Genomic DNA, 144,179 nt, shown 5'->3' on the forward strand with positions numbered 1-144,179 from the left:
CAAAATTCGGCCAATTCATTCAATCCATGTATAGCCTGACACTTCAGCTTGAGAGACAGGGGTCAATGTTCACCCTAAGAGTCGGGTTCCTATGGTAGTGAGCCCTTGGAAAAGGCCAACTTGGGGTTCTATGAGGTGCTGAGTATAATCCATGATGGTAGGGATGGACTTGCAACAGACTGGAGCCAGCTCACGGCCCCCAGGTACGCCCAGCTAAAGATCCAGAGACAATCACGTGTGCAGAGTACGATGGCAGGAGACAGAAGAGGATCTGGGAATTAAGCCTAGGTCAGGGCACACGGCAGGTAGGCAAAAATGTTAGACAAAGCCGGGGTTGGTACACGGGAAGTCAGATATGTTATACCAGTAATATGCAGGAAAGCATGAGCAAGGAGAAACTAGGAAGTTGCTCAGGCAAGGCGTGCTGCACTGAATGTGTCTATATATAGAGAAGCAGACTGGGAGGTGGACAAGAAAGTGATATAAGGGAAAGTGATATAAATCCACAGTAGAGCAGGCGATGCCCATAGATAGGTGAACAAAAAAGCCAGCAGCACATGAGTAGAACCAGAGATCTAGCAGAACCAATACAGCAGGAAGTTAAGAATTTCACAAGCGGGAAACTGCAAGCTAAACCTTGACATTAAGTTTGATGCTTTCCATACACGGGGCAGTTTTTTAATACATTTAAACTAGATTTTAACCAAAAAACTGACAATTGCTCAAGTTAATGTATCACTAGAAGCTGATATATTTACGTGCTCATGATATTGGTATATTGCCTTGACTTGTTCAGTCATTTCTGCAATCAAAAGCTAATTGAAATGACTAGAAAATAGCCAGTGTGTATGGCCAACACAATAGTCATTGCCCTGTCCACTGTCTGAGCTTTCACAGTGCTGGTAATGCCAGGGCCTAACAGTATTATATAGCAGATGCCTGGGATTACCTACATTACCTCTTGTACTGAGCGCTGTTAGGCACCCAGGAGTTGAGAGACCGTGAATGAGATCAAACTTAACAGTCTGATCCTATTCACTGGTATCAGAGGTAAAATCACCTCTGATACTCAAGCAGAAACATTAGGCTCTCATGAAGTAAGCAAACCTGAGGAAGCATTTATATATAGTTCTCATTTAAGGATGCTTAATCATAATTTGAGATTTCAGATTCTGTTTGGGTAAACACAGTCATAACACAGATTTGTGCTGGCCATACAAAAAATCATTCAAACTCATTTTCGAAAAACGAACACTCGTGCTATCATGTAATGACCGATAAATCGTTCAATGGACATAAATGAATCTGTTTTTTGTTTGTTTTTTCACATATACCTAGTGCAAACAGTTTGGATGAGAAACACATTAACCTTTCAATTTATCGTTCATTTGGCAGAAAATTTCCAAACTTGACCTTTGTTTTTTTGGCTCAAAAACACCACAACTGATTACCGATTTGTGCTCATTAACTGGCCAAAAAACTAACGAATTGTCCAAATTACCAAATTTCGGCCAATTGTTCGTATAGTGTGTGGCCACCATAAGTAATGTAAAGCTATCGAACTGAATTGACCTTAATGCATATATTAGCAATTCCTAGGCGTGGATCAGGTCTGGGTACCGATATCTGTTTTTGATATGCATATGGGTTGGTTATTACTGTATGAATTTGCAGCTGTTTTGCCTTTTATATTCTTTATTTTTTACTGTCTCTTTTATATATGATAGCTGGTGTTTTAAAATGTGTTTGTTTTATTTGATTTGTTATAATCATCTGATGCTCAATGGTGTTCCTCCTGTGGGGTCTGAGCCGTGACCGCTAGATGGTGCCGTCTCTTCTGGGTTTCGGCAGCATTATTATTATCTATTTATATAAGTTTTTGGGATATCTTTGATATTGTCCTTATTATGGTTTGAGGGATCTTACCATGCTATTATTTACATTCCGGATTTTTTGTGTTATCAAGTCTGTTCGGTTACCTATTGGTTGTTAATAACCTTAGGTTAAGTTTCCGGTTCTCTGGATATAATCATTGGCATCCGAGTTCAAGGGGTTTCCGGTCCTTGGAACGCATGTATTCATGTCCGGGTTCTGGTTTGCCCTATGAGTTCCGCCCTCCTCCACCGCTATTTATAGCGTTGCTCACCGTGAGACCACACCCCTATACGACGTCTGTTGATGACAAAACGCGTTGGGTGGCGCTCACGGTGACGCACGCCGATTAAGGAGAGGAGACGGGTGGCCATCTTTCTGGCGGTTTTGGGAACACAGCACGGCACAGAGAGGAACACACGATTTCAGCTAAGATGAGTGGACACTGAAGGACTGCTTTGTCCAGCTGTGATTTGGGACTTTATACACAGGATTAGCGCCGCATTATTATCATAATGTAAAGCTATTGATTAGCATGTAAACCAGTAGTCTGGTAAATCAGAATTGGGCTGGGTAGGTGGACGTGGAACCTCTTAACGTGATGTGCAAGATACTTGCACATTATGACCAACTTACCATTTAGTATGCCCTCCTCCAGTGATGGCAGGTCTGTGCTCGCCCCCATTTTCTTCTCTTCTTCTTCTGGCCCAGCTTTTTATTTTTTTTGCCTTTGGAAGGCCTGTGATTACATAACTCCCAAGCATGTGTACTTAAGTGTCATTATCCCAACAACTAGTCTTTTCTCATTATCATTATCTTACAGTTGCAAAGAGTTTTTTGGCAGAAAAGGTATACAAAGTCTCTTCTATCAAAAATCTCTACCCCCTTGCAAATTTTTCCCCCACTTCAGTTTTGCTTTAAAGCAAACCACAGGAATAGCTATTTGGGCAGAGACAACAAATCACCCAGAGGTAAGTTCAGCAGGGGGGTGGGGAGGGTGTACAATGTAAGTTAGCCTTTTAATTTTTTGTGAAAAAGACAAACGTATACTTTAACAGCTTAGCGACCACCCCACGTACATCTATAGTGACAGGGCGGCCGCTGGGTACAGGATCACATATCTGGTAGGTGATCAGCGATTCCGGGTAAGGAAAGCACCCCCCGCCCCAGCTGTGTTGTGATTTGTTACAGCACAGGCCAATGATTGATCACTGGGACCCACTGATTGGCTCCGTCGTTAATGGAAGACAGCTCTGTGTTGTAAACAACACAGAGCTCTGTACACTGACAGGTGACCTTGCTGTTTTTTATTCCTGCAAAGCAGGGAAAAAAACAAGATCCCTTAGTAAAAGCACCACATATAACATGCATTACACATTGTTAGGCACACAGATAACCCTTTGATTGCCTCTACATGTTAGCCCCTTCCCAGCCAATGGTATTAGTACAGTGACAGTGTATAGTATTAGGACTGATCACAATATTAGTGTCACTATTGATGTCAGTTAGTCAGTTAGTGTACCCCCAAGCCAGCATCAGTTAGTGTCAGATTGTATGTTGATATCCACAGTGGTGAAGAGTTTGCATATATATAAGAACAGTTGTGTTATTTTCTTGATCTCCAAATGCATCTGTCCCCCACCGTGTCCCCCAAACGGTGGGGGACAGATGCAGTATCGGACCGATGCTGCATCCACCTATGTAAGTATGATAGGAAAAAAAAAACTCCATACTCTTTTAATATATTCATTTGATGTATATTTGGCACTGTTTATGAATTTTATGATATACTGTATGGTATTTATGAATAATTTAGATATAGTAGCACAACACAGTTTGTTGGTTAACATTTCATATTAAGTGTCAGATTGCCCATCACACTATCACAGTCCCACTATAAGTTGCTGATCACCGACATTACTAGTTTAAAAAAAAAAAAATCTGTATATATACCATAGTTTGTAGACGCTCTAACTTTTATGCAAACCAAGTAATATACACTTATTGAGATTTTTTTTTTTTTTTTTTTTTTTTACCAAAGTCATACAGCAGAATACATTTGGCCTAAATTCATGATGAAATCTGATTTTTGAAATTTTTATGGGATATGTTTTTATAGCAGAAAGCAAAAAATATTGTTTTTTTTTTTCAAAATTTTCAATCTTTTTTCGTTCATATAATTAAAAATCAAAAAACCCAGTGGTAAGCAAATGTTATCAAAAGAAAGCCCTATCTGTGTGAAATAAATTATAAAAAATAATCTTTGCATACAATGTAGAGTAATGAAAAGCAAAAAATTGAGTGGTCCTGAAGGGGGTAAAACTTTCCGGAGGGCAAGTAGTTTAAGCTTACTTTGAGACTTAATTATCACTGGTCACAATCCACCCTTTCTCAGTCTACAGCAACCTTACTTACATATTTTTACAATACCTTGTTCCAGGTCTGTTTACAAGTGGGTGTTAAGGAGACTAGCTGATCCAGGAACAGATAGAAGATAGGGGTGACCAGTCTGTTGTACAGGAATCTATAGGACTCCTACAGTCTTATCATTTATAGTAATGGAGGAGAATACAGGAAAACAAAATAGGTGAACTCTTTACTGCAATTGGTTGGATTTTGATTTCTTAGTTATTAATGTCTTTACAAACAACCACAACTGAAAAAAAAAAAAACATTGTGTACAGGAGTTCTAAAAATAAGGCACTTATTTTTTTACTATAGTTGTGAAATCGCCAAGTCCTGATTCCCTCTTGAACATAAGCATGTTTACGTCATTTTTACTTTTTGTATGCATTTTTTTATTGCTTGAGTGTTTTTGTTGTAGTCACTAGAACGTTACTTATTAGGAGGAGGAAATAGTTGTTAGGCGCAAAAATCACACATTTTTCAGGCACTCCGATTGAAGTTTATTGGGGCCATAAGTGCACGATCATATCTCAAAGAGGCTTCTTTATTTTTGATGAGCAAGAGCACATTGCTTAGATGTAAGTGGGCACAATAGGATGGAAATCTAATGTTGGTTGTGGAAGCACTTCTGGAAACGTGCTTTAAATCACTTAGGTGTGAATGGGGGATAAAATTACTAAAGTAGTGAATTGATCTTCAGTGTCATGGTGTACAAATGTTCTTATTAAGGCCAAATGAACACATTCAAAGCTGAACTCTGGGAAAATGAAAAAGCCTTCCTTGAAGGGAGCGTGCCCTCCACACTGCAAGGGTTAAATGCTTGTTGATGTCTAGGGGGACCAGTAAAACCACTTTTACTTACTTACTTAGTCTTCCTTCCTACTCTAATGGTGGCCATACATGCTTCAATAAAACTGAACGATCATCAATGTCCGATTCAACGAAACAATCAAATTGGACATCAAAGAACGAGACAAAAATCTTGTCACCAGTCCTCAGGAAGCATGTGCTGGAACTGGAAAAGGGCAACAAAGCTAATAAGGGAGCTGGGGGACCTCAGTTATGAGGAAGGACTACAAACATTAAATGTATTCTCCCTGAAGAAGAGATGTTTAAGAGGGGATATGATTGTAATATACAAATATCTAAATAGTGAGTTTAAGATAGGGAGAAACTATAAAGTCTCAGGTCTCTTAAGAAGACACGTGGACACTTAATGAAGTTGGATGAGAAGGGGTTTAATCTTAAATGGAGTAAGGGGTTCTTTGCTGTTAGAGTAGTAAGGATGCGGAACTCTCTTCTACAGTTGTTGGTGTTAATAATTTCAAAAAACCTTTATGGCCATCTTAGTGAATGCAATATACAGGGATATGGGAAATGTTAGTGACATAAACACACACCTACAAAGGTTGAACCAGATGGACTAGTATCTTTATTTAACCTTATCAACTGCTTTAAAAATGGAATGCCTGAGCGATAAGCAACAGATCATTGTTTTAATAAACCCATTCCGATCAGTTGTGGTAGAAAAAAATTGATTGTTATGGGTTAGTAGATGACGGTTTTAAGAGCCCTTATGATTACTTATGATCAACTTACATGTAAATAAACATATCCCATATGGAGTGAGAAATGGACCCTGTACAATCAAGTTTTATTGCACGTCTTATTGGCCACCATTACGCCAGTCCATACAGCCATGTTTCCTTTGCTCTTGGGTGATCAGATGCCCTCTGATGCCACCAACTACAATGCAGAGTCTATAGCATAAGGGGAGAATCGACCAACATGGAGGTTTGCCAGGGAATGGTTTTCCATCCCCTAAACCAGGGGTCTCCAAACAGCCTTAACAAAGAGCCAGTTTACTGTCCTTCAGACCTCGGGGGTTGTTGGACTGTGCTCTAGCATCATTGGGAGTAGAAAATATCTCAGGCTTGATGTTCAGTGGAAGTAAAATAATTACATAATGTCTGTGGTTAGTAGGAGGAGAAATAGTGCTCCATTGTTGGTGTCAGTGGGAGGAATGGTGCCCTACTGGTGCTATCAGTGGAAGGAATAGTGCCCCACCATTGATGTCAGTGGAAGGAATGGTGCCTCATTATTGTTGTCAGTGGGAGGAATGGTGCTCCATTGTTGGTGTCAGTGGAAGGAATAGTACCTCATATCAGTGGAAGGAATGGTGCCTCACTGTTGGTATCAGTGGGAGGAATGGTGCCCCACAGGTGATATCAGTGGAAGGAATAGTGCCTCACCATTGAAGTCAGTGGAAGGAATGGTGCCTCATTGTTGGTGTTATTGGGAGGAATGGTGCCCCATTGTTGGTGTCAGTGGGAGGAATGGTGTCTCATATCAGTGGAAGGAATGGTACCTCTGTTAGTGTCAGTGGGAGGAATGGTTCTCTGTTGTTGGTGTCAGTGGAAGGAATAGTACCTCATTATTGGCATCAGTGAGAGGAATGGTGACCCACTGGTGCTATCAGTGGAAACTAATAGTGCCCCACCATTGATGTCAGTGGAAGGAATGGTGCCTCATTGTTGGTGTCATTGGGAGGAATAGTGCCCCATTGTTGGTGTCAGTGGAAGGAATAGTGCCTCATTGTTGGTGTCATTGGGAGGAAAGGTGCCCCATCGTTGGTCAGTGGAAGGAATAGTGTCTCATATCAGCAGACGGAATGGTGCCTCATTGTTGGCGTCAGTGGTAAAAATGGTGCCCCGTTGGTGCTGTCAGTAGAAGGTAACAGTACCCCACCACCAGTATCAGTGGAAGGAATAGTGCCTCATTGTTGGTGTCATTGGGAGGAAAGGTGCCCCATTGTTGGTGTCAGTGGAAGGAATAGTATCTCATATCAGCAGACGGAATGGTGCCTCATTGTTGGCGTCAGTGGTAAAAATGGTGCCCCATTGGTGCTGTCAGTAGAAGGTAACAGTACCCCACCACCAGTATCAGTGGAAGGAATAGTGCCTCATTGTTGGTGTCATTGGGAGGAAAGGTGCCCCATTGTTGGTGTCAATGGAAGGAATAGTGTCTCATATCAGCAGACGGAATGGTGCTTCATTGTTGGCGTCAGTGGTAAAAATGGTGCCCCGTTGGTGCTGTCAGTAGAAGGTAACAGTACCCCACCACCAGTATCAGTGGAAGAAATGGTGTCTCATCATTGGTGTCAGTAGGAGGAATGATATCCAATTGTTGGTGTCAATAAAAGGGACAGTGCCTCATATTAGTGGAAGGAATGGTCCCTTATTGTTGGTGTCATTGGAGAGTAATAGTATCCACTATTGGTATCAGTGGAAAAAATGGTGCCTCAACATTGGTTTTAGTATGAGGAATGGTGCCCCGTTGTTGGTGTCAGGGAAGGAATAGTGCCTTATATCAGTGGAAGGAATGGTGCTTCATCATTGGTGTCAGTGTGAGGAATGGTGCCCCATTGTTGGTGTCAGTGGAAGTAATAGTGCATCATATCAGTGGAAGGAATGGTGCCCCGTTGTTGGTGTCAGGGAAGGAATAGTACCTTATATCAGTGGAAGGAATGGTGCTTCATCATTGGTGTCAGTGGGAAGAATGGTGCCCCATTGTTGGTGTCAGTGGAAGTAATAGTGCCCCATATCAGTGGAAGGAATAGTGCCCCGTTGTTGGTGTCAGGGAAGGAATAGTACCTTATATCAGTGGAAGGAATGGTGCTTCATCATTGGTGTCAGTGTGAGGAATGGTGCCCCATTGTTGGTGTCAGTGGAAGTAATATCAGTGGAAGGAATGGTGCCAGCGGGAGTAAAAGTGCCCCGTATCGGTGAGAGGAATAGTGCGGCAGGTTAAAGGCAAGCAAATGGCCGTATCTGCCCCGTGGACTGCAGCTTGGAGAGCACTGCCCTAGACCTAGACTAGCTTTGACCCCTTCCCCTTTTGAGAGCAGCCCACTACAAGGGAGGGTTTTTACTCCCCACCCAAGCCATGGCCATCAAAGTCTCTACCAGTTGGGTTGAGTGATTTGAGGCCATTGTTCACATAATAAGATGGGACTATTGAAGTTGAGATGACTCCAGAGGAGGCTTTGTGGGTTGATCACCTAGCCAGGAGCTGTCCTGGTGCTAGCTGAGTGTTTGGGGTAAGTTTGGCGATGGGGTTGGTCTCCCTGTATGTGTGTGAGTCACGTCCTGGAACTTTCCATGTGCCCAGTGGGGTTGGCTAAGTAACCAACGAGCATGCAGGCACCCCGGCGTTGTTGGAAGGGGGGGCGGTCGGTGTCAGTTGCTGAGAGAGAGGGGGGGAATTGGAGGGACAATGGGAGGGGGGTAGGAGGAGGGGAGTAAACGAGCGACCTAGCGACTCCGAAGAAGCGAGAGAGAGAGAGAGAGGAAGGAGAGAGGGAGGGGTGTAATAATGGAGGTGGGCGGTTCGGTGCTTGGTGCTGAAGGATACACTGAAGAAGAAGATCCCTGAGCTCGGAACGCGCTTTTCCACCCGCCCTCACCCCCCTCCCGATCTGCGCTCGATTGTGGATCCTGGGGATTGCCGGGGAGCCGCCGCCGCTGAGTGTATACACAGCCATCCCTCCTCACACACACATACACGGCACGGGCTCGGTGTACCCAGTGAGTGTGCCCGAGTGAGAGTGTGTGTGTGTGTATGTGAGAGAGAGAGGCGGCTGCGCAGCTCCTGTGCGCACACACACCAGCAGCACACTGGCATTTCACAGGAGGCCAGGCACACACAACTGAGAGAAAAGTAGTCTGCTCAGCCCGGCAACGGCTCCCAGACCCCCGGCCCCCTCCAGCATGGCTTCCGAAGAACTCTATGAGGTACAGTAACCCGGCCGGGCACGGACACCCCGCCAGGGGCGTTGGGGGAGGAGGGTGGGGAAACAAGTGACCCTTCCAGGCAGCTCTTCTTCCCCTTTTCTCTCTCTCCCCCCCTCCTCCCGGTAGTTGTGTACTCTTGTCCCTCCTTCCTCCTGCACCTTCATCTTCCTCCTCCTCTTCCTCGTCTACAGCACTCTGTAATAGCCCGTATGCTGCTCAGCACTCATCAGCAAGCAGTTTGCTGGACAGAAATCATGAGCAGAGCCAAGTGTTGGGCCGGCCTTCCTCCTCCTCCTCCTCTGCAGCCGTGATGAGGAAGATGAGGGGAGAGAGAGAGAACACAGCCAGCCCTGACACTCACTTGGCTTCGGAGAAAAGTGCTGTGGAGGGGAAAGGCAGGATGAGGAGAGACTTTTTACTAACTCCTCCGCCAACATATGGGTGCTGGAGCCGAGATTGGGAGGAAAAGTCATCTTTGTGAATGTGCTGAGGCAGCAAGGCACGTAGCGTGTGGAGGGAGGGAGAGAGGGCAGACACGTGTGATTGGGGATAGGTAAAGGGGGGGTCCCAACTATTGGCAAACTAATCACCTCATACTACTACTCCTTTCCAAATGTCTCTTCCCAGAACAAAAGTATCTAAAAATGTGTTTGGGAATGTATTCTACAAGAAAGTAGCAACATAAACAAATGAAACTTCTCTATTTGTATTTCTACCAATTTCTGAGATTTGCATGGTCAGCTGGGAAGACTGCACTTTTTTCTATGGCAGTTAAGACATGAAACTAGGTCTTGTCCCTGCCCCCAGACTGCTGATTGGGTGGTGAATGGAGAAGCAAGCTAACTGATGAGCTCATCTTCCTGCCACTCTGCTCTCTTCTACAGTAAAAGCTTGCATTGCGAGCATAATTCATCCCATAAACATGCTTGTAATCCGAAGCAAATTTCCACAAATGAATTAATGGAAACTCATGATTTTGTTCCACTAACAGCTTAAAGGGGTTGTAAAGTTGTTGTTTTTTTTTAATACAGTAAAACCTTGAATTGAGAGTCAAGCTAGGTACACACTATACAATTTTCTTTAGATTTACCAAAAACATATAATATGAGGTCAAACCTAAACACTTTCAATTTGTATGCAACCAGACCCTGGCCCTTGCACTACATAGTTGAAGGTAAAGCCCCGTACACACGTACCGATTGTCGGCCGTAAATATTCGGCCGCCGGCCGATTGTAGGCTTGTTAGTATGATGCTTCCGACGGCGCATTTTCGGCCGTGCAGACTTTAAAATATTTGTTGGCCGTCACCAGAACGGCCGATTGTTCGCCAGTCAGTACAGATTTCGGCCGACAGACAGCAGATTAGCAAGACTGGGCATGCTCAGAAAAGAAAAAAGACAAGGAAAGTAAACCAGCACATGACATCACTTCTGCAGTCGGCTGTTGTTGGCCGACAAAATTCGTGTGCAGTCTTTTGCAGTTTTCAACAGACAAGACAGCCCTGGACAAAAGACGGCCGATCGTTCGGCCGACGATCAGTACGTGTGTACGGGGCTTAAATCTAACAACAAAAGTTGTATAGTGTGTATCCAGCTTAAGGCTGGCTATACACTATACAATTGTCTTCTTCAATTTCCTTTAGATTTACCTTAAGCGCCCATTCAGACTGGCGCGACACGACTTGCTGGGGCGACCTGTGAAGCTGTGCACCGCGACCTCGGCGCGACTCGCAGGGACTTCATATAATTGAAGTCAATGCAAGTTGCCTCCAGGTCGCCCCAAAGTAGTACAGGACCCTTTTTCTAAGTCAGAGCGACTTGTGTCGCTCCTATTAGAACGGGTCCTGTACTATTCAATGGCGAGCGAGCGCGACTTGTCAGGCGACCAAGTTGCCTGACAAGTCGCGCTAGTGTGAATGGTCCCTCAACTATGTAGTGCAAGGAGATAAATAAATATTGCTAAATATAAAGTTGCGCTCAACCGAAAATACACTTATGCCTCGTTTCCACTGAGTGGTATGGTTCGGTTCGGAACGGTACACCTTGCGTTTCCACTGCCAATAGTACCCTTTCATGATAGGCGTGGTGTAGCAGGAAAGCTGTGATAGACGATTCTGTCAGCCAATCAAAGTTCTGCAGAGTGTAGCTCCACCCTGTTGGTACGGTACTAATGTGCTTGGTACCCCAACGAAAGGGTCCCAAAAAAGTGGTACGGTTCGGAATTAGGGTACCATTCACAATGGAAACGGCATAAATAGCATACCGAACCGTACCAGGAAGCTCAGTGGAAACGAGCCATAAGGTGAACCACAAAATTGTGATAAATATAAAGTGCATTTGTGAATAAATTGGAATAAGGTGCAAATACCAAAAGTGCAAATGCGATTGGATAAATATGTGACTTTGCAATCACCTAACAATCCACATAAATATATACAAGTGCAAATAAATAAATATATAATTGTGCAACCAAAAACAGTCCACAGTAGATCAGTAAAGGCCCGTACACACGTACCGATCGTCGTCATACAAACGTCGGCGGACGAGAGATCTGCCGATTGTACGCTTGTTAGTATGGTGCCTCCGACAGCTGTCTGCGCACATTCTGCGGACAAAAATCTTTCTTGCAAACATAAAAAATTTTGTATGCCGACACCAGAACGGACGATTGTTCGCCTGTCAGTACAGAAATCAGCCGACAGACCGCAGATTTGCAAGACTGGGCATGCTCAGAAAAGAAAAAACACAGGGAAAGTTAACCATTACATGACATCACTTCTGCAGTCAGCGGAAGTCGGCGGACAAAATTCTTGTGCTGTCTTTGCACTTTTCAACAGACATCGACATCCCGGGGAGAAAAGACGAACGTTTGTATGACGACGATCGGTACGTGTGTACGGGGCTTTAGTCTATGTAGTGCAAGGGCCTTCTTGATTGCATACAAATTGAAAGTATTTAGGTATGACCTCATATTATGTGGTTTTGGTAAATCTAAAGGAAAATTGATCAAGAAAATTGTATAATGTATGGCCAGCCTAACTTGGTTTGAGAGCGTTTTTACAAAACAAGCACATTTTTTTTAATATAAGTTTTGACTTGATAAACAAGCAATGTCTTGATATACAAATAGCGTCACGTCACAACTGAGTATAAAAGAGAAGAGAGACGCCTCTAAGCCTTTCAGCTCATAAAGTCTCAAAATGCCCAACAAGCAAAATCCTATTCATTTCAATGTCCCCTGTTCACATATGAGCGTTTTGTCGTCTGAAGCAAAACACCTGAAGCTCCAAAAAGTACATGAGCTTCTTTTTTGGCAGATTACAAGCGTTTTTGCTAGATGTCAATGCCTGCCTCCAAACACCTGCAAAGAACACCTGAAAAAAGCCCAAAAAACCACCTGAAAACGATACGCTCGGGTGTGAATAGAGACTAATGGGCCATGCACACTATAAGATTTTCTGAAGACTTTTTCCTTTAGATTTACCAAAACCATATAATATGAGGTCAAACCTAAACACTTTCAATTTGTATGCAATCTGGCAGGCCCCTGCACTACATAGAAAAGGTAAATCTGAAGGAAATCCAACCACAAAAGTTTGATAGTGTGTATCCAGCTTAAGGCCCTGTTCACACCTGAGCGTTTTTCAGCTTGTAAAACGCTCATCTCTAAAGTCTCAAAAAGCCCAACAAGCTAAATCCTATTAATTTCAATGGCCCCTGTTTACATATGAGCGTTTTGTCGCTTGAAGCAAAACGCCTGAAGCTCAAAGTACACAAGCTTTGTTTTTGCAGATTACAAGCGTTTTTGTTAGATGCCAATGCCTGCCTCCAAACACCTGAAAAAAACGCCCAAAAAACGTCAGAAAAAAGCCCAAAAAACCCACCTGAAATCAATACGCTCAGGTGTGAATGGAGCCTTAGTGTAGCAATGTGGTTAAATTTATTGAAGGTACAACATTTAGCAACTCACATAGTTGATTAAAACAGGCACATCTAAGTATACAGGAATCCGGGGGAAAAAGCTGTCCACATAGACCATTCTCCGTACCGCCATCAACGTCATCCCTTCCACGCTGCTCTCCATGAGCGCTTAAAGCCTCGCTTTCAGATCGCACTACTGTAGTGTAGTCTTCCCGGTTAAGACTGCAGACTGACAGCGGTGCGAGCCAGCGGTGCGGAGGATGGTCTATTTTGACAGCTTTACCCCGGATGCCTCTCTTAATCATCAACCATGTGAGTTGCTAAATGTTGAATCTTCATTAAATGTAACTTAGAGCGCCTCTCTTCTCTTTTATACTCAGTAGCTCCTGCTGGATTTTTCTTCGAAACCCTTTGTGGATGGACATTTTATGGTTACACAACCTATCACATTGCTATAATCTTTTATTATGGACTATAAACTTCTGAATAAATGGTTGTGGAAGAAATCATCTGAGTTTCCATTATTTTTTTTATGGGGAAATTTGCTTTGAAATAGGAGTGCTTTGATTACAAGCATGTTTCCAGAACAAATTCTGCTCGCAAATCCAAGGTTTTATTGTATTGCATTCTATGCATTAGGATAAAATGCCTTCATCAATGCGACTCAGCAGGGTGTGATTTTGGAAAAAGTTCCTCTACTACTTTGGTGTGATTAAAGTGAAAATTTCGCCTCATAGAATATACAAACCTTATTAAAGTTTCATCCAAGTAGCACTACGTGATCGCACTGAAAGTAAGATCAAAGTCGTATCAGAGCAGTGTGAACCTTGCCAAAAGGAGAAGTAGGGACTTATAAAAGAAGACCACGCCTGTCTGATGCTGCAGCTGTCCCTAAAGCTGGATACACACTATCCAACTTTTGTGGTTAGTATTCCTTCAGATTTACCTTTTCAATGTAGTGCAAGGGCCTGCCAGATTGCATACAAATTGAAAGTGTTTAGGTTTGACCTCATATATTATATGGCTTTTGTAAGTCTTAAGGGCCATACACACTATCAGATTATCTGAAGACTTTTTCCTTCAGATTTACCTTTTCTATGTAGTGCAAGGGCCTGCCGGATTGCATACACATTTAAAGTGTTTAGATCTGGCCTCATATTATATGGTTTTGGTAAGTTTGAAGGAAAAAGTCTTCAGATAATCTGATAGTGTGTATGGCCCTTAAAGGAAAAAGTCTTCAGAAAATCTTATAGTGTGTATGGCCCATTAGCCTGAGAACTGAGTGACCACATGACTGCTGATTGCTCAGTTCTCAGTCTGTCAGTCACCGCGACCTGCTCTGCCCCTCCAGCGCTCACTGGCGCTCCGAGCAGGGGAGGGGATGGGAGTGCCTGGCTCTGGCTCTCAGCCACACGCTGTAAGGTTGAGGTAGCTGCAGACTAGGCATCTGGGTTTATCCCAACAATATGGTCGGGATCCTACTGTGACCCAGAAGAGAAATATGGTCAAAAAAACTTGAATACTTCTGCAATAACTTCCAGCGTATGACACAGTTGCCAGCACATGACAAGCTTGTTTCAAACTGCAAAGAATTTTTGTTATTGCATGATCACATGGACAGAGTTTTTGTGCTGACAAACCTATCTTATCCATCCCTTTTGATATTTATGGTGGGTTTATCAGCAGCCAGTAGTGGGAGCATTAATTTGTAGAGGGCTGTGATGGCAGTGATCTCTAGCAGTCTCCTGTAACAAATCCCCACTCTTTAACATTTTCCTGCAGTATATCTCCAGCCTTCAGCGACACTTGTAGCATGGCACCAGTCTCTGATCATCCAGTGTGTCTTTAACAATCCCAATAATAGCACTATATATATTGAATATTTTGTGCCGCCTCCCTATGGATATTTGAGGCCCTTTATGTCTAGAAAGTTGACCACCACTGGTGAACTCTATGGTAAAGTTGACTGCAAAAGGGGTCTGATGCAAAGGTAAAGGGTTATTTCACCTTTACCATAAAACTGCCTATGCAGGTAGGTGTTGCCTGTTGATAAAAACAAACTGTAACTTTGGGCTTTAGGTGTAGTCCATTAAGGCAGTGGTCCTCAACCCTGGTCCTCAGGGCACACTAACAGGCCAGGTTTGCAAGATAACTGAAATACATCCCAGGTGATATAATTTGCTGCTCAGTGATTGCAGTACTCTAGTCTGCATCTCCCCAAGGTAATACTTAAAATCTGGCCTGTTACTTGGCCCTGAGGACCGGAGGTAAGGACCACTGCATTAAGGTATCTTATGAAGCCCGGCTAAAACCTTGCTATAGGTATAGGCCGTTTATACATCTCCTGAAGCCTGGTCGAAAGACTACCAGAGATGGCATCATCCTATCCTACTTTGTTGCGAAGAAACTCCCAGCTGATTCAAACCTCCTTGCATGCGCTCTCTCCTCTTGATGTTACAACCGAGGAGATAGTGGACCACACGAGTAGGGATTTGAGAACTTGCTTCTGTGATGGTGAGCAGTAATGGCTGGGAATGTCTTGGCAACATCCTAGCAACAAGGCAGGACAGGAAGATGCCATATCTGAGTATTTCAGCCAGGCTTCAGAAGATATGCAATGACGACCTACATTTGTAGCAAGGGCATAATTCAACTTTGGTCAAAGTTGCACAGTTTGTTTTTATCTATAGGTGCCCCTTACTACTTATTGCAAAGGCAGTTTTATGGTAAAAGTGAACTAACCCTTTGAATTCAGGTACTTACAATACTTAAAAAAAAAAAAAAAAAATCATAATAAACGTACCTGCAAGAAATGTCTTTTGGCATCATAGAGCTCAGCTTTAAAGATAGTAAAGAGGGAATATAGGCTGGAATACCCTCTCTATTTTTAGCACCGCAGCGAACTAGGGTCCTAAATTTAGGTAAGGAGGTCTAATTTAGAAGAAAATGTTTATGACTGTTGGGATAATGACCCGCATTAACAGTACTAAGTGAATTGTTGAAAGTATTGCTAAATTAAACGTCTGTGCCATATCCATTATTTTGTTTTTTAATTTGCTTTTGATTAGGCACCCGAAAGATCTATTTGTTTAATATTTGTCTATGTACTACTAATTGGATATTCTGGGAGCAACCTGTTGACTGTCATTCCCAGCACCCACTTATTAAGTGTATTGGATCATGAATCGCCAAGAATTCAAGTAATTCAATGAGGATCAAAATGCTTTGTTGTTGGTGTTTTTTAGTCATTTCCCTGCATGGTTGGTTGTACTTCAATTTGTGATTGTGGTTTAAAGGCACCATTATAATCCATTGGATTGTTTTGGTAACTCTGCTTGTTGGAAGTTAACAAATTATGCATTTGAAACTGAAATTACGTTTTAATGTTTGTACAGCAACAAAGTCTACCCCCACCCCATCTTCAGAATCACTATTTTGCATCTGGGTATAGCTGTTGTGTTTTAGTTTTTGCTGGTAAATTGATGGTGTGGGAATGCCAGTTATTTAGTTCTGTAGATGTGAAGAACAAGTATCCTCAAGCCTATGCTTTCGGCCTAGCAAGCCTTGTTAATATATAAACTCTGCATATTGTACGGCAGAGTTGAGTGTTGTGTGCTTGAGCTATATAGACACTGAAAATATGCATGTTTTCATCATTTCCCAGGTTTGCAGAACTTGCTTCATACATTATTTCAATAGTAATTCATGAAGTATGACTAGGAAACACTGTGTTATGTTGTATTGCTGTTTTCTTGAAAAATGTTTTTGTCTTCCAAATTCCACCTGTGGTTGAAATCCTGACCGAGCTACATTAGAAAGTAGACCTTTTTAGGGAATAATGGCTTTTTTTTTAATTTGTTAAATTGATAAGACAATTGAGTAGCCACAAAACTAGTTTCTTTATATTAGGTAGCAATATGAATATAAAATGAAGGAACAAACCATTTGCTTCCATTTGAACGTGGCTTTCAACCCTTTTCCGAGAGGAACATATAGGAATAGTCCTATTTTCTAATAGACATTAGCCACCATCACATTAGAAGTAGAATGTGATAAATGTGAAAAAAGTGAAAATGATAATAAGGTAACTCATTGTTTGCACCTTGTATTTCTACTTCAAATAATTAAGTACAATTTGAGGTTGCTACCAATGCTGTTTGAATTTGTAGTAAGTTAGCATTAAAGGCGATCATTATTAATTTAGGCTTGTACTCCCAAATTTCTTCTAAATCTGTGATTACATTTTTTTTATTCAGTTTATTCAATTCAAAACAGTTTTGTATCATAGTTTACTGTTTCACTCCTATTTAAAAGGCTCAAATTTTTTCAGAAATCCTTAACTGATCTTCATCTACTTTACCCATTTAACTTTTTGCCATTGAACTTGTGATTTTACCTTACTGATGTACGCAGCTTTTGGGTTGATGCAGTGCGATACCCTAAGCGTTTCATCTCCGTACACCCTTTTCTCGTTTTGCAGTTCAAATACAGTATATCAAAACAAGCCAGCACGTGATGGTTATCTTCCTTTGGGCTCTTTCACACGGGCGTTCCGTATGTCCGTTTTTCATCCCATCCGTTTGCGGAGGAAAAACGGACATAATGTATCTCTATGTAAATACGGATGTCATCGGATGATCATCCTCTGACATCCGTTTTTTTGTCAGTTCAGTTCAGTTTTTTTGAACGGAGAAGAACCCTATTTTTTCTTCCTTTCAAAAACGGAACGGAAGCAAAAACGGATGTCAGTGGTGTCATCCGCTGACATCCATATTTACATAGACATGCATTATGTCAGTTTTTCATCCGCAAACGGATGGGATGAAAAACGGACATACGGACCGGATGACACAAGTGTCATCCGTGTCCGTTACAGAAAAAAAAAAAGGACCTGATCGGGCAAAAAAAAAGGAACGCCCGTGTGAAAGAGCCCTTTCTTTTGTCTTCATGTTCTTAAAAGGGTAGATCCCTATATCAGGGGTGGAGATATACAATCTTAACTTCTAAACTTTTTTTTTTTAAGGCTTTTTAAAAATGTCACTTATGCAGACAGCTGGTTTAAATTCTAAATGGGACATTGATTTATTTACAAATGTTTACATTTCATAGAATGTTTTTTTTTTTTTTTTTTTCTGTTGCAAAACTACATGTTTTTAACAATGAGAATTGCATACCGAATTTTAGAAAATGAATTGTTAACGGAAAGGGATATATTGTATGTGTGTATGTAGGTGTGCTTGTTTAAATCCGGTAATCAGCGTATTGGATTTTGCGTATCTTGTGAGGTGCAAGGACATCTTTCACTGTACTGAACAACAGGAACAGGCCCTTTTGGTGGGCTGGTAGGAGGTGCTCCTATTATTTTGTTTACTGTGATTGGCTGTGTGGTTATGAGGTAGTCTGGAGCCCATCTTACTGGCTCCAGATTGTTTGTTTGAAGTTGTTTGTGAGCTGTCAGTGACAGCTCAGTCATAGTCTGGGGTCACTGATTGATTGATCAAACCCTAGAAAAACCCAGCGACGCATATATGCAGGAGATAGTTAAGACCCACTCACTCTGCTGCCACTTATTTGTGAGATGCTGTTGTAAAGGGGTTAAAACATGAGGTGAGCTGAATATTTCAATTAGTACTTGGCTGTTCAGCTTCCTCTGTAAATTGGGCCTTCAAGACTTCAGGTTAAACTTTTTTTCATGCATGTGCAATGATATGAGTACATTGACAGGCATGGAAGTGGGCTCTTCAACTGATAACTTAATTTCTCCTGCAGCAAACATTGGCTGGAGAATACATAATTTCATACTATTCTCCTTGATAAAGATGGAAAAAGAGCTGAAGCATATAGTCGCAAATTTGTGACATTGGCAGTACATGTTATGATCTGCCATTCAAGCTTCACATTTAGCCAATACAGAGCAAGGGTAAGAAATCAAAATGATAAATTTACTTAGTTTTACAGATATTATTTAGAGAAATATTGGGGAAGGATCTTCTTGGTCAGGGTTTAAAGTATCTTCCTTGGAAGTCGTTAAGAATACATGCAGGCCAAATTTTTCATCCCTAATTACTAAGGCAGCCCATTATTAGCAATTTTATTTTTGTTCAACTAGTTGAATGAAAAAGATTACCAAATTTTCCCCCATCCATGCACTCGGTGGGGATGGGGGGTTTCTTCCTGCTGAGCTATCGTATTCTGACAGCAGGGGGGTTTTTCCACCATTGGAATACACTGATTTGGCGGCACTGATTGAACAGGGGAAAAAAAACAACAGAGTGTTTGTACAGAAGTTAAACGGTAGATTGATTTCTTTACAACCAGCCTGCCCATACAGTGAAGGGGAAAAAGTATTTGATCCCCTGCTGATTTTGTTTGCTCATTGACAAAGAAATGATCAGTCTATAATTTTAATGGTATTTATATTTTAACGGAAGGGGGAGGAGAGTGTGACGTCACCCGCAGTCCCTGTCGGCAGAACGTGGCTCTGCATTCAGCTGTACACGAACTGTTCTTTTTTACACAAACTGAATACTACTAACCAAGTAAGAGGCTGTCTTTTATTACAATAAACATATGTGTTTAAACGTAATACACTATGATCTGCCCTTTATTCTTTACGGGGGAATACTGTGATTTGCACCTGAGACAAAGGGATATCCTTTATGGTTGATGACCCGGTCGGGAGCTATTGCTGTGCTGAGAGCTGATTGAGGCTGTTTGTTCACAGCCTTCAGGTGAGAGGCTAGTACTACTGGTGAAGGATTGCACTGATTGTGAGCACCTTAACATATGGAGCACTGAGCACTTTCACTTGGATTCTTATCTTGGACTTTTTTCCCCCCCGTGTTATCTATTTATATTTATTGATTGTGCCTTTTTAAGGACTTATACATTCATTGATTACTTTTTATTTTTAACCATTTTAGCGCTGCACTTTTTTCTATTGTCTTATGATTGGGGTTTTATATATTTTACCTTGGTGTCAGCTGCTTTGATATTTGTATCTTTTACTTGCTTGCGCTGATATTATTTGTTGCATATATTTTAACAGTGACAGACAGAATAACAACAAAAATATACAGAAAAACACATTTTAAAAAAGTTATAAATTGATTTGCATTTTACTGAGTGAAATAAATATTTGATCCCCTATCAATCAGCAAGATTTCTGGCTCCCAGGTCTCTTCTATACAGGTAAAGAGCTAAGATAAGGAGCACTCTCTCTCTTAACCACTTAAGCCCCGGAGGATTTGGCTGCTAAAGGACCAGGGGTCTTTTTGCGATTTTTTACTGCGTGACTTTAACGGACAATTGCGCGGTCGTGCGACGCTGTACCTAAACGAATTTGACGTCCTTTTTTTCCCACAAACAGAGCTTTCTTTTGGTGGTATTTGATCACCTGTGCGATTTTTTTGATCACGCGCTATAAACAAAAAAAGAGCGTAAATTTTGCAAAAATAACAATATTTTTCACATTTTTTTATATGAAATTCCCCAAAAAAAAAAGTAAAAATCAAAATTTTTTAACATTTTTCGGCCAATTTGTTTTATGCTACCTATGTTTGGTAAAAAAAATCGCAAAAAGCGTATTTTGATTGGTTTGCGCAAAAGTTATCGCATTTACTAACAAAGAGAAAGATTTTTGTCATTTTTGGTGTTTTTTTTTTTTAACGCGTAATGGCGGCGATCTGCGATTTTTTTTTTTTTTTTTCGGTACTGCGACATTGCGGCGGACAGATCGGACCCTTGACTGACATTTTTGACACTTTTGGGGTTACCAGTGACATTACTGCAGTAATCAGTGCTATACATATGCACTGTTACTGCAAAAATGACACTGGCAGGGAAGGGGTTAACTTTATTGGACAGGGAGGGGTTAAGTGTGTCCTAGGGGCGTGCTTTCTACTGTGTAGGGACATTCCTATTGGTGTAAAAGCAAAGATCAACCGTTCTACATAGTAGAACGGTCAGATCTTTACTTTTACACAGGGAGAACTGACAGGCAGCTTGTTTACACAAGCTGCTCTGTCTTTCTCCCTTCACAGGAGCGATCGCAGTGTGACTGGCGGACATCGAGTCCGCCGGTCACACGCACTGACTTGCCTGTGAACGAGCCGCGGCGGGCGCGCGCCTCGGCGGGCGCGCGCCCGCCCGCGATAGGCTCGCAAGTCAGTGACAGGCGAGTGACGTACCGATACGTCACTCTGCCTGGCCGGGGCTGACCGCCGCAGTATATAGTCGTGCGGCGGTCGGCAACCGGTTAAAGGGAGTTCTCCTAATCTCAGCTTGTTACCTGTATAAAAGACACCTGTCCACAGAAGCAATCATCTTTAAACCTCAGGAGAGACAGGCCACATTTTTGCTCACTGATACTGGGCTGTAAGCACCGGAAGCCCCCACTCCTACAGGCGTAACTTCTCTATCGGTACCTCCAAGGGGAATTAAGTGACTGTATTCTACGAATATAATTTTCATTCACTCAATCTGCTTGACCGGAACAAGGTGAATGAAGAGGATGTGATTTCAATAAGCCATCCAGCTGACCAGAGTGATAACATTGAGCGTTGCCTGCCTGATCCACAAAAGTTAAGGCAACATTTTCTGGTGAGTGGCCTCACTATTGGGAGTGTGAGCACATATTGGTGGTGGATTTGAAGGTGCTCCAATTCTATATCTACACTGGGATACCTGGGTTCTCTATTATTATACAAGTTCATGGACTCCTCTAATGTTGAAAATAATGGACTTTTCTTTTTATGGATTTTTTCCTTTTTTCTTTTTTACATGGACAGAATTATCCATATGCGCTTGTTTTTAAGTTTATTTTTATTTTTGAGCGCTACTGAATTATTTTAGTGTGTATTTGGGCATACCTGTGAGAGTTCACTTAATATAATCAATCATTCATATTTCAATCTCTCCACTATGGCCAAGACCAAAGAGCTGTCAAAGGATGTCAGGGACAAGATTGTAGACCTGCACAAGGCTGGAATGGGCTACAAGACAATAGCCAAGGAGCTTGATGAGAGGATGACAACAGTTTGTGCAATTATTCGCAAATGGAAGAAAAACAAAATAACTGTCAATCTCCCTCGGTCTGGGGCTCCATGCAAGATCTCACCTCGTGGAGTTTCAGTGATCATGAGAAATAGGAGGAATCAGCCCAGAACTACACGGGAGAATCTTGCCAATGATCTAAAGGCAGCTGGGACCATAGTCACCAAGAAAACAAGTGGTAACACACTACACCGTGAAGGACTAAAATCCTACAGCACCCGCATGGTCCCCCTTGCTCAAGAAAGTGCATGTACAGGCTCACCTGAGGTTTGCTAATGAACAACTGAATGATTCAGAGGAGAACTGGGTAAAAAGTGTTGTAGATGAGACCAAAATCGTGCTCTTTGGCATCAACTCCACTTGCCATGTTTGGAGAAGGAGGAATGCTGCCTATGATCCCAAGAACACCATCCCCACCGTCAAACATGGAGGTGGAAACCTTATGTTTTGGGGGTGTTTTTCTACTAAGGGGACAGGACAACCTCACCGCATCAAATGCAAGATGGACGGGGCCATGTACCATCAAATGTGAGAACCTCCTTCCTTCAGCCAGGGCATTGAAAATGGGTCGTAGATGAGTATTCCAGCATGACAATGACCCAAAACACACAGCCAAGGCAACAAAGGCTTGGCTCAAGAAGAAGCACGTTAAGGTTCTGGAATGGTCTAGCCAGTCTCCAGACCTCAATCCCATAGGAAATATGTGGAGGGAGCTGAAGGTTTGCGATACCAAATGTCAGCCTCAAACCTTAATGACTTGCGGAGGATCTGCAAAGAGGAGTGGGACAAAATCCCTCCTGAGATGTGTGCAAACCTGATGGCCAACTACAAAAAATGTCTGACCTCTGTGATTGCTAACAAACGTTTTGCCACCAAGTACTAAGTCATGTTTTGCGAAGGGATCAAATACTTATTTCACTCATTAAAATGCAAATCAATTTATATATAATATATATATATATCTATCAGTTTTTCTGGATATTTTTTGTTGTTCTGTCTCTTACTGTTAACATTTTTTCGACTGATTATTTCTTTGTCAGTGGGCAAACTTGCAAAATCAGCAGTGGATCAAATACTATTTTCTCTCACTATAAATGGATCACAATTTCGCCAGTCCCTGCTGAACTATCCAAATTTTGATCCATGTATGGCCAGCTTAAAGGGCTTACTTTGTATGGCAGGTTTAGGCTTCAGCCATTTAAAATGGGCTTCTTTATTTGTCATTACGTGTTCTTCTACAATGCACACACACACATACACACACTACTATCATCTGAGTTTTTCTGTTTGCTGGTCATCATATTTGTATACATGTGTGTTCTTTTCAGTTAGCTATTTTGAGCTTTACCCTTTATTAAAAAACAAAAACAAAAGTTTAATCTGTGAAATCCCTATAATGCCCCATTCACATATTTTGTTTGCATTGAAAAAAAGTCTTACTTTCTAAACTTGTTACTTTAACATGTGATTTCACTTATTGATGGTGTTTTAGATTCAGAAGATATCACTTTTAATTGAACAATTTAATTTGACATTTAACTATTGCAAGCCCCTATGTCTCATATATATATATATATATATATATATATATATATATATATATATATATATATATATATATATATATATATATATATATATATATATATATATATATATATATATATATATATATATATATATATATATATATATATATATATATAATTTTTTTTTTTTTTTTTGTCTTGAGTTATTTTCTAGCCAACTCCTAAAATGGCTCTTTCTGCTCTCCTCCTAAAAACTTGTTTTTGATGATGCTTTGATGCTTTTTTGAAGCTTTAGTGAAGCTCGGCAGATGTCATGTGTATTTGTTGATATCTCATAGCTGCGATACCTCCAAAACAAAGTGAAGCTAGAGCAGAATTAAAGCCTCTCAATAGCTGCAGATGCTTCAAGCAAGCTTTTCCATAGATATCTATGGAGGCTATAAAGCACCACTAAAACGATTTTTGAAGCAATGAAAAAGCAAGGTGTAAACAGGACTGTAAGCGAACCATTTTTTTTTTAGTGGCAGGTGCTTTGACTGGCATTTAGAGAGCTTAAAAAAAAGCCTATCCAAAGCCCTGTTTGAAGCCAGTGTAAACAAGCCCTAAAAGTGTAACTCTACTTTTGTGTGGAAAAGAAAATAGCAAATAGAAAAAAATTTATAGCATATACAATTGCAACACAAGTCATGTAAAATGTTATTTTGCCTTGTGTGATTGGCTTACTTATTTTTCTAAGAAGTCTGCACCAAGATAAAAATCAGTTTTTCGGCATCCCTGCCACTTTTTTTATACTTCTTAAGGGAAAGCAGGTCCATAGATATGCTGACCTGGCCACTTTCCTTATTAGAACCCTGCAAATGCAGCAGCTGAGTGATAATTATGCAATTGCCTCCATTCACATTCATTTTGCACATGGACACAGACAGACAAGCAACCAGCTATTCCTTCAGAATAAAAAAAATAGGAATCTGCAATAAAGTTTGTTAAAATCCTTGCAATGTACATAGATCACCCAGAGGGAAATGTTTTTTTTTCCTCAACAATGGTGGAGTTACTATTTAAGGCTAGACAGAGACTAGAAGTACATTCTGGAGCGTTATCTTTGTGAATTAACTTGTACATACAACCATCCATGTTATCGATTTTTGTAACGCAGCAGATCCATTCAATAATATCCATGTCACGTTCACAATTTTGTAGCAGCTACACAGTTGCCCTCAACGGTATGGTTTTCTAAGAAAAAAATGTATTGCGGTCATGGAAAGGTCTGCATTGTGTAGAGTGCTTGACTTTCGTTTAACGTTTGGAGCTAGTTTTAGAATTGATAGCTCCAGTAGCTACTCATGTTATCCAGTGTAGCTGCCGATGACCATGGCAATTTGTAGCTTCTTGAAGACGCCGAATTGCATAGGGACAGAACTTCCGGTCCAGGGCTCCTGTTTCAGTGACGTCAAATCCAGTTTGCCATGTCAGGTAATTGTAACGTACGCCGGCTTCCATTAATATACACAGAGCTAGTCATCTTGATACCAGAAAACAGGCACTTCTACACATAAGTGCATTTTATTATCTTTTATGGTGAATTGTTTTCAATAAATAGTCCACTATGGGAGATCTTTTGGTCTTTGTATGTTTTTGGGCTATGTGATAAGGAAGAAGCGTACCTTTCTAAACAATAGTGGATCCAATCTGGGGCACCTGATTGCTTGGAGAAAGGGATACATTGTCCTGGCATACAAAGAGGTCATACATATTTGGTGAGTGAGCATTCTACACAAACCTGAGGTGAAGAAGTTTTTCCTTTTTACTTTCTCACTTAAGTGGAGGACAAGAAGGTGTTCTGAGTTTATTACAGTTACGGTCTGTTGATTTGTTTGAAGGACACTGGGATTAAAGCCGTGAGGCTATATGGACGTTGTTTTGTACATGAAGTCTGGTGTATATTTTTATAAGCACTTGCACATATTTGATTTTGTCGAGTTCATATTTTATCTGTTCTAGAACTAGCGCCACTTTTTTTTTTTTTTGTATGGTAGTAGTGAGTGTGAGTGAGTTTTACAGTTAACAAGGGCATCACACATACACAGAAAGGTACATAAAAGGTTATATTTAGAAGCAGTTTTTTTCACAATTATTATAGCAATTTGTAGCTGCCTAGAGAAGTATTGTAGTCAGCTATAGTAACAAAACGTTTGCCAGTTTCAAATCACCTGAATAACAAATCTCTGCTACAAATTTGATATTGTGACATGGCTTTAACATTCTAAAATGTAGCAATTTTTTTTATCAAGTTCTAGGCTAATTTACAGTCCTGTGGTGCTTCATAAATTAGGAAGCACACATTCATGAATGAGCTTGCAATTTGCTATGGTTGTCAGTGTAAAGTTAATGACACCCCAAATGTGTGTTGCAAATGCAGTGTGTTTGCCCACACCTGATTGCATGGTACAAAAGTACCATGCAATGTAGTTGCCGTGTGTTTCCAAAAGTAGTGCATGCACAAATTTTTGGTGCGGTGCAATTTCAGGCCATTCAAAATGAATAGGGCTTAAATCGCACTGCACAGAACTGCACATGAACCGCAAAGGAACTGCACAGCGTTTCCAGTGTGCGAGGGCCATTTAGGTCTTTACTTTACGGTATGGTGGGGGGTTAGAGTCCTCATCAACACAGCTGACTTTAATTCTTCATGAGGCACTTAGTTTGTTACCGCTTTTCAATTGGAATCACTTGATAATCTAAAAATTGAACCCTGAATGAAAGCAAATAAGCTTAAATGGGATGATCCAGTCTATTTTTTACATTTAAAAATAAATTTAAAACATCTGGCATCACTTGACTTGCTTTACCTTATCTTGAAACTTATTGCATGAACTTATTAGCAATGGAAGAGTAGGGCATTGTCAGTAAATCATGCATTCTTTGTTCATTAAGGAACATGGAATTCAGAAACATTTGGGTTTTAATGCCTACAGATTTGGAGTTGGACACAAGCAAACAAAGTGATCTGCCTGGTATAATTCTGATTACTTTCAGCTTGCCTTTTTTTTTTACTAGTGTCCTATGTAGATGGAAGTCTTTTATTGAAAAAATGTTTACCATTTTACTAGCCATTTTTCCTTTTTTTTTTCCAAGATAAAAGTTTTGATTTGTTTGCTTGAGCTGGTGGTTTTTTTTTGTTTTGTTTTTTTACAGCTATCCAAATTGACTAACTTATCCTCAGCATTCGCTTTGGAGGCTATAGCTGTATCCTGCTGGACTGGACAGTTGCAGGACCTTCCCTTTTGACACTGGGATTTGCGTTGTGGTGCTTTCTAGATCTTTTATACAGTGTTAGTCATGACAAACTTTCCAGGTGCTGAGCTGTGGCACAGCCTGTGCTGTGATCCTCAATCTGATGTCTCACTTTGGGAAGAAGGCTGTGTGGCCCAAGCATTGGCAGCTACTGCGTTTTAAGAACAGCTGTGCCCCATTTATTATACCCTTTTTTATTAGTTTCCATGAAAAGGACTGTAACACTGAGGGACTGCATCACTAGGTGGAGTAGTGCCCTTGTGCAGCCATTTAGCATGAGGTTGCACCTTCCCACCACCACACACAGCACACATTAGTGAGTATCCAAGTTTTTACCTTGTATTTGAGCTAAGTTGCACCTGTTTGCGGTTCAATATGTCGGATCCCAAACACGAGGAACAGTCCCACTATATCCAGTCCCTCCAGCTTCCGATCCACTAACCATTCTGGAGTGGTCTGCAGTGTCTACTCTCAAGGGCCTGACACTGGCAGCCTATAACTTAGTCCCTTGCTCAAGTTCCTTCCTACCTCTGAGTCTTCCTTAGCTCTGGTGGGTGGCGCCCCCTCCTTGGTTTTAAATTGGGAGGTTTTAACTGCAGTTTTTGCATGATTTTTGGGCCAAATTGCAATTTTAATTGCTGACTGTGTCCGCAGAGAACATAATCATATCATATCCCAACACCTTCCCCTCTAGAATCATTATCTGACCTGCCTACACCTTAGTGGCCTGTATCTGAGAAGGGGTCTCAAAAATTCATGCTGGAGGCACCTGGGCTTAGAGAGACCATTCTAGCTTTTATTGATACTTTGCATGTCAACTTAAAGTAGCAGAACCTGTAGCTTTCACTACTCCTACCTTTTTAGGATCCCCTCTGACATCCTATAGGCAAACTGGGAAACTCCTGATAAACTCTTTACCTATCATTTCCTATCACCTATAATTTTGCAGTCTAATATTCATTTGATTAATCTTTTATTAAGAAGTAGGCTGATCCTACTGTTGATCCATCAGTGTCCTGTCATAATAAAGCACTGAGGATTCCTGTAGAAGGATGTGCCTGTTTTTAAGAATCCCATAGATGGAGGTTTGGAGATACTTTTCAGAACCTTTTCTTTGGTAGACCCGGCAGTGCAGCATGCCATGGTACAGACAAGAAATGGAACAAGTGGCGCAAGCTGTTAGCACTACATAAAAACGATAGTCCATATAATAGCACATCAAGGCTATGATAAAGTCTTAAGGTAAGAAAACGGGCGCCTCTGAGTTAAGACTGTAATTTAATATGGCAAACAAGTAATAAAAACTTACATCAAGGTAAGTATAAGCAAACAAGGTGGGTCCTTCCGGTGTCCATGTGGAGGCTGGGGCTTGGAGTCATCACTGTGGGTCTGTAATCATCTCCTCTTCCTGTCCAGCAGGAAGTGGGGGGTGTCACGGCAGTGAGATGGAGGCTTGGACAGCAGGGTGAAACCGCAGTGAGATGGAGGCTTGGGCCGCACGGTGGCCGTGATGCTCGTCCACATGCGTCTTCCGGCGTAATGACTGACGCGTTTCCGAGCATGCACACTGTGGTGGAAAACCAGTGTGCGCTCCTTTTTCAAAGTCTGACTTTGAGTTACCTTATTTTTTTTCATAAAATTTTATATTTTCTCAATCTAAACATTTGATGGTTTCTATTGTGCATAAAACTTGGGGTTTGAGATTTGCAAATCATTGATTTCTATTATGTATATCTTACACAGTGTACCAACTTTTTTGCAATTGGGGTTGTATTATCATAGGACTTTACAGTTCAGTCTCTGGACAAACTGATTTGCCTGTCACCAAGGACCAACTTGTCTTTGAAATAGTGGCTCTGAATTTAGGGAAATCCTTCCTGCCGATCTCTAGGGTGGTGTCCTGGACACCTTGTCAGTGCAGGGGGCTTGGATCCCGAGGGTCATCTGATCAAGACCCAGTCGAATAATGCTTAGTTTCAGCCTTGACAAATGGCAGGCAAACTTTTCAGTTGGCAGTGTCTGGATGCAGAGGCACAGGCCCTACACGCAGTGCTGTTCCAAGACCTGTCATAGGTGGAGGATGCCAGAGGAGGACCTTTTGGCCTCCGGGTTCAACAGCAAACAATAGTTTTGTATTCAAGTCCAGGTATTGTCTGGCAGAAGCAATGGATGCTCTAGTGGTTCTATGGGTTTGTCCCCTAAAACTCCCTCATCTGCTCCATAGAATCTAAATAGAAATTATTGACGTGATCCAACTCCAAAAAGCCTTTTTGGATGTGTACTCCAACCTGAGCAGACTCCTGACAGATGCTCCATGATCATGATTTCCAGATCTTCCAGACATCTGTTCCAAGGACTGTTTTTAACGCCCTGCTTCAGTCACTTTGCTTGGTGCAAGAAAAGAAGCTTTCACCCAGATAATTGATAGTGGGACAAATCCTGACCTTTTTTACAAATAGGACTGGATCTTTATTTAGGCCTTGCGATATTCCAAAGATCACTAGCCTCCAATTCTTAAGACTTTTTGTCTTGCGTGGCTCCCCCAATCACTCCCTATAATTTGAATTTCATTCTTCCAACACTCCAAAAACTGCTGTTTGTACGTATCAGGGATATTTATTTTCTACTCTTACTCTTAGGGTTTCGTGCTTTGTCACATCACCTCTGTGTGCCTCTGCACGGATGACTCTGTCCTTTTTTAAATAACCCTTTCTAGTCTTACACAAGGACAAGGTGGTGTTATGGCCTATAGTTTTTCATTCCTAATGGTTGTTTCAGCTTTTCATCTCAACTTTGATATTGCAACACAGTGTGTCCTTTTCTTTCTGTCCAGCCTCAGTACATCAGAAGGATGTTTTCCTTTCATTGTCTGAATGCACTTTGAGCTGTGTGTGTCTACCTCAGTCACTTCTTCTGTTAGACTAAAGCCTCGTACACACGCAACGATTATCGGCCGACCGATCGTCCGACTTTTGTCCAAGTTGTGTTTTGTTGGTTGGAATGTGCCTAGACTGCACACGAATTTTCTCGGCCAACAAAATTCTACTTCAGAAGTGATGTCATGTGTTGGTTTGTTTTCTTTGTGTTTTTTCTTCACTGAGCATGCCCAGACTTGCTCATCAGATTTTTCCCTGTCGAAATCTGTACTGACTGCACGAAAATCGGCCTTTGTGTTGACGGCCAACAAAAATTTTATAGTCTGCACACCAGATTTTTTTTCGGCCGAAAAGTCGGAGTTGGTTGTCGGAAGCATCATACTAACAAGCCGAAAATCGGCAGATCGGACGTTGGCTGAAAATACCCTGCCAATTTTCGACGCGTGTGTACGGGGCTTTACTCTTACTCTCATCCCTGGTAGTCCCCTCAAAGGGCAACTAGCTCATCATCATTAAAGCATATGGTCTTATATGGTCTTAAGGATCTGATTCCACTCTTTCTCATTAAAGCAAACAGTACTAGATCTGTGAGTTCTTCTAGGGCTTTTTGGCATCAGCGAGTTCCAAAAAAAGGATATGTTCCAGCTTTACTTTTCATCCAGAAGACTACAAAAGCCCGGTATGCCGCAGAGGAGGGTAGGTGGAGCATTAGGCTCCTAGGACTTGCTGCCAGTACTAGTATTGGCGGCCGTCAGTTTTACGTTTTTTTTTTTTTTGTTTTTTTTTTTAAGTGCGGCTGCCAGTCATTGGCCACCAGCCAGAATTAGCCAGGAGCCATTGGTACAGCCATGAGAAGAGAGCTGGGGACAAGGCTGAGCACACACCAGTGCCCCCAGTGCAAGCAGCTTGCCATGGGGGAACTCAGAAGGGGGGAGGAGCCAGGCGCACCAGCGGGGGGGAGGAGCCAGGCGCACCAGCGGGGGGGGGGGGGGGACACGAGAAATGGAGGATCTCTCTGCAAAACCATTGCACAGAGCAGGTAAGTATGACATATTTGTGGTGGGTGTGTGTGTGTGTGTGTTTGTTTTTTTTTAACCTTTAGAATCCCTTTAAGATAGTGGCAGTGTTTATTAAATAACATTGTTAATTTGCAAATTTATTTGAGTTGTTGCCTTGAAATTTGTTTTAGTGTAAATTTTTCTTGCATGATATAATCCAAAATTACATTTCATTCTTGAGCATAGAGATGTTCTCAGCATGATAATGCTCTAAACATGAATGCATTTGTGACCATTATTTGATTTCAAGAGCATACGTTTGAGTTAATATGTATTTAGAAAATCTCTTACCATGTCTTAATCCAGTTGAATTTCTGCAAAACAAACTGGGATATATTTATGCATTGTTTTCCAGAACTGGCTTTGTGTATGTAAAAGCTAGAACCTCTGTATTATTGACTAAGGGAATTAAGGAGGATTGGTGCACTACATCAATACTCTAATTTATAAAAAAAAAAAAGCTGAAGTAATTAGTAGTTATCCTGTGTTTGTATACTTATAATTGTCAGATTTTGACTATGTTTGAGAAGACCACCTTTTTTCCATTTGTCTATTCAATCATTTTTTGTGTGTTTAATGTTAAGCTAGTCCTAAATGGTTAGATTTTCGTTCATATGAAAATTCTGAAAAATTATATAATTTGTCAGAACCATCTTTCTTCCCATCATTGAGCCAACTAACTTCATTAAAGCCATTTAAAGTGGATGTAAACCTTTTTATGAACTTGGACCACATTTATCTGTAGTGTTTACTTCCCTCCAAATCCCTAAGTCCCCTGTCTTTCTGCTGCTTCGTTCCTCATTGATCAGCATAATAACCTCTGACAAGTTCTCCGATGCAGGAGATAAAAGCTTCTAGGAATTTGAGTTGGGGTGGGTGCAAAGAGATTAGCAGAGAGCTGGTCTATTCACAGCACAGCTCTGCATGTTTCTTGCTTCCCCTGTCTTTGTGGAGGGAGGGGTGTGTGCCTTTCCTCTAATCAGCTGTCACACAGTGTATGCAAACACTCCACACGCAGTGCTGGAATAGGAAAAAAAATGCTAACACAGTGTTCATTTTCTAAACAGTGTAGAAAGCTGAAGACCGCAGATATACAAATAAAACGTATGTAGGGAGATTTGTTTCATCTCTGTGCATCATCTAAGGCTGTTCACTGGGTATATGTGGGGATTTATATCCACTTTAATCTTTGTACAGACCTGCTATTTCAATGTATTCAACAGGTTTTCATTATGTGTACAATTTTTTTCTAATGAAAACTACATGCACAGTTGTAATTTTTTTATTTTGGTCTAGAAAAATTCTCCACATCTGTCAGGCCAAATTCATTCTAGATACCACGCACCTTTGTCTTGCACACAATTATATCTCATTTGATTGTGACAATTCTTTACAAATACAGAGTACAGCCTGTGGAAACATCAGTCAGTCTGGAACAATAACTCTCACTCTAGAAATAATTTGTTTATTTTGGTCATTATGTAGACAAAATGATTGTCATTTGGGATGGTCTACAATCATTGGTAGACCAGTTTGTCATATATTGTAATTTAGATTACAATAAATGATTCATCTTTCACTTCCATTTGTGATCCGGACAGTTTAGTATTATTATATTTGGAATTCTGTCATATGGAACAGAGCACATATGCCAAAAATTATGTAAAACCTACTGCAGGTAATTCTTTCTTACATTTCCACAGCTGCCACCACCCTAGATGGGCCAATATTCCAAAAAGTATATTCTGTCGAATTAAGACCCAATTGTACATGTCAGGGCTCGACAAACCCCGGGCGCCAGGTCGCATTGGCGACTAGAATTTCCGACCTGGCGCCTGGGGTGCAGTGCAGGAGGTGTTCTGTCCCTTTGCGCCCCCCCCCCCCCGTGAGTGCGCGGACTACCGCTCCATCCGATAATTGAGGCTGTGGCTTTTCGGCCTTCTTGAGTGAGATGCTTCCAATGGGGAACTGGCGCCCTCTTGTGGTGGCCGGCAGTATGACAAGCAGTCACTAACAAGACTGTTTTCTCTGCCTGTTCTCAATACCCGCCCATCTCCTTTCCAAGAGGAGAAGAGATGGAAGTTTCTGCAGGCTTCATCTGGTGCCCTTTGCTTAAGAGGCGGACGCCTCTGATGTGCTGGTGGCCCATCAGTATCGTCTGATGTATGCCTTTCCTCCGATTCAGTTGTTATCCAGGTTCCTTCGCAGGTTGGCCTTGGAACCGAACTTGGTGATTCTGGTGGCACCGGACTGGCCACGCCAGTCCTGGTACGCGGACATTGTTCACCTAGCAGTCGCGCCTCCTAGGCGGCTGCCAATACGAGAAGATCTACTGTCTCAGGGACCGATCTTCCATCCTGCTTTACAGTCGCAGGCTTTAACGGCCTGGCTGTTGAAAGCCAGGTCCTGAGAGACAGGGGTCTCTCCCCAGAGGTCATTCCTATCTTGATCAAGACTAGAAAAGCCTCGTCTGGTAAAATTTATTACCGTACCTGGAAAGCTTATTTTGCCTGGTGTGAGTCCAGGGGGTTTTCTCCTCGCTATACTCTGTGTCGAGAGTGTTGGCTTTCCTCCAGTCTGGTGTGGACCAGCGCCTGGCACTGGCCACGATAAAGGGCCAGGTATCTGCACTGGCTGTTCTTTTTTTTCAACGCCCTGTGGCGTCTCATTGCTTAATTCGCACCTTTATTCAAGGTGTGCGACATTTGGCCCCTCCCCGGAGGGAGCCTTTACCTCCATGGGACTTGAACTTGGTTTTGTCCGTGTTGCAGCGTTCTCCCTTTGAAAACATCCGGGAGCTATCGTTGTCTCTGCTGTCCAAGAAGGTTGCCTTTTTAGTGGCGATCACTTCGGCTCGCAGGGTGTCGGAGTTGGCGGCGTTGTCTTGCCGCTCCCCTTACCTGGTGGTTCATAAAGATAAGGTGGTCTTGCGACCTAACTCGTCATTTATCCCTAAGGTGGTGTCTGACTTTCACCTTTAATGAGCACATTGTTTTGCCTTAAGCCTAAGCATCCTAAGGAGGTTGCCTTGCATTTCATGGATGTTGTCCGGGCGATCAAGGTTTACCTGTCGTCCACTGAATCCTTTCGGAAATCGGATTACCTCTTTGTCCTTCCTGAGGGACCTTGGAAGGGCAAGGCTGCGTCTGCGGCGACCATTGCCAAATGGATCAGACAGACGATTGTCCAGGCCTATGCTTTGAAGGAACGGGTTCCACCCTTCCCTGTTAAGGCGCACTCTACCAGATCGATGAGTACGTCCTGGGCCTACCGGCATCAGGCTTCTGTGGCCCAGGTGTGCAAGGCTGCGACTTGATCATCAGTGCACACCTTTTCCAAACTCTATAAGATTGATGTTCTGGCATCTGCTGATGCCTCCTTTGGCCGCAAAGTTCTCTGTGCGGCAGTGCCATAGGGGACCCTTGTTTTTTTGTGGGTCCCTGGCTGTTGGGGTTGTTTATCCCCTGGGTTTTTTGCTTTCCTGGGTTGTTGCTCATGATGAGCCCTTTTCTGTTGCCCAGAAGGTTCTCTTACTGTGCGTGTAAGGTTCCTTTCTCTGATGTGGGTACTGCGTTGCCTTTTATATGGTTGCGTCTCCCACCCCTCATGTCTACACTGCTTTGGGACATCCCATTGGTGAAGACTATATGAGGGGCGGTGACTGTCGGGAGGACATAAGAGAAAACTGAATTTTTGTAAAATCTTACAGTAAAATTCCTTTCTCTGAGTCCTCCGACAGTCGCCGCCCCCGCCCATCTTTTGGGGTTTTCTTGTACACTTACTGCTATACTACCAAACTGAGTTGGCTACTGCCGGGGGGGTATTGACCAGTGGGACAGCCCCCATGGGTGTGTCTATGTTAAATGCTTTTGTTTTTAACAAGTCTTATGCCTAGCTACTCCTGTGGAGAGAAGTCAATACCCATTGGTGAAGACTATATGAGGGGCGGCGACTCTCGGAGGACTCGGAGAAAGGAATTTTACGGTAAGATTTTACAAAAATTCCGTTTTTTTTTTTTGCTAGAAAATTACTTGGAGCCCACAAACATTATATATCATTTATATAATTTTTTTCAGCAGAGACCCTATAGAATAAAATGGTGTGTTTCAGTTTTTTTATGTCACGGTATTCGCGCAGTGGTTTTTCAAACGCAAAAAAAAAAAAAAACGAAACAATAAAGTTAGTCCAATTTTTTTGTATATTGTGGAAGATGTTACTCCAAGTAAATAGATACCTAATATGTCACGCTTTAAAATTTAGTCTGCCGGCCGTGGAATGGTGGCAAACTACGGTGCCTAAAATTCTCCGTAGATGACGTTTTAAACGCCTTTACAGGTTACCAGTTTAGCGTGGCACAGGAGGTTTGATGTTATTATTGCTCTCGCTCTGAGGTCACTGTTTACATATGCGTGCGGGAGTATGTGTTCGATTTTACGTGTAAGCATGGTGGGACGGGGCACTTGAAAACTTAAAGTTTTTTTGTACAAACTTTAGCTATCACAAGGGATGAACAACAGCCCTTGTGATATCATGGGCTGTGACAGGTCCTCTTTATGGAGAGATTTGGGGTCTATTAGACCCCAAATCTCTCCTCTGGCCCCCCCCATGCAGCCAATCAGACCAAGATCAGTCCGATCGGCTGCTTCTCCGGCTGTTGATGGCCAGGTAAATAAAGAGGCAGAACCGAAAGTGATGAATACTCGTCGCTCCAGGGTTACAGAAAGAGGGGAACAACTACAGTTCCTCTCTCTCTACCCCAGGCAGCCATCGCCGCCAGCGGCATCACTCCCGGCCTCTGCAATGGGACGGGAAAGGCGGCGGGAGGGGGGTGGGACCACCTTCCGTCTCCAGCATAAGTGATCGAGTGGCTAATTGTATACTCGGATCACTTCTGCCTGAAAGGAGATCGCTGGCTGCAAGCAATGATACCAGGATGATGCCTGTAGGTGGAGCCCAGCCCTCTCCGCAGTACACTTTCCCGGGATGGAAAACTGGCAGGTGGATTACCTCAGTTGGCAGGCATTGGAGGTGTTTCATCAGTTGTGTCTCCGGTGGGGCATCCCCGAGGTGGATCTTTTGGCATTCCGGCTCAAAAGAAAGGTGCAGAGGTTTGGGGCTCGGTCACAGGATCCTCTGGCAGACCCAACAGACGTGCTGGTGGTGCTGTGTGGTCAGTATCGTCTGATTTACGCCTTCCCTCTTAAGCTTCTGCCAAGACCTCTATGCAGGATTGTGGCAGAAGGGATTTAGGTCATCTTAGTAGCCCTGGACTGGCCTCGCCGGGCTTGGTACGCCGATCTGGGGCAGCTGGTCGCCAACGCTCCTTGGAAGCTTCCTCCTCAGGGTAGAACTGCTGTCCCAAGGACCAATCTTCCATCCTCTTTACAGTCACTGGCTTTGACGGCTTGGCTGTTGAACACCAGGTGCTGATAGAGGTTTGTCTGAGTCAGTGATTCCAACACTGTTAAGTTAGGAAGGTCTGCCATTGTACGTGGAAGACGTACATTGTGTGGTGTGAATCTCCTGGGGTTCATCCTCGCTCTTTTTTGGTGGCTCATATCTTGACCTTCCTTCAACGAGAGGTTGAGCAGAAACTGGCCTTGAGTACTATCAAGGGTTAGGTGTCGGCCTTAGCGGTTTTCTTTCAACAGCCCTTGGCCACATACTTCCTGGTACGGATTTTTCTTCAGGGAGTTAGGCACTTGACACCTCCAGTGCGGTCTTGAAACCTCAATTTGGTGCTCTGTCTTCCAGAAGCCTCCTTTTGAGAATCTTCGGGAGATTCCCCTGTTTGCGCTGTCCCAGAAGGTGGCCTTTTTGGTGGCTATCACCTCTGCCCACAGGGTGTCGGAATTGGCAGCGTTATCCTGTCGTTCACCTTACTTAGTGGTGGTTTACAAAGATAAGGTGGTTCTTCGCCTCTGTTCATCGTTCCTTCCTCAGGTTGTCTCTGATTTTCATTTGAATGAAGACATTGTTTTGCCTTCCCTGTGTCCCAGACCAAAACATTCAAAGGAAATTGCATTTCATGCCTTGGATGTGGTCCGGGCAATTAGGGTGTACCTGGCAGCTACAGAGTCCTTTAGGAAGTCAGACTCACTATTTTTTGCTCACGTATGGGCCTTGGAAAGGGTTGTCCACTTCCTCTGAGATCATTTTCAGATGGATCAGACAGCCGGTGGTTCAGGTCTATTCCATTAAGGGTCAGGTTCCCCCTTTTCCTGTCAAGGCGCATTCTACTCAGGCGCTCGGTGCCTTCTGAGTCTTCTGTCATCGGGCTTCAGCGACGCAGGTTTGCAAGGCGGCCACCTGGTCGTCGGAGCACATTTTAACAAAGTTTTGTAAAGTTAATGTGTTGGCATCTGCGGATTCTTCTTTTGGCCACAAGATTTTTCAGCCTGCTGTTTAGAGGACCTGGTACTCACCTGAAAAAAACAATACACCCCTTGTTTTTTTTCAGGTGAGTTCCAGTTGTTTTGGTTGAGCTCCTGTTTACCTGGTTAGCTGTAGTTAGCCTTGGGAGATTGTTTTCGCTGTTCCCACCCCTCATGTTTAACACTGCTTTGGGACGTCTCAATGGTTAAGAAGATTAGGAGCTGTGTCTGTCAATGAATGAATGAAAGGGAAAATGGGATTTTTGACTTACCGTAAAATCTATTACTCTGATGTTCATTGACGGACACAGCTCCTGATCTTCTTACCTATTGGGTTATACTGCCTCCCACAGGAGTAGAACACTAGGCAGAAAAAAAATCTGGCTATGCCTATGGGCAGTCCCAGGGAGTATACCCCCTCTCTCTGCTACTCAGTTTAGTTACAAGCAGTGTCAGAAGAATTAAAACTCCACAGAGGAGTGGGTTCTGTGTCCGCCAATGACCATCAGAGTCAAAAATCCCATTTTTGCACACCCAGACTGCACAGTTTATGGCCCTTGCTTCACCACAGAGGCAGGTACAAGACCACTTTTTGCCAGGAAGGCCATTCCTGCTCTCCACCGGCATGGACAGTGATAATGTCTTTGTTTTGCTGGATCAAGATGTCAGCAGCAGGGTCTTTATGACCACAGCTATGTGCTCCAGCAACTATGGCTGGGATCGGTATTATTACCTTAGGCATACTGGGCAAAGGAGATGACGGCAGGGAACGATGCAGAACAGGACACAATTCTGAAGTTGCGGGTGCCGTCCTGTACCTGTGACATGACAATTCAATCACTTATCTACCCCACCCCCTTTCTCAGGGGTCTCAAGTGAGAAGACATTACTCCTAAGTAACCCAGAGTCTATGCAATGTACCAGGAAAAATTCCAGCTTTTGCCAGGCCAGAGTCAACCAGCATCGTTGTCTGCAATGGGGCGTGCATTTACAGCACAACCCCTCTGGTGTGCTTGCTTGCTAGAGCACATACTGAATAGACCAGGCATGGGAAGCCGAGGAGGAGGAGGAAGGAAAACTTTCTATCTTAATTATACAGTACAGGATACAGGCAACATATTAGTACACCATGGGTTAGAGCAGTGTTTTTCAACCCTCTTTTCAGTCAATGCACCCTCCAAAATGTATGAAGTCTTGAGGCACCCTTTAAAATCATGTAACATCTTGAGGCACCCCATTCTAAAATGTAAAAACTATTCTAATAGTTTTACATAATGCAGCAACATTCACATACGTAGGACACCCAACGCTATATTTCTCTTCTCCCTAACTTTGTCTCCATCACTCAACTAATGTGACCCCAAAGCTCACTAGAGAGAGAGGCAAGGCAAGGTCAAACAATGATGCTATGTAGGCAACTAACATCCTCCTTAGGAACTGGTGATGCCATTGGTCGTTAGCAAGTCGGCAGGTAGAAGGTTGTAATGGTGCGCAATGAAAACCTGTGGCTTTGTGTAACTTTAATCACTTGCCGACCAGTCATGTTGACTGTACTTCGGCAAAGTGGCTCGTTATCGTCTGGCGACGTAGACCTACGTCACCAGACATTCCCCTCTCTTGGCGGCGCGCGAGCGGCGCCGGGGCCTCGCTCCCGTTGTATTCAGTTACAGCAGGAGTCGGGCCAGGGGAGGAGCGGCGGTGATCACCTCCGCTCTTCCCCGATCATCGGGGATCTAGTGTGGAAATCCGCCCGCTTGTGTAAACAAAGCGCCCCCAAAAGTGTCAAAAATGTCAGTCAAGGGTCCGATCTGTCCACCGCAATGTCGCAGTCCCGCAAAAGAAAAAAATCGCAGATCGCCGCCATTACTCGTTAAAAAAAAAAAAAAAAAAACACCAACAATGACAGAAATCTTTCCCGTAGTTAGTAAACGCAATAACTTTTGCGCAAACCAATCAAAATACGCTTATTGCGTTTTTTTTTTTTTTTTTACCAAAAGTATGTAGCAGAAAACAAATTGGCCTAAAATGATAAATTTTGATTTTTACATTTGGGGGGGGGGATTTCATATGAAAAAAATGTGAAAAATATTGTTATTTTTTCAAAATTGTCGCTCTTTTTTTGTTTATAGCGCAAAAAGTAAAAATCGCACAGGTGATCAAATACCACCAAAAGAAAGCTCTATTTGTGGGGAAAAAAAGGACATAAATTTAATTTGGGTACAGCATCGCACGACCGCTCAATTGTCCGTTAAAGTAACGCAGTGCCGAATCGCAAAATATGGCCTGGTCAGGAATGGGGTAAAACCTTCCAGTCATAAAGCGGTTAAAAATTAGAATTTTTTTTTGTCAAAGACATGTAGCTAAATACATTTTGACCTAAATATATGACAAAAATTAAATATATTGGATATTTTATAACTGTCAAAGTAGAAAAATATTATTTTTTCAAAATTGTCGCTTTTTTTAATTAATATCGCAAAAAATGAAAATCGCACAGGTGATCAAATACCACCAAAAGAAAGCTCTGTTTGTAGGGAAAAAAAGGACGTAAATTTTGTTTGGGTACGGTGTTGCATGACCGTGCAATTGTCAGTTAAAGTTACACAGTGCCGAATCGCAAAAAGTGGCCTGGACGTAAGACCGCAAAATCCTCCGGTGGTAAAGTGGTTAAGGCAGGCTTCATCCATATAATTTTTGGGCAATTTTTAGACCTTTTGCCAAGGCACCCCTAAAAAAACCTCAAGGCCATTTAAGGGTTCCAGGGCACCCTGGTTAAAAAAGGCTGGGTTAAAGGTATGTACCGTCAGGTGTTTGGACACTCTTTCAAAGGGTTTGGTGCCTTTTTTGCACATAATGTGTGGCAGTGTACATGGGCCCTTAAGCAATAAGGGTCATTGGTGGTATAAGTATGTGGAGCTCTTTGATAGTAAAAACAAAAAGGTAATTATTCCAGCCAGTTTAAATGTTGGTTTAACTTGCTATAATCTATGTAAAACAAAAAAAAATCAATGTAATTCTGATTAACTGCTATTCCCAACACAGTTCTTGTGTAGAGCAGTATGTCTCAAACAAAAATTATTCAAAGGTTACATTTAATTCCACTTTCGCAGACAAATTGGGATAACTTCCACTTTATATTTTGTTGCATGTTCTCCTTTGCATAGGGTAACTTACAAAAAAAAAAAAAAAAAAGATGATTTGCAGCTTACCTGTTTTGAGTGTTCTTCTGCGGAATCTTCAACACTGTGAAATCCAACTAGTTTTCTTTGTTAATGAGGGAGCTGGGCAGCTGTGTTTGCCTAGTTATCACTAGGCACTAACTCGATTTGCGCATTATCTGTCCTAACAAGGGGTTAAAGGTTTAGATGCTAGACTTGAAATTGCATTATAATGAGAGGAGACTGTACTTGGGTCATACTCACTCTGAAACATCTAAAGGTAAGAAAAAAACATGGGTATGCTGTGTGAATAGGAACACACAAACCTATAGTGGGATTTACTGCAAAAGTGGAAATACTTTAAACAACCTGGCTGGTTTTCAAAATTTCCATTAGGCCCTCAATATTCTGTGGGCAAATATGTTTCAGATGGAAAAATTAACACTACTGCTATTTTTCCCAAGAGCGAGCATACAACGATCAGTACAAGAGCATGTCATACAACCTCAATTAGGTGATGAGCATTCTAGGTTGAAAGCCTAGAATAGTCTGTCAAATAGAAACATCTGTTTTATTGGGGTGCCATAAGGAATCTGCCTTGAAATATGAAGATCTTGGAGCTTGCATTTCTAAAAGAATGACTTTTTTTTAGCACCTTTATACCCATTACAATGTAAACATCCCTTGTAATAAAAAAAATAAGGATCACAGTTCCTCCTTTTATGGAGAGGTCAAAAAGACCCCAAATCTCTCCTTTTACCTTTTTTTTAAAGCAAAAGTTTAATCTTTTGCTTAAAAAAAAAAGAGTTTTCTTCCAGCCTGGACCGGAAGTGATGTCATGCCATCCCTCCTGTCCTAGGGCCTTAGAGGTGATCTAAGGCGATCTGCTCGTACTTGCAAATCAAACCGGCAAGCGTAAGGATTGATCCAACGGTGCAGCCAGGTAGTCCTAGAGGTAATACCTCTAGTACTACCTGGCCGCACCATCGGATCAATCCCCAGGCTTGCCGGTGTGAACTGTAGGGAGGGGCTTCTGAAAGCATCCCAGCAGCTCATGAGCTGTTATGAACACTTTCATGAGAAAGCCAGCCACCGGCTAAAGAAAGATATTGGGGTTATGGGCTCTTTCACACGGTCCGCCTCCGTAGGTGGATCCGTGCTGCTCAGCGGGGATCGATCCGCCGATCCCCGCTGAGCCAACGGATGACAGCTCCATCTCCGCTTGCAGTGCGGAGAGGGAGGTGTCACAGCTCCCGCTGCTCTCTATGGGGGATCGGATGAGAGTGGACCGTCTGTCCGATCTGATTTGATCCCTGAACGGATGGAAAAATAGGGTTTCCATCCGTCCAGTTTCACGGACACGATTGGATACGGATGGCAGCGGGTGTCAGCGGAGGTGTCTCCGCTGACATCCGCTGCCATATAGAGCTGCATGGAGGATCCGATCAGATCCGCCTAAAAAACTGACAGGTGGATCTGATCGGATCGCCCCCGTGTAAAAGAGCCCTATGGCTGATAACTTCAGCCATAACCCCGGGAACCACTTCAAAGCCTCAACGTGTATATATACATATTGCGGTCTTGAAGTGGTTAATGTTTTCAATTTACCAGGAAGAAAACATATGTTCAAAATCCTTTGCACTCAAAGGGATAAGATTTTACTAACTTGTATTGAATACTACTTTAAAAAAAATGTGCAGTGCTTTTTGGGTATTAGTATTAAAATACTAACCTGTAGTGTTTGCAGCAGCCTCAACCCCATATTAAAAGCACTTTGTAACATAATTATATGCATTTTTAAAATGAGGTCCTGATATATTTATCTTTTCTTTTTTACCAGGTTGAAAGAATTGTTGACAAAAGAAAAAATAAAAAGGGTAAAACTGAATATCTAGTGCACTGGAAAGGATATGATAGTGGTGATGACACCTGGGAACCAGAACAACATTTAGTGAACTGTGAACAATATATCCATGAATTTAACAGGAGGCACAATGAAAAGATAAAAGACAGTAGCACAATTTCAAAAGCAAACAGGACATCTCCAAACAATGCCAGAAAACAAATCTCTAGATCAACGAATAGCTCTGTTGCAAGAACTTCTCCAAAATCAATAACTCTTAGTAAGGACAGTGATTCAAGAAACAGCCCACTTTCGACTAGTCCAAAATTAAGGAAAAGTCCTTCTCAAGTAATTCCTGTCAGGAAAAATATGGACCTCTCTCGGTCGTCTATTAAAATACTTGTACCTAAAAGTCCAATGAAGAACAGAAACTCAGTAGATGGATTTGAGAATGAGTCGGGAGAAAAGCTAAATCACATTGAGCAAGAACAGGATTCTGTTGCACCTGAAGTAACTGCTGAAAAACCAGTTGGTGCTTTACTAGGACCTGGTGCAGAAAGGGCTCGAATGGGAAGCCGACCAAGGCCACCATCGCTAGTGCCACAAATTCTGCCATTGACGCTTACAGCACCATCTGCTTTAGCAGTAAATGGAAAAGGCAAGTTTTTTTTTTTTTACTCGTGTCTCTAACTTATGCTTTTATTTTAACTTGTTTTTATGTTTAGCATTTTTTAAATACTATTTTTATATAAAATGTTTATTTTACATAATAACATTTAATACTGGATATCCTCAGCAGTAGCAGAGCATCAACATGTACAGAGCCTTACAGAGCATGTGTATAGAAAAAAAATGGGTGGCTCATTTACCAGTGTGTGTAAATTGCAATTGAACTCTATAAACCCTTAGGCCTCATGCACACAAGACGTTTTGCAAACTCTCCTAGAAGCCCTTCCTCCTGACAGCAACGTTTTGGCAGAAAAAAAGCCTGACGATTGTAGCTTTTACAAGCTTTTAGGCGTGTGTACAGGCATCAGCTTGGGCGTTAATTCATTTATTTTGCCATAATAATAATTTATTCTGCCCATTGAAATTAATGCTCAAATGCCTAACGCGCTCTCATTTAGACGTGTTTAGCAGCATTTAGATGCGTCTTTTTTCTGCCACAACTCCTGGGTGCACTGGCAGTGTTTTTTTTTTTCCTGCCTCTAAAAGCCCCTGCCACTAAAACCTGCTAAAGGCGTGTGTGTGTGTGTGTGTGTGTGTGTGTGTGTGTGTGTGTGCGCCGACACAGGCTAACATCCAGGGAAGTTTGGAGGCAGGAAAAAAAAAATGCCTGACGCCCCTAGAGGCAGCTACAAAAATGTCCAGTGTGCATAAGACCTTAGGATTAGCATAGTAAATATGGTAAGCAGGCAGTAGAGCTTTACCTGCTGGCTGCATATTTGAACTTTGAATTTGAATGGTTGCATTTGATATTTTAAAATTCAATACTTATATTCACTCCACTAAAAAATGGTATTCTCTAAAGTCATCCATTATTAAAATGCATATTTAAAGCAATATACATTCCATTTAAGTGTATTTAATCCAGATGTAGATTGCAGACAAATGTCACAAAAGGGTAAAATGTATTTGGGATGATTTGCATTCTTTGGTTTGTTGCTTTGAATACTGGACCTTATTGCTTTTGTACAATTGAATGATGTGTGAGCGAGAACATTTTATGGATACTTGGGTAAGCGTAACACTTTTTTTTTTTTTTTAACTTGCTTGGTATTTTAGGAGTTAATGGGTATTGGATGGATATCTTTTTTTTTTTTTTTTTTTTTGTAAAGCACTACGTTTCCTTATCTATCTATCAGCCACATTAACATGCCACTCAAAATGAATGGCACTACAAATAGAGCATGTGCGTTGTCATGCATTTTGGCAACACAAGGTAATGCACACATTGCCAAAACACTTATGTCTGAATGGACCCTAAACTATTAAACCGTTTTGCTGAATAACCTGTACTAGAAAGTGCCTTTTGTAACCTTTTGTTAGCCAGATACCCCCTGTGCTGCTCTGACTTTGTGTAAAGCTGTTACTAGCCCTCTTCCTGTCAAAGTTGCATGCCGTGATTTCCTGACTATTGAGGTGAAGGAAGATCTCTTGTCTTACCTGCTCTTAGGCAAAATAAATGCCTGACAGTGTGTTTTCATTTGTGCACCTACATTTGGAGAACACTTTCTGTTTTTGCTACATTTTTCCATTGACCTATTATAGTTTAAACAAAATATAAAAAAACTATTCTTTGTACTTAAAAATCCTACAAAGCTTCTCCCTGCTTTTTTGCTTTTTAATGTTCAGAAGGGGCTGGGGAGTAACATTTTTAACATACTCAAAGGGATTGTAAAGGCAGAAGGTTTTTTTTCATCCTAATGCATTTTATGCATTAAGATAAAAAACCTGTGTGCAGCAGCCCCCCTAATACTTACCTGAGCCCATCAGCCAACGATGTTGCTGGGGTGTCTCAGCTGCCCAGAACTTCCCTCCTCCTTGGCTAGAACTGCAGGGTGGCATGATTGGCTGACTGATTTTGTTTGACAGCAGCGGGAGCCAATCAGGAGAGAGAGAGAGGGGGCCTGGGTTGCTGCTCCGTGTCTTAACCAACTGCACAGAGCAGGTAAGTATAACATGTTTGTTTTTTTGTTTTTGACTTTACACTTACTTTTAGAGCCCATTCACACTAGCACGACTTGTGAGGCCACTTGTGTAGCCCCAGGTCGCTTGACATAACAAAAGCAATGTTAATCAATCAGTGCCGTCTTAATTGGGCACTACTGAAGTCGCTCCGACTTCAGAAAAGGGTCCTGTACTACTTTGAGGCGACCTCTGATCCGACTGTCCCATATACTTCAATGGGAGTCGCCTCCTTATCTTAATTGAAGCGACTTGTTATCAGACTTTCCAGGAAGAAGAGATTAGCCAGGCATTCCCCACAGACAGTCGCCTGTCTCTTCAAAGTAGTGCACAAGTCTCTTCCAAGTCTCTTCAAGTCACGGGGCGACTTCCTGGTCGTGGTAGTGTGAACCGTCTCTTGGAGTCGGTTCACACTAGCGCGACTTGTCAGGTGACTTGTCAGCCTGACAAGTCGCGCTCCCTCGCGGTCCATTGACTGCTAAAGGACCCATTCTAATAGGAGCGACACAAGTCGCTCCGACTTAGAAAAAGGGTCCTGTACTACTCCGGTGCGACCTCGGAGGGACTAGCATAGACTTCCATTATGTGAAGCCCCTGCAAGTCGCTCCGAAGTTGTGGTGCATGGTAATGCACAAGTCGCCCCTGAAGTAGTAAGGAGTCGTGTCGCCTCAGTGTGAACCGGCTCTTACTTTCTCTGTGCTGTTTGGCAGACATCCTCCATTATCATTTATAAACTAGATCTGAACACTGTCTGACTCAAGGGTTTAGGAGTTCAAATGACAATTACTCAGTCATGCAACACTGTACCCATATGAGATTTTTATCGTTTTTTTCACACAAATATCGTTTTATTTTGGTGGTGTTTAATCAACACTGGGTTTTTTATTTTTGCACTATAACCGAAAAAAGGCCGAACGTTTTGAAAAAAGTGTCTATTAGTTTTTGTTATAACATTTTGCAAATAAGTAACTTTGACCTAAATTTACACTGCTACATTTCTTTGGTAAAAATAACCCAAATCAGTGCATATTTAGTCTGTGTGAAAGTTATAGTCTACAAGCTATGGTGCCAATCATTTATCACACCTGATGTCGGCCTATCTAATTTCTTAACCTCCCTGGCGGTATGATTATGTCAGGAATTACATACCAAAAGCGGTACAATTGTTTTCATGGAAATTTGGCGTTATGTATTATAGGCCTACAATTCTTAGTAATTACTGACTTAAACCTGACCAAAACAAGACTCTAGTAGACATCCCAGATGTGATAAATTTGAAACACAAACACGTGAATTATAATCGAATCAATAATATTATTTTAATATATAATATATATAATAAAATTATATTATTGATTAGATTATAATTCATGCATTATATATTATATATAGATATATGTGTGATATATATATATATATATATAACGCATGAATTATAATTGAATCAATAATATAATTTTATATATCTATATATATATCAGTGTGTGTGTGTGTGTGTGTGTGTGTGTGTGTGTATATATATATATATATATATATATATATATATATATATATATATATATATATATATATATATAATGTGTTTTGTGCAACTTTTTTTTTTTTTTTAATTTCCCTCCCTAGTTCCGCTCCCATGCAGCATTGCTGCTGCAGGGAATGGAACTAGGAAGTGATCACACCGACGGAGGGACGGAGGAGCGGCGGGACTCTCGGCTGGCGGTCGCAGCAATGAGAGATCATCGCTGGATCACCAGGATAAGGTAAGAGAACACCGCTGCGCTCTCTGCAATCCACCCCGAGCATGACTCGGGGTTACCGATCCTGATATGAAAAATCAACCCCGAGTCACGCTCGGGATTACCGCCAAGGAGGTTAAGGCCCTAACATGCAAAGACCGTACAAATCTCCCCAAAATTTACACCTTTTTGGAAAGTAGACCAGGATGTTTAGTAAGAGGCATGGTGAATTTTTTTGAAGTTGTAATTTTATTTCCCACAATTTTTTGTTACAAAAATCAGTATTTTTTTTATAGAAAATTACTTAGAACCCCCCAAATATATTTTTTAGCAGAGGCCCTGGAGAATAAAATGGTGGGTTTTGAAAATGTTTGTCACACGATATTTGTGCAGCAGTTTTTCAAATGCAGTTTTACACATTAGGGCAATGTTTTGATTAATCGGATAAAAACCTCAAGAAAAAAAAAAAGTTGGTGTATAATTTAGTTAATATTCTTGAATATCTATATGCAGAGGTAAATATAAATATCTAGCTATATAGATGGATATTAAATCCACTCGGAGACAGATATATGTATTATTAGAGGTTTATATGTGGTACATATCAGACTCCGAGATCAATATTTTTAAAAGACCTAAAACACTAGACACATAAGGAGGCCCATACCCCTAATATGTCGTACAAAAATAGTAAAGAAAAAGGTAGGGCTTTGCGGGCCAATTTGGAGGAGAAGGATCACAACAACATAAGTAAAACTAAAAAAGTAATTTTATTATACATATTTAAAATACATGAGTGTAGTTGCCCATATCAAACATAATTAAAATTAAAAAGATACATGATGTCACATAGTAGAAATACTTCCCAACAAGGGAGAGCGAATAGCCTGTATGAGAAGATGACGTAAGAGGTCTCAGGTGGAGCACGGTCGCCGACGCGTTTCACACAAGGCTTCCTTAGGGCCAGAGAGACCGAGACAGACCGATATTTCCAATGTGACTCGGGTGATGGCAGGCAAGGTGCACAAGAAAGATGTCCAAGGTGAAAAAATGGGTGTAGTAATTGTATAGTAGCCCCCAATGCCAGCAGTAGTTTTTGAGTTTCGCTATTACAGTGTAAATATGTATCCATCTCCATATTCAAGGTTTGGGCAATTACTTAATATATCCGTTCAGATGGTATACAGCCAAAACATATAAGAGTATCCCAGCAGAGAGATATCCTACAAAGTCCCATATATTAAAGGCTCTATATGTAGCCTATGATCGATATTAGGCAGGTAACGCTTCAATCTGTCAAATATCATAGAGAGGGGGAAGAAAGCACAAAGGAAAGGTTTTTTGATTAAAAAAAACCCCCCAACACAGACCTATACTCAGCATGTAGTAGATATGGGGGTGATGGCTTTCCAAAAATAATCATAATCAGGTATCAAAAAGTGGGGATTCCATATGGATGCCAGGCAGCCATAGTAGCCATAGGCCTTTCACACGTCCTCCGCATATGTGCCTGCCTGCTCTCCCTTGTTGGGAAGTATTTCTACTATGTGACATCATGTATCTTTTTTGAATTTTAATTATGTTTGATATGGGCAACTATGCTCATGTATTTTAAATATGTATAATAAAATTACTTTTTTAGTTTTACTTATGTTGTTGTTGTGATCCTTCTCCTCCTAATTGGCCCGCAAAGCCCCACCTTTTTCTGACCTAAAACAGTTTTGCAAATTTTCAGACCTGAATGTTATATAATATTCATGATAGACTCCCTTATTAATAGGCAGGTAGCTTGATACAAGCTCCCTGTGCCTGCTGTCACTTATGCTGGCCATACACAAACTACATTTTTTTTAGAAAATGTTTAAAAACATTTATCCGATTTTTCTAACCATTAGTGAGGTCTATTCAGTGTTCGTGGTCAACCACAGTGAAAGGAAAATTTGAAGGAGCAGAATAGAAAACTTCTCAATCAAATGAATCTTCAAATAGTGTATATGGTTTTGCTTTTAACATTTTAAAGTTAAAAGCAAGTGGAGTTTTCAAACAACACTCGTCCATTCAACAAATATTCAGTGAAGGGCGGGCTTATATTCCCTCAGCAGTCCTCCTCAGGTGCAGCTTAAAAGAACAGTCCAGCTGCTGGGAGACACCCGCTGGTGGGCCCTGGAAGTGCGCCCCTCAGTTCCAGGAACAACAGTGCCACCAGCAGGTGACCCACATAATGACACTAATCCTGAAAGTCCCCCCCCCCCCCCCCCCTTAAGGAGCGGCCTCCAGCCGCTCCATTGTGCTTCTACTCCGAAAGTCTCCCCTCCATGTCTGTGGGTCTTCTAGCACTCTCTAGGCCAAAGTCCTTTAACTTGCCGGAAGGCGTGCCACCAGAGTCCAACAATTGATCATGCGCCCCACCACCAGGGTCTGGAAGCTGTCTAGGCACCCACAGGTCAAGTTCCTGAAGAGGCGTAACATTAGAGATACACCTGCCCTCATTGCAACACATGTCCCAACACTGGGACTGAAGGCAAGCTGGACATCAAGCAGGGGAGCGCCAGCGGCATGCAGGGTATCCGGCAGTGGCACACCAGGCTGGGCAACAGACCGTGGCACATCAAACAGGGCGGCAGACCGTGGCACATCAAGAAGGGTGGCAGACCGTGGCTCAGCAGGCACTGGATCAGCAAGCACCGGAAACAGCAAGCACTGGGTCAGCGGGCACTGGAACAGCAGGCACAGGATCAGCAGGCTGTGTAGTGGTCACCAGAACAGCGGGCACTGGACCAGCTGGCTCAGTAGGAGGCACCAGATCAGCGGGCACTGTAACAGCAGGCATCAGAACAGCGGGTACTGGATCAGCAGGCTCAGTAGGAGGTACCGGATCAGTGGGCACTGGATCAGCAGGCTGGGTAGTGATCACCGGAACAGGCACTGGATCAGCGGGCACCGGAACCCAGGCACTGGAACAGCAGGCACTGGATCAGCAAGCACCGGAAACAGCAAGCACTGGGTCAGCGGGCACTGGAACAGCAGGCACAGGATCAGCAGGCTGGGTAGTGGTCACCGGAACAGCAGGCACTGGATCAGCTGGCACCGGATCGGTGGGCTGAGTAAGAGACAGCGGATCGGCAAGCACCAGAACTGCAGGCACCAGAACAGCGGGCACTGGATCAGCAGGCTCAGTAGGAGGCACCCGATCAGCGGGCACTGGACCAGCAGGCTCAGTAGGAGGCACCAGATCAGCAGGCATCAGAACAGCGGGCACTGGATCAGCAGGCTCAGTAGGAGGTACCGTATCAATGGGCACTGGATCAGCAGGCTCAGTAGGATGTACCAGATCAGCGGGCACTGGAACAGCAGGCATCAGAACAGCGGCCACTGGGACAACAGGTTGAGAAACAGGCACTGGATCAGCAGGCTGGGTAGTGGTCACCGGAACAACGGGCACTGGATCAGCGGGCACGAACAGCAGGCCCCGAAACAGCAAGCACTGGGTCAGCGGGCACTGGAACAGCAAGCACTTGGTCAGCGGGCTCAGTAGGAGGCACCGGATCAGCAGGCACCAGAACAGCGGGCACTGGATCAGCAGGCTCAGTAGGAGGCAGCAGATCAGCGGGCACTGGAACAGCAGGCTGAGAAACATGCATCGGATCAGCAGGCTGGGTAGTGATCACCGAAACAGGCACTGGAACAGCAGGCTGTGTAGTGGTCACCAGAACAGCGGGCACTGGACCAGCTGGCTCAGTAGGAGGCACCAGATCAGCGGGCACTGTAACAGCAGGCATCAGAACAGCGGGCACTGGATCAGCAGGTTCAGTAGGAGGTACCGGATCAGTGGGCACTGGATCAGCAGGCTGGGTAGTGATCACCGGAACAGGCACTGGATCAGCGGGCACCGGAACCCAGGCACCGGAACAGCAGGCACTGGATCAGCGGGCACCGGAACCCAGGCACCGGAACAGCAAGCACTGGGTCAGCGGGCACCAGAACAGCAGGCACTGGGACAGCAGGCTGAGAAACGGGCACCGGATCAGCAGGCTGGGTAGCGGTCACCGGAACAATGGGCAATGGATCAGTGGGCACCGGAACAGCAAGCACTGGGTCAGCGGGCACCGGAACAGCAAGCACTGGGTCAGCGGGCTCAGTAGGAGGCACCGGATCAGCAGGCATCAGAACAGCGGGCACCGGATCAGCAGGCATCAGAACAGCGGGCACTGGGACAGCAGGCTGAGAAACAGGCACCGGGTCAGCAGGCTGGGTAACGAGTATAATTGTATGTGTTGGGAAAAATCTCCTTTTTCTTTTTAGGTTTAGTTACAAGAATCTTGCTAGTAATTGCAGGGCTATGAATAGATTGAGAAGTAAAAGGAAGCGAAATGGCAGTATTGGGAGATGGTGGAAAAGGAGAGACAGTTACAGAGGAGAATTTCTGAGAGGTTGCTAGGGGCAACAGAGTAGTAGAGGAAGTTTTCACAGGGTTAAATGCAGGAAAAGTGCAACTCATTAAGCCAGGATATGAACAAGCAGTAGAAAGCAAACCATACCTAACTGCAGCTGTGGTTGCTATGGGTAATGGAGAGGAGAAACTTTGAGAAAACTGGTGTCCAGAGGCAGTAGAGGATTGGTGTGAGTTAGCTGATGCTAAATTGGAAAGATCTGACCAGGTTTGCAGTAAGGGCTGAACAAAACTCAATTTACAACCCCCTTGTCTGATTAGAGAATATACAGCATTCATACACTGAATAATGTTCAATAAAATAGGGTTTATCATCTTCCAAGAGCCACACAAGAGATACCACCTGAGAGCCACTAAAAGGAGGAGAATCATCATCACCACCCTTAGGGGTATTAGATAAAGCCAACTCTGCACAGAGCTGAATAAGTGGCTGAATCTCTTTGAACAAAACTCTGCCTTGGTCAACAAACGAGTGGGCCAGACGGATGCATTCGAACAACTGCTCACTAGTGTAAGATTTCAAAATTTGGCGACTATTCCCTGTCTTCTATTACAAGCAGAGAAAAATAAAAGACCTCCTCTGACTGTATCTTGCAACAACCAGAAAATTCCTAATTCCCAGGTGCAAGCGATCTGATCGTTGGTGGCTTCAGTATTCTGTCAGGGATACCACATGCAGGCATCCAGCAAGGGTGATCAGATTAATTGGCTGCACCAAGGAATCAGGACCCAGATGGATAAAAGTGTAAATAAGTTTATTAAGCAAAATGACACACTCCAATACCAACACCAGTAGACCATAACCAAGTAAACAAAATCTAAATAACAGTACAAAACCCAATAGAACCTAACAAACTATATACAAAAGGATGGAGCAAACAATAGCAGGACATGGCAGGGACAGGAGACAAGGAAAGCAGGGAGCCAGGTACAGGAAGCGGGGTACAGGAAACCGGGAACAGGACTCGGGATCAGAATACAGGATCAGGCTCAGACAGGGACACGGCTAGCAGAGAAAATACTGAAGCACTGAGCCTCAGTGAAGGGCGGGCTTATATTCCCTCAGCAGTCCTCCTCAGGTGCAGCTTAATTAAAAGAACAGTCCAGCTGCTGGGAGACACCCCGCTGGTGGGCCCTGGAACTGCGCCCCTCAGTTCCAGGAACAACAGTGCCACCAGCAGGTGACCCACGTAATGACACTGATCCTGACACCTATTCTTCTGTTCCCCTAGTTTGGCCAAGCAGCAGACTATGAAGAAGACTAGTCAGGGTTCTGCAAAGTAGTAGAGCTTTCTACTCTAGAGCTGGGTACTGCAGTGTAAACAGAAACTAAATATACACAAATGATGAAAGTCCTAAACTTCCATAAAAAATCCTTGACTTTTGCCTTTGTCAAGGAAACATTACTATGTTGAAAACTTAGGTTGACCACTTCCTGGAAATGGTAGTTTCCTGTGAACTGGTTGGTCCTTTTGCAATAAGACTATCTCGTTGACTTGTTGTCAGCATATTTTTTTTCCAGATGATAGTGATTTTTTTTTTTCTGTGCATGAGCTGAAGTCAAAGTCACCTGAACTAGGTAAATAAAAGATTTTAGGGACTTGGATGGTTAAAGATCGTCTCCCTCCATGATGCTTAATAAAATAATGCTTTTCTACAGTTTCTCTTACACTGGCTTTGTTATTACAGTTTTATATACAGTATCTAACAAAAATGAGTACACCCCTCACATTTTTGTAAATATTTTATTATATCTTCATGTGACAACACTGAAGAAATTACACTTTGCTACAATGTAAAGTAGTAAGTGTACAGCTTGTATAACAGTGTAAATTTGCTGTCCCCTCAAAATAAATCAACACACAGCCATTAATGTCTAAACCGCTGGCAACAAAAGTGAGTACACCTCCAAAGGAAAATATCCAAAATTCACTGTTAAACAAGCTGTACACTCTCTACTTTACATTGTAGCAAAGTGTCATTTCTTCAGTGTAGTCACATGAAAAGATAGAATTACAAAAATGTGAGGCGTGTACTCACTTTTGCGAGATACTGTAGTTGTCTCTTTACTGGTTTACATGTGTGTTAGGTGACATTAAACACATTTTTTAGATTCCTATAAGAGGACTTCAGTGCTCTTGGTGTTATTTTTAAAAAAATTCTCCTCCTCTGTCCTTGCTCCGCTAAGTGTGCCCTGACTTCATCGGCCAAGTATGTGGTTGAGAATCAAGAATCCCCCCCTCCTCCACATAGGAAGAAGAATGAAGATACTTGCAGAGCTGTGCTGTGAATATACCAGCTCCCTGCTAATCTATTTATAGCACCCACCCGACACAAATTTTCAGATGCTTTTATCTCCAGTGTCAGAGAACTTGTCAGAAGGTATCATGTTAGATTGCTTTAAAAAAGGCCTGCATTCTTTCCTGGGTGTGCATAATATAAATGGGTACGAATATTTATAGGTAAAGTTGATCCAGGGAATATCCGATTTGCCTCCCGGGGGATCAGCAAGGATTTTTTTCCCCTGCTGTAGCATATTGGACCATGCTTTGCTGGAGTTTTTTCGCCTTCCTCTGGATCAATTGCGGGTATAGGATTGTGTATATGGGATTGTATGGTTGGGTTTTCTTTAGGTTTTTTTTTGTTTTGTTTTTATTGGTTGAGCCAGATGGTCTTGTCTTTTTTTTAAAACCTGACTAACTATGTAACTATGCTGATAACAGCAGAACGGAGCAGCAGAAAATCACTGGACTTAGTGCTTTGGAAAGAGATAAGTAAACACTACATCCACTTTAATGTTTTGTAAGAGAAGGTAAACCATTTTCTAACTTTTTTTTTCCCCTTTTAGTATTTACATATTTAGAACGAGCAGTAAAAACACTTTAAAACAAAGCCTTATTTACCTCTGTATCAGTCGGCACTGTAGAGAAATACATTTTCAAATGTCACTTTACTGTAAAACATTAGAATCCGCCAGTGTACAAGTCGCCTGTGGAGTGGTGCCAAGGCATGCTGGTGGGAGTGACCCCTAGTTAAAGGGGAAGTGCATGCTGTTTCCCCTGGCAAAACTGGTGCAAGTAGACCAACAATCAATGTGCAGTCTGTCAATGCTGACAAAAAAAATGTATGAAAGTGTTTGAGTTTAAAAAAGCGCCACCAGAGCAAGGTGGTGAAATTTTGGTATTGCAGCTTGCGATGGTTAAAGTGTTGTAACCTCCAGGACCCTTCATCTGGTGGCTGTGCTCCGCTTAGTTCCTGATGCGACTATGACGTCATCGCTGCATCAGGAACTAAGCGGATTGTGGCGATTTTCTCGTTTGGAAACTCACCACGAGCACTTTGAATGCTGTTTTTAACTGAATATCATGTGGGTGGCTGGCTTTGTCTATCTCTATGTAAATGGTGTTTTTAAATATATTACGCTTTGAGGATGTTTTATTTGCTTTATTGAGAGACACATGTTGCAGACCTAATTGTGCCTATGGGAGAGCCATTATTGCTGTGGCGCTAAGATTTGGAACCTTATTGATGAGACACTAGATGAAGGGGACTGTCCTGGAGGTTGCTTAGGATCACCTATATGCATTATTGACCCTCTGTAAGTAGGGGTCAGCTACTTTGGGTAGGAACCTGAGGTGGTGGTCCCCAGTCTGGATATATGTTCCTGTTTAGCTACCATCTCCTTTAAAGCCAAGGGACTCCATATGTGCTATCCATTATCTCCATATTTTGGATCTTGTGTTATCATGTCTTTCTGTTATTCCTCTTAGAATAATGGACTTGATTTACACTATATTTCCTATATGATGAACGCTGCATTTTATGTTTATATTATTGAAGGAAACTTCTATGTGTAACAGTGGGGTGGACATGACTGCTGCTGTGTATAGTGGAGGGGCTGCAGAACTGTTGGTAGTCAAGGGTGCATTGGCCCCTGCAGAGATTAATCCCCTACAGTCAGATAATGGCACGTGCATGGCAGAGCTTTTGACCACATCCCAACAGATTAAAAATATTGAGTGTCTGAATGACAACAGTGTAACTAATAATTACTTAAAATGGCTCTCTTGTTGAAAGAGTGGGGATGCGTATGAGATATGCATCTAGCAGCACTCTGGGTGAGCACCAGGCTGTGATGTTGGTTGCCTGCAGTGAGGAGGGTCTCTGTAAATATTCCTGCCTCTTGAGCCTTGGGAAGAGTCCTTAGAAAAGTCTTGTGTTTTCCAAGTAGAATGTACAGAGATGACAAATACATTGATGGAAATCCTGGAATTTGTGAAAACACATTCGCTGTACACCTGGGTGTCTCCACTGCAGACAGGTACTCCACAGTACCAGCTTGTCTCAGTAGAGCCAAGTAGTACAGGTGGTACCAAGCAGTGTTGGTCAAAAATGGAATTGGTTAGCACAGTGCTGGTTAAATGTATGGAAAGTGGTCTCACAGTTCCCTGCAAAAGTGCTTCCAGATACTGATTCGTATGATCGCAGGTCTCTCCGCCAAATGTGTTGATGAGGAGCATCTCTGCTGGTGTGATCCAACATGTGGTTGAGCAGTGGTTGGTAAATGGCACGGATACTGCCTCACTCACTATACCTCCTAAGAAGGAAAGGCCCAAAATAGATATGGCAGCAGCAGAGATTATGTAAATATAGGAAGGAGGTATAGGTGCCGCTGCCTCAAACCTGTGTGTAATCCTCCTAAGTGAGAGAATATGCCAATAAAATGGTAAAGGGTGCTGTTCCCTTAAACAATTCATACAATAAAGCATAAGTGATATATTACAAACCTATTCCAATAGTGGTCAAATCTAAAAAACTCCAACACACTATATCACATAAGTCCAATATTATAAAAAGTGCTCCCTGTGCAAAAAAATGTGCAATAAAATTGCAATAAACCATAAAAAAAAAAAAAAAAAACACATGAATATATAAGTAATTGTCATAATCCAAAAGTCCATAAGTCCTTGTAGTATAATTAAGTGAAAAGTGCAAAATGTGCAATGACAGTCTCTGGTGGTGAAATACAAAGGTGAATCCACTCGTGCTCCCTCCTCTCAGGTCCACACTAACCAGAGGATTAAACCCCTACAGGGGTCAATGACATCAACAGATAGCTAAACAATTGTATATCTCCTTCTCCACCTCAGTATGTCAGGTCACTTTTCATTCACTTATGAGAATTACACATGTTTTTAGGCAGGGCCACCTATACATCCTTCCTATATTTACTTAATATCATATACCATGTGCTGGGATATGTGAGGCGGGCTGCAGCCTTGTTGAACATATCTGAGCACGGAACCATTACCAATTAACAGCAAAGATTATGGTCAGCCCCAAAAAGGTAATTGGTACTGGTGACATTGAAATGTGTAAACCATTGTTGAATGGTATTGTAAATGAGGTTTTGGTTGTCGAGGATAACCACTAAAGGGTTGATGAATCCCAAAGAACACCGAGAGTGGTTTGAGGTTGGTAACAGAAATGGGAAGGTTGGTCACTTTACGGACACAGTAGGACCCAGATAGTAAGCAAATTGTGCTGCAACTTTGAAAATGACTTGCAAAGCTATTGCTAGACTTGTGAGGCTTCACACGTTTTTTTCCCCAATTGCAGCAAGTCTGCATTGTGTGACTCCAGATCAAATTTCTTTGTAAACATTCTGCAAGTTTGCTGCACGTTCTGATTGTTAGCTTGTGCAACAATCATCCCACCGTAGGGGGTCACTGTTTCAATTTTCATGTTGTAGACTTACCACTGCAACATTGATCTTGCTGGAGACTTCCCACACAAATTTGCTACAATTTGGAAGTGTCAACGAGAACTTGCGCTTCAGGTGTTCTGCAAGTGGACCACTTGCCATTGAAATGAAATGTGCAGCAATTTACCAGACTTACAATCCAACACTGCCACAAATTTGTGGCATGTTGTCCTTGCTATCTTGGAAATAAGCCCTCTACAGATTCAGGAGGGTAATTTGGTGAAAATTTCAATAAAGGAAAAGGGTTTGTACAGAGGAAATTGAAGGAGCACTTTGTAACTTTAATGGTACCCGTCACCTAAAACTCAGGTGTCAACCTCATGCTCTGAAAGATACCAAGATTTGTAAATTCCCTAGTGGTAAAGTTGCTAGTGGGGTCAAAAGAAAAATAGGCAGACAGCGCTTTTGGAAGTGCACCTGTAAAAATATATGGGGTTGTCTTTTGTAGAGCGTGAGTGTAGCAGTGGTACACAGGGAAAGTCATTGCATGAGACAGAAAATAGTCTGTTTCAAACCGAGGAGTTTTATTTTGTGTGTTCCGCTGTCTGGGTGGAGAAAGGGGGGGGGGGGGAGATAATGATATGTGGTAGTGCTGTGCCCTGCCACAATGTAAAGAGTTTGTCTTATGACTTGTATCAGAATAAACTGGCCTTTTAGTTCCCTCGTTTTTTGGTAAAACCCCGTCTGGGACCCGGTGCCCAGAGAATTCGTAAAGATCTGAGAGGGATGAAATCTCCAATCCTAGCTGTTTTGTGCATAACCGCAACACTGTTTGGGCAGGTGTATGCTGGGCTTTTAGAGGAGACCTGACTATGGTTCTGGGCTTCAACAGAAGAGGTTTCTGCCCAGGAAACAGGGGGGCTTCAGCTAGAAGAGACCAGTGGGAGCCAGAACAGCAAGGGGCTGCAAGTTGTGTGCAGAGTTTGTGAGAAGATGATCTGGAAGACACACAGACCAGGCCCTAAAGCGTAAGGCCAGAGCAGTAGTGCTAACTGTGTAAGCCAGGAGGCTGAATGTCATTTGTTTTGTTGATGGAAGAGCAATACTGAAAACCACTGCAAGGGAAATCTGTTGATTTTTAAATTCTTTTGAATTTTGTTTTAATAAAATTGGAGAAGAAAAGGACTTAAAGAACTCTGTCTGTATTGCTGTCTGTCCATTCTCACTCTCACCCTGGTGACATTTAGTATGCCAGGGTGCCATCTGAACATAAAGTGATGGGAAGTTTTCCCGAACAGGGACAAAGGTGTAAAAACCTGACAGTCGTCCTATAAAATTGTATTTTTTTTTTTGTCATACTTTTCGGTTTTCTTGCAGTAAAATATATATTTTTACTGCATGAAAATGCACTTCATCCTGATTAGGAGCGTAAAAAATCGGAGTGTTAAATGCCAGCTAAGAAGACCTCAAATGTGTTGAATGGGACCAACGCGGAGGAAACTGGAAGAAATGTGGTAAACTTTAAACCACAGAGAGTCAGGACTGACAGATCAAAGCTTTAATGCATGTATTAATATTTTATGCTAATTGTATTGGTGCACGTTCGTTTTTCATAGCTATTTTTATTGAAATTAAGAATTTTGTAAAAGATTGTTGAACTAATGAATGTGTGGAGAGCAACAAATTGGAAATCAAATGCAATGTTCCTTCTATATACACGTCCCGAGGTAAACTTTTTCTGCAGTACCTGATAATTAGGGGTGCCATTTTTCTATAATTTTGTATTGAAACATTTCCTTCAATTGCTGGGGTCATTTTTCAAATGTGTTAGCCACTTAACTGAACATTCCATTCCTATACAAATGGTCTTTTAGTGTCGGTTCACACTTCAGCGATGTCAGACATCGCATGTGATTCGCACCGCACTGCTTTGCATATCACATGCGATGTCTGTGCATTGCAAATTTAGCCATACAGATTGTATGGTTGAATTTGCGTCGCATTCGAACCAAAGTCGCGCAGGACCCTTTTTTTTGGTCTGCACCAAAATCAGATAGCATGGATGGTCACACCTTCGCAATCCGATTCCTGTCCAAATTGACAGTTCGCATCATTAACTTTGTTTTGACACTCCCATCAGTTCACATATGGCAGTGTGAACTGCCTGTGAGTCAGGTGTGATGAGGGAACCCACAGTAGATTCGCAGGGTTCCCGTATCGCATGAATGTGAACTGGCACGTAAAATACACACTATTACCAAAAGTATTGGGACACCTGCCTTTACACGCACATGAACTTTAATGGCATCCCAAATTCTTAGTCCGTAGGGTTCCGTATTGAGTTGGCTTACACTTTGCAGCTACAGTCAGGTCCATAAATATTTAGACATCAACACAATTCTAATCTTTTTGGCTTTATATACCACCACAATGGATTTAAAATGAAACAAACAAGATGTGCTTTAACTGCAGGCTTTCAGCTTTAATTTGAGGGTTTTTACATCCAAATCAGGTGAACGGTGTAAGAATTACAACAGTTTGTATATGTGCCTCACACTTTTTAAGGGACCAAAAGTAATGGGACAGATTAACCATCATAAATCAAACTTTCACGTTTTAATACTTGGTTGCAAATCCTTTGCAGTCAATTACAGCCTGAAGTCTGGAACGCATAGACATCCCCAGACTCTGGGTTTCATCCCTGGTGATGCTTTGCCAGGTCTCTACTGCATCTGTCTTCAATTCCTACTTGTTCTTGGGGCATTTTCTCTTCAGTTTTGTCTTCAGCAAGTGAAATGCATGCTCAATCGGATTCAGGTGATTGACTTTTCCGTTGAATAACATTCCACTTCTTTCCCTTAAACTCTTTGGTTGCTTTTGTAGTATGCTTTGAGTTATTGCCCATCTGCACTGTGAAGTGCCGCCCAATGAGTTTTGAAGCATTTGGCTGAATATGAGCAGATAATATTGCCCGAAACACTTCAGAATTCATCCTGCTGCTTTTGTCAGCAGTCACATCAATTGAGTACAAGAGAACCAATTCCATTGGCAGTCATGCATGCCCACGCCATGATGCTACCACCACCATTCTTCCTTAAAAAGTGGGAGGCACATTTACAAACTGTTGTAATTCCTACACCTTTCACCTGATTTGGATGTAAATACCCTTAAATTAAAGCTTAAAGTCTGCAGTTAAAGCACATCTTGTTGGTTTTATTTCAAATCCATTGTGGTGGTGTATAGAGCCAAAAAGATTAGAATTGTGTTGATTTCCCAATATTTGTGGTCCTGACTGTAGCTGCAAAGGGTGGGCCAACTCAATACGGAACCCTATGGACTAAGAATGTGGGGTGCCATTAAAGTTCATGTGCGTGTAAAGGCAGGTGTCCCAATACTTTTGGTAATATAGTGTCTTTTACGTGCCAGTTCACATTCGATGTCCCAATATTTATGGACCTGACTGTATAACAGCTTTAACTCTTCTGGTAAGGCTGTCCACAAGGTTTAGGGAATGTTTGACCATTCTTCTAGAAGCGCATTTGTGAGGTCAGGCACTGATGCTGAACGAGAAGGCCTGGCTCATAGTCTCCGCTCTAATTAATCCCAAAGGTGTTCTTTTGGTTTGAGGTCTGGACTCTGCAGGCCAGTCAAGGTACTCTACCCCAAACTTGCTCATCCATGTCTTTTTGGACCTTGTTTGTACACTGGTGCGCAGTCATGTTGGAACAGGAATGGGCCATCCCCAAACTGTTCCCACAAAGTTAAAAGCATGAAATTGTCTAAATGTCTTGGTATGCTGATGTCAAACATTGCTATAGACACACTCCTAAACCTTGTGGACAGCCTTCCCAGAAGAGTTGAAGCTGTTAGCAAAGGGTGGGCCAACTCCATATTGAACCCTACGGACTAAGACTGGGATGTCATTAAAGTTCATGTGTGTGTAGGGGTCCCAATACTATAGGTAATACAGTGTATATGTGAACTCAATAACTAAATCTTTTCATAAACTGTAACATGTTAATGTAGTTTCAAAATGATAAATATTTCCTAAAATCTATGGCTTTCATTAAAATACCTGATGATTTTGCAATGAAGGTCCTTGTTCAGATACTTCCTTCAATAAGGTGACAGTACTCTCTCCCCTATGCTTCTGCTTTGTCACCCTGAAACAGTCTTCTGATGGGAGACTAATATATGGCCTTTTACAAGACCGTATGGTCACAAATTTGGTCCACAATAGACTCCATTACAATTTCCTCCTTGGTATCTGGCTTTAATGTTCTTAACTGTTTTTACATGGTACTGTCTAGATTGGCATGCCTCCACCGTGTGCAATCACATAAATGCTTCTGAGGCTGTAACGTCAACATGGATGTTATGCATATATGGTGGACCTGCCCAATGCCTGGCAGATTTCGGCTAACCTGTTTTACAGTACAGCTTAATCCATGTCTACAAGGACCATTCCTTCATGTTCCTTCACCTTCAAGCCCCTCACTAAATCTCAACATATATGAATCACACTCTGTTAGTGGCACATGCCTGGAAGAAGCAGTTTGGTTTTTTGCTAAGGTAAGGCGTAGGGTTGATTCCCTTTTTATCGATGAAAAACAAGCGAGTGCACTTGCTGATTCACATAAATGCTCCCTTTAAATGTGAAGCCCCTGAATTCAGTATGCTCACCCTTCGCTCTTTGGAAACAAGTTAAACGTTTAGTGAGCGAACACTCCAACGCTATATGATGATGTGTTAGGGTCCCTCAATATTTCTTTTTAACAACCTTATTTTTCCAACCTGGAGTTTTGTAAGAATACATTCTACACAACTTGAATTTTTAACAAAATGTTCTTGTCTGATCTGTTGCTTTATGTATTCCATTTTCTCAGACTGGGAGCCTATTTTTTTTTTTTTACTTTTTAATAAATATCTTCAAAACTTAAAGGAATAAATGACACTAAAAAGGTAAAATATTTCATTTTTATAAATGCTGATTGTTCGATGCACAGTGTTTTGGCAAACCAAACTAAATGTCATTCAGTTAGCATTTACATCTTCAGCAAAGAGCTGCTGGGATTCCTGCAGGGAGATGTCCTTGCCAATGTGAGACCAGCTCCACCCCAAACTTGTTGTTTGTATCATCCAGTATAATTTTTGTTAGAAACAAAAAAGTGGCATTAATTGTCTGCTGGTAAATCATGTGTGGTTTTATTCTTATCCTTCTCCTTTCTAAATGCCTGCAAAGATTTTGGCATATTTGATGGTTTAACATTTTTTGATGCTTGCAAAACATATAGTGTACATTTGTTGTTGCTTTGGGGTATTTAAAAGATGCATGATGAAATACATACCCAGGAGCCCTTCTGATTAGGCATAATTTATGTCAAGCTTTGATTACCTGTTTTTATTTTTCTTCCAACATAAGGCTCTCAACTACATTAACTAATTTGTAGCAAGCGTACATTCTGAGTGGTATGTACGTACCTATTGTTTTAGTAATGATTTATATATTTGAATGTGGAAACCCATATTGACAAATTATTTCTATTTTATGTTTACACTAAAATACCTTTCTAATGCATATTATATATATATATACAAAAAGAAATTACCCTACATTTTTAGTGCAAATTACTTCAAACATGTCACTTCATGCTGGCTTAGAATTTTTAAGTGGTAAGTCTTTTACTTGAATGCCAAGAAGTCCTAGATTCCTCTAAATTTTTGTAGTGCAATAGTGTTTGACGTTCAGTACGTTTTGGTTCATTTGGAGTAATGGTTGGCAGAAATGTGTTTTACTCTTGCAACTAGAACATGTAACGTGGCTACAGTTCTTAATTGCAAATTCATAGTATTCCTATTATAAAGTCAGGAGTGACATGACCTCTGAAATATGTGGGAGGCTTTGCAATCACTATTCTGAAATCTAACCAAAGTACAACATTTTAACTATTTTCAGGCACATCTACTTTCATGCAGGCATTGACTGCAAATGGTACCAGCAATATACAGACATCAGTGGCAGGAGTAACAGGAAAGAGGAGGTTTATTGATGAACGAAGAGAACAGTCGTTTGATAAAAGGCTGCGTTTCAGTGTAAGACAAACTGAGAGCGCTTATCGATACAGAGACATTGTTGTGCGAAAACAGGATGGATTCACACATATATTACTTTCTACAAAGTCATCTGAGAATAATTCCCTGAATCCAGAGGTTAGTTTGCAAAAATTTAAAATAAAGTGGAATAGTTGTACATGATTTGCTCATGTGTGTTGCAATTAAAAAAGTGACCCTTTAGTTTTACCCAAGCATGACAAAGAAATATGGTTTCATAACTTCCCCCTCCCTAGCACTAGGATTTAAGTGAAATATCAACACTTCTTGGTATGGATGAGGTTGTGACTTGCTGTCCTCCTTCACTGAACTGAGTTGATACCTGGTGATTGAGCCAGCTGTGACTTAGGGGAACAGATCTGCAGGTACCAACCAGACCACCCTGGTCTGAATATGATCTACCCATCTGCACCACGCTATTGGCTTATCACTACAGTTGGTGACCTCCTATGCCAGCAGTGCTGCGGGAGGGGGTGTAACAGGGTCAGGGGGAAGCCTGGTTGTTATTTACAGCCCAGAGCAAATTGCTTCTTGGGGAATCCCAGGTGCTGCATAGCTAAGGTGAACTGATACATAGGAAATATTGGGTTGAGTTACTAAAACTGGAGAGTGCAATAGCTGGTGCAGCTCTGCATAGAAACCAATCAACCTACATTTTTTTTTTTTTTTTGTCAAAGCTTACATAACCAAGCTGAATTTAGAAGCTGATTGGCTACCATGCACAGCTGCGCCAGATTTTGCACTCTGCAGTTTTAGTAAATCCACCCCTATGAGTTGTTTGCTATGCGGTAGAAATGCCGCTTCTGCTACCTTTTAAAACCACTTCGGGGTCATCTTTACTGTTTTGGCTTATGCATGAACCTGTTTATATTTGTAGGTCTGTTATGAACCCTGGAATGAAGCAAATGGACTTCTCAATATATTTGGCACTATTTTCAGCATACCCAAGTGGCATGTGAGGGCAGTAACATTCTTTTTTTTCCAGAGTGACACATGACCCTAATAAATCATGGATTTCCCCAACTCGAAGGCCTCCTTCACACGACCATTTACATGCAGCGAATGGATTCCAGCAACTGGAATCGGGGAAATTTTGCAGCTGGAGTGACCAGGGTGTATGAATAGCATTGGTTGCTTAGCCTATTTAAATTAATGACAGGACAGCAGCCACCACTTTGCATGAGGCTACATGCGAACAACAGTGGCCACTGTCAGGCTGTCAGTTTAAATAGGCCTAGTTGCCGCTGCTATTCACAAGCTCTGGTTATTCCAGCCGATCGAATCCACTGAATCTTGGTGCTGGAATCCACTGGCTGCATTTAATTGGCTGTATGAAAGAAGCCTAAATCTCTAGTGAACTACATTGTACATTTTATATTTCATAAAATTCATGTGTAAGACTTAATAGAGATAACCTAGATTAACTAGATTTTTATATTTGTAGAATTCGCAGTTTATTGACAGTTAAAGCTGTCTCCCAGGCAGACATTTAGATAAACATTTGAAATGCATATACTCTACAATAACTGGTTACCCTGCCAATGGATTTGTAATACTTTCCTGCCAAGTTTCTATGTTAGGCATCCCTGCTTGATGGTACAGCCAGAAACTGGACCTGTACAGACTACACTACATAAGCAGTACATCCTGGTTTAGGAAGTAACAACAATAAGCTCATCCTTGCGCTCCTCCCTACCAGTAAGCAGCAGAGCCCTTATTGAGTTCTGTCTCTCCCTCTCCCAGTCTTTGCTGCTCTGCAGGGAATTAGAAGAAGTTGATATCGGTGTACCCAGGTGCCTATACTAGTTATACAGTTGGGCATAAAAGTATTTAGTCAGCCACCAATTGTGCAAATTCTCCCACTTAAAAAGATGAGGGAGGCCTGTAATTTTCATCATAGGTATACTTCAACTATGAGAGACAAAATGAGAAAAGAAAATACTGAAAATCACATTGTCTGATTTTTAAAACATTTATTTGCAAATGATGGTGGAAAAATAAGTATTTGGTCAATAACAAAAATGCATCTCAATACTTTGTTATATACCCTTTGCTGGCAATGACAGAGGTCAAACGTTTTCTGTAAGTCTTCACAAGGTTTTCACACACTGTTGCTGGCATTTTGGTCCATTCCTCCATGCAGATCTCCTCTAGAGCAGTGATGTTTTGGGGCTGTCGCTGGATAACACAGACTTTCAACTCCCTCCAAAGGTTTTCTATGGGGTTGAGATCTGGAGACTGGTTAGGCCACTCCAGGACCTTGAAATGCTTCTTACGAAGCCACTCCTTCATTGCCCGGGCGGTGTGTTAGGGATCATTGTCAAAAGACCCAGCCATGTTTCATCGTCAATGCCCTTGCTGATGGAAGGTGGTTTTCACTCAGAATCTCACAATACATGGCCCAATTCATTCTTTCCTTTGTACGGATCAGTTGTCCTGGTCCCTTTGCAGAAAAACAGCCCCAAAGTATGATGTTTCCACCCCCATGCTTCACAGTAGGTATGGTGTTCTTTGAATGCAACTCAGCATTCTTTCTCCTCCAACACGACGAGTTAAGTTTTTACCAAAAAGTTCTACTTTGTCATATGGTCGGATGAAACCATTCTCCCAATCCTCTTCTGGATCATCCAAATGCTCTCTAGCAAACTTCAGACGGGCCCTGACATGTACTGGCTTAAGCAGGGGGACACATCTGGCACTGCAGGATTTGAGTCCCTGGCGGCGTAGTGTGTTACTGATTGTAGCCTTTGTTACTTTGGTCCCAGCTCTCTGCAAGTCATTCACTAGGCCCCCCCGTGTGGTTCTGGGATTTTTGCTCACCGTTCTTGTGATCATTTTGACCCAACGGGGTGAGATCTTGCGTGGAGCCCCAGATCAAGGGAGATTATCAGTGGTAGAGCTGCAACTAACGATTATTTTTTCTGTCGACTACTCTAACGATTATTTTTATTTATTTTTTTTTGCTTCATCTAGTGTTCTTTTTTTGATTAGCTAATTAATCCTTTGAAAAACTTTACAAAAAATGGTAATCACAACTTCTAATATAATATTTCAACTTTTATTACATTTTTTCAAAAAAATACTTCAATGTGGTTGAAGTTTTTACAGTATACAAAAATAACGTGCCAAAAATAAAATGTAAACAACACTTTAGCATCAGGCACGAATAATGCCATTAATTCAGAACTAGAAGCATTAAAAATGCCATATAATTTTAAAAAAAGCACTGCTCAACACTGTGTGCAAAAATACATGAAAGACATGTACATAAAGTGCCAAAAAATAAATGCAAATGGTGTCGCTGCTCTGCGTATTTTGGAAGAAAAGTATGGCATCTCTTCTCTCAGGTGTGCTGGTCAGATTGCAGTTGTCAACCATGCCTTGAGGGATCCCCAGATCAGCAAGACACTGAGGGCTGCAAAGTGCCTTGTGAAACATTTAAACGTGAGCTGGCCACTACAAAGCTTAAAGCAAAGCAGCAACAAATGGGTACCCCTAAGCATGCACCAATAAATGATGTATCCGTAATTATTACCTAGCATATATTAATTGTATGTAATAATAAATATAGTACTACTTACAAAGATGGCTCGTCCTTTTGAGGTCGGAGAGCGCCCGGAATGTTTTCTTCTGAGGTGCTCATGCATTGCAGTTGTGCTGCCGTGGTACACCATTTCGGTTTTGCAAAGGGAACAAAGGACCATTTTATCTGGCTTCTGTTTAAAGAATTCCAATACTTTTGATAATTGTGGTCTAGCTTTTTGTATTAGACTGGAACTTTCTCCATTCCCAAGAGCAGAAGCCGCCATTACACACGAGATGAGTGTGATGCATCGACGCCTTTCGCACATGCCGACGTATTTCCGTAATCGACGTAACGCCGACGCGTTGTTGCAGCACTAATCAGTGGTCTTGTATGTCTTCCATTTTCTAATAATTGCTCCCACAGGTGATTTCTTTACACCAAGCTGCTTGGCTGTTGCATATTCAGTCTTCCCAGCCTGGTTCAGGTCTACAATTTTGTTTCTGGTGTCCTTCGACAGCTCTTTGGTCTTGGCCATAGTGGAGTTTGGAGTGTGACTGTTTGAGGTTGTGGACAGGTGTCTTTTATACTGATAACAAGTTCAAACAGGTGCCATTAATACAGGTAACAAGTGGAGGACAGAGGAGCCTCTTGAAGAAGAAGTTACATGTCTGTGAGAGCCAGAAATCTTGCTTGTTTGTAGGTGACCAAATACTTATTTTACCAAGGAATTTACCAATTAATTAATTAGAAATCCTACAATGTGATTTCCTGGATTCTTTCCCCCCATTCTGTCTCTCATAGTTGAAGCATCCCTATGATGAAAATTACACGCCTTTCTCTCATCTTTTTAAGTGGGAGAACTTGCACAATTGGTGGCTGACTAAATACTTTTTTGCCCAACTGTATATGCAAATAGATTTCATGGTTTTATTTTAATCAATATGTAACTGGATTTAATGGGTTGTATTATACCTGCCTGGAGCTCAGCTTTTTTTTTTTTTTTTTTTTTTTTTAGATTGCGTCTCACCAGAAAGTATGACCCTTCTTATTTAGACAAAAGGGTAGGAAAATGGCCTTAGTGCAAATATGTACCATATTTTAACATCTCCATTTCCTCCATTGTGAATAGGCTAATTGTATGTAAAAATAACAAGCTACAGGAACGACAGATCAAAGGCGCAGGGTCTTAAAGTGCCACTAGCCAATAATGATATGATAAAGCTGGTGGTGGTGGGGAAAGGGGTGCCACTAATTACAAACATTTGTGGGCATGTTTTGGGGTGTGGGAGGGATTTATTATCTTGATAAAGAAATTATGTTGCATGACCAATTAATTGTCAAACTATCACAGGACCTTAAGGAAAAAATGGCCTGTTAATGTGTGTGTGTGTGTGTGTGTGTGTGTGTGTGTATGTATATGTATATGTGTGTGTGTATATATATATATATATATATATATATATATATATATATATATATATATATATATATATATATTATTCAGACTAATACTTTTTTTGGTTAAAAAAAAAAAAAACAGGTTCCACCTATATATTCCCTAAAAAGATTCTAATCACCGGCACCTAATATAGAACACCTGGCCTAAATTTCATGGAATTGAAGTCATGATAAATGTAGGTGGGTTCTTACTTTTTTCACATGATGATTGTATGTGGTGTTTTTTTTAGGTATATCAGTTTTTTTCTGTAGGCACCGTGAAATGAAGATATTTTAATGAAGATATGATGTTTTGCCTCCTCAAATATTTGGGAGAAGACAACAGTTTCCATGTGGTGTACTTCTTCACATGACTTTTGTGGTTGCTGTATATTCGTCCGTAAATAATTTGTGAATCCATCTTTTTGTTCATCTTTAACCTTACATTACATTTCTTTTCTTTAGGTAATGAAGGAAGTCCAGGGTGCACTAGCAACAGCAGCTGCAGATGACAGCAAGCTAGTTCTTTTCAGTGCAGTTGGGAGTGTGTTTTGTTGCGGTATTGATTTTATTTATTTTATTAGACGCTTGACAGATGATCGAAAAAGAGAGAGCACTAAAATGGCTGATGCAATTAGGTATGTTTATTTTTTCACACTTGTTCATTTATTTAAAATAGATTTGTTAACCACTTCCACTTTCACACCTGTAAACCACCTACAAACCAGAGCAATTTTTACATTTCTGTTATGGGCCCTTTGATTCAGCAATAACGGTGTCATTCTTTGACCAACCATGTAGCGCATATATGTGGCAGGCAAGGAAAGTGGCCATTTAGTCTCGCACTACACATATGCGTCCATGGCAGCCAAGGTTTCTGTTCTAAGAACACAACGATTGAGCTGTTGGATTGAGTTCTCTGGAGCCGGCAGGACTGCTAGGAGTTGCCATTCCTCCCAATGACAGCCAACAATGGGGTGGTATTACTCCACTGAACCCAATTTTTGCACACTATTTCTCCCACTTACACCAGCAATGAGGTTCTAGGCCATGATGGCGCTATATACAGTGGGTACGGAAAGTATTCAGACCCCCTTAAATTTTTCACTCTTTGTTATATTGCAGCCATTTGCTAAAATCATTTAAGTTCATTCTTCTTTATCATGAATGTACACATAGCACCCCATACTGACAGAAAAACACAGAATTGTTGACATTGTTGCAGATTTATTAAAAAAGAAAAACTGAAATATCACATGGTCCTAAGTATTCTGACCCTTTGCTCAGTATTTAGTAGAAGCCCCCTTTTGATCTAATACAGCCAGGAGTCTTTTTGGGAAAGATGCAACAAGTCTTTCACACCTGGATTTGGGGATCCTCTGCCATTCCTCCTTGCAGATCCTCTCCAGTTCTGTCAGGTTGGATGGTAAACGTTGGTGGATAGCCATTTTTAGGTCTCTCCAGAGATGCTCAATTGGGTTTAAGTCAGGGCTCTGGCTGGGCCATTCAAGAACAGTCACGGAGTTGTTGTGAAGCCACTCCTTCGTTATTTTAGCTGTGTGCTTAGGGTCATTGTCTTGTTGGAAGGTAAACCTTCGGCCCAGTCTGAGGTCCAGAGCACTCTGGAGAAGGTTTTTGTCCAGGATATCCCTGTACTTGGCCGCATTCATCTTTCCCTCGATTGCAACCAGTCGTCCTGTCCCTGCAGCTGAAAAACACCCCCACAGCATGATGCTGCCACCACCATGCTTCACTGTTGGGACTGTATTGGACAGGTGATGAGCAGTGCCTGGTTTTCTCCACACATACCGCTTAGAATTAAGGCCAAAAAGTTCTATTTTGGTCTCATCAGACCAGAGAATCTTATTTCTCACCATCTTGGGAGTCCTTCAGGTGTTTTTTAGAAAACGGGCTTTCATGTGTTTTACACTGAGGAGAGGCTTCCGTCGGGCCACTCTGCCATAAAGCCCCGATTGGTGTAGGGCTGCAGTGATGGTTGACTTTCTACAACTTTCTCCCATCTCCTGACTGCATCTCTGGAGCTCAGCCACAGTGATCTTTGGGTTCTTCTTTACCTCTCTCACCAAGGCTCTTCTCCCCCGAAAGCTCATTGTGGCCGGACGGCCAGCTCTAGGAAGGCCATTTGAGGATTATGGAGGCCACTGTGCTCTTAGGAACCTTAAGTGCAGCAGAAATCTTTTTGTAACCTTGGCCAGATCTGTGCCTTGCCACAATTCTGTCTCTGAGCTCTTCAGGCAGTTCCTTTGACCTCATGATTCTCATTTGCTCTGACATGCATTGTGATCTGGAAGGTCTTATATAGACAGGTGTGTGGCTTTCCTAATCAAGTCCAATCAGTATAATCAAACACAGCTGGACTCAAATGAAGGTGTAGAACCATCTCAAGGATGATCAGAAGAAATGGAAAGCACCCGAGTTAAATATATGAGTGTCACAGCAAAGGGTCTGAATACTTAGGACCATGTGATATTTCAGTTTTTCTTTTTTAATAAATCTGCAAAATTGTCAACAATTCTGTGTTTTTCTGTCAGTATGGGGTGCTATGTGTACATTCATGAGGAAGAAGAATGCACTTAAATGATTTTAGCAAATGGCTGCAATATAACAAAGAGTGAAAAATTTAAGGGGGTCTGAATACTTTCCGTACCCACTGTAAGTAGCTGAAATAAATAGTCCTCCCGCTGGCACCAACAAAGGACTGTATTGCTCCCACTGCTACCGGTGATGGGGCATTTTTCCACTTAACATAGGCGCTGTTCGTTTTTTCTTTTTTTTTTTTTCCACTAATCTTTAAGCCTGAGGTATTATTTATGCCCACTGATGCTGAGGTATTTTGATTTTGTACTCCCTTGGACCAGTCTGGCCCCCTAATGTCTGAGTTTTAGTAAACCGGCCCCTTGTTTAAAAACTTTGGAAATCCCTGGTTTAAACCATTATTACCATGATTGAAGGTGACAAGAAATCTCTTGAACTGAACCCTACAGGTTGCAGTGAAACCTGACAGATAATTATTCTTTATTCTATAAAAAGTGGTCACTGGGCAGCCTAAGGAAAATATATCTCATGGATTTGTGTCCAAGCCCTTATAAGGGCAGGGCCTAATTTATCCCACCAAACTCTACCTATTAAAAATATCCCTTTTGGGAGTTTACTTGCTTTTTTTTTTTTTTTTTTACATTTCATGTATTGGATTGGTATAGTGTCCACCTCCTTGTGAAGTATCAATCCTATAGTAATGTCTGTCCTGTGATCATTTCAATTGTTCACTCAGTAAAATGGCAGTGGGAGATGGAATGATTTTGGTGTTGCTTCATTGAATTCAGAACTTGGATGCCTGTTATGACTAAAAAAATAGGCTTTAAACCGTATAAAAGGTAAACATTTGCTTGTGTGAATGGCCTTACTTAAAATCCATTCTTAAAGTAACAGGCACATGTCCCCACTGAAAGATTTCCATCCATTTCCTGTGCTGAAGACAACTAAATTTTTAGCGTTCCCATCACTTTTTCTGTTAATGAAAATTGTAATCAGGACATATAGTATTGTAAATCTCCTGAGTGGGACACAGGAAAAAATCTGAAATAGGTTATAACACTTCCTACTTCCTAACTATATTCAAAATTGAAAATAAAAGTTTTGGATTTTTGATACTTTAAATTCAATACAAATTTGCATCTTTGAATGCCTGAGTTGAGTCGCCTTTTTCTCTTTAGCTTACTATTTAGTCAATCTAATAGTGATCATGTGCATTTTTTTTTTTTTTATAGGATGTTTGTGAGTACATTTATTCAGTTTAAGAAACCCATAATTGTTGCTGTAAATGGGCCTGCCATTGGACTTGGTGCATCTATATTACCTCTTTGTGATGTTATCTGGGCAAATGAGAAAGCTTGGTTTCAGACACCTTATACTACTTTTGGACAAAGTCCAGATGGCTGTTCATCGCTTCTATTTCCTAAAATAATGGGTATTGCATCCGTAAGTATATCAATTCATTTTTTAAAATATAGTACCAAACAAACTAGTTAAAACTGCACATAACACTTTGAGTTTAAAGGCCAAGTTCGCCTTTTGTATAAAAATAAAAATGCACATAGTTTTACAAGTAAAAAAAATGTGCCTTTTTTTTTTTTTTTACACTGCAGCTTGAAAAGCATTGCACCGGCGATCAGTGGCTTGCAGGTGCAATGCCATACTCTTGCAAACACTTAGAACAGCTGTCTGCCCGTACCTCCATATGGGAAGACAGTTACTGAAGTGCATGAAGAATCAATGGACTCGGCGCCCACCCAGTTTATTTGAGAACCACAAGCCATCTGCCACGGTGGAAGACAGGACTTGTAGTTCATTAATTCAGAGAACTCTGCCTAAATGATGCGGTTATGTGGGTGGAGCTCCGTACAGCCACGCTGTTTAACTGTGACAGTGGGAGATGATCACGCCTTCTATCACAGTGGGGAATCAGGGAGGAGGGGGTTCTGCAGGGGGCTGCTGTATTAGTTACATGTTGCACACTAAATATGGTGAACTTCTTTAAAACTTCTAAAATCGTTCTCACCAAACCTGTCCCATCATCAATGTATATTTTTTGCAGATGATACACGTGGATAACCACAAAACATCAACAGTAGTTTGGGGAACATTACTTTGCTTTTCAAAACAGTAAAATGTTGTAGTGTCTCTACTGCCCATGTCCATTTTCTATACCATTATGTTTGTTCCTGAATTGATTTAAATATGATTATTTTTTTTTTTTTTTAATATGCACATGAACTTAAATGGCATCCAAGTCTTAGTCTTTAGTCTTTATAGACCTTGCTTTGTGCACTGGTCCAGATCATTTGGTGGAGGGGGGATTATAATGTGGGGTTGTTTTTCCAGGGTTTGGGCTTGGCCCCTTAGTTCCAGTGAAGGGAACTCCAAAGGCACCCGCATACCAAGACATTTAGACAATTTCATGCTTTTAACTTTGTGGGAACAGTTTGGGAATGGCCCCTTCCTGGTCCATGACTGTGCACCAGTGCACAAAGCAAGGTCCATAAAGGCATAGATGAGCGAGTTTGGGGTGGAGGAACTTAACTGGCCTGCACAAAATCCTGACCTCAACCCGATGGGATGAATTAGAGCAGAGACAGCGAGCCAGGCTTTCTCGCCCAATATCAGTGCCTGCCCTCACAAATGTCCTTCTGGAAAAATGGTCAAACATTCCCATAGACACACTTCTAAACCTTGTGGACAGCCTTTCCAGAAAAGTTAAAGCTGTTATAGTGGCAAAGGGTGGGCCAACTCAATATTGAATCCTACGGACGAAGACATGGATGCCATCACAGTTCCATGTGTGTGTAAAGACAGGCGTCCTAATACTTTTGACAATATAATGTGTGTATGTGTGTGTGTGTGTATATGTATGTATGTATGTATGTATGTATGTGTGTATATATATATATATATATGTATATATGTATGTATGTATATATATATTGTGACAGGAAGTCAGGTAAATCTGTGGATGTAGTCACAGACGGGAGATACATTTCCACCTGGTTTAGAAAATTCACCAATTACTATAGGGTGTCGGCTGCAAAGGCAGCAGGAAAGGAAGTTGAAAGGCCTTCAGCTGTTCGGAATGAGGAAGTTAAGGCCTCTATAATTTGTCCAAAGGAAGTCTATTGATTGCTGCCTCCTGACGGTGTGTGAGCTGGGGAGAGGAGGACAGTCAGATGTGTGCCTCCCGACGCTGTGTGAAGCCTGGGAGAAGGATTGCTGCCTCCTGACGCTCTGTGAAGCTGGGGAGAGGAGGACAGTCAGATGTGTGCCTCCCGACGCTGTGTGAGCATGGGAGAAGACCTCCTGAAGCGATGTGCGCTGAGGAGGGTAAAAAGTGTGAAGACTACTCAAGGTGAGGTCTTGGACTATTTCTATGTGGAAAGAAATAAATGCACTGTTTGCTATGTGAAGAGACAAGCAAAGGGACATATTTAATGTGAAGAGGAAAAGGGACATGTTCAATGGACATTTGTTGTGTGAAGAAAAAACATGGACTATTGAGTGTCTGCTGTAGGATCAGCAAACAGTAGGTTGGAGACAGACTCTGTAGGTAGGTTCCTGTATGTGAGAAGGTAGCCGCCCACAGTGGCATGGATTTATTTTGTGTTTTTATTTTTATTTTGCTGTTTTTGAGGCTTGCACTTGTGTGAAGTAAATTGCAAGAATAAACCAAACTGTTGTTTGCAACCACTTCTCGGCTATCTCCCTGTGTAACGAACCCCCCCCAAAGGGGTCATCCACGCCCGCCACCGAGCTAATCTCCCACAATATATATATATATATATATATATATATATATATATATATATATATATATATATATATATATATATATATATATAATATGTGTGTTCATGTATGTATATATAATTTATAATTAAACAGATATTTACTGAAACAAATTTATTAATCGGCATTATTCTTGTAAAAGACTGTAGTGAAGACATGAAAAGCTTTTTAAAGAGAGATTATCTTAATCAAACAATACAGGACACAGGCAGAGTATTCATACTCCTTAGGTTATAGGCATGTACCTTCAAGTGATTGGACACTGGCAAAGCTTTTGAGGATACATGCCCCCTGTTCTCCTCCCTTATAACCCTACCACACGCTGTGAGTTCTCAGTTTGGTGCTAGTGTCTGAAGGTGATGAACCTTTTCTCCTTCACTGAGTAAATCACCCTTCACTTAAACAGTTAATTATTTTTCTTAGTTAATCTTCAGTCAAGCCCTCACTGTGCTGTACAGGTCCAGATCACTATGGAACCCAGACCCTGAAAACCACTTTGGGGGAATGCCCACCATAATGGGCACAGGCTGGATTTTATATACAGTCCAGTGTTTTATATAGGTTCACTCTGTATCTCTGACCATTACTGTAAAAACAGAGCTCTGTTAGTATTGTATTCACCAATCAGTGTAAACTTCAAACATGCCACTAAAATTCAACCACTCATAGTTTAGACTCAGGTGGATGTTAAATCGCATCTCTACTTGCGCACTTTGCCGTTCTTTCCAGACTAGAGCCCTTATATAGTACTCAATGATTCCTCCCTTCCTTTAATCAAAAGGATTTGTTATAGGGCAGTCTACACCTAGGTTATCCTGTACTCCTTATGGACGTGCTTACCTTATACTCTGCATTATGTTCAGTGAGTAATCCACCCACAATCTTTGCTGAATTCTATCCAGTGGAAAAGTTTGCAAAGCTAACTGGACTATGACAATAAACAACCAACGTGACCCTGTATTTTCGGATCGCTCTAATCTCCATTATGCGCAAAATCTTATGACTAAAAAGTTTGAACAGTTAAAGCGGGCCTGCAGAAGGCGCCTCACACATATGTGAGTTTCCATGGAAAATGTCTATTTGGTAAGCCACTAACTTCCAAAATTTTGCATGGAAATCACAAGTGCAGTAATTGCCATTCTGAGACCAAGGGGAATACATAGCCTCTGTGGACATCCAAGATGCATATCTGCATGTTCCCATTTACCCACCCAATTGGTGCTTTTTGTGCTTTGCTTTGGCAGACAACCACTTTCAGTCTTCTGCACCAGCCTTTGGCACATCATATGCTCCCAGAATGTCCACAAAGGTCTTAGTATCTCTGCTTCTCAGAAATCAGATGACCGTCTTCTGAAGAATTAATCTCTATTCTAGTTATCAGAAAATGTCCACAGGACAATTCAGATGTTCCAAGCCTTCCACTGGATGTTCAATTTCAACTAATCGGCTCTCCAGCCTTTCCTTCACCTACTTGGGTCTGGTCCTGGAGACATCTCAAGCAAATGTGTTTCTCTAAGAGCACATTCTCGAGAATTGAGATCCAAGAGACATCCCACATTAAGATTCTTCATGAGAGTTCTAGGCTTAATGGTAGCCTCTTTCAAGACAGTACCATTCAGTCACCCAATTATATTCAAGAACTCCTCAACAAAACATCTTATAAACTTTCCTAGCAAAGAGTCTTTCCTTATACTATACAATGACAAGGTTGTCTTATGCCCAAGGCCATCCTTTGTACCGAATGTGGTCTCCGCATTCCAGTTGTCCATTGTCCTCCCACCCTTATACCCTGCTACTAAGCTTCCAAGGGAAATATCTCTACGTTGCCTGGATGTAATCAGAGCCATTAGAGCAAAACCTTAAGGCTACTGCTCCATCTAGACAGGCTGATTCCCTGTATGTCCTGTACTCGGGACCCCTCAAAGGACACCTTGCCTCCAAGTCCATCATTGTACCATAGATACAAAATCTGATTGCAAGAGCTTACATTCCTAAAAATAAACGTCCTCCTACACTTTTACATGCCCATTCCACCAGATCAGTGGGAGTTTACTGGCCGTTTTGGCACTAAGCCTCTGTAGTCTAGTTGTGTAAGGCCCCCACCTTGTCTTCTGTTAATATCTTTTCAAAGTTTTACCAGGTAAATATCCAGTCTGCTGATTGCAGCGGCTCTCTTAACCACCTCCCGCCCGCCCACCATCAAATGACGTCCGCCCATTCAGGCAGGGCAGGCGCGCGATCGTGTGCGTGCCGCCCTGCACTGCCAGTGTCGGTGTGTCCCCGGGACACAGCCCGTCACCGGCAGGGGGGGAAACAGCCAATGGGCATGACACCCATAAGGCTACGTTCACATGCGAGCGTAGCGATTGCGGGCAGAATCACCGCGATTCTGCCCGTGATCCGGAAATCATTGCAAATCGCGGGACACCTGTGCGTTGCCCGTGATTTGCAATAGCACTCCAAACGCTGTGCGATGTTGCCGCGATTGCCGCCTGCCGAATCGCGGTAACATCGCGCAAACAACGCATGGCGCCCAAAAAGGGTACAAGTTTCTTTGGGGCGTCATGCGTTGTTTGCGCGTTGTTACCGTGATTCGGCAAGCGGAAATCGCGGCAACATCGCACAGCGTTTGGGGTGCTATTGCAAATCACGGGCAACGCACAGGTGTCCCGCGAATTGCAATGATTTCCAGATCGCCGGCAGAATCGCGGTGATTCTGCCCATGATCGCTACGCTCACATGTGAACGTAGCCTAAAGTGCACCTGTCACCAGAGACTGCCATCAGTACCGCCGTGCACCATCGCCCGTCACCTGTCACCCCATCAGTCATCGTCACCTGTCACCCCATCAGTCATCGTCACCTGTCACCCCATCAGTCATCGTCACCTGTCACCCCATCAGTCATCGTCACCTTTCACCCCATCAATCAACGTCACTTGTCACCCCATCAGTGATCATCACTTGTCACCCCATCAATCATCGTCATCTGTCACCCCATCAGTGATTGTCATCTGTCACCCCATCAGTGATTGTCATCTGTCACCCCATCAGTGATTGTCATCTGTCACCCCATCAGTGATTGTCATCTGTCACCCCATCAGTGATTGTCATCTGTCACCCCATCAGTGATTGTCATCTGTCACCCCACCAGTGATTGTCATCTGTCACCCCACCAGTGATCGTCATCTGTCACCCCATCAGTCACCTGTCAGCCCATCAGTCATCGTCACCTGTCAACCCATCAGTCATCGTCATCTGTAACCCCTTCAGTGACCGTCACCTGCCACCTATCAGTCACCTGCCACCCATCAGTGATCATCCGCAGTCAACCGTCACCCGTCGCACAGCCCATCACAGCCAGCATGTCATAAAGATGTACAGCAGCGGGGATGCCCTTCAGGTCCTCTCCATGACTGATGAGCGCACCGGGGAGCTCTCATCAGTATCCGAATCCAATTCCAAATCCGATTCGGAATTTAAAATCGCTAATAGTCCTCTTTCAGATAAGGGTGGTCCCAGTGGCAGATTCGCCACGGAATTAACCTTTTGGTGCAGGGAAAGAGGTGCCCCCCCCCCCCCCGCCGCGTCCCAGATGTTTTCCCAGCTTACCGGACCCGCCGGCAGCGGGGAAAACTATCCGGTCCCGGATCCTCAGACAGGAAGTCGATTGAGGGCAAGATGGCCCTCACTCGACTCTATGGTCTTGGAGGACCGGAGCTACGTCAAAAGTCATTGCCTAGCAACCGGTTTAAAGGGCCGCTTTTTTTTTTTTTTTTTTTTTTCTTTTTTAGTGTAGTTTTGAGGTGCGAGGTCTTTTTGACCCCAGATCTCACAATAAAGAGGACCTGTCATGCCTATTTCTATTACAAGGGATGTTTACATTCCTTGTAATAGGAATAAAAATGATCAAAACTTTTTTTTTTTTAAACTGTAAAAATAAAAAAAATAATAAATAGGGAAATAAAAATTAAAGCGCCCTGTCCCCGTTAGCTCGCGCGTGGAAGCGAACGCATACGCAAGTCCCGCCCACATATGTAAACGGTGTTCAAACCATTCATGTGAGGTATCGCCGCGATCGTTAGAGCGAGAGCAATAATTTGAGCCCTAGACCTCCTCTGTAACTCTAAGCTAGTAACCTGTAGAAACTTTTAAAATGTTGCCTATAGGGATTTTTAAGTACCAATGTTTGGTGCCATTCTGTGAGCGTGCGCAATTTTGAAGCATGACCTGTTGGGTATCTAATTACTCGGCGTAAAATTTTCTTTCACATTATGGAAAAAAATTGGGCTAAATTTACTGTTTTCTTTTTTAATTAAAAAAGGTGAATTTTTTTCAAAAAAATTGCATTTGGAAGACTGCTGCGCAAATATGGTGTGATAAAAAATATTGCAACGATCTCCATTTTATTCTCTAGGGTCTCTGCTAAAAAAAATATATAATGTTTGGGGGTTCTAAGTAGTTTTCTAGCAAAAAAAATGATTTTAGCTTGTAAACACCAAGTTTCAAAAATAGACCCAGTCTTAAAGTGGATAAATGGACAACTTTGTGTAAAGTGCTACTTGGATGTTGGGCCTCTGTATGTGGCCAGGCTGTGTAAAAGTGTTACACATGTGGTATCGCCATACTCAGGAGGAATAGCAGAATGTATTTTGGGGTGCAATTTTTGCTATGTACATGCTATATGTTGGAAATATTTCATAAATGGACAACTTTGTGTAAAAAAAAAAATGCATTTTCATTTTCTTTCCACGGTTTCCAAAAACTTGTGGAAAAAAATGACACTTTCAAAAGACTCATTATGCCTCAAAAATTATACGTTGGGGTGTTTGCTTTCCAAAATGGGGTCATTTTTTGGGGGTTTCCATTGTCCTGGTGCTCCAGGGCCTTCAAAAGTGCGATAGGTTGTCAGGAAATTATATGTGTAATTTATGCTCCTAGAATGCCGGACGGTGCTACTTGGATGTTAGGCCTCTGTATGTGGCTAGGCTGTGAAAAAGTCTCACACGTGGTATCGCCATACTCAGGAGGAGTAGTAGAATGTGTTTTGGGGTGTAGTTGCAAGTATACATATGCTGTGTGAGAGAAATAACCTGTTAATACGTCAATTTGTAAAAAAATCTTCATTTTGCAAAGAATTGTGGGAAAAAATTACAACTTCAAAAAACTCACCATGCCCCTTATTAAATACCTTGGAATGTCTACTTTCCAAAAAGGGGTCATTTGGGGAGTATTTGTACTTTCCTGACTTTTTAGTGTCTCAAGAAATGATAGGCCTTCAGTACATCAAGTGTGATCAATTTTTAATGATTAGCACCATAACTTGTGGACTCTAACTTTCACAAAGACCAAATAATATACACTTATTTGGGTTATTTTTACCAAAGATAAGTAGCAGTATAAATTTTGGCCAAAATATGTGAAGAAAGATGACTAATTTGCAAAATTTTATGACGGAAACAAAGAAAAATGCGTTTTTTTTCACAATATTTTCAGTCTTTTTTTATTTATAGCATAAAAAACCCAGTAGTGATTAAATACCATTGAAAGAAAGCTCTATTTGTGTGAAAAAAAGGACACTCATTTTTTATGGGTACAGTGTTGCATGACTGAGTAATTGTCATTCAAAGTGTGAGAGCGCTGAAAGCTGAAAATCGGTCTGGGTAGGAAGGGGGTGAAAGTGCACTGTAGGCAAGTGGTTAAGTTAGATTTTCTGACCTTTGTTGTGACTGTTGGCACAGTTCTCTCTCATTTTTGCCTACCCCTTGTATTCATTGCTTGGATGTCCCATGGTGTATGAATACTCTGCCTGTCTCCTGTACTGTACGATTAAGGTAAGCTAAGAGTTTTGACAGGCCATACATGGTTCGAAATTGACTTTTTTTACAACCTCCCTGTCAAATTTTTCCCATCTGCTATTACAGTATATTCTGACGGCGAGAAAGTCTTAATGTGTAAATGGGGGAATTGGGTCGTCTGCTGGTTGAATAAAAAAAAAAAAAATTGGCTAATGAATGGGCTACCTTTCCTGTAAATTTCATATCTCGGATTGCAGTACTGGACACTCTTCCTTCCATCCCTTGGGTTGACTCTCCATTGCTTGCTACAAAACTGACTCAGAGTTGGATAGGGTTATAGGGGAGGTGCCCATGGTGCGTGACCTCTAAACTTTTGACAGTGTCCAGTCATCTGAAGATACGCACCTCTGCCTGTGTCCCGTACTGCTGTACTGTACTCCAAGATATAGATTTTTGAGTTGTTAAAAAAAAAAACTGTAGGTGTATGTTTTCTTTAAAATGATAGTTATGGTTTTTGTTATTTTTAGGTATTTAAAATTACTTTGTCAGTATCTTGTGCCTTTGCTTAAAGAAGTGGTTGTAGACATGAAATGTGGACAAAGCCTATCTTTCTATAGTATGTACATGTCTCAACCCAGAGTGCTAGGTGTCTTTTCTGTCCGCTGCCCCGTTTATCATCTATTTGCATGGATAATTTCTAACAAGTTTTTCTGACACCAAGAGAAAAAAGGTGACAAGGGAGGGAGCTCCACCTGATTAAGGGCCTCAGCTCTGGTGCTGTATGAATGTGGGGGGGGGGTCTCTCCTGGAGTAAAAATCGAATAATAATTATTTACGGTATTAAGGTTTGAACACTCACTACAGACACAGATTTAACCATTATGGTATATAACATCTTTATAAATAAAACCAAGTTTCTTAAACAAAGAAAAATTTAGCTTTTTGACAAATGGAAGAGCAACTTTAAAATACAAAAAACTGTAAACTCTGGCTGTAATGTCATTGCATATATTACCTGAATCTATTACCAGCATTAAATATTAAAGTGGTAGTATACCGCTTTTTTTTACTTTTAACTACAGGTAAGCCTATAATAAGGCTTACCTGTAGGTACAATTAATATCTCCTAAACCTGCACGGTTTAGGAGATATTACCACTGCATGCAGCCGCTGACGAGTGCAGCGCATGCGCTCTGAAGGTCCGGCGGACCTTCAGAGATCCTTGCCGGGAATTGCCGGAAAATTACTCCTGCGCGCATGCGCGGGAGTGACGTCATCGCGGCTCCGGCCACTCACAGCGCCGGTGCCACAGAACCCGGAAGAGACGCCATGGGATCATGTCCGCTCCCACAGCGGTGTCCGGGGGTCCGTGTCGGGGCTTCGTTCTAAGGTAAGTAATTCATAATGAGCTAGTATGCGATGCATACTAGCTCATTATGCCTTTGTCTTGCAGGGTTTTTTTTTTTGTCATTAGAGTTTACTACCGCTTTAAGAAAAACTATAAGAAAAGGCTTCTTTCTTAATTTTTTTCTCTTTCAGCAGCTTAGGAGATGCCCCTTACTTAAGCTTAAGCGGTGGTGCAATACATGTTTAAACTTTAATGTGCTATTATTTTAGGCTCTGAATGGAATTGTGTTGCCGATTTAGAAATGGCCAGCAAAGTAGTGTTAATTTTGATTGTCAATTTTCAATTTAGTTTTAGTTAGTCTAATGACTAAAATGCCATTTTAGTTTTTAGTCGTATTTTAGACTTATGATTAAAATGGCATTTTTGTTTTAGTCGTATTTTAGTCATCTGAATTGTTTTAATTTTAGTCGACTAAAATTGTGTTAATTTAGTCGACAAAATTAACACTGCTTTTATACATCCAAATCAAATTTTATGTATACTATGTTGAAACCACTTGCTACAATACATTTGTGTTTAGTTTAAAGATAAGATTCAATGTAAAAATCTGCCACTGGGTGTTTTTACATCTTTATGAAGAAAAATAGAATTAAAGCTTATCCCAAAACTAAAATTATAATACTGTATATTGCAGCTTACTATAGAAACCTAGTGACATTAGAAAAAGTCCAAGAGTTCAACTGAGTCTACCCATTTATTTATTTATTTTTATTTTTTGCCTGTAAAGATCTGTGTATCCACTTACCGTTGACTGACTCCATACCTCTGCAAGATGACATTTCCCAGCATCAGCCATAATAATAAAAAAAAAAAACTCGTTATAAAGTTATTTTGAACTTTCCTTCTGCTAGTTTAAATCATGTTCTTGATTTTCATATTGGAAAATACTGCCCTCCTTAACCTTTTTCCCTTTAATATATACAAAGGTTTTATAAATTTTTCTACTTTTCTGTCTTTTCTCAAGACTACACATATTCTGTATAAACGATAAACTACAGTGCTATTGAAGCATTCAAAAGCTAAATGAATTAATGTTCCCCTTTGTTTAAAATAGCAATAAAACAAAATAAAGTGCTTATAGAAAGTAGCACAAATGATCATAAAACCGAAGTGTTCATATGTTATATCAGATTCTATCAATCTATAGAAGATCCATGTGCATAAACCTCTGTGCGGCAAAAGATCAACTTCATGCTTCAGTGCAGTTTCTTCATAAAGAAGTGTTGTGTAGGTGTCCATCACTCCCAATAAACACCCTAGTGGAAACAGACTTGCCATTTTTTTTACCAAACAGCTTTCTTATTAAAGGTTGCAACAGTTCTAAATACATACAAATGTAAAAAAGGGGGTGGGTATAAAGTAATCCTAATATGATCAATGAGAAGTTGGGGTAAATAATAAACTCACGTTAATACTTAGTACTATAGGATCAAGAATGTAGGGCTGCAACTAACAATTATTTTCATAATCGATTGTTTCAAATAATCGGATAATAACCTTAAAAAAAAAAGTGTGGGTATAAGTTTAATATGTGAAGCAATTTATTCTTAATTATCTATATGCAGTGGTAAATATAAATAACCAACTATATGATTAGGGAGCAAAATATCTAATCCACTCTGAGAATAACAGACAGAAGAGAGATACTGTATATGCAGTATTATTAGAGGTTGAATCTGGTAAATATTATCAGACTCCGAAATCACATTTTTTATTTACATAATTTTCAGACAAAACTGTAATATATTGTGTATGTATGACAGATTCCCTTGTCATAGGCAGGTGGCTTGATAAAGGCTACCTAGCCCTGCTGTCATGTATGCTGGCCATACAAAAACAATGTCTTCCTTCAAAAAAATATTAATTTTATATTTTTATGTTCGTTCGTTCGATTTTCTAATCGTTATTGTCGTTAATTTGATGTGCCTTTTCAACCACAGTGATGGGAAAATTCGAAGGAGCAGAAAAGAAAACTTCTTGGTCAAAGGAATTTTCAGACAATGTACATGGGTTTCCTTCAGAAATTACATTCGTATTAAAACTGAATGTTAAAAGCAAGTGAAATTTTCAAACGGCATTCTTTCATTCAGCGAATATATAACGATTTTTCGGATGAATATTCTTGTCCAAGAATCGATGTGTATGGCCATCAAAAGGCTTGGTGCACACCTAATGCAGTTTGCTTTTGATCTGTTTCTACAGTGCTTTTTGCTGTGCGTTTTTGCTGCGATTTACATTTCTTATATTATTTTTGTGGCCAGTTTGTTGTTGGGCAGATTAAATAACAGAAATCGCTGCAAAAACACACTCATGCATTTCTGCAGCTTCTCCATTGAAGTCTATTGAATCAGAAAAAGCAGCGTTTTGCCTTGATAAAACTCCTTAACCCTTTCCAAATACACAGTGGCTGAAAAAAGCATAGATGTGAACGTGTCCCATAGGAAACCATATTAAATGAACTGTTTTCTGCAAAAAAAGCACCAAAAACGCATAGGTGTGAACCAGGCCTAAGACGCTCAGTAGCAGCAGCATGCTTTTTTTTTTGTATCACCTGTCATAATAGGGTTAAAACTAAAATTAGCTATATATATATATATATATATATATATATATATATATATATATATATATATATATATATATATACATACATACATACATACATACATACATACATACATACATACATACATACATACATACAGTATCTCACAAGTGAGTACACCCCTCACATTTTTGTAAATATATTATCATATCTTTTCATGTGACAACACTGAAGAAATGACACTTTGCTACAATGTAAAGTAGTCAGTGTACAGCTTGTATAACAGTGTACATTTGCTGTCCCCTCAAAATAACTCAACACACAGCCATTAATGTCTAAATCGCTGGCAACAAAAGTGAGTACACCCCGAAGTCAAAATGTCCAAATTGGGCCTAATTAGCCATTTTCCCTCCCCGGTGTCCTGTGACTCGTTAGTGTTACAAGGTCTCAGGTGTGAATGGGGAGCAGGTGTTTTAAATTTGGTGTTATCACTCTCATTCTCTTATACTGGTCACTGGAAGTTCAACATGGCACCTCATGGCAAAGAACTCTCTGAGGATCTGCAAAAAAAAAAGAATTGTTTCTCTACATAAAGATGGCCTAGGCTATAATAAGATTGCCAAGACACTGAAACTGAGCTGCAGCACGGTGGCCAAGACCAGACAGTGGTTTAACAGGACAAGTTCCACTCAGAACAGGCCTTGCCATGGTTGACCAAAGAAGTTGAGTGCATGTGCTCAGCATCATATTCAGAGGTTGTCTTTGGGAAATAGACATATGAATGCTACCAGCATTGCAGCAGAGGTTGAGTGGGGGGGGGTCAGCCTCTCAGTCCTCAGATTATACGTCGTACACTGCATCCAATTGGTCTGCATGGCTATTGTCTCAGAAGGAAGCTCCCTCTAAAGATGATGTACAAAAAAGCCCGCAAACAGTTTGCTGAAGACAAGCAGACTAAGGACGTGGATTACTGGAACCATGTCCTAATGGTCTGATGAGACCAAGATAAACGTATTTGGTTCAGATGGTGTCAAGCGTGTGTCGGCAACCAGGTGAGGAGTCCAAAGACAAGTGTGTCTTGCCTACAGTCAAGCTTGGTAGTGGGAATGTCATGGTCTGGGGCTGCATGAGTGCTGCCAGCACTGGGGAGCTACAATTCATTGAGGGAACCATGAATGCCAACATGTACTGTGATATAATGAAGCAGAGCATGATCCTCTCCCTTCGGAGACTGGAATGCAGGGCAGTATTCCAACATAACGACCCCAAACACACCTCCAAGGCTACCACTGCCTTGCTAAAGAAGCTGATGGTAAAGGTGATGAACTGGCCGAGCAGGTCTCCAGACCTAAACCCTATTGAGCATCTGTGGGGCATCCTCAAATGGAAGGTGGAGGAGCACAAGGTCTCTAAAATACACCAGCTTTGTGATGTCGTCATGGAGCAATAGAAGGACTCCTGTGGCAACCTGTGCAGCTCTGGTGAACGCCATGCCCAGGAGGATTAAGGCAGTGCTGTAAAATAATGGTGACGCTTTGGGCCCAATTTGGACATTTTCACTTAAGGGTGTACTCACTTTTGTTGCCAGTGGTTTAGACATTAATGGCTGTGTGTTGAGTTATTTTGAGGGGACAGCAAAATTAACACGGTTATACAAGCTGTACACTCAGTTGTCACATGAAAAGATATAAAATATTTAAAAAAATGTTAGGGCTGTACTCACTTTTGTGACATACTGTATATATTCATAAATACACCCAGAAGTAGGATATATGGGCATTTTAACTAGGGGTCCGACATGAAGCTATATGAAGGGTGGAAGGGAGAAAAAAATCTTTTATATTAAAGTAGTACTAAAAGCTGAGACTTTTTTTTTTTTTTTTTATGAATATGATCATTTTAAATATAATGCGCAATACTAGTAAAAGTTTACTTTAAATGTAATTGTAATGCCTTTTATTACCTACAGTCTATCAACATCCACCTTCCCTGGGTTCAGATGCTGATCTTCCCTGCAGAGAGTCTTTAAAGTTATTTTTTTTTTTTTTAAACAACAAATATGTTATACTTACCTGCTCTATGCAATGGTTTTGCACAGAGCAGCCCTAATTATCCTTTTCTGGGGTCCCCCCACCGACACTTCTGGCTGCTCCTGCCTTCAGAGTGCCCCCATAGCAAGCTGCAAAGTATAGTATAGAGTGACCATATAGCAAGATAAAAAACCTTCTGTCTTTTAGAACCACTCACGTCCTGCCCAGGACTACATGTCCCATGAGGCATTGCTCCACTCACATTCACAAGCTCTCAGGCACTTACTGACATGTATGGATGGTGTACTGAGCTAAAAGTGTGGTAAGCTGTCTCTTCTGACATGTATGGACGGTGTACTGAGCTGTATGTGTGCTTTACTGTATTTCCTGATATGTAAACAAATAATGCATTCAGTCTGCAGGCCAACTAATTGACTAACCATCTAATCCATTATAAAAATAGTTGACAACTATGATCATAATCGATTAATACATTCTTAATCGACAACTAATCTGTTGAAGGAAGATAGGTAAGCAGTATTAACAGAAATTTTATATATTGCACTTACCAATTCTTAGATATGATGGCTGCATTAGGTTTTTTTTTTTTTTTGGTTTATTTTCCCTTGATGACCTGGCAGGTATGTCTGTTATTATTTTTTTTTTTTTAACTTTCTTTAAAGTGGAACTTAAGGCTAACCAACTAAAATGGGCAGCCAGGCAGGCTTTTTATTGCTGAAGAGACCTGCTCTGTCTCACATTAAAAGTACTTTCCTGCCTGTCCGCCTTTGTACAGTGAGCCACACCTGAGCAGCTCACTCTACAAAATTCGGCAATACCTAATCTGCCTGAAATTCTTTGCATGTGAGGAGAGACGTCATCCCTTTCCGGTCAATGACATCGGCCAGCATTCGAGACCGGGATGTCACTGGCTGGGCGGGGAACTCAAGGACACTGCACCGCTGGAGCTGAGGGGAGTATTGTTCCACTTAACAGACCAAGCTTTCCAGGATAAGTGCCAGTTAGAGAGTTGATACAAACCATTTAACGCTAACGGGTGTTTACAATGGTAAGCTTTAACTTATTTATGGAGAACCATTATTCCAAAAGGGAAAAAAAAAAACCTTTGCTGCAACTGCTTAAAAGGTGTTAGCTGGAGTTCTGCTTTAATTTGTAAGTCAAGTTCATCTAAATCTGCTAATGCATCTAACACTCCCCTCTCCCCAGATTGGCAGTGCTCCTATCCAAAGGTGTCTCTGTTAATCTAGTATAGGAAGTGTGTTGGCCAGATTACCAGGTGAAAATATTGGGGTGGGGACCCTAAAAAAGACAACTAATGCAGCCACCACATGTAAGGATTGGTAAGCTGCAATATATAAAATTTGTTTGTGATTTTAATAACAATATTAAGGATTGTCTTTCTGTGAAAACTCTAAATTGGCACTGTGTGGATATATAAAAGAATAGGGGAGAAGTGGGGAAAGGGGAGAGAAAAAGGGGGTGCAAAAAACGTAAGGGGTATGTGAGTAGGGGGGAAGGCAAAGGATGAGGACCACACTTCTTTCAGTGTTCGACCTTATAGGTCAGCGCTCGTGGTGACTGTAGCAGATAGTGCTACCTAAGTCATAGTAAAACAAGAAGACATCATCAGCACTCCATTGCAAACTTGGTCACTAAGTTGCTTTGAGGAAGGGACCCTGTGTGGCTCCGAAACGTTGGCTTATTTGATAATGCTCGAATAAATGGTGGTATACCTTTGTAACAGTATGCTATTGGCATCTCATCGTTTTACTGTGAGTCAGGGGGAGTGTGAACAAAGCAGAATGCCGTTGTGGTAAAGTAAATGAATAGTAGGGGTGGGATAGTGTGTCCTGAGCTATGTGGATACATTTTATTTATTTCAGCAATTCTATTTATTCTGGCAAACAATTAGTTTAGGCAGGGCAGAAATTTGTAATAGCCAGTTTAGGGTTATGCACATTGTCATAGACTCACTGATTTTAATAAACCCCTTATGTTAAATAAGCAGGCCAAACAGCACTTTTCATATATCCTAAAACTCTGGTCCACTTGCTCCTTTTTTGCTTGAAACTCCCGCATCATACAAATCGGGAAAAGGGAAGAAAAATCCCTATAGCTTAACTCCATTTATAAAATTCATTTATAAAACTCAATAGGCGAGTGATCAGTCCAGAACTAAGGTATGATCAGCAGACTCCTTGGTTTTGCAGCGCACACCAGCAGCACACTTTTTTTTTGTTTTTTTAACCACACAGACCTTTTTGTACACAAATCTTCTAAGGGCTGATGGAATGAAAAAATATATGGAAACTGAAGTTTCTCTTACGTCCTCCGACAGTCGCCGCCCCCTCACAAGTCTTCACCAATGGGTATTGACCTTTGCTCCGCAGGAGTAGCTAGGCACAAGATTTGTTAGTAACAAAAGCTTTTAGCATAGACACACCCCTAGGGGCTGTCCCACTAGTCAATACCTCCCTGCACTAGCATTCCTAACTCAGTTTGATCTTGCCTAGCTTAGGAGTAGCAGGCTTTCCTGTGCTGGGGCTTCAGTCTCAGCCTTCTACCCTTCTTTTGATTTTATTTCAAAGTGTTTTTTCTTTACTTTACTAGCTGTTATTTTACCAGCTTTTAGATAGGGATCTTCGGATGAAGAAACTTCATGCGGATTTGGGTCTCGGACTGGCCGCCCTGGGTCTCCAGGGCTGAGGGTCAGATGGATCCCCAGCCTGCCATCGAGCGTTCGGCTATGGTTCGCCCTGGCATTGTGAACGACCCATCCCTGCTCGCAGCAGGAATGCAGCCTGTGAGGTGGCTACCTCACTGGACGCTTTCTGCGGTTTTGTGCTGCGGTGCCCTGCGTCCCGGCTACGGCACTCCCTGTCATATTAGGACAGCGGTTTTCCGTTTGTGGAGGCTGCCCCACGCCATCAGGTACGGTAAGCACCTTTTCTATGTGGGGGCCTCTGTCTGGGGTGTCAGTCTGCTGTACTGTGTGTCCCCTCATGTCTGTGTAGTGGGCTCCCTGATGTGATCCCTGCGGGGTTAATATTTATTCACTGTGGTGAGGTGGGGACCCCTCTCTCTCATATGTCACCTTGTGTGTTCTGAGTGCAGACGTGTGTGCGGCGACCGCTACGGCTGAGCGCCGCGCGGTCCGCCATTTTCACTGTGAGTGACATGTTGGCTTCACCCTGGACCTTGTACAGGGTTGCAGTGCGGTGCTTTTGGCGCCGATCGCCGCCATTTTTGGTGTGTGGCGGGTCGCTCGATCCGAGCACACGTCGGCGGCCATTTTCTAGAAGCCTCCATTGGTTCCTATGGGCAGCCATTTTCCCTGAGCCTGAAGCAGTGTTATAGTTCAGCCTTCCTGACCTCGCTTCCTCGTTCTCTGGTAGGGCGATCAGTGGCAACGCTCTGCGAGCTCTGCAGGTGATCTCTCCATACCTTTCTGGGCTATCCTTCCTAATTCAGCTGTTTTCTGCCCCTGTGGGGATCGGCGCATATTGTGGGCTTTGCGGTGGGCTGCGCTCGCCGCAGCGCTTGAAGGGCCAGTACCTTTTTATTCCATACTTGTTTTTTGACATGGATTTTCAGGATAGCTGGTTCCCCCCAGCCCTGGTGGGGGTCCCTGGGTCTGCTGAACCCCCGCTGTGCCTTGATTGGCCGCTGTAGTGACATTTTTGGTGTCATGGATGGGGGTGCGGATGGCTGAACGTTCTGCATAGTTGCTGGCCAGGTTATCTATCTCCTCTGTTTTAGATGGTGATGTGGCTGCTGTGACTGGCTTGCCCTTTTCAGGGTCTCGCTCATCTCTGGACCTTTTGGGGTCTGAAGGGGAGGCAGAGGTTGAAGGGGTTGATACGTCTCCCCCAGGCTCGCCTGAAGAGCTTGCGCTCATGGATGTGCTGCTCCCTCTCATAAAAGATCATCCTTTAGGATACATAGAACCCGCTAGTCGGCGAAGGTTTTTCCCCTGCCCTGCTGCATTTCATCACGCTGTGATTGAACAGTGGCGCAATTTAAAAAAAAAAAAAAAAGCCTTTTACGGTGCCTGGCCATTTTACACTGCTTTTACCCTGTTGCGCCCTCCACGGAGGTGCGCTTGTGCGTGGCACCCCAGGTGGTTCACGCTGGGGCTGTGTTGACCAAGGTTACCCTGGTTTCCACTGAGGATACCCCGGTTTTCCGGGATCCTACGGAGGGCCGCCTGGACTGAGGGGCTCTGGCGCACCCTTGTGTCTGCTGCTGCACTGCCAGCTACGCTGGCTATGGTAGTCCTGCTCCATGAGGGGGTCATGTGCTTTTGCGATGCGGCCTTGCATGAGGCCCTTTTTCGCTGCACGCCTGTCTAGTTTCGCGGTGCCTACCGTCGACTGATCTGGCTGAAGAGTTGGTCGAATGATCAATTGTCACGGAAAAAGGTGGATGATTTTCCCTATGCTGGGTCTCGCCTTTTTTGGCGAGGCTTTGGATACTCTGGTGAATGGAGTCACTGGGGCAAGAGCACTCTGTTGCCCCGGAATCCGAAGAACACGTCCTTTCGCGGCGAGCGGGGCCCCGCATTTGGACCCTCTCAGGGGTCCTTTCGTCGCAGTCCAAGGGAAGACCCTTCGAAAGGCCAAGGTGGCCAGAAGGAGCCCTGGGCGGGTAGCGAAAGTCCGGCCATGCCGGCTCTGCGCCCCATTCCGCTTCTGCCTGAAGGGACGCCCTCACCCGCTTCTGGGGTGGGGGACCGTTTGTGCGTTTTTTCCTCCAGCCTTGGCTGTCCCGCTTCGGGACAGATGGGTTCAGGAAATCGTTCGAACGAGATACAAGATCGGACAGATTTTTTTCCTCAATTCTTCGGCTGTCTCCTGGGCGCATGAAGGATCTCCTGGGCCAGGGGGTGGTGGTCCCGGTGCCTCACCGGGACGGATTTCGGGGGTTTTTACTCCGATTTGCTCACTGTGCCCAGTAAGGAGGGTAAAATGCGTCCGATCCTGGACTTGTAAGCTCTGAACCGCTTTGTGCAGGTTCGGGAGTTTTGCATGGAATCCCTGCGCTCGGTGGGGTTACCCTGGGCCCAGGAGGATTCCTGGCCTTTGTCGACCTGCAGGATGCGTGCCTACGCATCCCCATTTTCGAAGGTCGCCAGAGGTGCCTTCGGTTCGCCATTACAGAGGACCATTGCCAGTTCGTGGCGTTACCTTTCGGTCACGCTTCAGCTCCACGGGTTCTTACCAAGGTGCTGGCACCTGTTCTGGGCCTGTTGAGAGCCCAGGGCGTTGCGGTCTTGGGTGATCTGGATGATCTCCTGTTAAGATCGAGTGTCAGTCAGAGCCTGCTGAACGCCCTGTCCACTACGGTACGGGCGCTTCAGGAGTTCGGTTGGACCATCAACGTTCCGAAGTCGACGCTGTCTCCTTCGTTTCGCTTTCCCTATCGGGGAATGGTTCTGGACTCTGCTCATGCTAGAGTGTTCCTGCCGGAGGAAGAGCTCCGGACTCTTCAGGAAGAGGTCAGGTCCCTCCGGGACACCCGTTCCTTCTCACTCAGGACCTGTATGCGGTGCCTGGGTTTAGTGGTCTCGGCCTTCGAGGCGATTCCCTTTGATCAGGTTTCACACGCGGTCTCTCCAAGTGGAGATTCTGGCCAAGTGGAAAATGCATCCTCAGTCTTGGGATCTGAGGGTATCGTTGAGCGCCGAACCAGAAGAGATCTTCTGTGGTGGCTCCAGTCCCCGGCGGTGTCGGGGGGTAAGTCTTTTCGTCCGTTGCTATGGACGGTGTTCACCACGGCTGCCAGTCTGTCGGGCTGGGGAGGTGTTCTGGGCAACCTGTTTGCCCAGGGAACTTGGTCGGAGGAGGGATCCTCCCTTCCGATCAGCATTCTGGAATTGAGAGCGATACAGCTTTTGCCTTCTCCAGTGGTCGGAACGACTTCAGGGCCGTATGATTCGGGTACGGACGGACAAAGTCACCGCGGTGGCTTACGTCGACCACCAGGGGGGCACCAGGTGTGCCCGAGCGGCCTGAAAAGTGACCGGCATTCTGTCCTGGACCGAGACTCGCGTCCCGGCGTTCACGACAGTTCACGTTCCGGGGTGGGGAACTGGCAGGTCGATTATCTGAGCCGCCAGAGCCTGGATCAGGGGGATTGGTCCCTACACCCGGAAATCTTTCAGATGCTGTGCGCGAGGTGGAGATCCCCGGATGTGGATCTGTTTCGCGTCTCGGCTGAACAACCTGGGGGAAAGGTTCGTGGCAAGCACGCGCGATCCTCGGGCGGCCGCCTCGGACGCGTTAGTGGCACCTTGGCATCAGTATCGTCTGATTTTATGCCTTTCCTCCACTTCAGTTGCGATCCAGGCTCCTTCACAGGTTGGCCTGAAATCTGCATGCGGTGTTTCTGGTGGCACCGGACTGGCCTCGCCGGTCCTGGCACACGGACATGGTTCATCTGGCTGTCGTGCCTCCGTGGCGCCTGCCACTGCGGGAAGCCCTTCTGTCTCGTAGACTGATCTTCCTTCCTGCTTTACAGTCGCTGGCTGTAACGTCCTGGCTGTTGGAAGCCAGGTCCTGTGGACGGGGGTCTCTCCCCTGAGGTCATTCCTACTCTACTCACGGCTAAAGAGCCTCATCTGGTAACGTTTATTACCGTGCTTGGAAAGCGTACTTTGCCTGGTGTGTGTCCAGGGGGTTCTCCCCTCGCTCATACTCGGTGTCGAGAGTGTTGGCTTTATCTTCAGACTGGTGTGGACCAGCTTTTGGCGCTGGCCACGATAACAGGCCAGGTTTCTGCACTGGCTGTTCTTTTTCGGCGCCCTATGGCGTCTCATTCCTCATTCGCACCTTTGTTCGAGGTGTGCGTTTTTTGGCCCCTCCTCGGAGGGGGCCCTTACCTCCGTGGGACTTGGACTTGGTTCTGTCATGTTGCAGCGTGTCCCCTTTGACAACTTCAGGGGGATATCGTTTGTCTCTGCTGTCTGAAAAGATTGCCTTTTTTAGTGGCGATCACTTCGGCTCGCAGGGTGTCAGAGTTGGCGGCGTTGTCCTGCCCCGTTCTCCCTGCTCGGTGGTTCACAAGGGTAAGGTGGTCTTGCGACCTCTCCCGTCCTTCCTCCCTAAGGTGGCTCTGGCTTTCACCTTGGTGAGGACATTGTCGTGCCTTCGCTCTGTGCGAAGCCCGTGCATCCTAGGGGGTTGCTTTGCATTCCTTGGATGTTGTCAGGACGCTCAGAGTTCCCCCTGTCATCCGCTATTTCTTTTCGCGAGTCGGATTCCCTCCTTGTCCTTCCTGAGGGTCCTCGGAAGGGCATGGCGGCGTCTGCGGCGACCATTGCCAAATGGATCTGACAGTCCATTGTTCTGGCCTATACTTGCAGGAACGGGTTCCACCCTTCCCTGTTAAGGCGCACTCTACCAGATATCTGAGTACGTCTTGGGCCTTCCGGCTTCGGGCCTTGGTGGCCCAGGTGTGCAAGGCTGCGACTTGGTCGTCCGTGCACACCTTCTCCACTTTTTATAAGATGGGTGTTTGGGCATCAGCCGATGCCTCCTTTTGGCCGCAAGTTCTCTGTGCGGCAGTGCTATAGGGACCCTTGTTTATGGGTCTTTGGCTGTGGGGGTGTTTCACCCCTGGGTTGCTTGTTTTCCTGGGTTGTTGCTCATGTTGAGCACTTTCCTGTTGCCCAGCTGGTTCTCTTACTGTGTGTAAGGTTCCTTTCTCTGATGTGGGTACTGCGTTGCTGTTTCTGCGGCTACGTCTCCCACCCCTCATGTCTACACTGCTTTGGGACATCCCATTGGTGAAGACTTGTGAGGGGGCGGCGACTGTCGGAGGACGTAAGAGAAAACGGAATTTTTGTAAAATCTTACCGTAAAATTCCTTTCTCTGAGTCCTCCGACAGTCGCCGCCCCCCGCCCCTCTTTTGGGGTTTTTGTGTACTCTTACTGCTATGCTACCAAACTGAGTTGGGAATGCTAGTGCAGGGAGGTATTGACTAGTGGGACAGCCCCTAGGGGTGTGTCTATGCTAAAAGCTTTTGTTACTAACAAATCTTGTGCCTAGCTACTCCTGCGGAGCAAAGGTCAATACCCATTGGTGAAGACTTGTGAGGGGGCGGCGACTGTCGGAGGACTCAGAGAAAGGAATTTTACGGTAAGATTTTACAAAAATTCAGTTTTTGTGGTGGTTTGTCACTTTGCATATTGATAAAAGCACATTATTCAGATTTATTGCTATTTTGGGATTTTAAAAACTCTACCAGGACACCTGATAACAGGAAAACCGGAATTAAACCATTAAAGACCATCCCACAATGCAAGGCTCAACAAAATCCAAGCGCCAGGTCGCCATGGCGAGGAGATTTGTCCTGGCATCTGGGGTGCTGCCCAGATTCTCCCCACACCCTGCATGCGCCTCCCCGCTATGTATCCCGGACTCCGCTTGCCCATTTGCGGGCCCGGGACCAGCATAGTGGTTGCTGCCGGATAGAGGGGAGGGAGGAGAGCAGACACACGTTTTTAAAAAAGGGTCAGGGACTAATTTCCTGCAGGTACAGCAGCCTATTCATTTGAATGGGCTGCTGTTCCTGCACAGATGTGGACCTAGGGGGAACGGCTAGGTATGATAAATTAATGTTTAATTTCAGTTTTGCTGTGATCACTGTGCTGGTAACTGTTTTGGACTATGCTTGAGACATTAGAACATAATCAGAAGGCCACCAGTGAGTGCAGAATATTAAATCATCACAACACACCCTGAGTTAGGAATACCTCTGATGCACCACCTTGTTGCACAAACTGTTATGCACTGCCAGCATGCTGCCCGTAAACAAAAAAAGGGCCACATGTTCCTTGATGTGTTTCATCCTGGACAGACAGGCCACTTCTCTCTGAGGAAGTTCTGTCTGGGGAGAAATGCATCGGTGCATCAGAGGTACTCCTCAATATACATATATGGAGTGATGTGAGAATCAGTTATGTTGTATGGATAGATGGCCTAACCAGATTCTTTTGTTTTGATATGCTGTTGGAGGAAGGAGTGTTTTGTATATGGCTCCAAATATTCAGATAGCAGGAGGAGAGTGTGACGAAACCACTTGGTACTCCGATTAGGTGCCTCCTTCCGCCAAACTGTGCCTCCTGCCCGCCAAACCGTTACAGCAGACCGAGAGCTAATACCAGCCCTGTTACCCTAATCATCGTACACAAACAAGGTGTTGAGGTAAACTCCAAAGGAATGACGGTTTATTGAAACTCAGACACATACTGCATATCCCGCACAAGGACATTCCCCCTCTTGGGAATACTAGCATGACAATGTAACTTCAAACACCAATCCAATTAACAGCTAACAACTAACAGTGATCTTAATTAACCAGTAATCTAATTACTAAACATTACCTCCCACAATAGTTTGCTAACAAGGTTGAGAGTACACACAATCGCAGACAGACAGACAGAAGCAATAGGTGACCCAATTAATGGAAGAGAGAAAAACGTTTGTATTCTGTCCTCTGGACAAGTCATCAGACGGCATACAATGTCCCAGCAGTCTGATACAGTGGAATTAATTTATCTTAAAGAATATAAGAATATTTCCTAAGTGATATTGTTGATAAATATTTCTGTCCCAAGTAAAGGAGCCTCTCCAACCCAGTCTGCAGGAGGGTCACCATATTCCCTATGACCTGTACAAGATTAATATTACACCTTTCCATCCACTCCAGAAGGGAAGCTTTATTGTCCTTATTCAGAGAAGTAATCCAAGCCTCTCTCTCAGCCTTTTTTAGGTTGTTGTGTGTCATAGAATGATCTGCTTTCTCCATGGCCATAATCAGTGGGTAGGAGGCTTGCCCCTAGTCCTCTCCAAAAGCTTCTGTCCTGGTTAGGTCTGTCACAGAGAGTACATACCTTCTAACAAAGGGTTTAAAAGGCAGTTGCAATGGGATGTGTAGCTGACTTTGGGATTTTAAATATGGCAAGATCTTTGAGTTTGACTACATAATAGAAACAATCCTAAGGATTTTTACAGCTGTCAGATTATATACACGTGTATATGTGCCTAATTTATCGTTTGAGATCAGAAGCTCTGTACTAAAGGGATCTAAGTGCATATATTCCCAGATTGAACACAATCCCCCAGTTGTAAAGCCTTAAAGGATAACCTGTGTAAACTAGGATTGTGCATGAAAGAGATACATACCTGTGTACTAGTACACTGAATAGAGGTATTACAGTGAAACCTATTTTCTTTTTCATTCATTAAGTGATACAGGATCAGAAGTAATTCCGAGACAGCTAGGTTATACTGCGATCTACAGAAGAAATGAAGACACTAGCAAACAAATAAAAAAATCATGTATAACCCCTCCCACTCCCATCATTTTAGTTTTTTTTTTTTTTTTTTTGGTAGTGTGCAAGGAAGATGATGTCTTGATGTTGGAGAAAAGTTTGAAAACTTTTTCTAGACTTTTTTTTTTATTTATTTATTTTTTTGCATCTGGTTTCTTAAAGCAGAGTTCCAGGCTAAAAAAAAAAATTTAAGCTAAAAATACCCCCGGGACAGTCAGGGCTAGTGCATTTAAGCAACGATTACCTCTGAACTGTCCCCTGTTTCACTTACCTGTAAGAAGAAATACTTACCTTGAAAATTTCTTGTCCAGCGCTGCCATCTCAGGTGTGGGCAGCTGAAGCCGGAGCGTGTCCTCTCGGTGACGTCGGAGTCCCAGAATGCCCTGCTCGCTCATCACTTCCGGTGCAGGCACGTCATCCCTGAGCAGCTTCTGCGCGTGCCCAGAAGCTGTTTAGCAGGGAATGACGTGCCTGAACCAGAAGTGACGAGTGACTCCGGTGAAGGCGCATTGACTCCTGGGATCGATGACGCTCATCTCCCAGGAGTTAATCCAAGGAGGAAGTGACGTTGTGGGCCGCGGCTGCAGAGGGAGGAAGAGGAAGGAAGGTAAGTATATTTTCATTAAAAATAAGGTAAGTGAAACGAAAAATGTTTTTAATTATCCAATTCTTTTTCAGGTTCATCTAAGCTAGAGGACGTGCAAAGATAGTTTCTCTTACGTCCTCCGACAGTCGCCGCCCCTTCATAATCTTCACCAATGGGTAATTGACCTTTTCTCCGTAGGAGTAGCTAGGCAACAAGATTTGTTAATATCAAAGCTTTTAGCATATCACACCCCTAGGGGGCGGTCCCCTCAGTCAATACCTCCCTGCTTCCAGCATTCTCAACTCAGTTTTCAATTGCCTAGCGTAGGAGTAGCTGGCTGTTCCTGTGCTGGGGCTTTCAGTCTCAACCTTCTATCCTCTTTTTGATTTTATTTTAAGCATTTTTCTCTTTCTTTTACTTAGCTGTTTTTTTCTCAGCATTAGTTTAGTTTTCTTCGGATGAAGATGATCATGCGGAGCTGGGTCTCGGACTGGCCACCCTGGATCCCAGGGCTGAGAGCCAGGGGTTTCACCAGCCTGCCATCGAGCGTTCAGCTCAGATTTCCCTGGCATATTGAACGACCCATCCCTGTTCGCTGCAGGGATGCTACCTGTGAGGTGGCTACCTCACCGGACGCCATTTGCGGTTTCGCACCGCAGTTCCACTGCGTCCTGGCTGCGATACTCCCTGTCCTCAGTACAGCGGTTTGGTCGCTAGAGAAGGCTCCCTACGCCATCCGGAATGGTAAGTGTTTTTCTATGTGGGGACCTGTCTGTGACTGTGTGACCCGCATGTCTGTGTAAGTGCTGAGCTCCCTGTCAGATTCCTGTGATAGCTGCCTTTCTGTGGGCTGCGGGGGGCTCTCCCGCTCTGCTATGTATGGGGCAGACTGGGCTCAGACATGCTGTGCGGCGACCGCTGATGCGGCCCGCCATCTTTTTCGGCAAACTGTGGTGACCGGCCCTGTGTGGTACAGCGCGGTGTTTTGGCGCCAAACGCCGCCATTTTGGCGGCGATCGCTCATACAAGCACATGTCGGCGCCATTTTCTTATTGCCTAAATTCCCTCAGCCGAGCGGCCATGTTTGTGAAGCCTTCATAGGCTATATAGGGCGGTCAGTCATTGCATCACTTCCTTTTTCACTGGAACAGCGATCGGTGGCAGCAGCTGTGTGGTCTCTCCAGGTTTTTACCTTCCTTATCCTGTATTTCCTTGCTCAGTGCTCCTTATCCCTGCGGGGGTCGGTACATCCAGTAGTGTGCGGTGGGCTGCGCTCGCCGCGGTCTTAAAGGGGCAGTCCTTTATTTCAGTTGATACTGGGGCATGGATTCTCAGGATTGCAAGTTTCCTCCCACCCTGGTGGGGGGCCAAGGGGCTGCTGCATCCCCCGAGGGGGCTGATCTGGCTGCTGTTGTAGCAAACTTGGCATCTCAGGTGCAGATGCTAATGGCTGATCGATCCGCAAAACGGCCCAGGTTATCTATTTCCTCTGATTCAGAGGGCGATGGGGCTGCTATGGCTGGAGTGCCCTTCTCAGGGTCTTGTTCATCTCTGGACCTTGTGGGGTCTGAGGGGGAGGCTGAGGTAGAAGGAGTTGATACTTCTCCCCCTGGCTCGCCTGAAGAGCTTGCACTCATGGATGAATTGATTACTTCTATCAAGGAAACACTGCGTCTGCAGGATGAACCAAGTCCTCCTGCTTTGATGTCCTCTTATGGGACGCAAAGGAAACGCGAAACAGCGCAGGCTTTTCCCTGCCCTGCGGAATTTCAGCGCACTGTTGATGAGCAATGGCGCAATTTAAAGAAGCCCTTTACTGTGCCAAGTAAGTTCAAGCTGCGTTATCCATTTACACCCACCACTGATGAGCGTTGGTGTGTGCCGCCTCAGGTGGATCACGCGGTGGCAGTTTTGAATAAATCTACTGCGATTCCTGCTGAGGATACCCCGGTGTTCCGGGACCCTACAGACAGGAGATTGGAGTCTCTGGCCCGTCATGCTTATACGGTTGCTGGTTCTATGCTGAAGCCTATTTTTGCTTCCATTGTGGCAGCCCAAGCTATTGCGGATTGGACGCAGGTGCTCAGGCGCACCCTGGTGGCTAACTCTGCTCTGCCGACAACATTGGCTATGGTAGATCAAATTCATCAGGATGTCATGTATTTGTGCGATACGGACTTGGATTTGGTCCCTTTGGCTGCACGCCTCTCCAGTGTAGCGGTGTTGAACCGTCGCCTGATATGGCTGAAATGTTGGTCGGTTGACCAATCCTCTCGCAAGACTCTAGCTAATCTTTGGCTAATTTTTGGCGAGTCTTTGGATACTCTGATAAAGGGAATTTCTGGGGGTAAGAGCACTCTCTCACCCCACACTCACAAGAATAAGTCTGTTCGCGGTAAGAAGAATACCTCGTTTAGGCCCTCTCAGGGGTCCTTTCGTGCCTTTCGGTCGCAATACAAGGGCAAGTCCTTCAAGGGCCAAGGCTCCCAGAAGAAGCCGTGGGCAGGTAAGCAGAAGTCCGGCCAGTCCGGGTCCGCTGCCCATACCAATTCGGCCTGAAGGGGCGCCCTCACCCGGTTCTGGGGTGGGGAGACGTTTGCTCGGTTTTCTTCAACCCTGGCTGGCCCGCATTCGGGACAGGTGGGTTCAGGAAATCGTTCGATCTGGATACAAGATCGAGTTTCTCTCTCAGCCGGCGAGCAGATTTTTCCCCTCAAATCTTCAGCTGTCTCCGGAGCGCTTGCGGGATCTGCACCTGGCGGTGCGGGACCTGGGGGCCAGGGAGTGGTGGTTCCGGTGCCAGATCGGGACAGATTTCGGGGGTTCTACTCCAATCTGTTCACTGTGCCCAGAAAGGAGGGCAAGGTGCGTCTGATTCTGGACTTGAAGGCTCTGAACCGCTTTGTGCGGGTTCGCAAGTTCCGCATGGAATCCCTGCGCTCGGTGGTGGCTGCCCTGGTTCCGGGGGAACTCATGGCCTCCATCGACTTGAAGGATGCGTACCTTCACATCCCCATTTTCGAGGGTCACCAGAGGTACCTTCGGTTCGCCATTGCGGAGGATCATTACCAATTAGTGGCGTTACCCTTCGGTCTCGCTTCGGCTCCGTGGGTTTTCACCAAGGTGCTTGCGCCAGTCCTGGCTTTATTGAGAGCCCAGGGCATCTCTGTCTTGGGGTATCTGGACGATATCTTGCTTCGGTCTGCGACCAGTCAGGGCCTGGTGAACGACCTGTCCACCACAATGCAGACTCTGCAGGAGTTCGGTTGGACGATAAATTTTCCAAAATCAACGTTGTGTCCGTCGGTTCGTCTTCCCTACCTGGGGATGATCCTAGACTCTGCTCAAGCGAAGGTCTTCCTGCCGGAAGACAAGCTCCGGACACTTCAGGACGAGGTCAGGTCCCTCAGGGACACTCAGTGCTCGTCCCTCCGGACATGTATGAGGTGTCTGGGATTGATGGTCTCGGCTTTCGAGGCGATTCCCTTCGCCCAGTTTCACACGCAGGGTCTTCAGGCGGAGATCCTGGCCAAGTGGGACGGGCGTCCGCAATCTCTGGATCTGCGGATTTCGTTGAGCCGCCACACCCGAAGGGGTCTTTTGTGGTGGCTCCAGTCCCCGGCGGTATCAGGGGGCAAGTCCTTTCGTCCTTTGTCGTGGACGGTGATCACCACGGATGCCAGCCTGTCGGGCTGGGGTGGTGTTCTGGGCGTTCTGTCCGCCCAGGGAACTTGGTCGGAGGAGGAATCCTCCCTTCCGATCAACATTCTGGAATTGCGAGCGATAAAACTTTGCCTTCTGCATTGGTTGGAACGGCTTCAGGGCCATCCGGTTCGGTTCAGACGGACAATGCCACAGCGGTGGCCTACATCAACCATCAAGGGGGCACCAGGAGTGCCCGTGCGGCTCGGGAAGTAAACGACATTCTGTCGTGGGCCGAGACGCACGTTCCAGCGATAACGGCTGTGCACATTCCGGGGGTGGAGAACTGGCAGGCAGACTATCTGAGTCGCCAGACCCTGGACCAGGGAGAGTGGTCCCTTCACCCGGATGTCTTCCAGGAGTTGTGCGCGAGGTGGGGTCTTCCGGATGTGGACCTGTTCGCGTCTCGTCTGAACAACAAGGTGGAAAGGTTCGTGGCAAGGACGCGCGATCCGCGGGCGGACGCCCCGGACGCGTTGGTGGCGCCCTGTCATCAGTATCGCCTGATGTATGCCTTCCCTCCGATTCAACTGTTGTCCAGGTTCCTCCGCAGGTTAATCTCGGAACCGCATACGGTGATTCTGGTGGCACCGGACTGGCCTCGCCGGTCTTGGTACGCAGACCTCGTAAATCTGACAGTCGACGCTCCGCGGCGTCTGCCGCTTCGGGAAGACCTTCTGTCGCAGGGACCGATATTCCATCCTGCTTTACAGTCGCTGGCTTTGACGGCATGGCTGTTGAGAGCCAGGTCCTGAGGGATAGGGGTCTCTCTCCTGAGGTCGTCCCTACTTTGATTAAGGCTAGAAAAGCTTCTTCCGGTAAGATATACTACCGTACTTGGAAAGTGTACTTCGCTTGGTGTGAGTCCAGGGGGTTTTCTCCGCGCTCATACTCGGTGTCGAGAGTGTTGGCTTTCCTCCAAACTGGAGTGGACCAGCGTTTGGCGCTGGCCACGATTAAGGGTCAGATTTCTGCGCTGGCTGTTCTTTTTCAGCGCCCAGTGGCGTCTAATTCGTTGATTCGCACTTTTGTTCAGGGGGTGCGACACTTGGCCCCTCCTAGGAGGGAGCCTTTGCCTCCATGGGACTTGAACTTTGTTCTGTCCGTGTTGCAACATGCTCCTTTTGAAAAGATCAGGGAGATCTCGTTGTCTCTGTTGTCCAAAAAGGTTGCCTTTTTGGTGGCTATAACTTCGGCTCGTAGGGTGTCGGAGCTGGCGGCTTTGTCCTGCAGTTCTCCCTACTTGGTGATTCACTTGGATAAGGTGGTCTTGCGACCTAACCCTTCCTTTCTTCCGAAGAGGATCTCGGAATTTCACCTGAATGAGGACATTGTCTTGCCTTCGCTTTGCGCGAAGCCTAAGCATCCGAAGGAGGTGGCTTTGCATGCCTTGGATGTTGTTCGGGCGATCAGGGTTTACCTGTCATCGACTAAGTCTTTTCGCAAGTCGGATTCCCTATTCGTCCTTCCAGAGGGACCTCGGAAGGGCATGGCGGCGTCGGCTGCTACCATCGCCAAATGGATCAGACAGACAATTGTGCAAGCCTATGCTTTGAGGGGGAAGGTTCCTCCTTTCCCTGTGAAGGCGCACTCTACCAGATCTCTGAGTACGTCTTGGGCCTATCGTCATCAGGCTTCTGTGGCCCAGGTGTGTAAGGCGGCGACTTGGTCGTCCGTTCACACCTTCTCCAAATTTTACAAAGTGAATGTTCAGGCATCGGCAGATGCTTCCTTTGGCCGTAAAGTTCTTAGTGCGGCAGTGCCTTAGGGTCCCTTGTTTTGGGTCCTTGGCTGTTGGGGTGTTTTTACCCCTGGGTTACTTGTTCTTCCTGGGTTGTTGCTTCTGTTGAGCACGTTTTTCCTGTTGCCAGGTTGGTTCTCTTACTTTGGTAAGGTTCCTTTCTCTGATGTGGGTACTGCGTTGCTTTATGCGCGGTTGCGTTTTTTTCCCACCCCTCATGTCTACACTGCTCTGGGACGTCCCATTGGTGAAGATTATGAAGGGGCGGCGACTGTCGGAGGACGTAAGAGAAAACTGAATTTTTGTAAAATCTTACCGTAAAATTCCTTTCTCTGAGTCCTCCGACAGTCGCCGCCCCCGCCCCTCTTTTGGGGTTTATGTACTCTACTGCTATGCTACCAAACTGAGTTGAGAATGCTGGAAGCAGGGAGGTATTGACTGAGGGGACCGCCCCCTAGGGGTGTGATATGCTAAAAGCTTTGATATTAACAAATCTTGTTGCCTAGCTACTCCTACGGAGAAAAGGTCAATTACCCATTGGTGAAGATTATGAAGGGGCGGCGACTGTCGGAGGACTCAGAGAAAGGAATTTTACGGTAAGATTTTACAAAAATTCAGTTTTTTAGGGTGGAACTCTGCTTTAAGCTGGCCATGCGCTAGTAGAATTTCATACAAAAAGGTTATTGTTCAGAGCCTTTATTCAGTTTTCTAATTGCTAGAGGGATCAAAATGATTTTCAATTTTGTCCATAGGGCTAAACAAATTAGAAGCCGCAGGATGACATTATATTTTCTCAAACAAAATGTAGCTCTTCTTTTGGAAAAAAATTGTAATGAAGCCCATTTAGTACATTTGAGCATTCATTTAAGTAGCAAGTGTGGAAAATGTTTTAAAGAAGTGTCAAAGTCTAAAGGTTTTTTTACCCTAATACATTCTCTACATTAAGGTAAAAACTTTACAATAGCTGTATTGTATAGTGATTGGACACAGCTGGTCACATGGTAAAGAGCCTATGTCACTAGGCTCTTTACCGAGATCGGAGATGCGGTGTGTCAGAGTGACACACCGCAGCACCGATCGCCACTCTGCGCACCCCCCGGGGGGCGCGCAGAGCGTATTATACTGCCGCCGCCATATGACATCCGGTCAGGATAATGCAACCACATTCCCGCTGTCAATCGTCTATAGGGCGAGCGGGAAGTGGTTAAGGACTTCCGAAATAAAATTAGCTGAGTCAATGTCAGCAAGAACATTTTAAGAATGTTCTGATGAGAATTTTCATACGAACATTCATACGAAATTCTACTACTGTATGGTTAGCTTTAAATTAAGATTGTTAGGCTACACTGTGGAGTTACCCTGCTCTTTATGCAGCTATCCAAATCCGCTGATCCTTGGCACCACCTAGGAGACCTCACTCAAACACCGCTTTTGCCCAGACAGATGTGGTACTCAGATCTAATGAGACTCTTGGCAAGAGACCCTGTAGGTTCTTTCAGATCAACCAGATCTTCTTTCCTAAGGTCTGGTGTACCACCCTGGTTCACAGTTGTTAGCTTTACCGGTGTGACTGTTGAAGCCCAGATCCTAAAAGACATGGGGCCTCTCTGTTTTGGTAATTCCTATGCTTCTGAAAGCTAGGGAGTCTACCTCCTGCAAGGTATTGCAGCGCACATGAAAGGTATCTCTTGGTGAAAGGCAAGAAATTTTCACCTCAGGAAATACTCCATTGATAGCAGTTGGACCTGGTTTAGTCTTTGGTCGTCAGTACTATTAAGGGTTTATTATTGGTCCTTGCCTCTCGTTTTTTGGTTAAGACATTTTTAAGACCACCTGTGATTCCATGGGACCTTAATTTTGGTTCTTTCAGCTTTTCAAAAAACATCTTTCTCTTTCGTTCATTGATGGACAAAGCTCTCAATCTTCATAACCATTGGGTTATACTGCCCCCTACAGGAGCTAGGACACTAGGCAGAAAAATAATCTGGCTGCACCTATGGGCAGTCCCAGGGGTATACCTCTCCCTGCTATAGGTACTAATTTTTTTGTTTTTCTGCCTAGTCAGGAGTAAGGACCTAGTTCCTTGCTGGGATCTCTGGTCCTGGCAATTTTTTTCTTTTTGGATAGAAATATTTTCTCCTGGATTTTTCCTGTGATATCTACAATCAACTGCCGGACTGGGCGACGGGCTGGATAATATAGATCCAGTGGTCACCCCAGTGTGGCCAGCGAGCGTGCGCAGACCTCAGCTCCACGCTAGGTCGGCCACAACATAGCCCCACCGGACGGGGGCTGGCCTGCGAGTTAAAATCCTCGCAAGGTCGCATACGACCGAGTTTCGGCCCGAGTCGCAGCATACCTCCTGGCCGGCAGCCCCCATTTGGATTGAGAGGGGTTCTATCTGGAGCCGTGCCCACCCGGTTCCTGGTATGGGGAGTAGCTGTCCCCTCTCTCTCCCTGGAGGGTTTTGGGGTGGACATGGGCCCCTCCTTGGGATGGTCGGACCCCCAGGTTCCCCTCCTTCCCATCAGGCACCCCCCTTTCATCTGTCCCCCAACTTACCCTGCCCCCTTCAGTTATGCTGGGGCGGTTTGGGTGGTCTGTTCCAGCTCCTGGGGTGGGGGCAGGGCGCTATACTGGCGATGGGGACAGACGGCTGTGCGAGGGGTTGTACCTAGTGGGGGCTCCTGCCAGGGCCCCCCCTCTTGCCTGGGTCTGTCCTTGAGGCCTAGGGATCCCTCCTGGGTCCCTGGAAGCCTCGTGGTGCCGCCATTTTGTTGTAGCCTATGTTTTTATCCATTGCAAATCGCAACGGCCATGACAGTGGAGCCCAGTAGGGGCGATGTCTGTGGTGGGAGCCACTCCTCATCCTCTGGTGCTGACTCCTGGATCTTTTTACTTCCTGATTGCCGCGCGTGCAGTGCAGATTATATTGGTGGCTGCAGGTGCCTCTTTCTCCTGGTTGGTGTCGAGTGGGGTTCTCTGTACTGAGGCTCGCTTTGTGCCTGGTGACTAGGTGATGCTGCCAGCACGGTGGAGTTTCTCTTGCAGTGTTTTACACTTTTTTTTTTGTGGGGTCCCCCTGCTGACTCATGGAGTCTTTGGAGAACGTCTCACTACCTGATCCCCTCTCTGAGGCTGCGGGGCCCTCCGGGTCCCAACCATCCATTGATGCACTGAGGGCACTCCTCGAGTCCTTTGTGTCCCGGTTGGAGGTGGCATTAGGGCAACGGGCTAACAAAAAGCGCCCCCTTCTCGGCTTATAGGACATTTTTTTTTCGTCCCTCAGGGTCAACTGACAAGGGCTCGAAGCCTTTCAGGCCAGGATCCAAATGAACCTGGTCTGGCAAGCCGAGAGTGGGCTTCTCCAGACCTGCGGACAAGGCTCTTTCAGCATGAAGGTGTGCCCGTATCAGGGGTAGGGAGACTTGTTTGCTGGTTTCCGGACCCGTGGACTTCCCTGGTACACAGTCATTCGGTCCGGGTAAAAGATCGCGTTTTGCTCTTGTCCCCCTGCAAGGTTCTATCCTTCCAACTTGCGCCTGTCCCCGGACCACTTACAGGGTCTGTTTGGGGTGGTACAAGACCTGTTACTTCAAGTAGTGATTGTCCCTGTTCTGACTTCGGGAAGGTTTTCAGGGGTTTTTACGCAAACCTGTTTGCAGCCCCCAGGAATGAATGCAAGGTGCGTCCAATCCTGGACCTCAGGTGCTGAACTGCTTTGTGTGGGTGCAGAAGTTCAGAATGGAGTCCATTCGCACGGTGGTGGCATCCCTGCATCTGGGATTTTCTGGCCTCTATCGACATCAAGGATTCTTACCTTCACATTCTGATATGTGTCGGTCACCAGCGCTTTCTCCAATTTGCTGTGGGAGAGTAGCATTATCAGTTTGTGACGTTTACCCTTTGGTCTCGCCTCTGCCCCTCTAGTCTTCACAAAAGTGTTTGCACCAATGCTAGCTTTGTTATGCCAACAGGGGATCACGGTACTGGGCTACTTGGATGACTTTCTTCTGCAAGCAGAGCCTCCTACTGCTCTGGTGGATAACCTGGAGATCGCCATACGAACTCTGCGGGAGTTTGGCTGGATTCTGACTTTTCAGAAGTCTGCTCTGGTTCCATCCACAAAGCTGGACTATCTGGGTCTGACTCTGGACTCCACCTTAGCCAGAGTGCTCCTTCCTCTGGACAAACTCCAAAAATTGCAGGTTGCAATTTGTCTTCTGCTGTCCAGCAGATGGTCATCCCTCTGGACTTGCATGCGGGTGCCGGGCCTGATGGTGTCGACCTTCGAGGCGGTTTAATTTGCATAGTTCTATATGAGGTTCCTGCAAAGGGAGATTCTGGTCAAATGGGACAAGACTCCGCAGTCTCTGGACAATTAGATCTGGCTGAGTCGGGGAACAAAGGAGTCCCTGATATGGTGGCTAAATTCTCCGACTCTTCACCTGGGCAAATCCTTCCTCCTAATGTATTGGACAGTGGTCACCACGGATGCCAGCCTGTCCTGCTGGGGAGGCATCCTTGGCAAACATTCTGCTCAGGGGATCAGGAAGAGTCCAGTCTACCGATCAATGTCTTGGAACTCCAAGCGATCAGACTGTGTCTGGACCATTGGACAGATTGTCTTCAGGGATGCCCAGTGTGCATTCAATCAGACCATGCCGTGGCTTATGTCAATCACCAGGGGGGCACAAGAAGTGTCTTGGCGGCTCTGGAGGTAGCCAGCATTCTAAGATGGGCAGAACGATTTGTTCCAGCCCTCTCCACCGTACACATTCCAGGGGTGGAAAACTGGCAGGCGGATTGCCTCCAGTCGGCAGGTCCCTTCATCCGGAGGTGTTTAATCAATTGTGTCTCTGGTGGACCATCCCCGAGGTGGATCTGTGGGCGTCTCGGCTCAATCGAAAGGTGCAGAGGTTTGTGGCTCGGTCACGGGATCCTGTGGCGGATGCCACGGATGTGCTGGTGGCCCTGTGGGGTCAGTATCGTCTGATTTACGCCTTCCCTGCTCTCAAGCTTCTGCCAAGACTTCTACACAGGATTGAGGCAGAAGGAATTCCGGTTATTTTAGTGGTTCCGGTCTGGCCTTGCCGGGCTTGGTACACCAATCTGGTGCGGCTGGTCGCCAAAGTTCCTTGGAAGCTTCCTCTCAGGGAGGATCTGCTGTCCCAAGGACCAATCTTCCATCCTGTTTTACAGTCGCTGGCTTGATGGCTTGGCTGTTGAATGCCAGGTGCTGAAGGATATAGGGTTATCTGAGTCTGTGATTTCTATGCTGTTAAAAGCTAGGAAATCTACTTCTAGGAAGATCTACCATCGTACGTGGAAGACGTCCAATGCGTGGTGTGAGTCTCTCTTGAGGTTCATCCTCGCTCCTTCTTATTGGCTCGGATCTTGACCTTCCTTCAAAGGGTGGTGAACCGAAATTGGCCTTGAGTACCATCAAGGGCTAGGTGTTGGCTTTGGCGGTCTTCTTCCAAGGACCCTTGGCCACACACTCCCTGGTGCATACCTTTCTTCAGGGTGTACGACATTTGGTTCCTCCGTTGCTGTCTTGGGACCACAATTTGGTGCTTTCAGTCCTCCAGAAGCCTCCCTTTGAGAATCTTCAGGAGATTCCCTTGCTTACACAGTCTCAGACGATGGCTTTTTATAGTGGCTGTTACCTCTGCGCGCAGGGTGTCAGAACTGGCCGTGTTATCCTATTGTTCACCTTACCAGATGGATCTTCACCCCTGTCCGTCGTTCCTTCCAAAGGTTGTCTCTGATTTTCATTTGAATGAAGACATTATTTTGCCTTCCCTGTGTCCCAAACCTAAACATCTAAAGGAAATTGCCCTGCATGCCTTGGATGTTGTCTGGGCAATTAGGATGTACCTGGCAGCTAGGAAGTCTTTCGGGGAGTTTTTTAGACTCACTATTTGTGCTCACGAATGGTCCTCGGAAAGGGTTATCCGCTTCCTCTGTGACCATTTCCAGATGGATTAGACAGACGGTGATTCAGGTCTATTCCATCAAGGGTCAGGTTCCTCCTTTTCCGGTTAAGGCACACTCTACTCGGGCGCTTAGTGCCTCCTGGGCCTTGCGTCATTAGGCGTCAGTGACGCAGGTTTTCAAGGCAGCCACCTGGTTGTCGGTGCACACTTTCACAAGGTCTTATAAAGTGGATGCATTGGCATCTGCGAATGCTTCTTTTGACCACAAGGTCTTGCAGGCTGCTTTTATTTGTTTTTTTTGCTGTTCCCACCCCTCATGTTTAACACTGCTTTGTGACTTCCCAATAGTTATGAAGATCAGGAGCTGTGTCCATCAGTGCACAAAAGAGAAAATGTGATTTTTGACTTACCTCGAAATCCATTTCTCTGATGTTCATTGACAGACACAGCACCCACCCCTCTGTGGAGTTGTATTTCTTCTGACACTGCTTGTAACTAAACTAAGTACCTATAGCAGAGAGAAGGGAGTATACCCCCTGGGACTGCCCATAGGAATAGCTAGATTCTTTTTCTGCCTAGTGTCCTACTCCTGTATGGGGCAGTATAACCCAATGGTTATGAAGATCACAAGCTTTGTCCATCATGGATCATCAGAGAAATTGATTTTACAGTAAGTCAAAAATCCCATTTTTGAACTCATACCCTCTTTTCTTACTCACAAGGTTGTCTTTCTTGTTGCCATCGCCTCTGCAATGCATGTATCGGAGTTAGATGCTTTGTCTTGTAAAGCACTTTTTCTGATCTTACACAAGGACAAGGTTGTCTTGATGCCCAAAGCCTCCTTTCTTCCTAAGGTAGTTTTGGCATTTTATCTCAACCAGGACATCATAGCATGATTTCCTTTTTATGGTTCGGAACTGTTTCCTAATGTGCGTATTTATTTTACAACCAATTATTCTTTTACAACAAATTTGTCATTCTTAATGGTCCTTATAAAGGGAACTAGCTTCTCACTTCACCTTCTCTCCGTGGTTTAGACAGATCATTATTCAAGCCTATAGGCTTAGAGAAAGTACAGTTTTTCTTGTCAAGACAAACACTAGTAGGTTTACAATTGCTGCTTAGGACTTTTCAGCATCCGTGTTACTAGGTGAATGTTCAGGCCAAAACTGATGCAAGTTTTGGGTGTAAAATACTTCAGGCAACATTTTGAGTTGACGGCTGCTTCACATTTTTAAACTCTTATAGGCTAGTTAGTGTTTTTTATTGCTAGCTGTTGCCCATCCCTCAGACTGCTTTTGGACTTCCCATTTGCCTCTAGTTTACTTTTGAATCTGTATCCTTTAATGAACTAAAAAAAAAATTGGGTTTTTGTGCATACCGTTTCTTGGAGTTCACTGAGAAGTCCAACTCCTCGATGTTTGAAGTCTACTTTTTATATTGCTTTTTACAAAACTGAAGCAGATTGGAGGGGTGTTATGCCTTACAGCTTTTTTTCTTTTGGTTTGCCAGTGTGCAGTTTCTCCTGTAGAGAGCAGTATAACCCAATTGTCTTTGATTGTATTTGTCTCATCCTGTTTCCCTGATTGAACTCCAAGAAGCTGATATTGGAGTAAGCACAAAAATCCTGTTTTACACCTCCTGTATGCGGGTCACCTATAATGAAGATTTTACTACCACAATATAGGAGGATTTAGTTCCTCTAGTAACTTGTACCTGGTGCATATGACGTATTTAACCATTCCTAGATTGGACTATGGAGTCCAGGTTATTTAAAATTGCAACTTATATTATATAGCAGTACTGTGCAAGTTGTGCTATCTTGACAAGCTTTGGATTTTTGAGCACAGCATTGCGCACGTTTGCTTGCATTCATTTAAAATAATTTCTTTTGTTTGAACTCAATCTGTATTAACTAGATATGCATTCCCGGCAGGAAGTGTTTTAAGTGTTTGTTGGATATTCTTCGTGCCACAGTATACAAGATGAAAGGCTATATTTTTGTGTGTTTATGGAATATCAGCAAAAAAATCAGGATTGCTGCACTTCAGGTTATATTGAACAAATAAGACACAATGTGTTTCAAATTCAGCATCAGTTTCTGGTATAATTACACCACAACCTTCCTCAGACAGAAACCGTTTCTACCTGAGGAATGGTATGGTGTAGTTATACCCAAAACTGCTGCTGAATTCGAAACGCATTCCCTGGAATTCATAAAGACTGGCGCAAACGGATTTTGCAAAGTGTCTCTCGTGTGTTCTAAAATTGGTGCAGCATGTGCCAAATTTAGTACCTGTCTAGAACTTGTACTTGGATTTGGCGGATGCTGCGCCACTTTTAAAATGCATGCGAGACACTTTCGCTTAAGTCTGTCTGTCTCTTCTTTGTACGCCAAAAGAGAGTTGGCGCCACAGTGTAAAAGTAGCACATTTTAGAACTACCTTTTGTGCATAAGTCGCTTTCAGAACCAAAACTGTTGCAGTACTTTGTGAATTTGGCATACAATACAGTAAGTACACACACAGTATTATTTTGATGTGTCTTTTTTTTATCAAGAGTATATTTCTTTATGAATGATGCAAACCTACATCAATCACATAATTCTAAATCCCACTTTTTTTTTTATCCTAGGCAAATGAGATGTTACTTAGTGGAAGAAAGTTAACTGCGCAAGAAGCATGTGCAAAAGGACTAGTTTCACAGGTATTCTGGCCTGGAACTTTCACACAAGAAGTCATGGTTCGCATTAGAGAACTTGCCGCCTGCAATCCAGTGGTATGCAGCACTTAAATTATTCAATCTTATGGTCTACCTATTTAGTAATCTTTTGATCAAGTGTAATTTTCCCCCCCAATGTAGGTACTTGAAGAATCCAAAGCTTTAGTCCGTAATGTCATGCGTGGAGAATTGGAACAGACAAATGAAAGAGAATGTGAAGTGCTAAAGAAGATTTGGGGATCTGCTCAAGGAATGGACTCCATGTTAAAATATTTGCAAAGGAAAATTGATGAATTCTAAAAATAAAAAAGCAAATTGTTGCTTGTTTTACAAAGAATCCTTGAAACGCTTTCAGGAACATTTTTTTTATGATGCCCTGAATTTATTTAAAACTTTTGTTTCTCTAATTTTTGAACAAATATCTAAAGCCTGCCATCGACTTCACAGGCTGAAGCTGGAGACATGAGGTTGCTGTTAACAACCTTGACACGTGCTGTCTTGAACAATTGTCAGTACTGAGAGAGGAAGACAATTAAACCGAGCAACAGGGAAGTCTGGAAATGCATATTTTTGTTCATAAAAAAAAAAAATATATATATATATATAAAATTATATATTTAAATATAAAACGGGTAGCAGCAAGCCCTAACTTTCATTGCCCTCTGAGGAGGTAGGACCGAGGCAATGCTTTATTTCAAAAGAAGGTTACATACCTCAGAATTTTTTTTCTTCTAATATTAAATGGACTTAAACAAAACCCACAGGACAATAACCGTATACTGATGCATTTTAATAAACCCAAAAAAGTGTGTGTGTGTGTTCTCAGGACATATGCTAATTGTTCAAGAACAAAAATCTTGACATACTGTCAGAAAAATGTCTAGTTAATATCAAGGTAGCATGAAGAAACCACTGTCAAGATGTTTTTCTTAGTGTGATGCAGTATTAACAGGTCATTGAGTTATCTTGTGTAAAGTTTGAGGTCCATTCATTTGCTGAAGGCTATTTTATATATTTGTTTATATATTTTAGTTCTTGGGTGAGTCTACATAGATGTTTGCAGGTTATGTATACACCAAAAATAATTTTATGTTCACACTTGTATAAATTTTAGGTTCACTAGAATATATTTTATTTAATAAGTTAATTTTGGTACACTATATAAAATTACAAAATATCCCACCCAAAAACTACCTTTTTGTTAGGAGTGTACTATTCTGTTGCCTTTTTAATCAATACACTATATAAAACATATATAAATATATTTTACTTTTTATGTATAGTGTAGACAAGTGTTTTGTAAATATATAATGTGCTATTCCTTTGGGAGTGTTTTTAATGATTTGTGACTGCAGATATATTACTATTAATACTAGGATATCTGTGCTTGCAATTTGTTGAATGTATGAAGAAAAGTAATCAATCTTATTTTTGTACAGTTTTTACATTTTTACTTCCAGCTGACCATCTCCCATTATTGTTGGAGAGTTGCTCCCCCTGTAAATCTCCCATTGTTGGAGAGTTGCACAACCTGTAAATCTGCCTGTAGCTTGGGTTGGTACAGTATTTTTGCATTCATTGGACCTACACCTTTGTTCTACAGCATAAATACATAAACTGTACAGTCTGTAAAGTTTTCTAAAAACACAGCTGTGAAATTGGCTAAAATAAAACTAATTTTTCTTAACATATTTAATACAGCAGACTTTGTTGTTTTTAAAATGTGCCTTTTCAAAGCAAATGTGTTATTTAAAATATGTGCCTTTTTAAAAACGAACATAAGGGATGTTCTGTGAGTTTTAAGTGATATAGCTGAGATTGAAAATACTCTACAAAGCTGTAACGTGTAATTTTTTGTAAACTTCTATATAATAAATTCCCATTTTCTAATGCATACCTATTATAAATGGAAATGTTGGCTCACAATAAGGGAGTGCTCTGCATAGAAAGTTGCAGCAAGTAGGAGTAACCCAAGTTATCTCTACTTTGCCTGGATGTTTGAACAGCTTACAAACAATCTCGTGCATGGTAAATTAAGAAATTGCTTTGGTTGGTACCCAGATTTCAAGGATGCTTCAAGATGTGGAGTTGCAGCACAGAAATTGCAGGCTCGTAAAATGGGAACATAAAGATTGAGGCTTAAGCTACCATTAAGAATGGGGGACCGAACAGAAAAATAAAGTTTATTGTGATACATGTTTCATGGGATGCTGTTGAAAAAATAGATCACTGCAAAACAATTGAGTGATTCTATCCAGCTCTGCCAGTTTTGCATATGCTGTTTGTAAAAAGCCTTGAAACTGAGTTGGGTGTCCGTTATCTTCCAACATCCTGAATGACAGGCATATTTCAGCTTTTATTTCTCTATCATTCATTGAGGGACGCAGTCTCTATGATCTTCATATCAGTAGGGTTATACTGCCCCCTACAGGAGTAGGACACTAGGCAGAAAAAAAGTTATGGCTACGCCTAAGGGCAGTCCCAGGGCAGTATACCCTCTCCCTGGTATAGGATGTCAGTTTTATTCTGCCTAGCCAGGAGTAAGGACCTAGTTCCTTGCTGGGTTCTCTGGTCCTGGCAAAGTTTTTTCTAGTTAGCTTTTGCGCCAGATTTTATCCTGTGAGATCTACAAGCAACTAAGCCGGATCTGGGCAAGGGGCTGGATATATAGATCCAGTGGTCACCCCAGTCGGCCAGAGAGCGCGCGCAGACCCCAGCTCCGCTCTAGGTTGGCCACGACATAGTCCACTGGACGGGGACGCGGCCCCGCGAGTTGAACGTCCCGCCAGGGCGCATACAACCGGGTCTAGGCCTGAGTGGCAGCGTTCCTATTGGCTGACAACCCCCCCACTTCGGTGGAGAGGGATTCTGTCAGGAGATGGCATCCGCCTGTTCCTGGTATGGTGAGTAAATGTTCCCCCCTCTGGCGGATTTTGGGGTGGACGCGGGCCCTCCCTAGGATGGTCGGACCCTCAGGACGGCGACGGACGAGCGATAGTGCGGGGGGGGGGGTTTACCTGTTACTCCTAGGGCCCACTTCCTGTCGATCCCGTCCAGGAAGCTGGGGGGTCCCCACGAGGGTCAGTAGCTCCGCAAGCTGCGCAGGGTCCCCTTTTTCTTGTAGCCCATGTGCTCTGCAAGATTCGGCGGCCATTTTGCTGTGGATTTCTAATAAGAATCACTGGCGGCCATGTTTTGGGAGATCCTGGAGGTGTTTTTTCTTGGTGGAGCCCCTCCCTATATCCTAGTGCTGCTTCTCAGATCTTTCTTTCTGGATCGAGATCACTGCAGACACGTGCTCTGCAGATCTTAGGTGAGTCTGGGAGTCTCTCTCTGCTGGGGGCCTTCAGTGCGCTCTGCCTGACCTCTTGGGGATGCTGTAGGACGTTTTTTTTTTTTTTAATTTGCTGAAGGGGTTTCCCTGGTGCAGTATGGACCCTGCAGAACATGTCCCCCACCTGACTCCCTCAAGGAGGCTGCAGGGCCCTCCGCTTCTCAGCTGTCCATAGATGCACTTTTGGTGGTCCTGGAATCCTTTGTGTCCCTGGTGGATGTGGTCTTTAAAGGGCGAGGTGCCAAGAAACGCCCTCCGCCTACCACTGCCTCATCTGATGTGTCAGCTTCTGAGTCTGATTCAGCCACCGCAGACGCGGGTCTCCCTGCCGGGTCTACTATCTCGCGCCCTGTTTCCTCTAACAGTGAGGATGACATCTCTACCTCCACCACCGCGCAAGAAAAGGCACTGGTGGACGCCCTGGTTGTGTCTGTGCATGAGACCCTAAGGACGCAGCTGCTACTGTGAACGAGGTGCAGGTTACGTTTGGTACTCACAAGCTGTCCAGAGCGGCAAAGGTTTTTCCCTTTCCTGCGTATTTTGACAACATGCTCAGAAAAGAATGGGACCGCCCAAAGCTTTCCCCTGGGGTGCCTAAGTGGATTGCTAGATGCTACCCCTTTGAAGAGTCCCTCATAAAGAAGTGGACTGTGCCACCTACGGTGGACCCTCTGGTCTCAAGACTGAATAAAGCTACCATGATCCCAGTGGATGATTCCCCATCCTGTAAGGATCTGGCGTATGGAGAGGCGGAGTCTGTGGCCCGCAATCCATGGCGGGGTCTGCACTAAGACCTGTGTTCACGGTTTCCCTTGTCTCGCAAACATTAACTGAATGTGCTAAGTTACTATGCCATGACCTGAAGGGGAGACATCTTCCTCCTGCCTTTGATGAGCTGTTGGACCAGCTGGTGCAGGGGCTGCAATTTGTTTGCGATGCCGCGCTGGATGCTGTTCCTGTTTTGGGTCGACTGTCGGTTTCGGCAGTGGTCCTCCGGCGTATACTTTGGCTAAAGTGTTGGTCTGCGGATCAGACCTCAAATAAGGCCTTGACTGATCTGCCTTTTCAAGAGTTCGCCTGTTTGGGGTTACACTGGATGACATTATCAAAGGTCTTACAGGGGGGTAAGAGCACCTTTCTCCCACAGGCTAACAAGGGTAAGGACCCGTGTCGCAGATGGGGCCCCTCATTTTCAGCATGTAAGAAGTTTTTTTTCGTCCCTCGGGGTTAGTCGATAAGGCAAAGTCCTTCAAGGCCCCCTCGGGTGGTTCCAAGCGACCCTGGTCTGGCAAACTATTATTGAGTTTCTCCAGACCTGAGGACAAGGCTCCTTCAGCCTGAAGGTGCGCCCTCACCTGTATCTGGGGTGGGGGGGATGTCTTTGCCGGTTCCCGGACCTGTGGTTATCCTGAATATAAGACAAATGGGGTCACGAGGTCATACGGTCCGAGTACAAGATCGAGTTTCGATCCATTCCACCGGTAAGGTTCTTACCTTCCAATGTGAGACTGTCCCCAGATCGCTTACAGGCTCTCTTTGGGGCGGTACAGGACCTGGTACAACAGGGAGCAATATTTTCGGGTTACGTGTGTGGAACGTTTTCAAGGCTTTTATTCAAACCTGTTTATGGTCCCCAAGAAGGAGGGCAATGTGCGTCCAATCCTGGACCTGAAGGCACTGAATTGCTTCATGCGAGTTCAAAAATGCAAGATGTAATCTGTTCACACGGTGGTGGCTTCCCTACATCAGGGGGATTTCCTGGCCTCCATAGACATCAAAGATGCCTACCTTAGAAACATAGAATGTGTCGGCAGATAAGAACCATTTGGCCCATCTAGTCTGCCCAATATATCTGAATCTGAATCCTATGAATAGTCCCTGGCCCTATCTTATATGAAGGATAGCCTTGTGCCTATCCCATGCATGCTTAAACTCCTTCACTGTATTTGCAGCTACCACTTCTGCAGGAAGGTTATTCCATGCATCCACTACTCTCTCAGTAAAGTAATACTTCCTCATATTACTTTTAAACCTTTGCCCCTCTAATTTAAAACTGTGTCCTCTTGTGGTAGTTTTTCTTCTTTTAAATATGCTCTCCTCCTTTACCGAGTTGATTCCCTTTATGTATTTAAAAGTTTCTATCATATCCCCTCTGTCTCTTCTTTCTTCCAAGCTATACATGTTAAGGTCCTTTAACCTTTCCTGGTAAGTTTTTTCCTGCAATCCATGTACTAGTTTAGTAGCTCTTCTCTGAACTCTCTCTAGAGTATCTATATCCTTCTGGAGATATGGCCTCCAGTACTGCGCACAATACTCCAAGTGAGGTCTCACCAGTGTTCTGTACAGCGGCATAAGCACTTCTCTCTTTCTACTGCTTATACCTCTCCCTATACATCCAAGCATTCTGCTGGCATTTCGTGCTGCTCTATTACATTGTCTTCCCACCTTTAAGTCTTCTGAAATAATTACTCCTAAATCCCTTTCCTCAGATACTGAGGTCAGGACTGTGTCAAATATTCTATATTCTGCCCTTGGGTTTTTACGTCCCAGGTGCATTATCTTGCACTTATCCACATTAAATTTCAGTTGCCAGAGTTCTGACCATTCTTCTAGTTTTCCTAAATCCTTTTCCATTTGGCGTTTCCCTCCAGGAACATCAACCCTGTTACATATCTTTGTGTCATCAGCAAAAAGACAAACCTTACCATCGAGGCCTTTTGCAATATCACTTATGAAGATATTAAACAAAATTGGTCCCAGTACAGATCCCTGAGGTACCCCACTGGTAACATGACCTTGTTCTGAATGTTCTCCATTGACTACAACCCTCTGTTGTCTGTCACTCAGCCACTGCCTAATCCACTCAACAATATGGGAGTCCATGCTCAATGACTGCAGTTTATTGATAAGTCTTCTATGTGGGACAGTGTCAAAAGCCTTACTAAAATCTAGATATGCAATGTCTACTGCACCTCCACCGTCTATTATTTTAGTCACCCAGTCAAAAAAATCTATAAGATTTGTTTGACATGATCTCCCTGAAGTAAACCCATGTTGTTTTTCATCTTGCAATCCATGGGATTTAAGATGTTCCACAATCCTATCCTTTAATAGGGTTTCCATTAATTTGCCTACTATTGATGTCAGACTCACAGGTCTATAGTTGCTCGATTCCTCCCTACTACCTTTCTTGTGAATGGGCACGACATTTGCCAATTTCCAATCTTCCGGGACGACTCCTGTTACTAATGATTGGTTAAATAAATCTGTTAATGGTTTTGCCAGCTCACCACTAAGCTCTTTTAATAATTTTGGGTGTATCTCATCAGGACCCTGTGACTTATTTGTCTTCACTTTAGACAGCAATCTTAGAACGTCTTCCTCTGTAAAGACACATGCATCAAATGATTCATTAGTCATCCTTTGAAGTGGAGGTCCTTCTCCTTTTTCTTCTGTAAAAACTGAACAGAAGTATTCATTAAGGCAGTCGGCTAGCCCTTTATTCTCTTCTACATACCTTCCGTCCTTTGTTTTTAATTTAGTTATTCCTTGTTTTAATTTCCTTTTTTCATTTATATATCTGAAGAATGTCTTATCCCCCTTTTTCATAGACTGAGCTAGTTTTTCTTCTGCCTGCGCTTTAGAAGTTCTTATAACTTGCTTGGCCTCTTTCTGCCTAATCTTGTAGATTTCCTTATCTTCATTGCTCTGGGTTTTTTTATAATTACAAAATGCTAGCTTTTTATTTTTAATGATTTGGGCCACTTCTGCTGAGTACCACAGTGGTCTCTTCCTTTTTTTGCTTTTACTGACAAGTCTAATGCAATTTTCTGTTGCCTTCAATAATGCACCTTTTAAGTAGTCCCATTTCTCCTGGACTCCATGTAATCCGTTCCAGTCTGATAAGGACTCATTTATGACCAATTTCATTTTTGAAAAGTCTGTTTTTCTAAAATCTAAAACTTTTGTTTTTGTGTGGTGTGCCTCTTTCACAGTTCTTATATTAAACCACACTGACTGGTGATCACTGGATCCCAAGGTTTCGCCTACAATGACATCATATACCGAATCACCATTTGTGAATACCAGATCCAAAATGGCCTCCCTCCGGGTTGGCTCCTCAACCACTTGTTGCAGAGACAACCCCAGTAGGGAATTTAGAATATCTGTACTCCTGGTAGAACTTGCTATTTTGGTTTTCCAGTTTATATCTGGAAGATTGAAATCTCCCATAATGATAACTTCTCCTTTCATTGTCATTTTAGCTATTTCTTCAACTAGTAGATCATCTAGTTCTTTGACTTGACCAGGTGGTCTATATATCACACCTACACGAGTTACTGCATGATTAGCAAACTGCAACGTAACCCAAACTGACTCTATGTTGGCTTCACCAACTTGTATTAGGTTAGATTTAATGCTATCTTTCACATACAGGGCCACTCCTCCTCCTTTCTTGCCTTCTCTGTCTCTTCTGTATAAAGAGTACCCTGGTATGGTTATGTCCCAGTCATTTCTTTCATTAAACCATGTCTCCGTAACAGCCACTAAATCTACATTCTCAGATGCCATAATTGACCCAAGTTCATTGATTTTTTTACCTAAACTGCGAGCATTTGTAGACAGGACTCTGAGCTTATCATTTCTTAACCTCTGTGCTTCTGACCTGTTCTGGCATTGTTTCGGGGGGCAATTGGACTCTTGTAATTCCACTCTTTTGCCCCCCCTTCCTAGTTTAAATACTCTTTCGCAAATTCTTGGAGTTGTTCACTAAGTACATTTGTTCCTTTGAGAGAAAGATGCAAACCATCTTTTTTGTACAGTTCCTTTCTATTCCAAGTAGAGCTATCATGAGAAACAAAGCCAAATCCTTGCTCTTGACACCATTTACTAAGCCATATGTGCAGGACACCAACGGTTTGGGAGAGGATCACTATCAGTTTGCATTATCCTTTGGTCTCACCTCTGCCACTTTCACAAAGGTGTTGGCTCTGGTCCTGGTGCTGTTACGACAGCAGAAGATATTGGTCCTGGGTTAGCTGGACAATTTGCTTCTCTGTGCAAAGTCTCCCACAGTGCTGGTGACAAATTTGGAGATCACCATGAGAACTCTGGAGGAGTTCAGGTGGATTCTGAACCTTCAGAAGTCCTCCCTGGTCCCTTCCATGAGACTGGACTATCTTGGTCTGACTTTGGACTCGTCCGCAGCCAGGTGTTTCTTCCTCCTGAAAAACTCCAAAAACTACAGACTGCGATTCAGCTGTTGCTGTCCAGCAAATGGTTGTCCCTTCGGACCTGTATAATATGTCTGGGACTGATGGTGTCATCCTTCGAAGCAGGCCCTTTCGCTCAATTCCAAAGGAGAATCCTCCAGAAGGAAATCCTTCTCAAATGGAACAAAAATCCAAGTTTCCTGGACAAGCAGATCCAGCTGAGCCAGGTGACCAGGGAGTCCCTGATCTGGTGGCTTTGGTCCCCGATGCTCATACAAGGGAAATCCTTCATTCCTATATTGGACAATTATCACCACGGATGCCAATCTGTCTGGGTGGGGAGGGGTTCTCGGCAGGTTTTCTGCTCAAGGAGTCTGGTCCGTGGAAGAATCCAGGTTACCAATAAATGTACTGGAGCTGAGAGTGATCAGGCTTTGCCTAGTCCACTGGACCGAGTACCTTCGGGGATGTCCAGTGCGTATTCAATCAAGTTGCTGCCAAGACTTCTTCGCAGGATCGAGGCGGAAGGGCTCCGGACTGGCCTCACGAAGCTTGGTACCCTGACCTGGTCAGGCTAGTCGCAGATGCTCCTTGGGGACTTCCTCTCAGGGAGGATCTACTGTCTCAAGGGCCAATCTTGCATCCTGCTTCAGTCGCTGGCTTTGACGGCTTGGCTGTTGAAAGCCAGGTGCTGAAGGACAGGGGTTTGTCTACTTCAGTAATTCCTACTCTGCTTAAACTGAAGAAAGCGACTTCTAGGAAGATCTATAATCGTACATGGAAGTGGTATATTGCGTGGTTTGAGTCTCTTGGGGTTCCCCCTCACTCATACTCGGTGGCTCGGATCTTGGCTTTCCTTCAACGGGGGAGTTGATCAAAAGTTAGTCTTGAGTACTATCAAGGGTCAGGTTTTGACCTTGGCAATTTTCTTCCAAAGGCCACTGGCTGCCCATTCCCTGGTGTGTAACTTTATCCAGGGGTTGCAACCTCCGCTGGCACCTTGGGACCTTAATTTGGTGCTGTCGGTTCTCCCGGAAACCTCCCTTTGAAACTATTCGGGAGATTCCTCTGCTTACCCTATCCCAGAAGGTGGCCTTCTTGGTGGCTATTACTTCTACACGCAGGGTGTCGGAACTGGAAGCATTGTCCTGTCGTTCTCCCTATCTGGTGGTTCACAGGGACAATGTGGTACTTCATCCGGAACCGTCTTTCCTTCTGAAGGTGGTTTCCAGTTTTCAGTTAAAAGGACATCGGGGTGGGGTTTACTAGCTTGTCACTAGGTTTTCTTTTGCTCTCTTTTTTGTGTACTTGTACTCGGCCTGCGTGGCGACTGAGTTTTTTGTTTTTGTCTTTTTCTTGTTTAAATCAATAAAAATAAATTTTTAAAAAAAAAAAAGAGTACATTGTGTTACCCTCTTTGTGTCCTTAGCCTAAACATCCTAAGGAAATTGCATTACATACTTTGTATGTGGTTCGGGCACTCGGGGTGTACTTGGCGACTACTGAGTCTTTTCGAAAGTCCGATTCGCTCTTTGTACTCACGGATGGCCCAAAGAAAAGACTGCCTGCGTCTGCTGCAACTATTTCTAAGTGGAGCAGACAAATAGTTGTGCAGGCTTATTCAACAAGGGTCAGGTTACACCTTTCCCTGTTAAGGTGCATAAATCACTCTTGCCTGAAGTCCCAAATTGTGATTCTGGCTAGATTAGACCACTCTATATGCAGATATATGGGAGAATCATAGTCCTGAATTAACAATTTTTCTGATTTGATAATCCCTAACTGAGATTGTAAAATTGCATGCAGCCCATCTTTACTGTGGTCTTTAAAGTAATAATTTAAATAGAAGTCCAAAGGACTCTGTAGGCCTTACAATTATACTTCCAAATTACATTAAAGCTTTCATCAACTGGAAGAAAACAATTATTTCTTAATTTTGCATCACAGGTAACACAGCTCTTCATAGTCATGACTACTTGGGCTATGCTGCCACCTTTAGGTGAATGCACACTGGCCAAAAAGGCATGTATTCCCTGCCCAGGCATAACCTCTTCCAGCTCAGCCAAGCCTCAGTTTTTACCTAGCGTCCTTAGGTCGGGGATGTGTCTGTATATGTCTCTCTGAAGATCTTATCTCATAGGCTTAGTCCCCTATTTTTAGTCCCATTCTAAACAATACTGCTGGGATAAGAAATGGGCTTAATCCGGATCGGTCACCCATGGTTAGAAGGCACTGTACACAGACCTCCTATGCAAGTGACGTGACAGCCTGTAATGGATCCTGCAAGCTATGGCTACTGTGTTTTAGGTGACCTTTCCAACAGGGTGCTATGCAGGTCCATGGCAATAATCACCCTGTGGGGATGTTAGAGTATGTAAACCAAACATTTAATATTCCTGATATCTGCCTGCTGTACCATGTACTTGTTTGAAAAAGTATCCTGTTCTCTTTGTATTGCTTCCTTTGTATGAAATCCCTGATGTTCCTGCCAGTCCTGCTGCTTTCCTATTTCCACACTAGGCAGGGGAACACACTGGCCAGTTCTCTAGCTGTGCTGGGAATTCAGCCTGCTCTCCTCTAATGATCAGACTTGTCCTGAAACACCCCTCCCACCCCTTACTGCACAGCCTTTCACTGGGAAGCTCAGTATATTGTTGCTTCTCCTTCCCCAAGATTTTAAGCAGCTCAGAGCAGAGGGAATGTGATTGTTTAAAAAAAAACAAAACAAAAGGGAGGGGGAAAGCTTTTTTTTTTATATGGAACAATTGCTTCTCTCCAAACAGCACTAGGAATCAGGCTCTACAGATAATTATGGACAAAATTCCATTTGAGCAACAGTCTTCAACAAGATCATAATAAAATGTTTATTTCGCCTATGACCACAAAGGAATGTATATAAAAAAAAAACAGTATATACAGTGGGTACGGAAAGTATTCAGACCCCCTTAAATTTTTCACTCTTTGTTATATTGCAGCCATTTGCTAAAATCTTTTAAGTTCATTCTTCTTCCTCATGAATGTACACATAGCACCCCATACTGACAGAAAAACACAGAATTGTTGACATTGTTGCAGATTTATTAAAAAAGAAAAACTGAAATATCACATGGTCCTAAGTATTCAGACCCTTTGCTGTGACACTCATATATTTAACTCAGGTGCTTTCCATTTCTTCTGATCATCCTTGAGATGGTTCTACACCTTCATTTGAGTCCAGCTGTGTTTGATTATACTGATTGGACTTGATTAGGAAAGCCACACACCTGTCTATATAAGACCTTCCAGATCACAATGCATGTCAGAGCAAATGAGAATCATGAGGTCAAAGGAACTGCCTGAAGAGCTCAGAGACAGAATTGTGGCAAGGCACAGATCTGGCCAAGGTTACAAAAAGATTTCTGCTGCACTTAAGGTTCCTAAGAGCACAGTGGCCTCCATAATCCTCAAATGGAAGACGTTTGGGACAACCAGAACCCTTCCTAGAGCTGGCCGTCCGGCCAAACTGAGCTATCGGGAGAGAAGAGCCTTGGGGAGAGAGGTAAAGAAGAACCCAAAGATCACTGTGGCTGAGCTCCAGAGATGCAGTCAGGAGATGGGAGAAAGTTGTAGAAAGTCAACCATCACTGCAGCCCTCCACCAGTCGGGGCTTTATGGCAGAGTGGCCCGACGGAAGCCTCTCCTCAGTGTAAGACACATGAAAGCCTGCATGGAGTTTGCTAAAAAACACCTGAAGGACTCCAAGATGGTGAGAAATAAGATTCTCTGGTCTGATGAGACCAAAATAGAACTTTTTGGCCTTAATTCTAAGCGGTATGTGTGGAGAAAACCAGGCACTGCTCATCACCTGTCCAATACAGTCCCAACAGTGAAGCATGGTGGTGGCAGCATCATGCTGTGGGGGTGTTTTTCAGCTGCAGGGACAGGACGACTGGTTGCAATCGAGGGAAAGATGAATGCGGCCAAGTACAGGGATATCCTGGACAAAAACCTTCTCCAGAGTGCTCTGGACCTCAGACTGGGCCGAAGGTTTACCTTCCAACAAGACAATGACCCTAAGCACACAGCTAAAATAACGAAGGAGTGGCTTCACAACAACTCCGTGACTGTTCTTGAATGGCCCAGCCAGAGCCCTGACCTAAACCCAATTGAGCATCTCTGGAGAGACCTAAAAATGGCTGTCCACCACCGTTTACCATCCAACCTGACAGAACTGGAGAGGATCTGCAAGGAGGAATGGCAGAGGATCCCCAAATCCAGGTGTGAAAGACTTGTTGCATCTTTCCCAAAAAGACTCCTGGCTGTATTAGATCAAAAGGGGGCTTCTACTAAATACTGAGCAAAGGGTCTGAATACTTAGGACCATGTGATATTTCAGTTTTTCTTTTTTAATAAATCTGCAACAATGTCAACAATTCTGTGTTTTTCTGTCAGTATGGGGTGCTATGTGTACATTCATGAGGAAGAAGAATGAACTTAAATGATTTTAGCAAATGGCTGCAATATAACAAAGAGTGAAAAATTTAAGGGGTCTGAATACTTTCCGTACCCACTGTAGTGGTAAAAACAGGCTTGACATGAACCAATAACCACCAACCTGATGAAAGGTAGTGACTAAGACAACCTACTTTTCCCCCAAAGATGGAAAGTTAAGTATGGGTCCTATCTGTGGCAGATGGAGCTGCAAGGATGGCAATGCACTGAGCTCTGAGAGGCTGCCAGTGGTGAGGGACGTGGGCTGTTGTAAAGGCCGCCCCTCCCGTTGCTCTGACAATAAGGTACCAAGAAGTACCTGCAGAAATTTCTCCGCATGAACCGTAAGAAGTTGTCACAATACACAGTCCCCACACAGTACAGGTCCCCTGAAACATACCATTTCTATGGCTGAACCAGCTGGCCATGGCTGTTGCATCCCTTAATATTGGTAATCTGGATTCGCCACCACTTTTCCATACAGCTAACAACAACAATTAGTCCCTTACAGTTTCACAGTCCAGCCCTGAAGTGGGGGTCTATGGCCGATCACAATTTGACCCACCTCAGTATATCAGACACTGCTCCCACTATGACAGACACAGAATCACTTTCAGTGTTTACCATACTGGACTGTCCCGAGATCTAGAATTGCTCATTATTAAGAGTGCCCCTAATATATCATCAGTCACTGTGACAGGCACTCAGGTTACATGCACTGCTTCCTTTATTGCTGAAGATGCTCTTGGAGACTTTTTTTTAGATCAGTCTGAAAGAGCACAGTAAAAGAAAAAATAGAAAACTACCAAGTAAAAGAGGAGGAAGATTGGTTAAAGAGGTAGTAAACCCATGAAACTTTTTTTTTTTTGCAACCTGAAAGACAAACACATAATGAGCTAAAAAAAAACACATCGCATACTAGCTCATTATGAAATACCTAAGAACGAGCCCCCGCCGTGTCGCCCGCTTACCTGTATGACGGGCGACATGTCCAGACGTCCGTCTTCTGGGATCGCGGCATCCGGCCATCTGATTGGCCGGAGCCGCGGTGACGGCACGGGGCTCTGAAGAAACGGCACCAGTGGCCGTTCCTTCAGAGCGCATGCGCCAGTGACGTCACTGGCTGCATGTAAGGTACATATCTCCTAAACGGTGCATGTTTAGGAGATATTTTACAGTACCTATAGCCTTAACTTCTTCCGGTCCGCGCTATAGCCGAAAGACGGCTACATCGCGGGCTCTAATTTTCGGGAGGCCGTCTTTAAACGGCCTCCCAGTGACAGGCTCCCCGGGCGCTCCCGGGGAAAATCTGTGTCGGCCGTGTCCCATGGACACAGCCAATCACAGATCGTGGTGAATGGCCAATCACAGCGGCCATTTACCACGTGATCGGACCGTGCAATGAGAGATGATCTCATATGTAAACATATGAGATCATCTCCAGCTCTCCTTCCTCACACAGAGACTGTAGTGTGAGGAAGAGGAGAGCCGATCGGTGGTAAGGGGACACAGAGGAATGTAATCAGGGCACTAATCACCAGTGCCCTGATTACACAAGAGGGAAAAAAATGCCATAAGTGCCCACAATCAATGCCCATAGTGCTGCCAGTCAGTGCCTGCTCATCTGGGCACTGACTAGCAGCACTATGGGCACTGATGGTGCTGCCTCTCAGTGCCACCTCTCAGTGCTCATCAGTGCGGCATATTAGTACCTCCTCATCAGTGCCGCCTCATTAGCGCACATCAGTGAAGGAGAAAAATGTATTTATTTTCAAAATTTACTCACAGAAAATAAGAAAAACTTTTTTTTTCTTCAAAATTTTCTTTTTTTTATTGTAAGAAATAAAAAACGCAGAGGTGATTAAATACCACCAAAAGAAAGCTCTATTTGTGTGAAAAAAATGATAAAAATTTCATATGGGTACAGTGTAGCATGACCGTGCAATTGTCATTCAAAGCGAAGCATGACAGCGCTGAAAGCTGAAAATTGGCCTGGGCAGGAAGGGGGTAAAAGTGCCCAGTAGGCAAGTTGTAGAGGAGGGTTTACTTCCTCTTTAAGACAAAATAAAAAAAGAAAGGAAAGGGAGAAACTAAATACCTCAGACCGCACAATAAAAATATTCAGCTTATCCTCACAGAAATTTTACTCCTCAAAAAATGCCTTTTAAAGATTTGCACAACTTCATTCGTACACAAACAATTAATTGTTATTTTGCCAAGTCCGTAAAAGGTCTTACCTTGCCTTCCTGTTGGCAGCCATCCTTTAAACTCTGTTTGCTTCATCACTTTTCTGCTGCCTGGGCCTTGCTTATTAATGATGTTGCACACCTCACTAATTTATATATATATATATATATCACCTGATAGCTTTCAGACATTGCGCTTGTGCTCGAAGGTGCATCTGTGTGTTTTCTCCGTGCATCACTTGGCTTGGCTGACGACCTTCCTGGCTCTTGAGGCTCTTGATTCCGCATCGGCAGATGACCCTGCCAGGGCTGGACTGGGAATAAAATTCAGCCCTGGAAATAATTTCATACCAGCCCCATACCATTATTATACCGGCCCAACAGCATAACGTCATTATTTTCTTGTTCATAAAAGGGAAAACTATGCATTTTAAAGCACATTTAAAGAGTGTGTTATAGATAAGACAGATATGAAAGCATATTGGGCTTTATATATATATATATATATATATGAGCAAATTCTGGTTAAAAGCGCGGGCATTGTACAGGAGGTAGTCATAGGCTGTGTGGGCATGGTACAGGAGATGCAGGGGCTGTGGGCATGGTACAGGAGATGCAGGGACTGCGGAAATGGTACAGGAGATGCAGGGGCTGCAGGCATGGTGCAGGGGCTGCGGGCAAGGTGAAGCAGTGGCTGCGGGCATAGTGCAGGAGATTCAGGGGCTCTGGGCATGGCACAGGAGATGCAGCAGCTGTTGGCATGGTGCAGGAGATGCAGGGGTTGTGGGCATGGTACAGGAGATGCAGGGGCTGCGGGCATGGTGCAGGGGCTGCGGACACAGTACAGGAGATGCAGGGGCTGCGGGCACGGCGCAGGAGATCCAGGGACTACAGACATGGTTCGGCAGAGGCTGCGGGCTTGGTGCAGCAAATGCAGGGGTTGCAGGCATGGTGCAGGAGATGCAGGGGCATGGTGCAGGAGATGCAGGGGCTGCGGGCATGGTGCAGGAGATGCAGAGCTGCAGGCATGGTACAGGAGATGCAATGGTGCAGGAGAATCTCCTGTACCATGCACGCAGCACTACATCTGAGGACATGCAGGGGCTGCGGAGGAATCTCACTTACCTTTTGGTGAGGCGCCATACATTTAAAAATGGCGCTGCCCAGGGCCAACACTTCACCGTGCATGCGCCGTCTGCCCGGGAATAGCCTAATGTGTACGGGCTTTCCTGAGCGGTGGCGGCGCAGTGCGCATGTCGGACCGTCCACAGCCATTTTCTTTTACAGGTATCAGCAGCTCCAGGGCAGGGGACTTGCCGGCCTACCCCGGTAGGCCACTCCAGCCCTGGACCCCGCATCGGTTGACAACCTGGCTTCGGCAGACTGCTCGCTTCTGGACTTGACCCCGGCTTGGATGACTACCCGCTCCTGGACTCACTCCCGGCTTGGATGACTACCCCCTCCTGGACTCGATCCTGGCTTGGATGACTACCCGCTTCGGAAACTTTTTTTTTTTTATTGCAGCAAAAGTACAGTACAATGACAAAAATAACATTGTGCGAATGAAGCTATATATGGAAAATTAAAATTTTATCTGTAAATAAATGAATGAGTCAACGTAAACAAGAGTACTTTGCAAATATTTTAGTATAAAGTGGGTAACACTCGGATCACAGTTGCAGTAAGTGGAGCAACAACATAATAACCAAAAAAGCTATGATCGAGCGAACCCTGAAGAACGTCTCCTTATGACATAAACTGATATATGAGCAGTAACATGAATAATCAGCATAACATCAGATAACCATGGGTAGGAGTGAATGGAAAGGATGGAACGGAAAGAGGAAAAAAAAAGGGGCGAGGGGTAGGCCAGAAGGACTAAAAGATATAGGTCAGACCAATGCAGTATAAACAAGCACAGAAAAGCAGAATGTTAGCCAGACATCAGTTGGAATGCTGCGCGCCTCCGCAGGTCCCCTGGAGATAGGCCTCAGTGCCTGTGAAATATACCCAAGGCCGCCATGTTTCCCACAATTTTTCTTCAGTGTTATTCAATGTGGCCGTCAGTTCCTCCGTACGGTGTATTTCATTTATTTTGGAGAACTATAATAAACGCGAGGGGGGGCTGTGTTTGATGCCACATGGCCGGAATACAAGCCTTAGCAGCATTAAGAAGTTGAATTGTCAGGGCTTTCCTGTATTTCCGTATAGGTCTCCCTGAAAGATGGAGTAGGCACATTGCAGGATTATCTCTCACCTTGACAGAAGTTAACTGTTTAATAATGGATGCCACCCCATCCCAAAAGTCCCTAAGCAATGGGCAAGACCAGAAAATATGGAGCATCGTCCCCCCCTCTGAGTCGCACCTCCAACTTCTATCGGGATTTTTTGCGTCCATCCTATGAAGCACAGAGTGGACTCTGTACCACCTTGTGAGAATGTTGTATCCCACTTCTTGATATTTGTTTGCTAAGGATGCTTTGTGTGACAAGGTCAGAATTTTTTCTACTTGCTTGGATGTAAAAGAGGAGTCAAGGTCTTGTCCAATGTTTAATAAAGGACAGTCGCTGCTCAGCATCCAAATCTGACAGGAGGCTGTATAGCAAGGATAGGGTATATCTGATTGGTTCTCCCTTCCTACAAATAGCTTCAAATGGAGTCAGGGATCGATGAGTATAGCCAGTCCTCTGAAAAGATAGAAGGAAGTGCCTAACTTGATTAGTGCTAAGGGGATCAAGCGGGGGGTCTGACCATCTGGCAATTTCCGAAGGAAGAAGGAATGCCAGCACTAGGCCACATATCCATCAGACGGGATTTCCCCGATAGGGCTAACCTCCTTACTCTGACATTTGTGCAATCTGGGGAAAACTCAGGATTGCCCAGTATAGGCGTCAAAGGAGAGGGTAGAGGCGCCACTTGGGAGTGGCGTAGGATCAATCTGACTTCCCTAAGGGTTGCCCCGATCACTGGGTGGTTGGCAACTAATTCTGCGGGTCGTGATTGCAATCAGGGGGCCATCGGTAAAGGTAGGTTTGCGTCCTCACACTCCATCGGTACCCATTGCTTGGCCTCTGCTTTACAGTGCCAGTCCACCACCCGCATAAGGTGGGAAGCTCTGTAGTACCTGAGGAGATCCGCAAGACCAATACCCCCCTTCACCTTAGGCAAAGACAATGTGTGCAACTTAATTCTAGGGGACCTGGTGGCCCAAACGAAAGTCCTGAACACGCGCAGTTGTTTGAAAAACGATAAGGGTACATGAATCGGGATCGCATGTAAAAAATATAGTCTTGGTAACACATTCATCTTAACCACTTCCCGCCCACCATAAAGCAAAATGACGGCCAGGAAGTGTTTGCTCTATCCTGACTGGCCCGTCATATGACGTCCAGCTGAATAGACTGCTCTGCGCGCCCCTGGGGGGTGCACAGAGCGGCGATCGGTGGTGCAACTTAATTCTAGGGGACCTGGGGGCCCAAACGAAAGTCCTGAACACAGCGCGCAGTTGTTTGAAAAACAATAAGGGTATATGAATCGGGATCGCATGTTAAAAATATAGTCTTGGTAACACATTCATCTTAACCACTTCCTGCCCACCATATAGCAAAATGACGGTCAGGAAGTGGTTGCTCTATCCTGACTGGCCCGTCATATGACATCAAGCAGAATAGGGGGGTGCACAGAGCGGCGATCGGTGGTGCGGTGTGTCACTCTGCACCTCCGATCCCGGTAAAGAGCCTAATGATGTAGTCTCTTTACAATGTGACCAGCTGTGTCGAATAGTAAATAGGAAGTGCCGTTGATCGGCTTTCCATAGTTCATGCCTGACAAGCACGAGTAGAGGAGAGCCGATCAGCGGCTCTCCTGACGGGGGGGGAGAGGTCTGTGCTGGTAATCAGAGCATTGATTACCAGTGCAGACCCTTGGGGCGATGCCGCTAGAGCCACCAGGATTACCCACCCATGGCCACCAGGGATGCCAATCAGGGCTCAGGGACCCTTTCAGTGCCCTCCTCATGAGAGCTGCCCATGATTGCCATCTATCAGTGACGCCCACCAGTGCCCATCATTGCCATCTATCAGTGCCCACCAATGTTGCATATCAGTGCTCCCTATCAGTGCCACATATCAATGCTGCCTATTAGTGCCCATCAGTGCTGCATATTAGTGCCTCATCATCAGTGCCACCCCATCAGTGCCTCCTTATCAGTGCCTGTCAGTGTGGCCTCATCAGTGCAGGAAAAAACATATCTATTTACAAAATTTTATAACATAAACAACTATTTTTTTTTCTCAAACTTTTTGGTCTTTTTTTATTTGTGTAGCAAAAAAGAAAAAACCTTGCGGTGATCAAATACCACAAAAAAGAAAGCTCTATTTGTGGGGAAAAAATGACATACATTTGGTTTAGGTACAGTGTTTCATGACCGCGCAATTGTCATTAGGGGCCGCCGACTTGGATATGTTTATCTTGTAATTAGACAGCTTACCGTAAGTGCTCAGGGCGTCAAGACTATTAGGTAAGGAAATGCTCGGGTTAGAAACAAAAAATATCAGATCATTTGCATAAGCAGCTACTTTATGATGGCCTGATACTTTCTGAACTCCTGTGATGTCCGGGTTTTGTCTGATAGAACATAAGAATGATTCCAGAGTGATAATGAAAATCAGGGGAGACAACCGACAGCCCTGCCAGGTGCCGTTCGAAATCGGGAAACAGTCGGATCTCCAATCATTGACCCTCACTGCTGCCGTGGGGGAGGAATAAAGAACCAGAATCCACCATAGCATCTGGGGCCCCAAGCCTATGTGGGACAGAGTGGCTCGAAAAAAATCCCAAGCCACCCTATCAAAGACTTTTTCCGCATCCGTAGATAAAAGTATCGGCCGGTTAGACGCTTGGGCAGAATGGATTCGGTTAACTACACCGGTCGTGTTGTCCCCGGCCTCTCGGGTCAGGATTAATCCTACCTGGTCATAATGAATTAGGTGTGTGATGTGCGCTAGGAGTCTATTGGCAAGTATCTTAGAGAATAGTTTGAGGTCGGCATTTAGGAGGGCGATGGGGCAATAACTCCCACAACTCGCCTGGTCCTTCCCCTCCTTGTGAATCAGGGTGATGTATGCCCTGAGAGACTCTACAGGCATAGTGCAATCCCCTTTAGGTGCATTTTAAAAAGATAAAAGAGGCTGCTTAAGACAATCGGCAAAAGTTTGATAATAGGCCAGAGTAAACCCGTCTGGGCCAGGGGCCTTGTGAGGCTTGGTCTGGGCCACAGCAGTGCAAAGTTCCTCCTCAGTAGGGATGAGCTTCGAGTTCGAGTTGAACATAAGTTTGACTCGAACATTGGCTGTTCGCTCATTCATCGAATGACGAATAAATGGGCTTCTTCACGGGAACTTTGAGTTCCTGCATTGTCATGAACTCTGACCTCTGATTTCAATAAATCACCTGCTGGCCAGGGGATTCAAAACCCACAGCCATCTCATTGCAAGCCTGGTATTCTACCATCTACACCACTGTTAAGCCTGCTTAAGGTGAGATAGGAGTTAGTTAGTTAGTTAGACAGGGAAAGTATGTTCAACCTTAGCATGCTTGACGGTGGCATAGCTGGTAGAACTCCAGCCTTGCTAATTGCAGGGTTGTGGATTTGAATCACTTGGCCAGCGGGTGATTTATAAGTGGAATTCTATAGTTAATAATACATTGCTGGCAGGGAGAGAGATTTTTGCTTTTTACAGTTTGTTGAGATCAGATAGTGCAGTGTATACCATAAAGTAGTGATCGACCAATATCGTTTTTTTTCATTGCCGATACCGATATTTTGCCGATCGCATATCGGTATCGGCCGATATTGGCTGATATTTTCACACATGTAAAAGTTTGCAAAAAAAAAAAAAACACAAATTTGGACACAAATCTCTTAATAAACATATTAATCTTTATTTATTAACATTCTTCACACCTTAACTGCATGAAAACTGATAGGAAAAGTGCACTTGCAGGGACATTTGCATTTGCATTTCACATCATCTAATTGTGCATTAATGCATAATAAAGTTCTGCAGTAGTGGATTCACTCACTGCAATATTTTTAATTCACTACTGCAGTGCAGTCAGTGCAAAACTGCTAGGAAAAAAGCTAGGTAACAGCTACACACACATACACACACACAGAGGATTGGACTGGAGTCAGTGGACTACCTCTGCAGTATGGCACTCACTGCAACTGCAGCAGTCAGTGCAAAACTGCTAGAAAAAAAGCTAGGCAACAACAACAGCTACACAATACACATACATACACAGTGGATTGGACTGGAGTCAGCGGAGGACTACCTCTGTAGTAAGGCACTCACTGCAACTACTGCAGTGCAGTCAGTGCAAAACTGCTAGAAAAAGAGCAAGGCAACAGCTACACATGTCACAGTGGATCATTGGACTGAAGTCAGTGGAGGACTACCTCTGCAGTAAGGCACTCACTGAAACTACAGCAGTCAGTGCAAAACTGCTAGAAAAAAAGCTAGGCAACAGCTACACAGTGGATTGGACTGGAGTCAGTGGACTACCTCTGCAGTAGGGCACTCACTGCATCTACAACAGTCAGTGCAAAACTGCTGGAAAAAGCTAGGCAACAGCTAGACAGTAGATTGGATTGAAGTCACTCAGTGGACTACCTCTGCAGTAGGGCACTCGCTGCAATTACAGCAGTCAGTGCAAAACTGCTAGAAAAAGGCTAAAAAAAAAAAAAAAAGCTAGGCAACAGTTAGACATTGGATTGGATTGGACTCTTAGCAGTAGGGCATTCACTGCAACTACAGCAGTCAGTGCAAAACAGCTAGAAAAAAAGCTAGGCAACAGCTAGACATTGGATTGGAGTCACTCAGTGGACTACCTCTGCAGTAGGGCACTCACTACAACTACAGCAGTCAGTGCAAAACTGCTAGAAAAAAAGCTAGGCAACAGCTAGACAGTGGATTGGATTGGAGTCACTCAGTGGAGTACCTCTGCAGTAGGGCACTCACTGCAACTACTGCAGTCATCAGTGCTAAACTGCTAGAAAAAAGCTAGGCAACAGCTAGACAGTGGATTGGACTGGAGTCAGTGAACTACCTCTGCAGTAGGGCACTCACTGCAACTACAGCAGTCAGTGCAAAACTGCTGGAAAAAGCTAGGCAACAGCTAGACAGTAGATTGGATTGGAGTCACTCAGTGGACTACCTCTGCAGTAGGGCACTCACTGCAACTACAGCAGTCAGTGCAAAACTGCTGGAAAAAAAGCTAGGCAACAGCTAGACATTGGATTGGATTGGATTGGACTCTTAGCAGTAGGGCCCTCACTGCAACTACAGCAGTCAGTGCAAAACAGCTAGAAAAAAAGCTAGGCAACAGCTAGACAGTGGATTGGATTGGAGTCACTCAGTGGACTACCTTTGCAGTAGGGCACTCACTGCAACTGCTGCAGTCAGTGCTAAACTGCTAGAAAAAAAGCTAGGCAACAGCTAGACATTGGATTGGAGTCATTCAGTGGACTACCTCTGCAGTAGGGCACTCACTACAACTACAGCAGTCAGTGAAAAACAGCTAGAAAAAAAGCTAGGCAACAGCTAGACAGTGGATTGGATTGGAGTCACTCAGTGGAGTACCTCTGCAGTAGGGCACTCACTGCAACTACTGCAGTCATCAGTGCTTAACTGCTAGAAAAAAGCTAGGCAACAGCTAGACAGTGGATTGGACTGGAGTCAGTGGACTACCTCTGCAGTAGGGCACTCACTGCAACTACAGCAGTCAGTGCAAAACTGCTGGAAAAAGCTAGGCAAAAGCTAGACAGTAGATTGGATTGGAGTCACTCAGTGGACTACCTCTGCAGTAGGGCACTCACTGCAACTAGAGCAGTCAGTGCAAAACTGCTGGAAAAAAAGCTAGGCAACAGCTAGACATTGGATTGGATTGGATTGGATTGGATTGGACTCTTAGCAGTAGGGCCCTCACTGCAACTACAGCAGTCAGTGCAAAACAGCTAGAAAAAAAGCTAGGCAACAGCTAGACAGTGGATTGGATTGGAGTCACTCAGTGGACTACCTCTGCAGTAGGGTACTCACTGCAACTGCTGCAGTCAGTGCTAAACTGCTAGAAAAAAAGCTAGGCAACAGCTAGACATTGGATTTGAGTCATTCAGTGGACTACCTCTGCAGTAGGGCACTCACTACAACTACAGCAGTCAGTGCAAAACTGCTAGAAACAAATCTAGGCAACAGCTAGACATTGGATTGGATTGGACTCTTAGCAGTAGGGCACTCACTGCAACTACAGCAGTCAGTGAAAAACAGCTAGAAAAAAAGCTAGGCATTAAGCAACAGCTAGACAATGGATTGGAGTCACTCAGTGGACTACCTCTGCAGTAGGGCACTCACTGCAACTACTGCAGTCGTCAGTGCTAAACTGCTAAAAAAAAGGTAGGCAACAGCTAGACAGTGGATTGGATTGGAGTCAGTGGACTACCTCTGCAGTAGGGCACTCACTGCAACTACTGCAGTCAGTGCAAAACTGCTAGAAAAAAAGCTAGACAACCGCAAGACAGTGGATTGGAGTTGGACTGGAGTCAGGGGACTACTGCTGCAGTATTGCACTCACTGCAATGATTTACTGCAGTCAGTGCAAAACTGCTAGAAAAAAAGCTAGGATACAGCTGCACAGTAGATTTGAGTGGACACTACTCTTTTCAATACTCCCAGTTAAGGTAGAACAATATTATAATGCAGAAAGCAGAACATTTCAGCATGTCCATGGTCACCTGTTAAAGGTCTTCTGCTTTGTTCATACAATGCTGCCACTTCATAAACATTCTCAGGAGGAGTGGAAGACAGATGAGCAGAGAGAGAGAGAGAGAGAGCTATCTTCTAGCATGGGAAGCAAGTCTTTTGTAGCGTGCCTCATTTTCTCTCCACCACTGAAGAGGATGACTTCTTCTGTCAATTACTTCTTCTTTCAAATAGAGATAAAGTTCATCATCCAGACTCATAGCTGCAGATTCAGAAGAAATTGAATCCTCCGCATGAGGCCCCAATAAAACACTGAAAATGTCCTGATAAATTCGACCACGATGAAGAAGATTCTCTTCTGTTCAAATGACGTATTTTTGGTCTGTTTTTGCAGCATGCTGCTCTTCATAAAAATTGTGTTCTGGACTTGTCTTTTCGGCAGGAACCTCCTGCACCTCCTGTTAAATATCTTCTGTCAGCCATTGTTTCGCCTTAGCCAATACATCATCAGAAGAGAAAGCATGGTTCTTGTATTGAGGATTCAAAAGACTTGCAAGCACAACATTTTTAATCTCTTCATGCTGCTCAAAACATATATCAATCAAAGCTCTTTGGCTTGACAGACCATCATTTGAAAGTTGGAGAGTATTGTGTGCCATGACACAGAGGTCTGACTCTGACATATCAGCAAGCCTCATTCCTTTCTGCATGTTTACTCTACTGTCTCGAAGTTGCGCAAGCATCACTCAGTCGCTGTTGATTACCTATTCTTCCAGCATGCCTAGAAACATTTCCCTACTGTACTCAGTGTGGGATCCTTGCATCACTTTTGTATTCAACATCAATTGCTTTTTGTCCATCCACTGTCAATGAAGTGGCATGTAAGAATGATTAGTGACTCTGATTCTGTTTGTGACCAGCAGTCCGTCGTGAATGAGAGTGAGTTGCCAGCATTCTCTGGTTGCAGCATAGCCTTTACTTTGTCAACCACCTTTTGGTGAAGCTTTGCCAGCATTACAGTTTGATAATACTTCTCACTCTTCAGTGTGTACCTTGGCTCAAGTATGGACATCAACTGCTGAAATCTTGAGTCAGACACCATTGTAAATGGCTGGTTATCAGTGACAATCATCTCTGTGATTACTCTGTCCAGCAGTTGGGATCTTCCATCTGAATCTAGACAGTGACATCTGTTTTTTTTCAAAACATATCTGTTATTGTTGCCTGGGATAGTGGAGGAGGTATTGAATCAAAATCACATTGATATTCATTTTGTTTTTTTCTGTGCTGCATGATACAATTCAAAATGATGAACTCTTAGATGGGCCCAAAGATTTGACCTATTTTTGTATATGCAGTTACTGATCCAATGCTTATGTTGTTTGTACACGTGTTGCACACTGCTGCTTTTCCTGGAGAAGGTTGAGACGCGAAATAGTCCATGACCACACTTTTAATTTTTCTCTCCTCATCCATCTCCATTTCAATTTGAAAGACACAAAAAAGATTTAAAAAATGGCTTGTTGAAGTTGCTGCTGCTGGCACTGGCACCCTGGTGTGGGTTGGTGGCTGACGCCTGGTAGTGTGGGTTTCTTGCTGGCACCCTGTTGTGGGTTGGTGGCTGATGCCTGGCATTGTGGGTTGCTTGCTGGCACCCTGTTGTTGGTTGGTGGCTGACGCCTGGCAGTGTGGGTCACTTGCTGGCGCCCTGTTGTGGGTTGGTGGATGATGCCTAGCAGTGTGGGTTGCTTGCTGGCACCCTGTTGTGGGATGGTGGCTGACGCCTGGCAGTGTGGGTTGCTTGCTGGCACCCTGTTGTGGGTTGGTGGCTGACGCCTGGCAGTGTGGGTGGTTGCTGGCTCCTTGTGGGTTGGTGGCTGACACCTGGCAGTGTGGGTGATTGCTGGCACCCTGTTGTGGGTTAGTGGCTGACGCCTGGCAGTGTGGGTTGCTTGCTGGCACCCTGTTGTGGGTTGGTGGCTGATGCCTGCCAGTGTGGGTGGTTGCTGGCTCCTTGTGGGTTGGTGGCTGACACCTGGCAGTGTGGGTGATTGGTGGCACCCTGTTGTGGGTTAGTGGCTGATGCCTGGCAGTGTGGGTTGCTTGCTGGCACCCTGTTGTGGGTTGGTGGCTGACGCCTGGCAGTGTGGGTTGCTTGCTGGCACCCTGTTGTTTAGTTGGTGGCTGACGCCTGGCAGTGTGGGTGCTTGCTGGCACCCTGTTGTGGGTTGGTGGCTGACGCCTGGCAGTGTGGGTTGCTTGCTGGCACCCTGTTGTGGGTTGGTGGCTGACGTCTGGCAGTGTGGGTTGCTTGCTGGCACCCTGTTGTGGGTTGGTGGCTGACACCTGGCAGTGTGGGTTGGTGCCAGTGGCTGACGCCTGGCAGTGTGGGTGGCTTGGTGTCACCCTGTTGTGGGTGGCTGGCTTGCCGGAACACTGTGGTGGCTGGCTTGGTGTCACCCTGTTCTGGGTGGCTGGCTTGCAGGAACAGTCTGTGGTGGGTGGCTGGCTGGCTTGGTGTCACCCTGTTATGGGTGGCTGGCTTGCAGGAACACTGTGGTGGGTGGCTGGCTTGGTGTCACCCTGTTATGGGTGGCTGGCTTGCAGGAACAGTCTGTGGTGGGTGGCTGGCTGGCTTAGTGTCACCCTGTTATGGGTTGCTGGCTTGCAGGAACAGTCTGTGGTGGGGGCTGGCTGGCTTGGTGTCACCCTGTTATGGGTGGCTGGCTTGAAGGAACACTGTGGTGGCTGGCTGGCTTGGTGTCACCCTGTTGTGGGTGGCTGGCTTGCAGGAACACTGTGGTGGGTGGCTGGCTTGGTGTCACCCTGATATGGGTAGCTGGCTTGCAGGAACACTGTGGTGGGTGGGTGGCTGGCTTGGTGTCACCTTGTTATGGATGGCTGGCTTGCAGGAACACTGTGGTGGGTGGCTGGCTTGGTGTCATCCTGTTATGGGTGGCTGGCTTGCAGGAACAGTCTGTGGTGGGTTGTTGACTCGCTTGGTGTCACCCTGTTATGGGTGGCTGGCTTGCAGGAACAGTCTGTGGTGGGTGCGTGGCTGGCTAGCTTGATGTCTACCTGTTATGGGTGGCTGGCTTGCAGGAACAGTCTGTGGTGGGTGAGTGGCTGGCTTGGTGTCACCCTGTTATGGATGGCTAGCTTGCAGAAACACTGTGGTGGCTGGCTGGCTTGGTGTCACCCTGTTATGGGTGGCTGGCTTGCAGGAACAGTCTGTGGTGGGTGGGTGGCTGGCTTGGTGCCATCCTGTTATGGGTGGCTGGCTTGCAGGAACAGTCTGTGGTGGGTGGGTGGGTGGCTGGCTTGGTGTCACTCTGTTATGGGTGGCTGGCTTGCAGGAACACTGTGGTGGGTGGCTGGCTTGGTGTCACCCTGTTATGGGTAGCTGGCTTGCAGGAACACTGTGGTGGGTGGCTGGCTTGGTGTCACCCTGTTATGGATGGCTTGCTTGCAGGAACACTGTGGTGGGTGGCTGGCTTGATGTCACCCTGTTATGGGTGGCTGGCTTGCAGGAACAGTCTGTGGTGGGTGGCTGGCTGGCTTGGTGTCACCCTGTTATGGGTGGCTGGCTTGCACGAACAGTCTGTGGTGGTTGGGTGGCTGGCTTGGTGTCCCCCTGTTATGTGTGACTAGCTGGCAGGAAAACTGTGGTGGATGGCCATCTTGGTGTCACCCTGTTATGGGTGGCTGGCTTTCAGGAACAGTCTGTGGTGGGTGGGTGGCTGGCTTGGTGTTACCCTGTTATGGGTGGTTGGCTTGCAGGAACACTGTAGTGGCTGTCTGGCTTGGTGTCACCCTGTTGTGGGTGGCTTGCTTGCTGGAACACTGTGGTGGGTGGGTGGGTGGTTGGGTGGCTGGCTGGAACACTGTGGTGGGTGGCTGGCTTGGGGTCACCATGTTGTGTGGGTGGGTGGCTTTGTGTCACTCACTCACCCTGGCCTGTTGTGGGTAGCTGGCTTGCTGGAACACTGTGTGGTCCCTGGCCATGGTGGCGGGTGGCTGGCTTTGTGTCATCTGACATAATTTTTACCTGTATTGCTGGAAAGCCGACAATACATTACAGCCGTGAGCAAGTTTAAATGACATTTTTTCCTTTAGAAATGTCAGTATTGCTGCAGCAGGCTACATACATCGCACAAATGTGCCAATTTACAGGCACATTAAGCCCCCCCCCCCCACCCCCCCAGGCACGATATTTAAAGGAATTTTTCATTTTTTATTGTTTTACTTTAAGCTCCTTTAAAAACAATAGTTTTAATAAAAAATGTTTTCTATGGGGACCTGGGTACTGCCCTCGGGGACATAAATCAATGCACTTTTTTGGGCCAATAACTTACATTTAAGCCTTTAAAATTAGGAATTTTGATTTTTCATGTTTGTGTCTCATAGAATTCGCATGTTCACTGGAACATTTCCCCTGTTTGAGATGTTTATTTATTTCAGGTTCTTATATAATGCTGTCAATTTACGCAGTGCTTTACATATACATTGCACATTCACATCAGTCCCTGCCCTCAAGGAGCTTACAATCTAAGGTCCCTACTTCACATTCATACATAGTAGGGCCAATTTTATACAGGATCCAATTAACCTACCAGCATGTCTTTGGAGTGTGGGAGGAAACTGGAGTACCTGGAGGAAACCCACGCAGGCACAGGGAGAACATGTAAACTCCAGGCAGGTAGTGTCGTGGTTGGGATTTGAACCAGCGACCTTCTTGCTGCTAGGTGAAAGTGCTAACCACTACACCACTGTGCCGCCCAAGTTCTGGTGCGAACCGAACAGGGGGGTTTTCGGCTCATCACTACTCCTCAGTAATCTCCACTTCTAAGGCAAGACCTTGTTCCACCGAGAGAGTGGGCATCCCAGAGTTCTGAATGTATTCCCCCACATCCCCCAACCCGCTGGGATTGGATACTGGAGTACTATCCGTATGAAGATTATTTAGGGAACGAAAAAAGGAGCAAAATTCAGTCAATATGTCCTCCGAGGTGTGAACCTTCCGCCCTTTAGCTGATTGAATGTGCGTAATGAACGAACGTTTCCCAGGCCCTCTCAAAGCCCTTGCCAACATCGCCCCGGGTTTCTTAGAAAATTCATAGTAGTGCTGTCTAGCCCAAGCAAGACCCTGAATTGATTTTTGGAACAACAGATTGTGTAGGTTGTGATGCCTCAGGTCAGGTATGGGATTTTAAGGGCAGGAGTAAAGGAGGTATGCAGTAGTAAATAAAATAAAATTTATTATACAGTGTATTTATATACAACAGAGGAGTGAATATATGGGTAAAGTCCCATTGTGCAGGTGAAGAGGAAATATAGGTTGTGTTACATGTGATAAGTACGTGACTTGAAAATATTGTGGATGGTCCAGCTCTGCAGTTCCTCTTGTCAAAGGACAGGGATTGGTGCAGAGAGGGGACCTGATCGGTAATCCGACATGTTTCGGCCTATCAAGGCCTTTATCAAGGATGTGTCACCGATTCTGAGAATAATTGAGAATAAATATATATAAATATCAAATCATGATATTATGATGATTCAAAAACAATTGATATAAAGTATGGTTGAACATACATATTTGTCCACTTCTTAGGGTATTGCCTCCCCAAAGTTTCTCCAGGTGCTACAGGAACAGTGTGCTGTGTTGGTGAGAAAATGGCGATTTTAGAAAGGAAATGGGTATACAGTGATTAGCTCATGAATATAATAGTGATAATTACTTCTTGGGTAGCATGTCTGGTCCCAGGGTCCTATGTGGTTGAGGTTAGGGAAATTCCCACATTGATAGTAATCGTCTGTAATTATAGGTATATAGACTTAATTACATGCCGATTATAGTAGGTACATAAAATGTTGGGAAAAAGTTAGGTTTGGTTTAGGAGATATAATAAGTCTCCTACCAAATCTAAACTTACATTTTGGTTGGTTCCTGAATGGTAAAGTAACCGTTGCAGGATCTTGGTCCGTTTGGAGATGATTCCTGTGCACAAAGTGATGAACAGCCGTTGTCTGCAAGGTCCGTGTTCCTCCCTGGGTTTGGGAGAGACTGAGACATTGCAGTGTTCCCCGGCCTTTTATGGGCAGTCACGCATGCGCAGTCGTGCGCTGTGTGATGCCGATGGGCGGAGTCCGTGGTACGGTGTGATGCGCGCCTGCGTGAGGCTGGAAACCGCATCCCTTGTAACCGTGCGGACGTGCCTTCGTGGCCGCCGACACGGAGTAGAAGCCGAGATCCCTGACAGGGATAGAGGAAGGTAGAGAGACCCCCCCATCGGTTTCAGATGCCCCGATCCCGGAGGATTCGGGGCTTACCGTGCCGGGAGCTCCTGGAGATTAAGGGAGGAGGCAAAAGGAAGTTGGACAATGTGGTTAAAGAACTTGATTATGTGATGGTGCACTGTGCAACAGTGTCATCACATATAAATACATAATACGTATTGCAATATTGTAACATTAATTAGGACATAAAATGAAATGGAAATTGCAGCATATATATTAAGAAGAAACGTCTGTGAGAGAAAGTGGGTGGGTCGGAGGGAGAGATTGTGGTCGGTCTAGCCAGTTAAAAGAACTGGGTAAAAGATACTGGGTAGAATAGCCCAATGATGTTGTATGGGATTCAAAAAGGTCTATGGTGAACCATAGTGGAGTCGGGGGTGCAAATTGTATGAATCTTGGAGGGGGGAATGTCAGTTGAGATTATGCATATACTTTTGGGGGTTCCAGGGCCGGTTTTGTGTCCTAGGTAGGGGTTTAATCTTTCTTCCCCGATGAAAAGCCTTGTAAGAAAGGACGGAAGCTTTGTGCTTCATTTAACCCAGGCGGGATAGTAGCTTTAAGTCGCGAAATCCATCGCATTTCCAATTGCAATAAGGTTTTATTCCAATCACCCCCTCGCAGCGGGATGTGGATTCTGTCCAGGGCCATGAATTGGATTTTAGGCATTTTGTAGTTGTGGTATTCTTTTACGTGTCTCCCTAGTGGGACATAAAAGTTGCCAACATGCATGGTCTGAAGATGTTGACTTACTCGTTTGCCAAACTCCTGTCGGGTTTTCCCTATATAGAAGGACCCGCATTCGCAGGTCATCATGTAGACTATTCCCCTTGTTTTGCAGTTGCAAAAATGTTTCGGGTGAAATGGGTCACCATTGGGTAGTGTGGTATTGATCGTTTGGGAAATAACGTAACATTGGGCACAGGACCCGCAGGGGAACGTGCCTTTTGTTTTGCAGGGGTCTTTTTTGGATCCTTCTTTGAATTCACTTTTTACCAATTGTTGTTGTAGCGAGCCGGCTTTTCTGAAGGTGATGGGTGGATGTTGAGGTAGGAGTTTAGAGGTGCTGGGTTCTTCCAAGAGGATGGACCAATTTTTTGTGAGGATGTTTCTGATTTCCTGGTGTTCGTTAGTGAATCTGATGATTATTCGGGTATCTGGTTCAGTTTGAGTTGGTTTTTTATTTTTAAAGAGCAGTGTTTCTCTGTCTTGTTGATTGGCACGATTAAAGGCCTTGCGTAGTGATGTTTTGGTGTAGCCTCTTTGTGATAGTCGAGTAGTTAGTGCATTGGCTTCTATTTGAAATTTTGCTGGATCTGAGCAGTTCCTTTTAAGCCTTAAGTATTGGCTATAGGGTATTGAGTTGATTAGAGGTTGAGGGTGAAAACTTGAGGCATGGAGAATCGAGTTGCCTGCTGTATCCTTTCTGAACAGTGTGGTGGAGATTTTGCCCATAGTATCTTTATATATTAAAGTGTCGAGGAAAGATACTTGATGTTTGTTATAGGTCATCGTGAAGAACATGTTATGTTCGTTCTGGTTCATCTTGGTTAATAGGTCTTTTATCATGTATTCCGGTCCATTCCATATAATCAATATATCGTCAATATATCTTTGCCATATAAGGATTTTGTCAGTGTAGATGGTGTTTGCCTCGTTTGATAAAAATTCTTGCTCCCATGAGCCTAGGTAGATATTGGCATAAGATGGGGCGCAGCTGGTTCCCATAGCTACCCCACATGTTTGGATGTAGTAGTTACCACCAAAGGTGAAGATGTTGTGGTTGAGTATATAATCCAGCATGTCAATGATGAATTTATTGAAGTTTTGGTCTCGTTCACTATGGCAATGAAGTATGTTTTCAACTGCCTGTAGTCCTTTGGTGTGGGGTATGTTGTTGTATAATGATTCGACGTCTATAGTGATTAGGTAAGTTTCTTCTGGAACAGTGATGTCGTTGAGTATCCTCAGGAGATGAAGGGTATCTTGGGTATATGAAGGTAGTTCTTTGACATGAGGGCGTAAGTATCTGTCTATGACCCTGCTCATGGATTCTGAAATGCTTCCATTTCCCGAGATGATAGGTCTTCCCGGTGGATCATGCAGGTTCTTGTGTAGTTTCGGTAGGGCGTATAGTGTGGGGATTCTTGGATGCGGTGTTCTGATATATTCCCACAATGTTTGGGAGATGATGCCATTCTTGAATGCATTGTCGATTTTGGAGTAGAAAATTTCTTGATAGGATTTTGTCATTATGGGGAGGATCTTCTTGTAGCATTTAGTATTCGACAATATTGTATGACACATGTGTTTATATTTTTCTTTGTTCATGATGACTACATTTCCTCCCTTGTCTGAGGGTTTGATGATGATGTCATCATTATTTCTAAGTTCCTGGAGGGCTTGCTTTTGCTTGTTTGTTAAGTTCGACGTGTGTTTTTTCTCTTTAATTGATTCTATATCTTTAGTGGTTTGTCGGACGAAGAGTGCAATTGCTGGGTTAAGGTTGAGGGATGGGAATTTATTAGATTTCCTTTTGAAGGACAGTTGGTCAGGGGGTGTTTCCCGTTCATCTTCGTCAGGTTCTTTATCAGATTCAGTTGGATCGTCCCAATCATCTAGGTCACTTTCCTGAAGTAGTAGATTGAGGTCGCGGATGGCTCTGAACTCAGCCGCGGTTAATGTGGATGCAGGTTGTGAGGGTTGAGGTTGTTTTTGATAAAAGGTTTTGAGTAGTAAATTTCTGGCAAATAGGTTCACATCTTTGATGGTTTCGAATCTATCCAGGTTGGTATTTGGGCAAAAAGAGAGTCCTAAAGATAGTACTTCTTTTTGGTCATTCGTCAGTGTATGAGATGAAAGATTTATGACCGTTTTTCTTCCTCCCGTTTCTTCTCTGATTGGTGTTTCT

General features: G+C 43.9%; 1 protein-coding gene across 1 annotated transcript; it reads left to right on the forward strand.

Annotated features, from left to right (window-relative positions):
* Window positions 1-8,647: 8,647 nt before the first annotated feature.
* On the forward strand, window positions 8,648-112,708 carry CDYL (chromodomain Y like). The gene is made up of 7 exons (XM_082259385.1): window positions 8,648-9,071; window positions 42,175-42,835; window positions 62,712-62,965; window positions 68,295-68,467; window positions 71,618-71,828; window positions 110,926-111,069; window positions 111,154-112,708. The coding sequence occupies exons 1-7, from the start codon at window positions 9,048-9,050 to the stop codon at window positions 111,310-111,312; spliced, it is 1,626 nt and encodes a 541-aa protein (XP_082115511.1). The 5' UTR covers window positions 8,648-9,047; the 3' UTR covers window positions 111,313-112,708.
* Window positions 112,709-144,179: the final 31,471 nt, after the last annotated feature.

This window comes from Pelophylax lessonae (assembly GCF_965119305.1).
Source record: "Pelophylax lessonae genome assembly, chromosome: 5".
NCBI classification, from domain to species: domain Eukaryota; kingdom Metazoa; phylum Chordata; class Amphibia; order Anura; family Ranidae; genus Pelophylax; species Pelophylax lessonae.

Excerpts from the sequence above, each read along its gene's own strand:
- CDYL (XM_082259385.1), top strand. The coding sequence starts at position 9,048 with ATGGCTTCCGAAGAACTCTATGAG. Across the intron at positions 68,468-71,617 it reads AAAATGGCTGATGCAATTAG|GATGTTTGTGAGTACATTTA; the intron begins GTATGTTTATTT and ends TTTTTTTTATAG. Across the intron at positions 111,070-111,153 it reads TTGCCGCCTGCAATCCAGTG|GTACTTGAAGAATCCAAAGC; the intron begins GTATGCAGCACT and ends CCCCCAATGTAG.